The 144,179-nt window shown below is 37.9% G+C and overlaps 1 protein-coding gene across 1 annotated transcript; it reads left to right on the forward strand.

The window, feature by feature from the left end:
- The first annotated feature begins 7,179 nt into the window (after positions 1-7,179).
- MEI4 (meiotic double-stranded break formation protein 4) lies at positions 7,180-69,113 on the forward strand. Its single transcript, XM_030448353.1, has 5 exons — positions 7,180-7,259; positions 18,296-18,544; positions 30,363-30,922; positions 40,956-41,087; positions 68,862-69,113. The coding sequence occupies exons 1-5, from the start codon at positions 7,223-7,225 to the stop codon at positions 69,111-69,113; spliced, it is 1,230 nt and encodes a 409-aa protein (XP_030304213.1). The 5' UTR covers positions 7,180-7,222.
- Positions 69,114-144,179: the final 75,066 nt, after the last annotated feature.

Below are 144,179 nucleotides of genomic sequence, written 5' to 3' on the forward strand. Positions count from 1 at the left end.
TCCAGTTTCACCTTAGGATCTCACAGATCTGTGCAGAGTAAACCTGATTAAACTTCAGTTTAATTTTCATAAATGCCTTAAGGAAATTATATATAGCACACGTACCAAGTACCATATGTATTCCACAAAACTCAGATTTCTTTATTCTCACATATGAATTATCCTAGTAACCTACATAAGAATCTTACTCTGCTAACCTGATGATTTTTCCATCATTGTTCCTCAAACCCTTGAGACCTTGAGTTACATAATCAAGCTTACAGAAAAGAGCAACCAAATGTTAGAGCTGAAATTAAAAACTGTGCATTGACTTTACTGGGAAAACATTGATAACTGAAAAAAATAGTTAATTATTTCATCAAAAGTCTAGAATTTAGTTAAAAATAAACTTCTTAGAACTTAATATAGTTCATCTTAGGATCTACACTTATACAGTTGTTTTCATGGATTTAAAGGAAACGTCCTCCCCTTTAACAGAGGTTCTAGTTATAACAATTCCATCTAGCTCCAAGACTACGCATATCATAAAATTTTGTTTCAACTTCATTGTAACCAATTCCTCCTAACAATTAGTTTTCTTTATAGTTACTTGAGGAACACAGTTGGCAATCTTGTTAATTTTTTCTTTTTTTTTTTTCTTTTTTTCCCCATCCAGCAGAAACATGATTAAAGGTGGCATACACATTTTGGCAGATGGGTGATTGCCTCTTAAATCCTCCCGTGGAATAGATATTTGTGGAGACTTCTGTGACGTGCAATTTTCTCCCCTTAAAATATGCACAGCCCAGCCTTTCGGTTTCTAATCCGTGGCCTGAGGCCCATGTGTGGACCTTCAGATTTCTAGACAGCTGCATCAGGACATAACTTGTATGGATTTTATTTGAATTCCAAATTGCATCACTTAAGTTATGCCGTGCAAGTTTTAAAAAGCATCTTCATTTGGATCTACTGATGCTCATGTTCCTCTATCACCACCATTTTATTTTAGGCATGGGAACTGGGGTAATGTGGCCCTCTCATGCTGTAAGCAGATGGGCTGCTGCAACAGCTTAGCTGCAAGAAGAAAGGATTTATGGCAGGTCCACTGCCCTTCACTGATGGGCTCCAGGAGCCCCAGGAAGCACAGGATAAGAGTTTCAAAGCAGAAATGTATTGATTCCAGCTCCCTTGATCTGTTAAAACTATGTTCAACCCTTCAGCTGTAGAGCTCAGTAACTAGGACATGTGAAGGGATTTTTCTGAGAGAAAAAAAGTCGTGTGTGGAAGGGACAAAGAGTTTTATCTTTGGAAGTCAGATGCTATAGTAGAAACGTATTAGTCACATTACAAAAAATTACTTTCCCTGCTCTTTACCAGAGCCTCTTTCACTTTGTCATTTGTATCTATCTATGTGTGTGTCCATCTTTCATCTGTCTAAATGTGTAAATATATATTTTAGAGTGTATATCTCTATGTACGATCTACTCTATTTTTCCTACATATTGCATTAGATATTATTTTTACTAGTCCAAGTTTTTTAGAAGATTGTTTTGTCTTTCTTCAATCTCTTTTCTGTATTTCCTAGTTACAAGGATCCGTGGACTCCAAGAAACTACATTTTTAATAATTTACCTGAAGCTTACATTTCACACCAGGAAATATTATTTAATTAATGGTTTAAGCTTGTTAAACTCAGTGGGACACAGTTACAACTAGAGTAAACTGAGGAAAATCCCTTTAAGTGAAATGATGACAGTTGACAAGGCTGGGCAGATGCCCCCCTTCTCCTCACCTAAGAGAGCAGCACGGTACAGTCTGTTTGAGAGGAGAAGTTATCCTCATTTTGGAGACTAAATCTGACTGCTTAGTCTGTAAGAACAGGTCTTTTAATCAGTAGTTATATGTGCATTTCTGTACAAATGCACATTTACAAACAATGTAAGCTTCCACAAAATGAGGAAATGTCTATAGTTGTGGTCCCTTTGTGGACCCAGGGAGAAACAGCACTTCGGTAGCTGGTCAATCAGTGTGGATTTTTTAATGTGTAGAGTTTCCTTGTGGTTGACACCAGCCGTGGGCACAGCCACACTGACGTTGCACTATGTGGGACCTGGATGGTGCCCCAGTATAGTGCAGATGCACTGTTAAATCCAGAAAAAATTTCCACATGGCTAGGCAGCACAAAGACAGGATATTTTTTCCCAGGAGACTTCTCAGCACTTCCTCCAAGGATTCTGATACAATTCCTGGGAAGAATGAAACTCACAAAGGCAGGTGCTGAGTGAGGAGCTCCTTGAGGGAGTCAAAACTCTTAACCATGTGTAAGACAACCAGACTCTGTGCAATTTCCTCTACTATAGATCAGAAAACTTATGTTCACATACAGGCCACAGCCTCTGAAACCTCTCCTGATTTTAGGTCTGGAATAGTAATTTTTTTGCACAAAATGCAGATAGCTGCTACTTTAAGCAGTTTCTGCCCAATAACTCAGTGGCCAGAAGGCTGACCCACAATGTAGTATACACATACTCCAGTCACTTCTGAGTAGAGTGTTCTAAGTCCAACTCTCACTCTACTACAGCCCTATTCACTGGATAATAGGCTATCCTCAGGTGGCTGAGGAGAATTTAGGGGAAGAGCACACTGCTTTGCTCTTGGTTTGGTTTGGGTTTTTTTAAGGGACTTCAGGAGACTGTCTAGTTAGTCCTATGTGCTGTTTCAAGTAGGACCATCACTAAGACCAACATTGCTATTACAGGTCTTCCATGAAAGAAATGAATCCTTGGCCTAGATAGCATGCTACATTATATCATATATGACTCCTCACATAAAGGGAGTTTCTTACTTGAAAGTAGGGCAAATTTCAGTTCTTACAGCAGAAAAATACAGACTACCTGAAGCAGAAATCAAAACTGTAGCAGTCATTTTCCTGTCAAGTAATTGGTCTTTCACCATATTATTGTTTCCCATAGCCTAATAACTATTCAATTCCTCTGTCCAAAGTGGAGCATTTTTAACAGAAGGAATTGAGACAAACCTCTTCCAGTAATCACCACTGTGATCACTGGGTGCTATCTGGGGTGCTGCTGGGAAAAACAAGGTGCAAACTTCCCCCAGAAAAAAAAGAATTTACACTGTATCCTTCAGGCTCTAACCAGTAAGCTACTGGTTAGGCAGGTGAGGTGCTGGGAGCACCAGCACAGCTCCTGAGTCTTAGGCTGGTTAGCATCTGGCATTTTTGATATGTGAAGTCTGATTAAATCAGATCCATTCAAGTCAATAGAAAGAAATTGATGTTGTAAACTATGATTCAGCTGACACTCAATGTCAGCACAGAGGAATACCAGTTTTTTTATTCTAGATCTGTGTGCAGAAATGTAATCTGAATTTTGCATATCCAGGGAGAGCTATTTGATAGCAATTACTTCTTCCTCTATCTGCTTTTTTATAAACTTCATAAAGAAAACCTTATGGAATTACAACTAAAAGTATTAAATTAAATAAAAACAATTTTTATGTGTTCTTACTTGAATTTTTCTGTCTTCCCAGATGTCTGTTATCCTTTACAGGGGAAATGGGGAAAAAAGCTATAGCAACAGCATTTTGTTAGTCTTAGATCTCTGATGAAATGCAAATGCAGGAAATTGTCTGCTATACTGTCACATTAATTTTAAAACATCTTTACACTAAGGTATGACCATCACTTTGAGGACTTGCTACTCTGTTTATACCCTGGTGGTGTGTGAATATTTTAGTATTGATTTCCAGATGGTGAAATTCTTTGAGGGGAAGGGGCTTTCTCTTTCTTTAGTATATAATCTAGAAAAGAGTGGAATCTGTTGTCTTTATCTTGTGTGTACATCTAATTTTATGGTGTTATATAAGTGATAACATTTACATAAAGCACTGTAAAATATCTCTCCATAACAGAGCCTATCATCGTAAGTGATGGTATGTTGCCTCTTAATGGTAGCAAGTTTTGTTCATTTCCCTGTTTTTCTCATAGTGTATCTTTTTATAATGCTTTTGTAGGAACAGGTTTTCATTGCATCAGATGCTAAAGTGCTATCTTTTTTTCCTGATGGTAATGCTTTATTTCTGAATAGTTACACTGCAGTCATTGCATAACTCCCTGTGCATCTGAAATCAAATTATTTGTTTAGAATTGTGGATTATGATTAAAGGGACCACTTGAACCATATTTCTGTCATCAGGACTACACAGAAAATAGAGCCATCTCAAAGACATTATATTTTTGAAAAAAGCTTGATGCCGAGCAATGAAGATTCATGATGCCAAAATTTTAGATTTTAATTAAATGTAGCACTGTAACACAGAAAAACGAAAGCTCAAATGAGAAGGCACTGACATTCCCACTCATGATTTTCACACACTCTTCTCAGCCTGCTCTATCTCTTGCCCCACAACAGCTAAACAAAATTATATACTACAACAGTTGAGATAGCATATTTCATGGGTTTCAATACACTTCCAGCTCCTATGTAAGTTGAGATGCATTAAAATTTAAAGATGCCTGAAGAATTCCAACAGATTGTAGCTCTCCAAGTGATAAGGTATTCTTTCATGTTTGCTCAAATTGTCATTGATACTATAGGCATCCAGTACATGCAGGCTCTGCATGTTTGACAGTAATACAAACCATTTATTTTTAACAACTGTTGGAAGCCTGTGCTTTTTTGAGTTTGTTCAGTTGACCACCGACTCTTTTATAATTATTCAGTATGTGGATTAGTTAAATACTGAGAATTCAGGGTCTCTATTGTGATTAAACGCCTGTTCTTCTTTTATAATTCAATTATTAATAAAAGCAGCTAATTATTTTGTGTGACCTTTGCCCACAAATATATCCTTTGACTGTTCTTGAGATCAAAAGGCATCTTGAGAAACATGAGATCAAAAGAATTTATACGCAACTAGAAGAATCAGCTTCCTGCATGATCCTGCTCATTTCAAATCAAAGCTTGATTTTACTGTTGCTTCACTTGAGACTACATACAGTGATGATCATCCCACATTTGGATATCAAACTGGGAATTGGTCTCATTTTTATTTATTGGATATACTGCTAAGTTGCACACATGCACAAACGCATGTTGAGACACACATTGTTCATTTATGAAAAAGTAATGTCAGGTTATTTAATCACGGTGAATATTCAGTGCATAGAATTAATACATGTTCTGTGTTATTTTTGAAAAGTGTTCTTCAATAGAACAGGGTCACACATCTCAGTGAATCTGCCGTTGATTGCGCCCACGTTTTCCTGCTTTAAGATTAATTAAAAAGTCCATAGAGATGCTCTGTTAATAAGGGTGGGGCAAATCTGCTTTTTTTCACATTGAAAACATTGAAATGGTTCAATTTATCTTAAAGGCAAACCTGAAAACTGTAAAAAGGTGCATCTTGGTTGATATTCTGAAAGCTGTATACACTAAGTTTTGTAAGTTTAAACTACATTCCTTTTAACCACTACCAGCTCCAAATAATAATAAAAAGAAGGAGGATATACATCTAAAACTAAATGTATGCAGTTTTTAGATGTTTAGGTAAAAAATATTCAAGTAAAAAATATCCGTTCAGGAAACTGTTTAATGGTAAAAGGTCTCAGGCTTGTTAGGTGCCTCTCAGTTAGATGAGAGGACTTGTACTCTCACATAAAGCAGAGCCACTTTCTTTTTTGGAACATTAATAAAGTTGTCTCCACGTAATTCTGCTTTTTAGCTTTAGCTCTCTTATATAAAGCCCAAATTTGCAGGTAAAAGCATTGATGCTTCCAAACCTTTTATTTCAGTCACAGTTGGAAAGATGATGTGAAAAAGTTCTGATCTACATGACTGTCCACTCCACAAAGCATCTGCATCACTTGCATGCAAAAAAAAGATACAGAGAAAATTGTAAAAAAGTGTAGCTGCTCATATGTCACCATAATAAAAGGCTGGAAAATGTTTTGCTGTTTTTTTCCCCAGGGTTTCACTGAGAAATAAGTATTGCTGTCAGAATGAAAATAGTCTCCAAATTATTCACTCTAATTTATTTCTGTCATTTGAAGTCTAAAATTAAAGTTCCAATGTGTTAACAGTTTTCTTTGGGATAGCAAAGTTATTTTTCAAATAAAAAAAAAAAAAAAAGTAGCTCAGAAGTCTACCTCTGTGTATAGATTAAAAAATTACACTTTTGAATAAACCAATTTCATATTTTACTTAATACAAAATAAAGCTGGTTAGATTATCCAAGAGCAAGGAATGAATATTAGAATTTTAAAGTATATGTTGTTTGGCACACCCGCATACTTCTCTTTAGAGGGATCAGTCCCCTTCTACTGAAGAACTTGATGCATTGTGATAAATTTAACTGTACATAATGCATCTGACTTTGTCACCAGTTTCCTATGTCTCCTGTCATCCCTCATCCTCAGCTGAGGTGACTGCATTGCTGACCAAGGCAGTCAGCCTTTTCTTTAGTTTTTGTAAGCAATAAAATTTTAAATCGAAAACTAATTCCTTGAGTTAACTCGTCAGCTTTGATCACAATGTTTCACCTAAAAGGTGACTTCTGTTTCCAACTTAGCCTGAAAGAAAGAGTGGGTTTAAGTTTTATGCTCTCATTTGCTCTTAGGATATCTGAAGAGTTCAAGGAGACCAAAATTAGTCAACAAAAGAACTCCAGAGAACTTAATGATATTTATAGCACTGAAAATACCCCAGTTTTGAGACCATAGGTAATCAGTGTCAAAAGTGCAGAACCTTTCATGTGATGGAGCTGATGGTGGAGAGCTCCCTCATCCCCACCCTAAGCAACTTGAGCTTGAAAACCACGCGTGGGGCCAGGTGCCCGGGGGCTTGGCCTGCACCTCTCTGCAGGGCCACGCTCCCCCACGGCCACGCTCCCCTCCCTTTCGGCCTTGATAACACGGACATCTCCCGGGGGGTTCCCCTTGTTCCCCTCCCAACTGAGGCGCTCATTCCCTCTCATCCCTCCAGCGGCTGGAAGTGCCCACGGCATGAACCAGCGGGCTCCAGCAACACCTCTGGGGAACGCCCGCCTCTGCCCGACATAACTCGGAGGGGACAGGAGAAATCCCCTCACCCCACGGCCCCGCACCCAGGTGCCTCGGCGCCGGGCCTCGGCCTACGCTCGGGGCTGGCGGGGCCCCGCCCCCGGTTCGGGCTCCTCAGCCCCGGGAGCGCCGGTGAGGGCGGGTGCCTGGGGGTGCCCTCTCGCTATGGAGCCGGAGAGCGGCCTCCACGATGCGGCTGCAGGTGGGTTGGGGCCCGAGGCCGTCAGGGCTTCCCCGGGGGCTCGGCTTTCCCGCGGCTGGGGAGGCGAGAAAGGGAGGCTGGGAGAGGGCTCTGGGCAGGAGGCAGCGGCCTGAGGAGATGCTGCCTGCCCGCGCAGTGGGGCGGTGTGGAGGGACTGTCCCCTCCGGCAGCGGCTGTTGTTGCCTTTGGGGGCATCCTTCGTGTTCGTGAACCCCGCGTCTTTGGGTGGAGGTCGGCGGGGACGGTAGAGGGGGACACGGTGGGAAGGGCTGGGTTAGGCCGCCGGGCAGAGATTGGCCTCATCCTCTTGACACACAGCCCTCAGATATTAATAGACATTAATAAGATCCCCTCTCAGCCTTCTTTTCTTCACCCGCGGGCAGCGGGTGGGCGGCCTCGGGTGTTTGGGGTGTGGTTTCTTGATGGAAGGTTCCTTTCCATTGGCTTATATGAAAGGAAATGTCAACATTGACGTGAAACTCACACCTCTGTGTGGTTAGTGAAGCAGAGAAGCTATGGATGACTTTTGTCTACATGCATTCAGAGTCTTAGTTTTCTTTTCTGATATACCATAAATCTGATTTCTTGCTGATTGCGCCCAAGTCACACGTAAGAATGCTGTGTTGTTGCTAGGTTGCACTGGAGAAGTGCTGGAATGCAGTTCATGTTGATAGTGCTCTCCTTGTGAAAACAAAGTCCATTAAATATGCAGATAAAATTATAAAAATTAAGAAATATAAAATAATTTTCAAATAATAATAATTAGTATTATTACCTGAAACTGATTATTTCTAATGTCAGTGAATTGAAATCGTTATTTCTGATCACCCCGTCCATAAGAATTTAGAAATCATAGTGCTCAATTAGACACTTTTATCAGTGACTGACAGAGGATAGTGTTAATTTCCTTTTATTTCCTATTTGTTTTCTTAATCTGCATAAATTCATAATTTAGCTAAATTAATGTATAAAAACTACACTTCAGTAGTGTGTATGCAAATACTTGAAAAGTCACTTCCATAGTCCACTGTCTTCTACAACCTCTAGTGCTTCTAATATTCAGGTACTCCATACTAACTTCTGGTTATAATTATGTTCACAACCACAGCATATATAAGACTTTGGTCTTCATTTTTAGAGTACCAGATTCCTAGTATTCCTACAGTTTTCTTTTTTCCTTGTCTTGCATTACAGACATTTATTCTGAATGATATATTCTGAATGATAACATCTTGCATCCTGTCAGTATAAAATCTGTGTAAGAAGGTCAAGAACAAATTTTTCTTAAAACACGACAGATGCTTTCTGGTCACCTACCTGAAAAAAACTTGTTCACTGAAAGGTAATGACCTTGTAAATTTAAAAACTTGTGAAAATGGAACTATTCAGGTAGAGGCTGAAAAGATTAAATTAAACAGGAAAAGTACAGTGATTTTTTAGTTTATATATTGTAGCATGGGAAGAGAAGAGATGCAAAATAACTCCTGTATAATCCTTCAGACTGTTCACAATTTCCTTTTTATGAACCTGGCTTTAAAATTCTACATTCAAGAACTGATACAGTTATTGCAATAGGTAGGACTTCAGAGTCATGGCTGATTTCTTCTTGTAACTTGGCAGTATATAAAGAATGGGATTATTTTCTGCAGTCCAAAATGCCAACTGTAAATATACACTAGAAAATTAAATATTATCACATGTGAAACTTTATAGATGACTAAGAGTCAGACTTTCATGATCTATCTCATAATGCTGTAATTAAAGGTATATCCTCAGTTTCTAAACCAAATGGATTTACAGCCAGCTGAATGAGTGATAACAGTTTTGTTTTGATAGATATAGGAAGAGATAAATTTACACCATTGAGTTATACTTTAATTTGTGAGCAGCAGGCTTCATAGAATAAATTCCCTTTAGTGCAAACATATGCAAGTCTATAGCAATAAGAATAGGAAAGAAAAACATGGTAGTGGTAACAGTACTGTGTGCCACTGGGTATCATTTTAAGTTACACAGCAGAAAAAAAAAAAGACTTGGAGAAGAAAATGCAAAGGGAAGAACTCTCAGCTTGTAGGGAAGACATATACATAATTTAAAAATATCAGAAATCTCAGGCGTACATTAGGGTTTATTACTTGGCATATTCTAACAGGAATAGAGCAGAAATGAATCCTTTTATCTCTTTAAGGCTCCTATGGTGCATAAGCTGTGCTTGCTGTCCTTGCTGTCAGTACTGTGTAGTAGTTCTTTAAGACTGACAGTTCATTTCTTCAGTGACTTCTATGTTAAATTTGATATGGTATTTCTCTTTTAGATGTGTGAATAAAACAGCATACTAGAAAACAGACAATTAAAAAAAAAACAAAACAACCCTGTCAAATTATTCTGTTCAGAAAGCAAAATACCAGAACAGTCCGAACCTGGAAGGACTTAATCTAAGCATACAGGTATAGGAATATACAGTATTCTTATAATCACAATATACTTGTGGTATTTTAAATTGGGGTTTTCATGGACTCATGGAATGTTAGGGGTTGGAAAGGACCTCTAGAGATAATCTACTCCAACCCCCTGCCAGAGCAGGATAACCTAGGGCATGCTGCACAGGAATGCATCCAAGGTGAGCTTTGAATCTCTCCAGGGAAGGAGACTCCACACCCTCTCTGGGCAGCCTGTCCCAGTGCTCTGTCACCCTCACAGTAAAGAAGTTTCTCCTCATGTTGAGGTGAAACTTCCTATGTTCTAGTTTAAACCCATAATTCCTTGACCTTTTACTGGGCACTACTGAAAAGAGATTGGCCTCATCCTCTTGACACAAACCCCTCATATATTAATAGACATTAATAAGATCCCCTCTCAGCCTTCTTTTCTCATGTCTAAACATGCCCAGTTGTCTTGGTCTTTCTTCATAGAAGAGATGTTCAAATCCCTTATTCATCCTCCCTAGATCTGCTGGACACACTTTTCCTGATGCACCCTAGGATACCATTGGCCCTCTCGGCTACACGGTCACATGGTTAACATGGAGAATTTACACATTTTGAAATAGGAGGAAATAATTTCCTCGTGTGGTCTCGCTCAAGAGTGATGCCCTGTAACTTTATGAGGGGACAGACTGATGTTATTTTATACTCATTTAATTCTGGGCATACTTGATGTTTCCCCTATGTTTACTTTGCATCTACATACTATGTTGTTTGTACATGGACAATGTTTAAATTTTCACAAAGTTATTCTCACAATTTTTTCCATGATTTGGAGTTTTTCTTCTAGAATTTTTTTTCCCCCCAGAGGTATTAAAAATATCTGGATTTACAAACTTCTTCTAGAAAGTACTAATTTTCCCCTTCCAAAATTTCTCTTTAGTTAGGTACTTAAATAGTTTTTTGAAGGTCTGGGCTTTAACTGCCTGTTGTGCACCAACTCATCTCTCTGAAGTTAGGTGACCACAGCACATGTGTGTCCATCTGATCTGGTGCTCTTAACCCTCTTTGTACTCCGTGGAGGGAAACAAATGTTTCTGGGTCATGACTTCATCACAAAGTAGTTGTACAACTCACTTGGCTTATTTAAACATTAAAAATCTCTGGGTTTGTCCACTGATCATAAAGGAAATATAGACAGCTAGCTCAGCTGTAGACTTCTAAACTGTAGATTTCTGTAGTTAAGAGGAAGTAAATCCTACCTCTCAACTGTTACTGAAATGCTGAGAAACTGTGCTTTCTTATGCTCTTAAGTGCTATGAAATGGTTATAATGGGGGAATATTAAAAAGCTCTTATTTTTTTTCAATTTGCTCATGTTATTTGGTTTTATTTAAAAGTTAAGTTGAAGAAATAAATCATGTCTCATTTTAACCAAGATTCATTATGCTTCGTCATAGTATATTTTAAAGATTTATTATTTTCAGTATCATTTTAGCATCTTGAGTCCATTTAAAAAACAAAGATGCTGGAGCTATTGTTTATGCTTATGGTAGCAAAACCAAGTTTTTCTCTCAGTGAGTATATCCACATTACATATCTGTGTATTACAAGTATATATTGTTTGAAAACGACACTGTGGTGTAGCCTTGGTTTAATATAATTTTTTATAATAAAAGCTGCTTAATTGGAACACGAGGCATATTTTAGTTTATCTTGATTATGAAGCTGTCCCATTATCATTATTTATTATATACAAGAAAGACAGTGATTATATTAGGTATAACAATTAAATCAAGTTTATTTTATTGTTTCTAAATGTTATGGCCTTGTGTGTCTCCAGCTCAGCCCAGTTCTGCTAAAGCACTTGGAACATTTTGTGCTCCATTATAATGAGTCTTGGTTGCTAATGTAGAATGAGATTACAAAGATATAAGTAATTTTTTCACCTTTATCTGCAGTCTGTAATTGACAGTTAAAGTAAAAATCGTGGCAACAAAAGTTTTTTCTATTATGTTTCCACTCTTAAAGACAAACCATTCATTTAAATTTAAAAGGAAAGCCCTTTTTTGTATATTTGTTATATACTATTATTTAGGACTCTCTTAAGACTTTTAGCTGCACAGTACTGATGAATGGCAATTAGTTTCTGTCCTGACAAATCTTTTTGTATGTCCCATCTATTTCAAATGCGAAGAAAACCGAGCTCTTGAATGGCCAGGAAGTTAAATGAGTTACAGTCTATTATGTGTTTTAGTCTATTAATTTTTAAAATGTTCAGTCTGAGATGATAATGATCTAAGTAGCAAATAAGTGGCCTGTTGTAAGCACTCTGTGCCTTTTCAGAAGTTTCTTCCATTATTAGACATGAATTTCATCTGCAGACTAAGAGAAGATGCCTCAGGTGTGCAGTTTTTGTGACATAAAATGGTATTACTCAAATGTTGAATTATTTCAAACAAGTTTAAGCTTTGGTTTCATTTTGAGGTGCCTTGTAATTTTTAATGACAATATAACTTAATCTCCTTCCCACATTTCTCTGTGACTTCCCTGTTTCCAAGGTCAGTCAGAAAACTGCATGTAGCACTCGAAAAGGTAAATTATCTAAAATTATTCATCTCCCTCACCCATAAACAGCCCTGAAAGACTTCTTAAAAGTCCTAGAGCTGAAGTTTCACCTTTATGAAGTGAGTAGCTTATCTCTTCATGGCTGGGTGCAGCGGACATTCCTCTGGGTAGAGGAACCCAGAGCTGGCTCAGAGAAACCAAAGGACATGGGTCCAAGAGCTGGGGAAGAGGAAGGCTCATCCTAAGCTCACTGTTTTATTTTCCTCAGGGCACAGTCCATTTTGGACTGACTGCAGACTTAAATTTACCCCTTCCTAGGTTAATCCTGTTTGAGAGGCTGATTTCTTTAGTTCATGAATACTAATGCAAAGAATAATAAAGAGATCATCCCTACACTTCTGTTAAAGGTAGAAAAATATTTTTATCCCTATCAGCCTGCTGGTGACACTAGTGCAATTCTGGCATCATGTAGGAAAACCCAAATAGCATCCAGGTGTATTTTTTTTCCTCTTGAGGCTTGATTTGGTGGTGTGTGTAGCAGTGAAAGCAACTGCTGGGCATTTGGGAGCTGGGCTGTTCAGCTGTGTGTAACTAGCAGTGAAGAAAGAAACAAAGAAGTAAGAGGCAGATAAACATCTCCTGACAGCTAAAAAAGTGCTAGGGGAGGTTGGGATTCTTTTGTGTCATAGTGGCCTCAGGGAAATGTCTTTGCTTCTAGAAGATGTCATGTGTTTGACCTCAGCTTCCAGACTTTGACAGGTTATCAGTGAGGACCATAAAGTGCATAAAGAGCCCTTTTGTGGGGTTGCAGGGTTTTTGGAAGCAGGAGATTTTCTAGCTTGTGAAAAGGACTTTCATGAATGGTTTTAAGTTTAGATGGAAGCTATTAAAAAACTTGAAACATACATTAAAGTCATGAAACTTCCATTGAAATAATTTTAATGATTTAGTTTTTTTAACCAGTAATGTGAAACCTTTGACCTTTGGAATGGAGTTAACTACATGAAGTTTCTAACTGAGAAGGAAGCAAACTAAAAAGGTGATCATATGAAACTAGTGGTTATTTTTCTAATTAATAGGAATTATTTCCCCTTCACATATTGCAGACAGTGCCAAAAACAAGGTAAGACTTATTAGAAAGGTGTCTCGTTTTAGGCAATGGTGTAATATAAACTGCTGCATCACATGCAGTGGCAAAATACAGGAGGATTGTCAGGTTGGTAAAGTAGGGTCCTCAAAGGATCTTATGCCACCTCTTAGTTCCCCTTGCTTTGCTAACACAGCTGTGCAGAACAGTTCAGGTTTTCTTCTGTAATTATTTCAGCAGCTGAATGATTTGTGAGCCACCTTCTATGGCCAGGAACTTGGCAGGGCTGCAGCTCCTCAGTACCCTCTCCTTGCATGGAAGTTAGAGGGCTAGAGAGGGAGGTCTGACTTGTGTCAGTAATGTGCTCCTCTGAGTGCCTTTCCAGTATTTGTGGAAATCCAGTTTGTGGACTGAGGGGCTTGCATTTGAAACTGTCACCAGGTGGTATCTGTTGTCAGGGGGCAGCTCCCTCCTTCTGCAAGGGAAGGTCCCAAGCTCTGCAAGCAGTCTGCAAGGGGTTACTGGTTCCCTTCTTAACAGTGAGTAAACACAAACATGGAATTTTGTCAGTAAGTAGTTATTCTCAGTGAGTAACTTGGGTGCTAGATGTGTTTTGGTGGATAATTCTTGATTCTTTCATTCCCATTGTATGTATTTCAGCATTAGCAGCTAGATTAGACTGATGACTTCTTTTGGCTCTTGGCCTGGTATTGTTCTTAGTCAAAGGAAATTTCTCATTAGATTCTCAACTTTTTTTCTACCTAACCATTGGTGTGATTTCTGTGGAGCTATGAGCAAAAATATTATTGATAAAACTCTGTAACTGCCAGTGTGCTTTTAGTGGTATGCACTCCCATTTGGTGGTCCATGATGCAGCACTTCTGAAAGCAACAGATTGCTGGGCAATTTCTTGCTACAGCACAGCTGGCCAGCATCCCCATATTTTTAACAGTGTCATCCGGTGTTATTTTCTAGAACATTTTTACAGTGGTTTCTGAGAGAACAGTTGTCCCTTTAGGAAACGGAAAAACTTGAATCAACTCTTGCAACTCCTGCTTTTTGTTCCCCAGTCTTCTCTTTTCACGATCATAACAGAAGAAAAGAACAGAGAAAAGAGTGGAGGTGACTGTAATAGAAAGGAGGTGGGAGAGCTGTATGTTCTCTATAAAATATGGAATCCACTATTTCTGGAAATACATGCAGGAATATCACCGTTTGTCATTAATTACCTGGTTTTAAACAAGATTTTGAGATTCCAACTTAGTAACGTCAAACTGCTTTGATTGTGTCTTGTTTCTAAGGAGAACCAACTGGGTGACCCATGATGCCTTTTTTAAACTGTTTTAAAACAGCTACATTACAAGTAATTATTCCAGAAAAGGAATTTTGTTGTTTTTTGTGTTTTTTTCTTCTCCAGAATAAGACTATTTCATCAAAGGAGGATGACCATAAGACAACAATGTGCCCTTTCGGCCAAGAAGGCCAATGGCATTCTGGGGTTCATTAGAAGTGGGGGGATTAGTAGGTCAAGAGAGGTTCTCTGCCCCCTCCACTCTGCCCTGGTGAGGCCACATCTGGAATATTGTGTCCAGTTCTGGGCCCCTCTGTTCCAGAAGGACAGGGAAGTGCTTGAGTCCAGCACAGTGACCAAGATGATGAAGGGAGTGGAACATCTCCCTTATGAGGAAAGGCTGAGGGAGCTGGGGCTCTTCAGCTTGGAGAAGAGGAGAATGAGAGGTGACCTCATTAATGTTTATAAATGTATAAGGGACAAGTGCCAGGAGGACAGAGTGAAGCTTTTCTCAGGGGTGGCTAACAACAAGACAAGGGGCAATGGTTATAAACTGGAGCATAGGCAGTTCCATATAAATATTAGGAAGAATTTTTTCACTATGAGGGTGACAGGGCACTGGAACAGGCTGCCAAGGGGGTGTGTGGAGTCTCCTTCCCTGGAGAGATTCAAAGCCCACCTGGACATGTTCCTGTGTGCCCTGCTATAGGTGACCAGCTTTGGGAGGGGGTGTTGGACTGGATGATCTTTCCATGTCTCTTCCAAATCCCTATTTTTCTATTATTCTGTGATTAAAGTAATTCAGTGTAAGGCACTCCTATGGTAGAAATGAGTCTATATAAGATGTTAAAGAGGAAAAGGCCTCCCTCAAAATACAGATTTCATGGCTTAAATGTATGTCCTAAAGCCTAAGGTGGAATGCTACTTAAGATTTTGATAATTGTGATTTAAAGTAAAATGTGGCCATGGTTTATGTGATTTATTAGGGATACATCTCCTTTAGAAAACAGCAGTTTGGCATGTTGAGGGTGAAAGAACCTTTTGCTTGTCTGTGCTGTATTATTTGCATGTGCACTAAGGTTTTTGCCCTGCCTAAGACATAGTAATCCTCTTTAAAACAAAGTGGAAGAGTGACTCTAGTATGTTAACTAGTGGTGAAAAACTGCTACTGAAGTAGCATTGTAAATTTCCTTGAGCTTTAGAAATTGTCACACCTATTCCCATCCCAGTTCATTGTATTACTTTACTTATTAGATTATTTTTATTAGGGATTTTTTGACTTTGAATCACTGGATTTAGAGTTGTGGGCTGAGATTTGTAAATTTTATAGTGGTAAAGTATCAGTGTTCAAACAGCTAACTTAGACCATCCTTTGTAATTGTTTGTCATGTGAGTAGAAATTGAGTGTGATAGAAAAGAAGGAATTAATGGTGACTAATGAAAACAGGCATCTGAACATTAATGAAATACTTAAATTAAATACTATCCCCTGACCTATATTGGAAAGTTCGATGTTCTGCAACTTCCCAGAATGTAATTAAAAATAAAATGCTAGTATTGACAAAGCCTGTCCTTTGCTTGTCCTGTTTTTTAAAAGGAAGGTGAATCAGAAAGCTTTTGCAAAGTAGTCTCTGCAGATAACAAAATGATAAACGAGCTGTGAAACCATTTGTAAAGCCTCTTTCTGCCTGCCTTAATTTTGGTTTTGCTTGGCAAAGGAACTCTGTAAAAATGGTGCTTGACATTCACTAGTACCTGAGTGAATTGTTAAGATGTGGTAACCCGGGGAGCATCTTTCAGGTTCAAAGCCAAAGATTTTTGATACCTACTGCTAGGACTTACTCATGTGGTTCCATGTATTGCATTTTATTTACAGCTTTGAAGGCAGTTCAATTACTTGCATGGTTCTGTTTTTGTGTTAGGCAAATAAGAGTTTTTTCATCAGTTTGTTGTCCCACAGAGGTGCTGACCCTTTGAGACTGAGGGAAATAACTTCTGTGTTTTTTCACTGGAATTCTTAGATATGAATAGAAAAATCGTTTGAAACAGATTTTTACAAGGAAGAAATTTTGCAAAAAGTACAATTTATTTAAGCAGTGGTTGTAGATAGTGTAATTCAGTTTTCAAGGGGTTACTCTTTCATCAGCTTTAGGATTGCACTGATGGCTATAGACTATGTGATTTTGTCATGACACAGGGCAGGAACAGTGTTTCAAGTGGAGAACAGTAGCTTAAAACTTATCTTTATATAGATAGATCACAAGGAGGTCTTACAGTCTTATCCCTTGTACGCTGTGTGTTTCAATGTATAACAGACTGGTGTGTGCGAGGGATATACAGGAACTGTTTGTGCATTTCAGAAGTATTTGAAAGGTGAAATAGATATTTAAAATGCAGCTGTTTCTCTAAGTGCTTCGATGGATAAAGAAATTTGTGATGAGTTTGGATTTACTGTCCAAAGTTGAGGAGAACCAAAAAATGAAATCAGCAGGTGGTCTGGTAAAAAGGTGATATAAAATACCTTGTTCAAACCTGTGCTGTGACTATTTCAGAGATAATGAACACAACTTATTATACCACTTAGTATGTAGTTTTCTTTTGTAATAATTAAAAATAGTTATGAACAATTTTCAGATGTCAAGGCCAGAACAAAAACATAGGAAGTTATATGGTAACTTTAATTATTATTATGTAATATTTTTTTTCAAGTAAAAAAAATAGAGTGAACCACTGAATGAAAATGGTGTGGAATTAGACAAGAAGGCTCTTTGATAACTAAGTATTATTATTAATAATATCTACTAGTAGATAGTAGGCTAGATATTATTAGTAATAAATAGGCTAGATATTATTAGTAATTTTTAGTTTCTTTTTTCCTTTTTTCTTTCTAAGTCCTGTGCTGCTGCACATGATGTATCATCTGTATAACTATTTTCTATTTCCAACTCCTGTAATGCCTTTTGCTCTTTCCTCACAGTTTGTAACAGCTGATAAAACTCTTACGCATTTATCCTACTAGGCACTTAGATCACTTAGCTGGCTGCATAGACCTTTCTGCAGGTTTGAGGCTCAGTGTAAACTTAGAACAGCAAGTGCAGCATTGCTAGGTGGTACCAAACCAGAAACTTACAACAACCTCAAAAGTTTTATCATTCAAATACTGGGATTTTTGGGTACACGACCAAGGAATTGTATTGTGTTTGAGCTAAGTACAAGTAATCCCATATGCATACTTCAGTCATGGCTTTAGGATTTTTAGGATTTTTTCTGTTTTTCTTTTTTAATGGGGAAGGGCAGCATGTTAGGTAGCTTTTTTTTTTTTTTTTTTTTTGAGCTTAGTAGCATTTTTAGTGTTTTTATCTTTGTTGTAGTGGAGTTAACATTTGCACTGAAAATATTGCTACAATAAACCTATTTGAAGTACTTTTTCCACAATTATTCTTAACCACTGCCTGAATTTTATTGTTATAGCTGGAGCGAAGCTCATATGTGTTTTATTTGCACATTGTGCACAGATGCTTATATTTCTACTCTTTTCCTTTGTGATTTAGGAATGCACTAGAAATAAAATAATTAGTCTCACTGTTGAACAGTTTTAAGAGCCAAGAAAAGACTGTGCATCATTTTCTTAATAGTGATGATGGAATTACTTTTTTGTTTCCTCTTAGAAATCAAAAGTGGACGAGAAAAACAAGTTTGGTATTTGAAAATATCAAAACTAGCATTGGCTTTTGCAATTATCCACTCAAAACCACCAGGGAAGAGTTGCAAAGAATACGCTGAGCACCTTGCCAAAACTGTATCTGAACAAGATTTTAGATGGAAATCAAAAGTTGAAGTGCTAGAAGCTGAAGTTCTTCGATTACGTCAGGAACTTCTCTTGAACAAGATCTGCCCAAAATTCTCCTTGGAGAACAGTAAGTTTCTGAAATAATACCCAACTCTTTTGCAGTAGCAAGGAAACAAACAGCTTTCATGTTCCCTGGACTGTTTCTTGTACATAGATATGAGAGTCTTCAGCATACAGCTTTCAATTTTTCCCAGAGCTCTGAAGTAGTAGAACACTTAATTAATTTGTAATGAGGTTGATCTTGAGATTGTAATGCTTACTCAGAACTTTCATTTTTAATCTTCAGAATCAATACATATCATACAGAATAATTCCAGACAAAATTGTTGATATAAAATGTTGCTTTATAGCCTGGGAGATAGGAGTTTGTAAGAATATTGATACACTCTATTTACATTTGGAATATGTTTTAAAGACATATTGCATATTTTGTTACCATTTTAAAGGTGCAAAAAATCAGAACTAAAGCCTAGTGTGCTGGAAGTATGAATCCTTAAGATGTTTAATAAGAAGGTTGGGCAAGCAGTGGACTGTGTGTCTGCTATTTCTGTTAATTAATTTAAGCCGTGGATGCTGTGAATGTTTATTATGAAATATGATAAAAGAAAATACAAGTGCAAACAGCACTGCCTCTCTAACTCAATCTGAGAGATCAATGGCACAGGATGAGGTTGGAAATGAGGCAGTGGAAGATGTCTCCAGGCTCTGGGGAGATATTTCCTTTAGGACATGGAGGTCAAAATACTTTGGGCAGAAGGAGAGAGAGAGAGAGTTTACTGTTGAGGGGATCACTAAAATCAAAATGTATAGCTTGCTGCTTTATGACTTGAGATTTTTAGGAGGTTCCCTGACAGAAAACTTGGTACAGCTTTACTGGAATGCTTTTCTTCTGCAATAGTAGCTTCTTTATTGCTATGTGAAAAGATTCCTGAAATCTAACTTTGACTCAGAAGAGGATGTGTTAGATTTTAGCTAGAAGTTTTAATGTTTTATTTTAATTTTTTTAATAGTCCTCTCTCTCTCTCTCTCTCTCTCTCTCTCTCTCTCTCTTGAAGTGATTAAATGAATGCTTATACTTAGTTACTGTTTGTGTATTTGGTTGCAGAAAACAGAAAGCTTATTTAAAAGAAACTTTCAAGCTGCTGTTTATAATGTCTGATTGTTGAGAAGAACTGATTGCATGTTTAGGAGAGATTTATTAACATTTTGTGTCTGGAGAGGATATTCTAGCTGTGGATGAAACAGAACATAACAAACACTAGAAATGAAATCAATTAATCTGCAACTTCTGTGCTCCAAGTCTAACTTTTTAAAGATTCTTTACCCTAAGCTGTTGAACTGAGCAATATTGATATCACACGTGCCAGAATAAGCTCTTGTTGCTGCAAGATAGGCAAAGAAAAGCAACTGGCCTTGGAGAGTAACACTCCTTCCAAAGGATGTTAATTTTCATTGCCCTTGTCATAATGAAGTTTGCTCACAGACCTAAAATGTGATAAATCTTGTCTAATGTTAGATGTCTAGTTCTGCACTAAATTTTCTTTGCTTTCTTCATTATCTGTACAGGGAAATATCACACTTATTCTACAGTTCTACAGTTTATGGCTTACTTAACCCACTGCAGTAGTCATTAATATGGATCATAGCACAGTGGGCAACAGTTTTATCCTCAAAGAGGGTAGATGTAGATTAGATGCTAGGAAGAAATTCTTTAGTGTGAGGGTAATGAGACACTGGCACAGGTTGCCTAGAGGAATTGTGGCTGTCCCCTCCCTGGAGTTGTTCAAGGAGAGGTTGGATGGGGCTTTGAGCAACCTGATCTAATGGGAGGTGTCCCACCCATGCAGGGAGGTTGGAACCAGATGATCTTTAAGGTCTTTTCCAACCCAAACCATTCTATGATTCTGTGATATGGGGAATTGTCTACAAGGGATCCCTCTTCTCTCTGCTAGCAGTAGGCTGACTGGCTTGGAAAAAGTCCCATGATTCCCAAATTAATTCAGTAAGCTGCTCTTCATAGATCTTTTTAGTTTTTACGGTCTCAGCAGCTTGTTCAAACATACCTGAGGAAGCTGCCCAAGTAATTTTTTAGTGAAGCCAAACTTTAATTTCAGTCTGTGTTTAGCTAATGGAATCACAAATAGCAGAGACGAGTATGTGGTATCTATAGTCCTTCTATATTCCTTCAGTTTGTCCAGGGTACACAACCAACACCCTTCGAATTTGAAGGATTACTGTGTAGCTGCTTTTAGGTTCAAATATTTATGTGTATTTATAATCACACTGTTGATAAATCTATTAGACAGAAAACCTTTTGATGTTTGAAATATCTGTGGGAGTTCAGATCCTCCCTACCTGCCTCACAAGCTGTCTAAGAGGAGTAAGGTGTACACTTCCCCTTCAGTTTCTCTTAACCACTTTGGTGTAAGAGAGCAAATATGTGTGGAAGATCTGAACTGTATCATCATTTCTGTTTCTTTATGTAGGTTTTCCTTAATATTGAAAGGACACTTTTGAGCTCTTGGAGTCTTAACTGTGAAATGGCCATGTTTTGTGATATTTCTTGCTTTTGACTGGTTTGTGGTTTGTTTGTTTTTTCCTCCTTCTTAAAACTTGGTATAATGTGAACTCTTTTGATAATGGATTTGATCCATATATTGTTTCTGAAAGAGGATGTTCTTCATCAGCTAAATATAACAGCTGAGGGAGGGTTCATGGTTACAATTACATTAGAGACAAATGCTCAACCTCTTGCTTTTTCGTAAGGAAAGATGATGGAATATCTGTTTATGAGATTTCCACACTCTTGTGAAGATCAAGTTTCTGATGTTTATTAAAAGCAGAGCACCTATGGGCTGACATTTAAAGGGAGATGGTTGTAGAAGCAAAGTGTACCTGAAATAGAGGGCAGTTTATCACTGACAACTTCTGCTCTGGGAAAAAAATGTCCTCTGTTGTGTGTGCCAGTTTTGAGATTTTTTGGGCCCATGAAGATTAGAAACCAAAGAGTGGCTCCTGTTGAGGTAGGAGTGCACAAGGAGATTCAATCTAAGTTGAGAGGAAAAGTGGTATAAGTGGTATTCCACCCAATTCACCTGAAAGCTACTGTAGAGCTATCAAGCCATTGTTATGATTTCTTGTTGATGGGTATATTGCCCAAGTTTACAATGTAATCTCACACCATGGAAGTTCTCTTTAGGGCTGAGGATCACTGTGATTGTTCTTAAGGCTGGTAATTGACAGATTGACCCTTTTCTGCCCTCACTCATTTCTCCAGCCTTTTTTTGGAGTTGGTATTCTTCTCAAAGCAAAAAAAACCCTCTTTAAAGAATTAAAACCCTCAGCTTTTCTTTGGCTTTCTTGTCTTCTGTTTAAGAGCTCTATGGATTCACAAAATCCACCCAATTCAGTAAGAATTAGATACTGATACTCAATCAGACACTGTATGATTAGAGACTGCCCATGGAGTTTTTATTTCCCTGATATGAGAAATTTGGGAGCTCTTTGAAGCTGTGGTGCCTGTTTCCCTTCTCCACAGAAAGTTGCACGCAGTATGGATGCACAAGCACACGAAGAAGAAAGAACAGGGTATCCATTTCTTAAGAACCTAAATTATTTTTGCTCCACCCAACTATTTCTGTGTCCTCTGAGATACTAAAACAGTTTAGGTTTCCTCATTGAAGTGGAGGAATTTGCTTTGCTATAGGTGAACTGTTTGGTAGTATGGACTGTTATGGTTTAACATACTGTTGATAAATTGCTGTGGTGTATGTTCACTAACTCTATAGTGTCCGAAAGTTCCTTATTTGACTTCATTTGCAGCTGCCCTTCTGAATTCAAGGACACTGGTATTCCTTTTACATAGTGGTACTTTTGGCTGTACATCAGCCATCCAAGGAGGAGGAGAAGCAAATCTTTTCATAATTGTTCATTATTTTTGAGCTTGCCAATATTGTCCTGACAACCATGCCCTTGGGTAGGAAAAAAATCAAATCTCATGTTAATGAAAGTTTCTTGCCTTCCTTTGATTCAGATTCAAATTTCACAGGGAAGAGGAGAGAAATCTATTACTCAAAGCATAAGAATATAAAATATCTGAGCATTCTGTTTTCACTTTCCTTTGGAGCTCTGTGAAAAGACAAAAGGTTTTACAAAGCATTGATGAACTGATAGATCATGGATTCAAGCACCTGTACTGTAAGGCAGATTCCTTAGCTGTTATCAGCTCATCAAATCAACAATCATACTGTTTCTTGGCAGTCTCTATTAAAGAGATTTGAAAAGCCTGCAGCTGTTACTCCAGCCTAAGAAGGCATAAATACAATACTCTACCCCTTTTTGCCAAGCATGTATTTTAGGAATGACAATTTACAGAATAGATTAGTATTGTCTTTGTTGCTCTAGGCTGATACTCTTTCAGGGTTCCAAATCAGTTATCCAGAGTACATTTTTAGCAAAATTTGTACTGGGATTGTATTCTCTCTTCCTTAGTTTCACCTTCAATCTTGTTTCATTTTATTCCCTTCTTATTAGATGGGAATTTAGTGAACTGCTGGCTGCTATAATTAAAAAAAAATTAAAAATAATCAGATCCCACTCCCTCTCCTATTTTTAGAACTACTTTATTCTTCCTTTTATAGATCATCTACAGTAGAACCTCATCTGCCATCCCTTGGAGTCCTCTCCTTTGTTCTTAGCATCCACAGCAGAATATGGCTGCCAGCCATACTGTGTCTGTGAACTTAGGGAAATTCTGAACTCTGAGTCATAATGTGATTCATGTGAATGTCTAATTTTTTTCTGTGTCCTGAAGCTGTGTTTGTTTTTCAGGATACTATACCCTAAATTCTCTTTCCTGTGTCAAGACTTTTGAAAAAACTTGTATCTCTTTAGGGAATCAGAGACAGAGACAAGAAGATTATTATTTCTCATGCTTCACTCCTTGGTGTGTTTCTTGAGACATTTAGTTTTATATGTGGAAAAAGGGAGCAATTTCCTTTGTATATTAGTATGACTGAAGACTTCTTAGTCTCCTTCTTAGTCTCTTTTCTTCTTGCTGGAAGTTCAGACTTTAGCAAGAGCAGAACCATATAGGATTGGAACCATCCTGTGCATCAGCTGAAGTAAAACTGATTATAAACAATATAAAACTACAGTTTATCAGAAGCCTTGGTTTGGGCCACAGAATTCAGCCACTTCTCCCCTTTCTGATTCCCCTTACTCATGGTATGGGTGTTTCTTATTCAGCAGGGAGCACCTGTGATGTTTCTTCTGCTTGCTTACAGTAAAAGAAGCATAATTATGATAGTTGGGTTTTTTAAGCTCATTGTGAAGGAGAAGCCAATCAGATGAATTCAGAAAGACCAGATGAAAAACATATGCAGTATCCCTAGTGAATATGTTATCTGCAGCCTCATTAAAGGAAACTTCCTCATTAATGGAGGGAGCAGCAGTTGAAATCACACTCAATAATAATGATAAAAGCATATTAATCTATTAGATGAAATTACTTTCCTTCCTAGAAAGAAGATGAAGTGGTGTGAAATGTTTAAAACTGCCCAGAATAGCAGTGAGCAAAAATTTTAGTTCTTGTGGCATAATAGTATGGTGGAGGAATATAGACTGGAAGTTCCAGGTTACTGTGGTATGTTTATGTAAAAGCTTTCTCTTCAGGTCAGTGTGTTTTAATGAGCTGCTATTATAAATTGCTGTGTCTTGTCACCACTTTTTCCCCCCTGGTACTTGGCGGGGTGCAAGGTATGCAGAACAGAAGTTGCAGAGGAACTGTCAGCCTCTGAGGAGTATCTTTTGCTTCTTTCTTTTCTACCTTCCTTTTTCCAAGGTGAGAGGATTCTCCACTGGGCAGCAGTCAACACTTGGCTTGATGTCACCACGGAAAAGAGATCTGATTATTTTTGTCTGGTGCTTAGGGATGTGATGTTTCTGCACAAATAAATTCTTTCTCCCTCTGCCCTCCCTTCCCCAAAAGGTGGCCTTCAGTCCATACAACCAAGGGCATCCCAGTCATCTCAGCATCTTCTCTAAGGCATGATGGTGTCAGACAGTCAGTACTTCAAAAATGAACTGTCATTTGACATCTTAGGTTTACCAGTATGCTCACATGCTTCAACTGGTGGTACTAATGCAAGTTGGCAGCACTTCAAGTAATGTCTCACAACCTAAAGAATATTTTACTTTTTTTAGGAGGGGAGCAGGGAATTCAGAGGTGATATGTAAGATGACAGAAATTGAGTTAAAATGTGTTTAGCACAGATTTCTGGGAATATGGCTCTCGGAGTATGATGATGAGATAAATCTGTTGTCTGTAATTGTGGTGACACAATGGGGAACTTCATGAAAGCTGAGGCCTTTTTAGGATAATTAAATAAGTTAATTTGCAATTTGGAAAAAGAACCAGCTGGGGTGTAATGATTCCGTGAAATCTCAGAATACTGCTCCTTCCATGGATAACAGATCTGTTTTGTTTGTGGAAACTTTCTTCCTTTGAAAGCAGATACTGGCTGTCTTATCAGCTGGCATTGCTACAGCTGGTGCAAGCACACACTTGAGGCAAAGGGACCCAAGAAGCATCCTTTTATTTCCAGGATTCTGCATAAGGAACCCAACCAGTGTCCTGGTTTGGGAGGACCAGGACCAAAAAAGTGCTTGTGCTTATATGGCTCTGAGATGGCCAAGAACCCCCAGGCACTGCTGGGCTGTGGCTGTGTCTGCGTGTGAGGAGGAGAGGGTTGGTCTGTGACCCACATGGGCCAGTCACAGCTCTTCTGCCTGGGGGGATCAGTATAAAATAGCTCCTCAGAGACCCTTCTTCTGGCTTCTCTCTGGTCCTGGGTTTGGGTACATTTGTCTGGCATTGCTCCCTCTGCTTCTGTTTCTGCATCTAGTTTCCTTACTGAGAAGAGCACTGTTCATCAGAACATATTCCGTTCTCCTGCCTTCCCAAGTAGGACCAGCTCAGATGCTTCAAGGCTATTGTGAAATGTCACTGGACTTGGGCATCTCTGCCTGCTGCTGCGTCCCTTTTGGGACTTTTCTGGTAGGGAAGCAATTACCAACTGAGGAGTGTGGTTTCACTATCTAGATAGTTGTTTATATTTGTATATATTTGTATTTCACCAGCACTATTAGTACTTCATTAAGCCTATGCTAGCTTTTTGCCAAACCTTAAAGTCTCCTTTTTATCCTCCTCTGGGAGGGTAGTGGGGAAATAACAGAGATCATCTGTCACCTAGTCAGTGGCTAAAGTCATGACACCTAGCAAAAGAAAAGGTTTGCTATTTAGAAATTCCCTGTATGTCTCAGGAAGAAGTTTCATGAGAGCATTCCTAAATGGAACAAAATACATAATTATGAGAAACCTTAGCTTTAAACACAAGAGCTTTCTTTTCCAAGCCAGTTGTAAAAAGGTCATGGAAATGGAAAAGCAAAATGTAGTATACACAGCTTCAAAAATGTCTTCATTTGGAGAAACCTGAAAGCTTTTTAGTATTTTTAATTATTATTTTAAAATGTTCAAATATGTGAGACAACGTATCTTTACTTGTAAGTTTGGCTGGATTACAGATCAGGACAACAATCACGTACTGAAAACAGAAGTTCACGGGGGGAGATTTTTTTCTCAACCAGCCATCTTGGTTAGTAGTGAAAACAGCAGAATAGAAACAGTCTTACACATGAAAAAGAAGCAAAGAAAACAGTTTATGTGTGTGACAAGGTTGGTTATTTATTTTAATAAGAAGAGAATAAACCTGATTGATTATTTATGGAAAGTGTATTAGGAACAAACCAATCAATGAAGAATAAAAAAACTGTTCTGAAAGTTGCAGAAGAGGAGAGGTAAACACAAGAGGAAAAAAATAAAAATTTCACATATTTTAATCCTCTTTTAGAAATTACTGACTGAACTTGGGTTGTGTCATGTTTAATTGTCAGAAGTGGAACTAAGCCTGTCAATTGTAACTGAGTTTTAAGAGAGCTTTACATGTCTAGCATAATTGGTTTTGATTTTCAAGTGATAACCCCTGTGTTTATACACAAAGCAAGATAATAACAATGTATAAATCTTGAAACCTAATTTTTACTTTACAAAATTCAAATCATCTCTTCACTTTGTTTCTTGTATATGCCACCCTCAAGCCTGTTTTCTGTTCTGCATTCTTTATTAGTGGTGTAACTGCAGGTGCATTAAGTTTTTCAAAAGCCTTGAAGGCCATTTTATGATTCCACAACAATTTCATCAGTTGAGGACCCTTCTTCAGTTTTTAAATTTTGAACTACATATATCCTGTGGGCTTTGTCATTCTAACACAGTCTAGTCTCTGACTTCCAGTACCACAGTAGTCTGAGAAAGCATCTTCCACCACCCTTGCTCTCATTTCATGGATATTACAAATGTTGCCCTCTTCATGTTGGGTAGGACCAGAAACTGGGTCCTTCCCTTGTCTCTTCACAAGAGAAGAGGCTGAGACTGTTCTGAGAATCCTTATGACCATGCTGCTGACAACAGCTTCTGAAGAGACAGAATGTATTTTCCTATCCTTATGAAGCAAATGGGTCCTCCTCCCTTTCTTATTCCTGAACTGAGTCTTAGTGCCTATATGAAGATGATTACTCAGAGGTGACAGAATTTGCTTGGGAGGTGGGATGAACTTTGGTGTTTGCCAGACTCTCCTTCCTCAGGATTAGCTGGAAACCACTCACTCTCTAATCATGACTTGCTTGCATCTCATTCCTCTCATAACAGCCTCTGTGTTCTGTGATCCAACAGCATTATGTACATTTGAGTTCTTGTGCTTCACAGAAGTGCCTACAAACCTTGCTTACATACTAGACATGATATGTTACTCAGTCTTGTCTCTTGAGTGACTGCTGGTTTTCAGGACAGACACTTTCTGCAGTGGTGCACATATGTACAAGAATATCACTTCTTCAGCCTTTGCTCCCCAAAGCTGTTCTTGTGACCATATCTTGCTTTGTTTGGGGACCACACAGTTCTGATTTTCAACCTGGGATCTTCCTGTGGTCAGGAGATGAAGTCCTAAATAACACTCAAGGATTTAAATATATCCTGAATATGATGCAACATGTTTAAAGAGGGTGTAAAGTTGCTCAAAACCAGAGATTTCATTAACTTTATAAAGGCGTTGTTGTGAAATGAGGCAACCAGGTGCCACTAATTGCCAGGGAGTGGACGTGAGCTTGTGTTAAGTCCACCTGTGCCTGATTAGGGTGGGCCCCAACTGTGCATGAGCAGGCTTAGGGGGCCAATAAAAGGTGAGGCTCAAACACATAGGCTCATGCCCACTACCTGGCAAATAGTGGCACCTGGTTGCCTCATTTCACTACACATTGTGATTTTTTTTTTTTGTTAGATTAACATTCGTACTAAATTTTCGTATTTCTTGTTCCAGTATATTTATAGTCAAATTTTCTTGAAATTTCTACTCAAAGATGGTTGTTAGTGTGAGGCAGGCTTTATGTTGTTCCTGATTTTTTTTTTCCTTTTGCACTTGATAAACATGTGGTGTGAAATTCAAGAGTGCTTTCTCATTTGAATTATAGGTAAGTATAAAATCATTCATTTACCTTCTTTAAAGAAATAAGTTATAATCTGTTCCTAGACAATTTGAAGGAAATTCAGAGTGTTTTGTTGTGCATGATTTATTTATTATTTTTAAAATATAACTTCCACCACTCCCTGAAATAATTAGAAGATATCAATAACTGAACATTTTTAAAGCATTTTGTATTTTTCCTTAAGATGGAAGTTTGCTGCTATTGGGAACTTAATATGGCAGGGTTTTCTGGAAATCTGGTCATGAGACAGGAGCTTGATGTCTCAGTGAACAGAAACCTAAGCATAAGTGCAATGTTGTCTCCTACTGGTAGGAATATTCCATTGTGTATACTACCTCTTTTATTTGGGGATGTCTTAAGTTTGGTTCCTATTTAAATTTGTGTATTCTTTTCTTCTCCATCTCTTTTCTTTCACCTCTGCAATTTTACTTTTTTTTTCCCTCAAGAAGAGAATCAGTGAACATATTTATGTTTTTTGCATGTAATTCATGCTTTATTTCTTTTGACTCCTGGCACTACATACACATGAGCAATTTTCATATTGTCCCATGGGTTTAGAAACAGGAACAAAATATCCACACAGTGAAACTCACAGTAGATGGATTCCCTGTGAGAGCCTGTTAAGGCTTTTCTTTAAACAGCACCAAAATCAACTTTCTTTTTTTTTTCTCTGGAATGTCTTTCACTCAAAACCCTGAGGGGAGAGGACATGAAAGATTGATGCCTGGTTTTGCTAGTCAGGCCATGGGAAGTATGCTTTGCTGCTTTGCTTACTTTCCAAATTTGAGTATGCAGGGCATTTGGGAACACTGGTATTATATAAAACGCTGGCCTTACAAGCCCTGCTTTTCCTCCTTCCTGGAAATGTGGTTGATTTTCCTCCAATTAACCCTTCTATTGTGAGCTAATTGTTACAAAGCCTGTTCAATTTTGAGTATGTCTGAATGTTAAAGGAATGAAACTCCACAATAAAAAAAAAAATAAACCGTGTTTCCAGTTCTAATCTTGGTAGTAGTACCCTCACTGGATGATCTGATATGTTTTCAGAGACTGTTAGAATTCAATTTGAAATATGTAGTTAATGAATTCTGTATAAACTTTTATAAGTACTGTGTTGTTTTTTGTTCTTTTTTAGAATCCTGTAGATTGCTGCCTAGTGATGTTTTTAGTGTAAAAAATTACTTCTTTAACTTAGCATGAAATGTTACATATGTTTCCCATTAGGCCAAACCACCTATAAAATTTTGTTACTCATTTAAGAATACAAACACAGAAGTATGGCATTGTTTTGTATCCTTGTGGAAAATCTGAAAAGTATATGCATATTTTTTATGAGTGAAAGAAGCAATTTGTGGCTGTGCCCCAATAAGTAGGGCACAGCCAGAAGTTGGTCATATGGGGTTCTAGCCTTGCCTTGTGGCAATGAGATGTTTGTGTTGGTTGGTCTTCCACTTCACTGCTCTAATGTTTCTTCCTTGTTTTGACTGTAATCTTTTGGCATGGGTAGCATGTATCACAGAGGGAGTCTCTTGTCACCTAGAACTGAGTTTATGCCCAGAGGTGCTGACTTAAATGTATCTCATGTGCAAAATAGGATGAAAGAGATTCTGAAATGGTGTATGAAAAAATTTAGCCGTGTGAACACAGTGCATGCCTTCTGTGATGTAGTTTGTGTGTCTTTGAAGAATATGCTATGAGATAGGTAGCAACTGGAGAAATTCTTCATTCTGAATGTTTTTCTTGGTTAAATAGTAAAAAACTCAAGTGTAATATTCAGCCCAACCTGACCTGGGTTAGGTACAAATAAGAGAACAAATAAGGAGATGATCTTATTTGAGGCAGTTATGGTACCAGAGATTCATTTTCTTTTAAAAGCAATCCAAGTTCTCCTGAAAAAAAAGATGATGATGTTTGGGGGACCAAAAATTTACATGCATTTCTTTCCCTGGGAATTAATGGGAGTATAGATCTCCAATTAAATGTTTTGTGTGATATCCACTTGTGAAAAGCCATCGTGGATTTTAAACTCAGAATTACCATTCATATTGCTATGAGCATAAAACTTCTTTTTCACAAATAGGCACTATCTTCAGAAAGTTTTTATTTTAATTTTAAAATGTCATCTTCTTCCAGAGCTAGGTTCTAGTCATGGGAAATTCTTGGGAAGCAAACGTAGATATGTATTACATGCTTCTTGCATGGAAGCAAAAGGAGAAAAGATACATGATACCTTCCAGAAGCATGTATTTAAGTATTACACAAATGTAACTTTCACATTTGTGTTTCAGGGAAACCAGATGCCTCTGCTGAGACTGTTCTGGATCAGGAATGTATAAACCCTGTGAGTTACTCAAGCCAGCTAGAAGACTCTGGATGTGATGTCTCTAATGACTTTGCATTTGATTCTTTAGGCACAGCTTCTGATTTTTGCCAATCTGAGCAAAATGTCAACACTTCTAAGTGTTGGTTGGAAACAGTTCCTCCCTTAAATCTTTGCTGTACTGGCAAGGAGGGATCTCTGACTACTCCAGTGCAGTTTTTGCAGCATCTGCTTGAAATAAGAAAACTGTCAAAGGGAGGAATTCTACAAGCAGACTTCACAGTGCTTGACAACGATTCTTCCACTGTATGCAAATCAGTGTCTCAGTTGCTTGATGGATTGACTATTTTTTACAACAGTCCTAAATTTCCAGTTTCAGCTTTTCTTACTGAGGCAGTTCATGTTTTGATCAGTTTAATAACTGATACTCAATTATCCAATCATGTTCTGAAGAAATGTTTCAAGAAGCTGGAAGAATTTAATAAAAGTCTGATTCAGATTATTTTAAGAAACGGCAACATCAATAGGGTAAGTTTAAAATATCTTTCATCTTTCCTACAACATTTTGGCATAGTGTAATATTATACTGGGTTTATAAATTTAAAAATTTATTTGATTAAATATTAAAAATATTTTAATTTTAAAAATATTGGTTAGTTTTATTATATTTTGAAGAGTACTTCGGAGACTTTTGTGATTGTTTTTTGTGGTATGACGGCAATCTAAAGCATTTGAAAAAGTTCTTGCTCATGCATGAAAGTTCTAGTCTATTACTGAGTATAGGACATTTAAAAACTGTTAAAAAAAGCAGATTAAAATAAATTTATAGAAAATATGAGAAAAACACTGTTCCTCTTGCTATAAAGTTATATCAAAAACTATTCAAAAAGTATTGACCAATAAATTTTTTTATTCTTTCTTGTGCACCTAGATTAATTAGGTTGGTCTGCTTCAGAAGTTCTCTATAACTCTCCAGACATTTGCAAATTTCTGTTTTAAAAATAAATCAGCAAAGGAGTGAAGACTTCAGGAAATAGTTTATTCCAGCACAAACAGCCAATAGGACTGAATTGCATTTTGTCAGTATTCATCATTCTGCATTGTTCAATACATCATCTTGTTCCCTCATTCAGCTGAAATATCCCTAGTCTGCCTTCACAAGACATTCCAGAAATGATGAATTCTGTTGTTTTTTTGATTTTCATTCTGTCTTTTAGTGTAACTTGGAGCAGACATGATGGGGAATTGTTTGAGACTTACAAGTAGCAATTTAGTGTCCACTACACTACCATTATTGTAAGTGAAGATCATATCCCTATAATCCAGCCTAAAGAATACTGACTAGTACCAGGGTACCTATTTGAGTTCACTTTAACAAAGTGACAGCCTAGACATCTGCTACACCTGTAGAAAGACATTGTAGTGAAATGAGGCAACCAGGTGCCACTAATTGCCAGGTAGTGGGCACGAGGCTCTGTTAAGCCCACCTGTGCCTGATTAGGGTGGGTCCCCACTGCGCATGAGCAGGATTAGGGGGCCAATAAAAGGTAAGGCTCAAACTCACAGGCTCAGCTCAGTCCTGAGCATGTTTTGCAGAGAGTTCAGTTGGTCTTGGAGCAATAGCACTGATCCAGGCTAGTCAATCCTGAGGGCTATAGACTCAGAGCACTATTCGTGAGTCTCTGCTGGAACACCTGGTTGGACCTTGAAGCACTGTGCCCTAAAAGAGTTTCGTCTTGCTGCAAGACATAAACATTTGTCTTATTTTAAAATTAATCCCACTCAGTGTGTATTAAGCAATTACCCCAGAATGTAAAAATCAAACAAATATCAGCTATCAGTAAGCCAAGAGGGCATGGTCTTAAACTCTGACAAGGGAGGTTTATGTTAGATATTAGGAAGAAATTCTTTACAGAGAGGTGATCAGGCGTAGGAATGGGCTGCCCAGGGAGGTGGTGGATTCTCTGTCCCTGGAGGTTTTTAAGAGACTGATGTGGCACTTAGTGCCGTGGTCTGGTAACCACAGTGGTAGTGGATTAAGGGTTGGACTTGATGATCTCAGAGGTCCTTTCCAACCTGGATGGTTCTGTAATTCTATAATTCTATGATACTATGATTTTATGATTCTATTCTATGATATTATTACCAGACTAAGGGGAAGTAGGCAGATATGCCTGTATTTGGGTCAGAAAACACTCAGAGGGAAGTCTTCCCTTCCTGAAGCTTTTCTAGTACTAGAGCCTCTTTCCTCTAATAGGAGGGTGATTTTTATTTCAGTACAACCGTGGTGTGATACTTAGGTTTTAATCAGGGGTGTCACTGACCAGTGTTTTGAAAGGATGTGAGCATGCATAGCATTTTGTGGTATGAGGAATAGAGTTATGCAGGTGTTGCTCTTTTATGTTTTTGTATGATTACAGGATGCAGAACAAAGAAAACTTGAGCAGGCATTCATTAAGGACTTCTTGGTTGATGATATCCACTGTTTACAGTGTTCCCCTCCTCTACCTGAATGAGAAGTTAATAAATAATAAAAATAATAACTATAATTGTAGGCCAGAATTATCCAAAAAGGGATTACTTGTTGATTGGAGGAACCTGACAAATCTAAAGTGAGAGGTTTCACATCAGAAATGAGAGAAGATATCCTGATATATCTGTGATGTTTCAAGTTCAGAGTGCTATTATAAATCATTCAGGAAGGGTGGAATATGTGCACATAATTTGCAAGTGGCATCTTTTCTCTTGAGTAGATAGCTGGAACAGATGGCTTTTTATTAGATGCTTTATATCTTGCTTTCACCACAATATTGACTTTTTCCTATCAGCAGCCATTGCTTTAATCAAACAGATTCAAAGAGTTTAAAAATTGTATAAGCCAATTATTATGGGATAATTGTGGTAGTTTCCATATTTCTATGCAAAAAGGAAAAAATGTTGTCTGTAGTAACTAGAAAATTTATACAGATTTATTGAAAAATACTTTTTAGAGGTTTGGTTTTCTTTAGACTCAATTTGGAAATAAGATGGAAAAAAATATGTAGAATTCAGAATTTGTAGTGGAAACTGTATAAGTAATTCTTCATGTTCTGTGTATTAGATATCTCCAAGGGACACTTCATGCTTCAGTTTTAATCATTACTGTTTACTCAAGTGGTGATTGAAATACCAAGATTATACGTTTAAAATAAAATTACCATTAATTGCAGGGCTGTCATCTGGAAAGAGTGGCAAACTGTATGAATTTTGGTTCCAGGAGAATGCTTAAATACCTTCAGTATAAAAACATTTTGAAATTTGTTGTAGGTAACCTTCCTAACTGTCAAAAAGTGTTTGTACAGACAGCCATCAATGCATCTGTAGTATTTTACACAACTCTCCCTTTGCCATCCTCACCTATAAAGCTGTCAGGATCTGTCAAGGAGGACAAAAGGCTGGGAGAAACACCTTCCAAAAGTGAACAAAGAGAGAAGTAGCTGTGGATTACACTTAACACCTTGTCTTCAAAAGCAGTTCCAGCATTTTGCACCGCAAATTAAATAACTTAAAAAACCTTTGAAATTTGGAAAAGAGATAATTATCTCTATATGAGATGTAAAGGAAGAAAAACAGCAGCAGAATTACTTGCTGTAACTGTTGAGTCCTATTGTTTGAAATGTTTCTAATTATAAAGCACTGGAAGCTGTGGGAATCAGCAAAGACATGAGCTTTTCTGCCTGAATTCGGTTGCCTAAAGCTGTGCAATTTGGGTAGGCTTTTGGAGCTGAAACTTCAAGTTGATAGGTGCATCAAAAGGAAAAATAACTTAGGATATGAGAGGTAAAATAAAAGGAAATATTAGTTACAATATAAATTAAATCAAAGAACTACAATTCAAAGAAGCCTCTTGAACTCACCTTGTTAATTTTTCTCCTCTCCCGCACTATTTTGAGAGCAGCTGAGAAGTCTGCACTCAGCTGTCAGACACACAGTCTTTTGGAAGAAGCCTTAGGGCAACAAAGATGACTGGCAGATTGGAGCATCTCTCTTACGAGGAAAGGCTGAGAGAGCTGGGACTCTAAGCTGGAGAAGAGAAGGCTGAGGAGAAGTCTTTTTAATGTCTTCAAGTATCTAAAGGGTGGGTGCAGGAAAGATGGACCCAGACTCTTCTCAGTAGTTCCCAGTGATGGGACGAGGGGCAATGGGCACAAACTGGAACATAGAAAGTTCCATTTAAACATAAGAAAAAACAAACTTCTCTAATAATGAGAGTGACAAGGCACTGGAACAGGCTGTCCAGGGAGGTTGTAGGCCCCTTCTCTGGAGATATTAAAAACCTGCCTGGATGCAGTCCTGTGTAATGTTCTCTAGTTGATCCTGCTTTGTTCAGTGGGAGAGTTGGACTGCATAATCTCTACAGGTCCCTTCCAACTCTGATAATTCTGTGATTCTGGAAATATCTAGAAGGAGCCTCAAGGCATGGCTGCTAAGGTTGGAGCACAAATTCTTTTTTTAAGAATTCTTTCTTTTTAAGAATTTAGTTTAAATAATTTGCTCCAAGGCCTGCCTTTACATCTTCTGCTGACATGGTCTTGCATCCCTATCTGGCTGCCACCAAAAAGCTCGTGAGGATCCTGTGTTCCACTGTGGTGCAGGTAACATGTTGCTCTCATGTTGCAAAATCTGTGATAGTTGCTGCTGATCTGTGGAGCAAGCACTTTCTTCTTAGCAGTTTTTTGAGTCCTTAGCACTGAGGCTCTTGAGGTGCATGGACATTGTATGGACATGGTGTTGCGGATACATTGCCTTTTGATGTGCAGATTGTTAATTCATGTTGAGTTGCTCCAGTTGTCCTTTTTATGCAGGTTCCTTGCAAGTCATTTCAAGCATCCAGATGTGTATTATAAGTAAACTCTATGAGACTGTGTTCAGTTTGTGAAGTCACTAGCTCTTAATATTTTGAAATGTACTGTTCTCTACTACCTGACAAAACAAAATGGAAAAATGTTTCCCATTGAAAACTTCCATCGAAGCCATAGTACTTACAGCTTCAAGGGAATAGAAACCTTGCCTCTTATTCAGAAATGAAGATGAGGAACATATTTTTTCCTTAATCTACCTATTTGGGATTTGACAACAGCCATCTCCACCCGACTTCACATGGACACAGTGAATGTGCATCTCTTCTGCTCCTAGATGGGTCGCTCACTCATTAGCACTGGCATCTACCTGTTCTGCTGAGGTCCAGCTCTGTTGTCCAGGGTGTGTTGGAACAAGGAGTCATGTCTCCTACCTCAGAAAAATGCAACAGTTGGGAGGCACTGGGGGTTCCCAGCTCCCTGTGCTGCTCAGAATAGCTTGTGTGTTTTATCTTGCTGATGAAGTTTTTGCACAGCTCCTTATAGTAGGGTACCTCAGGGACGAAACTGGATTCCTTTTATGTGGTCAGCATCAGCCTGGAAGCCTTCTGTGGTGAACTGGGGCTGGCTGTAGTTTCACAGTATATGAAATTAGCTTTAGAAATAAAATCTCTGTAAAAGAAATTAAGCTGCTTCATACATGCCTTATTTATATATCTCCTACACACAGCTCTGTACAACTTCAGAACAATTATTACTGATGAACTCAGAGTCTTATTTGTTACCCTGGAGACAGAAGAAAAATACTTCTATACCTGTCTTACAGAGACATGTGTCTGTTCTTTGGACCTCTTGTTTTTAAGCAATTAATTAAAACACTAAAATTGAAACAATGGTACATTACTTTCAAGATTCCAGGGTGAAGTCAATCTGTGTAGGGCTCTTGAAAGAAACTGCTTTTTGGTACCTTGTTTCTGTTCAACAAGTATCTCTTTCATTTGCCCCACCTCACTCATAAACCTTTTCCCAGGAGGAAAAAGAGATGGGTTTCAGTGAACTGTGGTCATTTTCTTCTTTTCATGCTATGTTTAAAACATCAATACTGACTGAAGATGCTGTCAAGAGTCATGAATTGCTTGCTCAATTAAAAAAAACCAAGCCAAACCAAATTTTGTGCTATTTTTTTATTTTTTTTTAATCCTTGTTCCATTTGAAAATTGGCTATTCTACCACTAGGCTATTTTTTTTTTTTTTAAGTAGTTTTGTGTTAACTGTACCTGAATGGATATTGAGGCATGACCATAGTCTTTAGGAATGTTTCTTGTCCTATTTGGGAGTTTGCTGCCTGTTTTTGGTTTTGTTTTTCTTTCTTATGTTCCATCTAAAAGTCCTTATGTAAAATTTTGCAAATACTCAACTTTACTGTTGATATATTTAGCAGAAAAGCAAATATAGGAATTCTGAGTAGAAGTTTAATGCCTGCACCAGATGTTTGTGTGAGAAAGAATTTACAGTTCTTGGAAATAACAAGTTGAACTGTACTACACTGAAAAGCAGGAGACAAATGTTTAAATCTCGTTGGCAATTATAGAAGGAAATGTATGGAAATGTACTTGTGTAATTGGAAATGTGCACATTAATCAGAACCGTGGTTTTCCATCTTTTCTTACCTAGGATGCAATTCCTATGATTCATTAATGACTGAAATTACCTGGAAGAGAGTGGTCATAAACTTACTCTGATGGTTTTAGCACATGCAAGAGTATGTATTTAATAGACTCTCCAACTAGTTTTGGTTGATAATAAATTCCCCTGGCCACGTATACTTTGTATACTTTGCAGTATCTTTTGTCAGACACTGCCAGGACATTCCCTAACAAATCAGTTTACAAGAGTCTTCTCTGCTCAGAAACAAGTAAGATTTAAGAATAGTTATTCATGTCACTGATGGTTCTGAAGTATAAAACTGGTGGCCTTTAGTTTTCCTAAATTCATGAAGTCCCAAAGGGAATGCCATGACTCTTGAGATATGGTGTGTTTTCATCACCCAAGGAATTTTGCTTAATATATTGGAAAAAAAGTTTATTCTTATGAATATTAAAATGTGTTGCTATGATTTTATGGTCCAGTAAGAGTCAATGTTTGAATCTCTTCATTGTTGAATTAAATTTTCTCAGCAATCTGTTGTCCTGTGTGGAGAGCTATTTAAGTCAAATGGTAATCAAAATCCATTGTCTTGTAAGTCACTACACTCTAAAACAATCACCAGACTCACATTTACCTCAGTAAAGCTGATTATAGGAGTAACTAGACAGGAATGAATGAAAGAAAATTTGTCTGCTTCTTAGAATTTGTCTGCCTTCTCTCTTCAGCCACTCTCAGTCGATACACATCATGAACTAATGCTACAATTATTGAATAGTTACAGGATGAAGTTAGCAGATTTTATTTTTTTTTTTTTACCAGTAGGGCAAAAAATTTTTATTTATGGTTTCCAACATGCCTGTAATGTTGTTTTGTCAGGAGTGTCTCTTTTCCTAGTAACAATACTGTCATTGCCTGGTTTTATTCAAGTAATTTGAATAGTAATTGAATAGTACCCCAGCTACTATTTGGGGTACCACAGATTATTTCCACTAGGAGGAGAAATAAGGGAAGGAATAGACTGCTCTCTTGATTTTCAAATTAAATGGATGGGGATCCTTAATGCAAGAATACAGGAAGTTCTTTGAGTTGAATATGATAGGAAATACATATCAAAAGCTGTTTGTTTCCACTGCCTCCAGTCTCTTTCAAGTGAATGCTTTCTGTCAGAGCTCTCTTAACTTTCTGTAGTATTGCATTAGCCATGTCATTTTGTTTTTTTATACCTCTGTGATATTTGCAGTTGAGACTATGTGAAACAACAGCATCAAAGCCTTTCCCTCAGTCCTTCACTTATTATGCCGGTGTAAAAGTGTTTGAATTCTATCTAGATCTTGTTTTCTGTTATTCTTGAACTTTAAATTATTCTATTTTTTTGGTCTCCACTGTACAGAAGTTGGTGGTTATTCAAAGAAATTATACATTCACCTTAGCTCCATCACATCATTACTTACCCTAGCTCTTTACCTTTATTCTGATCACTTCCACATGGAGGTATAGGGCTGTTCCTGCTGTAAAGATTGTCTTTCTCTTAGGAAAAATTAGTTTTTTAATAGGGATTGTACTTTTTTTGTGTGTCTTGGGATGAAGTTAACCCTTACATCCTCTGGTGTTTGAAGGTAGTGGTATATCCCAAGGGCTGTTTGGAAGTAGTCCCTTTAATAATGAGAATATTAGGAGTTCTCTGTTCTTTAGCCTGTTTTGAATGAACCTTTTTACATAGCTTAAATTTGTTATAGAAATCATACTCAAAAATAATTATGTAAATGAAAAAATATTTTCTTTAATGCTTTAATCCTTTGTAATTGGATAAGAAAGCAGCTGGAAAAGTAACAGCAAGTTGTGCTATGTAATGTTGGTCTTCTGAGCAGTCCTGAGGAACATGGAAAGAAAGCAAAAACAGGGGTGAGGAAGGAGGGATAGGGATAGATGATGCAGCTCCTGAACAGTAACCAGGCTCCTTTTTTTTTTTTCTTCTGGTTGTATGGTTTTTTTACACTCCAATTTTCTGGCTGCTTTTGTGTGAGAATCCATGAATGCCATGGGTTTTATTTCATATATACCATAAAGTAAGCCCAAAGGATTAAAAGATTTCTGTCTTTTATTAACATTTGAAGGATTTGAGAGCTGAAGATAGAGCTGGTGTTTTTAATGAAACTGCATCCTATTAAACTGTTATCAGTCTGAATATTTCCAGAGTTTAAGTAACAATGCATGCTCTGAAACACAAATTTGTACTTCTGTTTATTATTCTAGTTGCATATTTCTTGTTTATGTGCTATAAATTTGTTCTGTATGCATTTTATGCATGTAATGTATATAGTGTGTGCTACTTTAACTTTATTCTTTGGCTCCTTATTGCCTTAAAATATACTGAGACACCCATCAAAATACAGTATTAAATCCACACTCTTTAGGAAATCAGTTCATAGTTGGAATTTTACAGTGGCATTAATATCCATATCTGAGGTAGCCTAAATACTGTTATTGCAAAGTTTTCTTCTGTTAGTAGAGGCTCAGGCTTTCAATTTGAAGATTCTCTGTTATCTAGTCCTACAGAATTCCAACTAGAAAATTCCAAGTCTTACCAAACCAGAAAGGATATGGAAATTTTGTGAAATAACCTATTTTAGCTAAATTTCATCTGCAACCATTGATAAATGCAAAGCAATATAAATTTTTTTTCTCTGTCTAAAAATTCTGTAAGCAAATAGAACAGGCTGAAAAAGAACAATCATAGAAATGTTTGTGTGTAAACATATACATGTAGTGTGTTCTTTGGGAGAGGATGCATTGAAAACATACTTTGGATTGCTTGCCATTATAGAATGAAATGGCAAGCCTAACAAGTGTCATCAATGTTACACTCTGAAAATATACACTCTGAAAATATAGACCACAGGTATCCACCCTGAATTTATAAAAATAAATTAAAATGTGTAATATTTGAACATTTGTTAAACCTTGAGTAATTATTTGTAGCAGTGGTACCCTTTTGGAACATGAGTGCTGTCAATGCAGAATTATCCAGGTGTTGTGAACTTTGTTTCTGTCATACAGACAGATGCTATGGAAAATCTTTCAAAGCAGTAAATGTTTAGTTTATTTTTATTAAGAAAAATATGTTTATAGTTTTAAATTTATTTTTATAGATTTATTATTCATTGTTTTCTTTGGAAGGGTATACATTTCCAGTATATGGGAGCCTGAATTTAAGTCATATATCCTCAAAACACTCTAGGTACATGCATTACATTATCCTTCCAAACAATTTTAATTGTCCAGAAACCCATTTTTATTGTACTTTCATTCACATTTCATCTTTTCAGAATCTTTAGCAATTATTTTCATTTCAATGATTTTCACAGCTGTATGTGTGCAATTCGTGAATTCTCTTTGATATGAGGAGTTAACTTGGTATCTTTATCTGACTGCAGATTTGATTCTGAACAAGACTTTTCTGTTACAGTTTTCTTTTTGTATTTGTTTTGGGATTATCTGCTGAAGTTAGATGATTAACAGTGAGGAAAGTTTGATTGTGGTGCCTGTGAATAGGAGATTGTCTCCCAGTGAGAAGATGATAACCAAGCTGATCAAACTCAGCTGTAAGAGGCTGAAGTATTTGAAATTAGAGTGCATCTTTTTTCAGCATTTGATCAAGTTTAATCCTGATAAATGTTGAACTCTAGTATAGCTCTTTCCTTACTCTTGTGTTTGAATTCCAAGGAATTTGTTAGTTTGTCTACCTGTGATAGACACAGTTACTGGATGTGCAGGGTAGTTGCCCATTTTGTGTGACAGCAGATGGGCACGATGGCAGCTGATGCTTGAAGGCTCTTTCCTGGGGAATTTTGCAGAATTTTGTTCATATGGCAATTTCCCATAGTGCCAATTTTTTCAGAAAGAAAAGTTTCTAGGTAATGGATGTGGATTTCCCATGGCTCTAAAAAACTCTCTAAAATTTTGAATTTGACTTTTTGCTTTCAAAATTTAATATGTCAAACCATTGCTATGTAAGGTAATTGTTTGGGGGAAAAAAGATATTTTGCAAGATTAAATTTACTGTTATTTCTCTTTAGTTTCAGACACTACAAACTGTATCACACACGCTGGCCTTGCTAGGAAGGAACAACATACTAAGAAATTCTTTAATATCTCTTCTACTGTCAGAATTACGTCAGTTTGCTGAGCAGCTGTTGCAAGCTCATCAGGTACTGTCATCTTTTCTTTTTGGAGATGGGCCAAAGAGTGGTCTTGGGAAGTGTTTTGTCTCTATCTGTTTGTTTCAGAAAATGTAATAAATGGATAATTCTATAAAATAGGTTGAAGAGCCCAGAAAATGCTGGTATCTAGCATCAGCTAGCAGCTAGTATCAATCTCTAGAGGAGATTGAAAAAAAAAAAAAAAGACATAAAGAGCTTTGAAGGCAAAAGTTAATTATCAGACTGCATAATAAATACACTGTATAAGTTTTTAGTGTGTAATTTGCAAAACAGTTAGTAATTAGTTAAAACAATTTTTGCAACATGTAAGTTGTTGGCTGAGCAAGCAATAAAACTTAGATATCCAGAATGATGTTGATCTCTAACTCTAAAACTGGAAAAGAAGTTCCACTATTTTATTTCAGAATTAGATTCCGTGTTTCACATTATAATATTAAATTTCATTATGCAGAAGTTATCCAACACTTAAAATTGTGTTTAGATTGTTGTCATGACTAGGACATTAAGAACAGAAAAGAATGGGGATAATATGTTAGGTAGATTATTTTATTAGGTTAATTTTTTCCTAGTAAACTGTAGGGTTAAGAAAAAAAAAGGATAGTGGGAGGCAGAAAGTGGATGTGCCTTTAATATTTGGAGATGTAGGAAATAAATAGGGTTTTCAGAGATTTTTGTGTGTGAAGGTATGTATTAAATGCAAACTGTTCAGTTTCACTTGGTATTAGACTTGGTTGCACTGTCCTAGAGGGGTCAATAGAAATAGTGCATGCAGCTTTTTATGTAGTGGCAAATAGTGATTTAACCCAAGCCATTCCATAATTCTTAGTGTGGAAAAAAGCATTCATCTAGTGGTGATCCAGTTTAATAAATATTTTCAGTTTTGCTGAAGCAGTCTTATCTTTATTCTTTTTGTCACTATCAAATGATATGAGAGTAAGCTGGGATGGCTAGACAGGAAAGATGTAATTTCCAACCCAAATTTCTAGTATGTTTGAATCCTACTCTGAAAAGGCTTCAGAAAGGCCAGTTTTGAAAGACAAAACTGGGGCTGGACTAAATGATCTTTTGAGGTCCCTTCCAACCCCTAACTTTCTATGATTCTAACTTTCTATGACATAGATGATGAGCTGTGTCACTAGTAGCATACCAGAACTATTGCTGGCAAACAAAAGCCAACAGTCTTTTAAAAACACAAGGCTAGTGAAGCTTGCCGTTAAAAAAAAATCCTTATTTTTTTATACTTTACACAAGTTTCTCATTTATACCATTATTAAATGTCTCATGTTTAACAGAATTAGTCATTCCTCCTTCCAGCATAGTTTTTGCCAATGGCAACACAGAATTCTCCAGTGCTCCATACTGATTAAAAGCTTACAGGAAGCTTTGCACTTTGAGTTAGCTACCACAGTAACACTTGGCCTTGCCATGCTGTAACATGGCTGTATATATATATCTATATACTGTATGGCTTTTGTATTCCATACATAAGATTTATTTCTAAAAATTTTTAAGCTAAGTTTGACTCCTTTTTGCCTTCAATTTATGTGGGAAAGAATCATCTGCTTGATTTTTAATACCACATGAAACATTACAAAATAGTGTAACTTGCAATTAGGAAACTGGAAGTAAATTGCTATCCTGTGATTTTAACCTTAAAATATTCCCTTTAGCTACACAAGTGAATTTGATTTTGCTAATGGCAAATTATTTAATTACAGACAGTGTAATTTGTTTATATATGGCAAGATAGTAGAAGATTTTATTTATGCATAAATACAGAGAAGTTGGTAATTGAATCCCTGAACAATTCTTATAGCACAGCTGGGATTCTGATACCTCTGGGAAGGCTATCAGTCTGCCTGGGACAGACTTTTACTCATTTACTGAAAAGAAATTAATTTATGCTGTTTCTTCATAGTATAAGCATACTGAAATAGTATCATAGTTTATACATAGTATAAACAAACTGAAATTTGAAACAATGAAATCCATTTGTTAATTGACCTCTTCAGCTTTAGAACCAAATCCTTTTGTCAGTTTAAATCTGTGCTACCTGCAGCCCTCCATCTGTCTCATTTTAATTACTTTGTGTTTGTGCTAGCTGCAAATCTTTGCCTTTATCAATTCACAATACTGATTATAAGACTTCTTCTACCAAGACTCTCAAAATTGATACAGCATTTCTTGGAAGACTAATGCATTTTCAACAACCAACCAAAAAGTGTAATCAGGAATAGGACTTTAATATAATCTTACCAAAGCTTATGGGGCTTTCTTCCAAGTGCTTTTAAAACACTTCGTATTTAAATTACTGTTATAAGTGAGCTTCAGGCACTTAGGTAGAGACTCCAGTGACTAATTTTGCAATTACAAAGTAGTCTTGAAATGTTCACCCCTCAACACAGCATTGAAATTTTTCTGGGTATAGTGGAAATTTCAGAGTGGCTGAATCTCAAGCTGCAGGAGCTGTGTCTATATGTAGCTAACATTTTGCAGGACTCTCAGATTTTTAGAAGCTGCAGTTCATGTAGGGAAAGTTGCAAGTTCTGGTTTGCTTAGCTCGCTGTGAAGTCAATGTTTTTAAACTTCATACATGTTTGCATTTAGTCCAAATAAATATACTGTGTTCATTTGCAAACTCTTATACGTTCTGTAGGTGATAATTATTTCTGGAAATAATTGTCATGTTTTATAATCAAAAATAACAATATGATATCAGTTTGAAACATATAAAATGGCATCTTTTTTAAAGAGCAAAATCTTCATATATATGTTAGTTATAATTTACAGAAGAATCAAACTTCACTAGCTAGCAAGTATTCTAATCCTGTTTTGATACTTAAGTAAAATTGCTGTTAATTGCAAAAGCACTTCATGTCTTCCACTCAGGACAATCAAATTAGGGACTTTCAATTTTAGTCATGATAAGAGGTGTGCAGTATGTAATTATTTTCTATTTTGTTGTTTGTTCCTTTTGTGGTTGGAAAATAGGAGAAACAAAGGAATCATCAGGGGTGTGTATGCAGGTTAGCTAGCAAATACCTTTTAAACATTTGGTGAAAAACAGAAACTGAAAATTCAAAGTCTCTGAAATGTTGCTCTACACAGCAGCAGCTCTGTGTGGAAGCAAATGAAAGGCTGAAATGTTCCTGTGCCTGGAGAGCCATTTTTTCCTAGCAGGCCTGCAAATTAGAGACAGTGCAAATGTGAAAATGGATGAGCTTAGTTGGCAATCATTCCGTTGGGGGAAATGAAGTTTACCTGAAGCTGTGTTCAGCTGGATAACAACAGAAGGGTTTAAAGTGCTAAGAACTGAGCTATTAATGTCAGGGCTTGTCTTCAAAAGCCTTTCTCCATGTAGCCATGCTGTATCCAGGGGAAACTCTGGGCAGGTACAGTACCCACCACATGCTTCATTCCAAATGTAAGTGTATCTGATGTGGAGAATTCTTCAGATAAACTCCTCTTTCTAAGAAGTCTATTAGATTTTTGCAGCATGTCTAATCTTCAGACAGAAGTTCGTATATGTTGGAAGAGAGCTTCAGTATGGATTGGAAATAAAGCTGTACTATTTTTTTCCCAAATCTGGTAGAAAATGGCTAAAATCATTAATTAGAAAAAAAAAATCTGAGGCTGTTATGCAACTAGAAAAGCTTAATGCATTTTACAAGCCACTGTTGTTCAGGGTACTAAAATGTCTACCAGCTTATTTGGCTTTTTGCTGTTTCTACTGTCAGCTTTTACTAATGCATCATATCACAGTGCTTCACCCAGGTAAAAGAAAAGAGATTGATGTCATGTATACCCCATGAACATAATTAAGCATGCATCTGGGAATCTGTTCAAGCTTTCTAAAACATAATTTTTTTCCTTATAATGCTGGTAAGCACAGATTTGAACATACTTCAGATTGTGAATGGTTTAAGATGCTGCAAAATAGCCCTCTAGGTAAATGTAGGTTTATTTTTTAATCCAGGTGACTGCTGATGGTAACGATAATAAGAGAAATAACGTCTGCATAGAACAGTTGATGGGTCTGCATTTTGTCTCATAGATAGATATTAAGTTTGGAGATAGGAACCTTTGAAAACATAAATCTCTTGCCTCAAAGACAAGAGTGAAAGAAGCAGTCAGGACTTGGTATATGTCAGAAGAGTGCCATACGCCTTTGAAGTATGTACCTGCTTTCGCTGCAAATACCACCCCCTATTAGAGATTAGATGCACACGTGTCATGTAGGGCTGAAAATGAGAAGTGGGTCATGCATTTTCTGTCTTCTCTCTCATGCTATCATAAAATGGTATCAAAAAGAAGCAAGGAGTTTGGAAGTATCCTTGCAGATCTAAAAGGTGGCAGGGTTTTGGCTGCACTTAGTTGCCTGGCAAAATTGAGGATGACATGTAATCAGAAGACCTCAGGTGTGTTTGGAAATAGAAGCAGCAAATATCGATTACATGAGGAGAACTCTGTATTACTGTCAGCCAGAGAATCATTACTCTTAATATTGGTGAATCATCTCATTCGTGGAAACATAATACTGAGAAAGAAAAAATAATTATAGAAATGAGAATATAATGTAACTCAACAAGTAAAGTAGTACTCTTCCTGGAAATCTTCCCGTTTCAAGTCATGCACAAAATCATGGCTTCAAAAAACCCCCAAAATAGCATGACTGTAAATTAAAACAAACTTTGAATTCTTGAGGCAATAAAAAAAGAAACCTGCAATGAAAGCTTATCTGGGTTAATACTGCTTTTACTTCCTTATTCTCATTCTTAATTCTCTCCTTTTCTTATTGCCTTCTTTACAGTTCAGTTAATCCTTTTGCATGTTTGCAAGCAGAATGTGAATAAGGAAAAAGCATCTTATTTTTGTGGCATATCTGGTATACCCACTAGTCTGGAAGACCACTTGATTATTACTTAATCTGTGCCTCCAAATAGCTAGTTTTAATGCTTGTGTTAACTTCCTTTCTTCATGGAGCATTCTTGCTTACTGACAGTGATTTGCAAAATGGAATGTTACAGAAAATTAAGCACTGCTTCCTTAATGCTTTTGGATATGGGAGTCATCTTTGTAAATTAGCATATATGCCATATGTGCTCTTTAAAAATTTAGTATGCAGGCAAGGTAACTTATTGTTACAGAATTACCTTCTTATTTTCTTTTTTCTTTTGGAGAACTGTTCAAGGTCTTCATTACGAGGTAGTGTTAACACAGTTCCAAGTGCTTTTCAGAATGCAGTATAAATGCACAGTTCCTGTGTCAATGGTTTGCAGCTTATTTACTGCTTTTGTATTTCATATTTTAATACAATGGAAAAGGGAAGAGTTGTAGCCCTAGAATTTCTAACTAAAAATAACTGATATAGTGGATTTGTATAATGGATTTATGTTTGGAAGAGTAATTACAGTTGATAATTAAAACTGTCTTTAAATAAAAGTCTAGTTAAATGTAGCAAAATATGAATGGAAATTAGGGAATGGTTATGGATACTACTGAAATCATCACTTCATCTTTGAAAATATTATTTTAATTTCACAGGACACATTAATATCTTTGGATTTCTCAGCTTTGCACACACTTGCCTCACTAAATGTGTGGGGTGGTCCTTTACACAATAACTTATCAACTTGCTCTTTTGGGACCTCACTTACTGTTTGGGGTTTTTTTTGCTAAAATACCTTTAAAGCTCTGTGTACTTACAGAGCTTATACATAACTACTATAAATCACAATACCAGGAATATTAACTGATGTTGGTTCAGTGCATTCGAAAATGTTAAAATGCTTAAGAAAACTTATTGTGCAGCTCACTGTGAGACAGAGTCTAACCACCAAGCATATGCAGAATACTGTAGGGAACTGTGTATGATAAATATGAGAGACTGTGGTAATAGAGATGAAAATATGAGTAGTAGTTCTGCCTATAGAAATAAATTATAAACAGAGTTTACTTTAGGTTAACTTCTTCAGTTACTCATTGTGAGTTCTTCCTACTCAGTTTGATTATATGGACTGTAATTCAGTCCTGTTGCCTAACTTAAACAGAGTGAATTCATCAAATAACCATAGAATTAAAGAATGGATAAGGTTGAAAATGACTTGTGATTATTTAGTACAACACCCCTGCTCAAAGCAGGCTTAACTAGAGCAGGTTACTCATGGCTGGGTCCAACCAAGTATCAGTTTTTCCAAGGATGGAGACTACCCAGCCTCTCTGGGTAATCTGTGCCATAGTTGATCACTTTCATCACAGAAGAAAGTATTTCTTGTGTTTAAGTGAAATTTCCTATGTTTCTGATCTTGCCCATTGACTTCTGTCCTGTCACTGGATACAAATGAAAAGAATATGAAGCTGTCTTTGCCCCCCCACTCACACCAGGTATTTATACAGATTGATGAGATCCTCCTTGAATCTCGTTTTCTCCAGGTAGAACTCCAGTTCTCTCAGCCTCTCTTTGTAGGTACCTCTCCCTTCTCATTTTTGTGATTCTTCACTAGTCCCACTCCACTATATCCAGGTCTCCCTTGTGCTGAAGAGCCCAGAGCTGGACCCAGTACTCCAGATGTGTCTCACCAGTGCTGAGCAGGTGTGAGGGTTCACTTCCCTCAGTTTAATGGCAGCACTGCCATTCATGCAGCCCAGGACACAATTCACCTTGTCTATGTTCAACAGATTCTTAGCTCCAGAATAGCCAGGGGGAGGCTAAAGAGGGAAAGGAGCTTTTACGCTTGAAAACTTTCTCATTAAAAACAAAAAGTAATTCTAGATATTCATTAAGTTTTTAGCTTAAAAGTAAATGGCATGGGATTGTATTTGATATTTCCAAACTCAGTAGCAAATTTAGAGTAACCAGTTGCACTTCTGTGAGACAAATGCCATAGACTGAAAGAAGTTATTCATTCATCCACTTAAAACAGAATAAACATATGAAAATAATTCTTTCTCTCAGTAGCAATACAAAAGAAACAAATCTCACAAAATTCACCCACACCATAGGTCAGGTAAATGATGCTCTTTTGTCTCAGAGCTTTTAATTTTTTAAATTTTGGGAAATGTTAACCATTCAGAATGAAACCTTTTAATGTAGATGTCTGCCTTCTGTAGATGTGTGCCCCAGACCACTTTTTGTGTGGGTTTTTTTTATTGTTTGTTTGGGGTTTTTTTAATTTTTATTCTGTGCATGCAAGTTTGAAGAGGAAGGCATAAGCGTTCCCAGCTTTCATAGAAGCCAGTAGGAGCTTTGCTTTGAATACGTGCAGTTCAGTGTAAAAACAGGTATGGTAAAGTGATGTCTTAGTTCAGCCAAGATTTGTGTTAGCACTTGCTTTGTGTACTCAAAAGACTCTTTTGTAAAAGGATGAAAGCATTACATCTCTTTCTAAAAGCAGTTGTGATGTTAAAGTAATACTTGTGGTATGCATGGAAGTACAGGAATGATTGTTATTAAAAAAAAAAGGTTTAACTCTGTATTTAGAGCAGACACTGAATAGAACACATTTTATGCCCATGCAAATAATAATACTAAATAGTATTTCTTCTAATTCAGCATCATGCATCCTTTTTAGTATAAGAAGCAAGTACCTTTGCAAAAAAAAAAAAACCAAAAACAAACCCACAGCCAAGCAGTAAGTGATCACATAATTAAGGCTGCAGGCATAAGAGGCAAATTAGGCTTGGAATGTCATTGTATTGATTTAAAATTGCCTTTCCTAATAAAAAGCAGGTAGCTAGCAGTACATTAAGAAACTATATAAAATAAATGAGAGAATTAATTTACAATATTAAAGAACACAGTCTGAATCATGGACCTTAATTTCCTGATTCTTAATTTCTTAATTTCATGATTCTGCTAATGAATCATTTGACCAGCCTTTGGAATATGTCCCACTAGTTCTCTACACGGCAGTTGCTCAAGAATCTCTCCATTCTGCTTATCTTAGAGGAAGTTATGCCTTGATTAGTGTCTGAGTTTGATGCATCAGCAGTTTATATTTTCTGTCTCTCATCCAGGAGCCGATCCCAGTTTGTGGTTCCAGAATCTTTTAAGAGACAGTCACCCATGGTCACAGATTTTTAAAATTAATTAGTTATCATGTGAAAGACAACTCCTTCTTAACTATGCCTGTCTGGTTTTGGAGTGTAGATGCCACTGGAGAAGAAGTGGAGAAGTCAAATTTCAGGGGAAATATAAAGCTTCTGAGATTTAGCTTATCCACAGTTTAGGACTACTGAAAAGGAAGAGAGGTCTTCCTTCCACTATGGTTTTAGAAGAGGTGTATGGAGACCAATAGAATTCTCTTTTTAATGTGTTATTTGCTATATGGCATTGCTAGTCACCTTTAAGGTGTGACTTGTGAAGTGGTTTGGACTTCTGAAATCTACTTTCTGTATAGTGTTGCTACAGAGGCCAAACTGCAAATGTTTTGTTCTTTATGATGAAGAGTGTGGAATATTGACCAACATTCATTACAGTTGTGCTAGTCTGTAACAACTGGGGAGGTTGTGATATAAAGAACAGTTGATCAAAATGTCAAGAATGTATTCTGTTTACTAAAAAAAAAAATTATTGGTCATTTATGTTTTGATAGGTTTTGATCTATTTAAAAATACAGTAAATCATAGCATAGGGCATTTTCATGTTTGATACGGAATTCAGATGGGATTTGTTCATGAATGTGTCTTAAGATATTGTGGACAAAATGTGAGTTTCCATAACATAATCTAGAAAAAAAGAGGACTGAGGAAGAGCAGTTGTAATAGTCTTCCCAGAACATGAGAAGCTGCTATAGAAGGAGTAATCCTTTTTTCTTCTGGAGTGAACACAAAGGAACAATCTTGGTGATTAAGGTTAGACATCAGACCACTTTTACTGAAGATGTTGAAGTATTTTCACGATAAGCATCTTCTGGAGGTGTCCCAAGTCCTGTTGAACATGTCTCAGGTTTACACTAGAATGCTTAAGGACCTTTTCAGCCATAAATCTGAACTCTGCACTCCTATTTTATATGGTCAAAATTTGAATCAGTTGCAGGGAAGGGTGAAGGCAGCAAAACTCCACTGCAGATTTCCTCCACTACTGACGTTTGGTAGAAATTGAAGTACTTCTCTAATTAAATGTGTAGATGCTAGTTCTGGAGAGATTGATATAATGAGGATTTAATAATTAATGCTAGCAGGTCAGGAACAAGGTTTTACAGAAAACTTTGCAATCTTTGACTCATTTTAGGAAATTATTAACACGTACAACGGTCAGGATTTCAAAGTGCAGGAGGTTAAAAATGCTTTTCTTCAGGCAATAATAAAAAATCAGGATGCAGATTAAATGTGTCCTGGCAGGGATTTTAAACAGGTGATTTTTTGGCTTGTGTCAGAGGGAGCCTCTTGGGCTTTTCGTATTTGGAGTCCTGTGAGTTCTGCATTTCTCAGGCAGATTACCTTTGATGTCTCCAGATTTCACTATAATGCCTGTCTATAATATATTTTATCTATAAAGCTGGAGAAAAAACTAATTTTTAGAGATCTTGTAAACTGGGAGAAAAAGGCTGGACTGAACCATTGATTGAGAACTTATAGATTTGTGCCGAGGTGCAGCAGTGCTGTACGTCATATAAGGACCTGAATAATGAGTAGCTTACAGCTGTGTTCACTTGAATAGCATTTCAGATAATATGTACTGTTCTGGGCTGTTTTATGCTAATGACAAGATTAATAATATTCAAGAGCCTTTTTGCTCATTTAAAAAAAATTTCTATTTATCATAAGAGCTGTTCTTTGGAATGTGTTTTGGCATTCATTTCAATTTCAGGGCATACATCTTCCTTGCAGACAGTTTTAAATGCATTTGAAAGTTAAATTATTTTATTTATTCATAGATTCTGAGGTCAGAGTGAGTCCAAACTCCAGAAACTATCAAATCTGTTATTGATCATATGCATTTTTTACAATTATTCTCATCCTTTAATATTAATTTTATTATTTTTATAGAATCATAGAATCATAGAATTAGCCGGGTTGGAAGGGACCTCAGAGATCATCTAGTCCAACCCTTGACCCACCGGAGCAGTTTGCTAGACCATGGCACTGAGTGCCACATCCAGTCTTTTTTTAAATGTCTCCAGGGACGGAGAATCTACCACCTCACCGGGCAGTCCATTCCATAGCCTGATCACCCTCTCCGTGAAGAAATTCTTTCTAATATCTAACCTAAACCTCCCCTGGCACAACTTAAGACTGTGTCCTCTTGTCTTGTTGAAGGTCGTCTGTGAAAAGAGTCCAGTTCCCACCTCGCTACAGCCTCCTTTCAGGTAGTTGTAGAGAGCAATGAGGTCTCCCCTGAGCCTCCTCTTCTTCAGGCTGAACAGCCCCAGCTCTCTCAGCCTCTCCTCATAGGGCCTGTGCTCGAGTCCCTTCACCAGCCTGGTTGCCCTCCTTTGGACCTGTTCCAGGACCTCTACATCCTTCTTAAACTGAGGGGCCCAGAACTGGACACAGTACTCGAGGTGTGGCCTCACCAGGGCTGAGTACAGGGGAAGAATCACCTCCCTGGACCTGCTGGCCTCGCTGTTTCTGATACAGGCCAGGATGCCATTGGCCTTCTTGGCCACCTGGGCACACTGCTGGCTCATGTTCAGTTTCTTGTCAATGTAGACTCCCAGGTCCCTTTCTGCCTGGCTGCTCTCCAGCCACTCTGTCCCCAGCCTGTAGCGCTGCATGGGGTTGTTGTTTTAATATTTTTTGCTTTCTCTATCTGAATTTTATCACCTGTTATTAAGTAATAGTTTAATAACAACAAAAAAAAACCCATCAAGATTGATAGCATGTACTGAAATAGTAATACAGCTGCATAGGTCTATGTAGTGCTACATGCAAAGTTATAAATCAGCCAGATAAGTTATGAATGGAGAGTACACAACTGTCCAATCAGATAGTTTTATGCTCAATCAACTTGACTCAGTAATATTCACTAAATATTGATTTGTGTCATTATTTATTATGTATTTGTTAAATATTTATTTGAGAAAGGAATCCAACTGGTGGAAACATTTTTTACTAGAACTCACATGAAAGAAGTTTTACAAATGCTTAGAATAGTCCAACAGTTTCAGTATCAGTTAAGATAATTGGACATGATCCCGTCCTGGCTGTGTTGTGTTCTAATAGCATTCTGCATGCTGCTGGACCTCCTTTGAACTCAAAAGTTAAAACACCAAATCCAGAGCCTGTTAGAATCACTAGAGGATTCCATTTTATTGTTTTTTACTGAATTGGATTAAACCTTTGGATTTAAAATATGATAGTACTATACAGTTACTGAGTTTGAGTACTTTTGCAAAACCAGAATTGGTATTTAATATGAATTGAGAGTTTGTTTATGTGAGTATAATTATTAGTGATTTATAGTTTTTTCTTCTGCTTCACACAACCCTTTGTACCAATAATTTTTATTATTACCCAAGGTAAAGCATAATTTCATATTTTAATTTTTTTTAATGAAACATAAACATAAGCTGTTAAGTAATGCTGCCTGCTTTTATTAGTGATGTCTGCCTTGGTTGTCTCCCTACCTGATGCTCTGAAAGAGGATTTTCTATATCTGTCTCCTTATTTAGAGTATACCACATTTAGGAAACCTGAAGTTATCTGTTTGCATTCTCAAAGCTCTTATTGACCACTTCTGTTATGATTCCTGTATGAAAGCTACAGTCAGAATAATATATAGTAACAAATGCAATTTTCTGGTTTAAAGAGCAAACAAACCTTAACAGTGTGAGTTGTGATCTTTCTTATGCCATCCGTATTTTCTTTCTCTTATTCCTTGTTTGAACAGTTTTAAATTGTACATAAGATAGTCAAAGAAGAAATTTAGTAGAGATTTTATAGGGTTCTCAGGATACAAAAAATATAAGGTATTTGAGATTGCTCCAGCAATTCAATCTTATTCCTTTGTAACAGTGTTGGACTAGGGAAATTCTGGTTTTAACTAAAAGCCCCAAAGGATATAGCTTAAAGAAGCTGTACTAAACATAGCAAAGGAAAAAATATAGCAGTTTCCATGGCAAAGCTTTTCTTCTTTCTGGTGACAGGCAAAGAAACTGGGAGAGCTCTTGCTTTTCCAGATGTGCTTGGTACCCCATCTGTCTTGGGTCCTGTGGGACAGCACCCCAGGCAGTTTGCCACCAAACCTGCAATCAGCAGTTCTTGCTTTAGAGCAGAAGGACCATTTGCTGACCCTGCATTTTGGTAAATTTTTTGTCATCTTGTGGTGCTTCCTGATTGATTCTCCTGCCTGAAAAGTGAGGACAGAGGAACTAAAGCAGGACATTTGCAAGATCCTTGTGGGCAGCCCTTAGGACACTTTACTGTCACTGTTGCAGGTATGAAGAATTTTGTCAGAATAGCAGGTAGCATACGACATTGCTTTAAACTCTACATATAAGACCACCACCACCTCTCCACCCATAAAATCTCATTTTTTTTATTTGTTGATTTGTCTTTCAAGATGATTTCCTGCTTATTCTTCTAATAAGCAATGAAGTGTTAGGAGAGAAGAAGCCTACTTTTCTCTTCAGACAGTGTCTGTATAGAGATCTGAATTGACTGTGAGCAACTGAAGGTGATGTATGTGTGCAGAAGTGATGGATCCCACTGAATTTCTGCCCATGGAGGAACTGGTGTAATATAAACATGGCAAGTTTTATTGTAATCTGTGCACAAGACACTGATTTCACTGATTTTTCTTATTACATTTGACTCAGCAAGGGACAGTTTTCTAGAATTTTGCTAACTAAATGAGATGCCTGTAGTAGTAATAGTAGTAGATGCCTGTAGTCACTTGATCCCTGCTATCTTATTTGTAAAGTATCAGCCTGTGCTAAGTTCTGAGTTCCAAAGAAGACTTGAAGAAAATATAGATAAAGCTGAGTCTAAAAGACCAACTTACTTCTAAGGAATCTGTTTCCTTCTGTAAGGAGTTATAGGAGAGTCAGGATTTTGCAGAAAAATACATCATTTGAAATAGGAAGATTTTCTGTAATTTTTAGTTGTCAGTGCATCTGTAGATTTTTTTTATAATCATGTTGAAATCAAGGCAAATTGATTAATTGCCCTTGTGAAATATTAAGGGTTGTGCAGGAGAAGCAATGAACAATTCCCTTACTGGGTTATAATTATTTCTATCATTGGAAAATTCTTTTTTTTTTTTTTTTTTTCAGAAGCCTGAATAGTTGAGTGTAAATGTATTGCATCTGAAAAACAAACTCAGATGTAGGCATTTGGCTGCATATTTCTAACAAGACCTTCAGGGCTTCATTGCTGAAGGGAAATACTAGAGATTAATGAAAAATCTAGGAAGTGCATGTCTCTACTAAGTTAATAAATAAGACATAGATGGGTTTTATTAGTTTCCAGTTGTATCCAGGAACACAAGCAGTGACCCATGATACTTTTAAATAAATATGCATCTTACAGATACTATTTGGGAAATAATTACAGTCCCTGAAATGACCAGCCAAAATAATAAATTTACTATTCCACTTCTTCATGCTAAAAGTAATTAACTATCCATAAGTAAACTATGTCTTTTTTTATTTGAGTATCTGTTAGATAAAATGTCTGCTTCCTCTGATACTCCTTATTTTGATACTCCTTTGCAGTCCAAAACATGAAATACAGTGCTTGTCTTGAAATAACACTTTTTGTACAGGAGACTTTGTATTTTTGTAATATTCAATGTGAACATAGAGGACAGAATTGTATTCCAGTTAATTCTTAACTGGAGTAGCATAAAGGAATTTCCTTAGCAGACAGGCTCCACTGCCTTTTTGGCAAATGCAATATCCTCTTGAAATTGATCTTCTGAGCAGTGATCTAGAGCTTAATATACAAATACGTTTGATGTTTTAATGTGGGTATTGACATACATTCATTGTGAGAAATACTACAAAGTTACACTGGGAGGAACTTGAGAGCATCTCTTAATAAAGCATTAAGCTGTTGCAGATGATGTTTCATACCCCCACTTTTTCAGTTCTATCCACAGTATTATGAGGAACAGAAATGTCCTTTTCTTCTTCCACTTCTGACTCTTTCTGTTTCTTGGTGTACAAACTTCTAGTTTTCCTACTTACATTTAGTAGGGTTACTTTGGTTTTATCTCTGATTTAGCTTTTATTCCTAACATGCTTTAAAGTTACTACTTTTGGCTTTGTGGTTTTGGTTTGCGTTTTTTTTTTTTTTTTAAAACTCTACAACTTACTGATATCCTGTGATCCCTTTAGCTTCTCTCTTCATTACTTGTGTTATAAATTTTTACCTTGCTTCAATGCCATTGATTGCATCCTCTTCTATTCACTGCATATAGATTATTTAATGTCTTATCAGAGCTTTCACAGTTTCTTTTAATGGGTTCATTTTCACATCTGCATACTTCATAAAGTTGATACTTGGAGATTTCAGCTGATATACTGGCAGCTTACAAGTAAAAATATCATCTTCCATAGTTTATAATCTATAAGATATAGCTATAAATCTTTCAAGAAAGATTATTATGTTCATTTTCTGGGGAAAAAAAGTATATATATATTTTTTCCCTTGAAATTTCAGATCAAGGACTGTATCCTTTGTGGTCCCTTCTAGTTTTAAAATTGAAGGCTATATAAAACCATAATACTACGTTATTTGATACTAACAGATGCTACATGACCACGAAGCACTGGAATTATGTTTTTAAAAGAGGCATAAATAATTACTGCTCTGTTTTTGTCTAACTGCGAAATCTTTAAGTCAAAATATTTGTTCTGAAAAATATGAGCTTGTTTAGTTTGTTTTTACATGCTCTTCCCTTCAAGGGCAAATATGCTGTAGAGATACCACTGAATTGATGTGAGTTTGGAACTAGAAAGGGTAAAGTAACTTTGTCAAAGGAAAAAAGAGCTACATCTAAAACTACTATGTTTTACGTTGGAAGAGACCTCCAAGATCATCCAGTCCAACCTTTGACCAACACCATAAGGTAACCACTAAACCTTGTCCCTAAGGACCAGGCCCAAACACCTTTTAAATGCCCCCAGGGATGGTGACTCCACCAGTGCCCTGGGCAGGCCATTCCAATGCCTGAAAACCCTCTCAGTGAAAAAATATTTCCTAACATCCAGCCTAAACCTCCCCTGGCACAGGTTCCATCCATTCCCTCTGGTCCTGTCACAATTCACTAAGAAGAGACTGTTTCTCTCCTCACTCCACCCTGTCTTGAGGTAGTTGAAGAGAGTGATAAGGTCTCCTCTCATCCTCTTCTCCAGACTAAACACCCCCAGCTCCCTCAGCCGCTCCTCACAGGACTTATGAGTGCTCCAGGCCCTTCATGAGCTTTGTTGCCCTTCTCTGGACACGCTCCAGCACTTCTCTGTCCCTCCTATAGTGAGGTGCCCAGAGCTGAACACAGGACTCAAGATGTGGCCTCACCAGAGCTGAGTACAGAGGGATGATCACCTCCTTATTCCTGCTGGCCACACTGTTCCTAACACAAGCCAGGATGCCATTGGCCTTCTAGGCCACCTGCACACACGGATGTGTGTGCAGCAGCATACAATTAAGTGGATTTTCAACCAATAGCCCCTGGTTCCTTTCCAACTTACAGCTTTCTAACCACACTTCCCCAAGTCTGTAGCTTATCATGGGGTTGTTGTGACCCTGGTGCAAGACCTGGCATTTGGCCTTGTTAAACCTCCTAAAATTAACCTTGGCCCATTGGTGTGACCTGCCTAGGTCTCCCTGTAAGGCTCCCCTACCCTCCAGCAGATGGACACAGCCACCTAGTTTGGTGTCATCTGCAAATTTACTGAGGGTACACTCAATCCTCTCATCCAAATCATTAATAAATATATTCAGGAGAAGAGGCCCCAGAACTGAACGCCGGGGGACACCACTTATGCCAGCCACCAGCCAGATTTAGTTCCATTCACTACCACTCTTTCAGCCTGACCACTCAGCCAATTTTTTATCCAGTGCAGGGTGTATTTGCCTAAAGCCAAGTGCCATAAGTTTCTAAAGTAGAATTTTTCTTGTGAAAGACAATGTCGAAAGCTTTAGTTAAGTCCAGGTAGACAATGTCTGCAGCTCTTCCCTCATCGACGAGGCAAGTCATCTTGTTGTAAAAGATCAGGTACTGTGTGATAGTACTCAAGATGACCAAGAGCTGTATAGTTATAAATTCTGAAATAACTAATTTCCTGTCATCTCACTGTTTCTTCTGGATCTTGATTTGTGTGCCTGCTTGGAGCCAGTATTTGAGACTGAGCAATAGATATGATTTTCTAGTTAGGGGGTACTTCTGAGAATGGACTAGTGAGTCTCCATCACTGTCCATGGTGATTATTGCTGTCAGCCATGCTGCCTTTCTCATGCGTTTTGCAACTCTGCTGACTTTTCATTTGCATATTTTTCCCTGTCATTTCACTTCACAATTTTCTCTAGGGCTGTTGATTTTCCTAGTTTCAGAACTTCTGAGTTTTGTTTGACTATGTTTAAAGCTAAACTGTTATTAAACTTAGGTTTATTAAATATTTATATTTTTTCTTGTATGTTTCTTGATTTTAAAACCAGCAGAAATTACAGAGGGACATACCAAAAAACTTCCACAGTCCTTCAGTTTCCACGTGCCTAGTTCCCTGTGTGAAATCTTTTAGTTAAGCTCCTGGTACAGTGCTGGGAAGAGTGAATATTTCAGAATAGGCTTGACAGCAGTGGATACAATGAGCGAGAGACAGCTGTTCTAAGAGTTAAGAAAAGTACAGAAATTGGTGTTTCTTAAATTTTGCTTTTCAGTGCAAGCTGATTTGTCAGCCCAAAGTGGTTTCCTTAGTTGAAGCACCTAAATCTTTTAAGTTGGAAATGGGAAGGAGGGGGGTTAAATATATCCTTTTAAATTACATTACTATATACCAGAGCTTCTGATATTCTATTTTCTTATAGAAAATATGCTTTCTTAGGAAATGATAGATATATACAGCCTAATCAGTGATTTAGACAACAGATTGTGCTATCCTCTGCAGGTTGCTTAATTCTACTACTTATATAATATTACTTACTTATATAATATTCACATCTGATTAACAAGCACATGAAAGCCAGTCTGATACTATCTAGGGAATGTAATTCACTTACTTTTTTTGAAGTCACATTCTAAAACACTTGAACACTTGGTTATCAGTACAGGACAACTCTTCCATGACACATTTTTGCAGTCTTGCTAACTTTCAGTTTCACATCAAAACTACCCTTAAGTATTACCCTGCAGCTAATTTTAGAGCAGGCCATTCATATTTGTATTGCACTTCTCTTTCTGTTTTTGTACTTACACACACCGTTAACATTCAGAGTTCTTCTGAAAATACTCTGTCAAATTTTCATTAGTCTTTTAAGCATCTGTGTCAATATGCTCTGATGCTGTTACTATCATGCTCATCTTCCCAAAGCAATGCAGAACCTTTCTGCCTCTATACCAAGTATGGCAGCTACTGGCATAAGCACTGTACTTGAGTTAGTTAACTTTTTCAAAATAAAGAGAAAAGAAATAACTTTCAGACATGCCCAAAGTCAAACTAAACATAAAAAATGTTTCTCAACAAAATTATTCTCGCCAGTTTACTGACTCTCTTTTCAGAGGCTTGTATTATAAATGCAAGGTGAGCAGTCCAGAAGAACAAGTAATTGGCTGCTATTCAAAACTGCTTACAAACGTGAATATTATAAAAACCAGTAGAATAGCAATTACAGTCTGTGTAGAATATTAATGTGCTACTTTGCATGAAGCAGGCCTTTGTTATGAGTTCATTTTATAGGTGAGCCAATGTAGAGTGGTTTCAATATGAAATATGGCATACAGTAGTATTAATAAAATCCTGTTGCACATATTGGCATCACTTAATGTGCACTTAAGCAAAGTTTTAAACCATATAATCATACTGCATGCAAGAGCAGCAGATTAAAAACCACTCTGAGTCTTTTGTCATTATTCTTTCATCAGTCAATGTAGCAAAGTGATGATAGCTATTGAAGATCTAAATTTTGAAGAGGGCAGTTAATTTAATTTTCTCTTATAACTGTAATAAATGATTATTTTGATTAAATCTTAAGAGCGAGTTCTTTAGATTTAATCTCGTGGCATTTACCAAGTACAGAAAATAGGTTCATAGCTATTATTTCTATGTAGTTCTAAAATATTATTAGGTTAATAAATTGGTAAAACTACATAAGATGAATTGTGGCAGACTTGGCCATGTTATAATATTTTTTCAGAAAATATGTAACAGATTAGAAGGAGAGGTTTAGATAAAACCAACAAACTTAGACTTGTAAAGTCATCTATTCTGAAAGGTTGTGATTTAAAAGAGGAAACAAATGAGCATCACCAGAGAAGTATAAAAATGAGTGTGTGATGTAAAGAAGATGAGTATTTTTCTACCCTTAATCATTATGCAAGAACTTGATACCATGACAAGAAAAAGGCAAAAAAACCTTGCATCTGAAAGACACCTTTCTTTGAAGGGCTGCTTTCTCTGTGTGAATATTCCATGCAAATTCTTGCTGTATGGGCTAATTCTCTGTAATCTTTTGGGGTTTTTTTCTTCTCTGCTTTATCTGTTATCTTTGGACTACTGGTATCACTTCAGATACCTGTAATTTCCTCTGCCTCTCTGAAGCAGTAATTTTCAGCTAATACTTTGTGCTTCTCTGAGGATTCACATCTAATGGATCCTAAATGTTGAGTAACGAGTAGATTCAAGAAATACAGTGCTTCTAACCTTTATAGAAGTCAAGAAATTTCATTGGATCATGCAGAATTCCATATAAGAGGTCCCAAATGGTGTTAATTTAAAAATTGAAAATTATTCTTCAAAAGCCTCACAGTCTTTCTGTTTCCAAAGCTGTTTCAATTTTTCAGAAGGACACTTTTCCTTCCAAGACTGACTCATTCATCACGAGGTTGTTACAGGAAGCAATGGTGGTGTTGATATCCCCTGTCAGGCAAAATATTGTATAATTTTCAAGAGGAACACCTCCTAATTTGAGTTTTTATGCTTCCCTGGAGAAAGGCCTTCCTCTTTGGTCATCTACCTATTGCTAACTGCTTCCTTGCTAATGATAGAGTAGATTACATCTTTCTTTGAACTGAAGATGTTAGAACCATGTTAGATCTGAAGATGTTAGAACCATGTTAGATCCACTGGTTTAATGACATTCACTTTTCAAGGGCTCCAGTTCTGTGGATCATACTTCATAGGGCCATGCTTCTGGAGTGTTCCACAAGTGCAGCCAGAGCTGGATCCACTGGAATAATGACATTAGCATCACCCAGATGATGGCATAGTTTGACCCTCATATTGTAGACATAACCAAAAGGCCTGATACATTCTGCTTTTAGTTTATTACGTTATTTACTTCTTTAAGAAGTGCATTTGTATGTGTGTATACATTTGTATTAGCAAAGCCAGGAGCTGTTCCATTTAGTCTTCCTTACTGTCATCTTGAACTGCTGATAACTCTCCCCCTGTTCAAGGATGATGTTCCTAAGAAACTGTCACAGCAGGTTGCATGTTCTTCTGATCCTGAAAATATGAGCAGTTTCCTGTAAAAAGAAAAAATACTCTGCAGCTCGTAGTTTCTTTGGGGGGTTGTTGTGTAAACCAAATTGAGTGGAATTAAAATCTGTCTAGAACCCAGACACTGAGTTCCTTCATCTGCATATGACTTTTTGAGTTGATAATTCTGATAAAATCTCAGGTGTTCAAGAGTTGAGGGGTGGGGTGGATGAGGAGATAGAGATAAATAAATAAATAGATTTTCCTGCTTGTTGCTAAGTCCCTGTGTCACCTGGAGACAAATCATGGGTCATATTTTATTCTGGAAAGAGATTATAGATAGCAAAAAAGTTTCATGGGCAAGTAAAGCAACATACAGAGTGGTAATGGGCCAAGGCTGACCCTGTGCAGCTCTGAATGCTAGTCTGAGATCCCACTGAGGGAACAGAAGGTGAAAGAAATCTAATGAACCCTTTAGGATTAAGGAAGTCAAAGTCTTTCAGTTCCTATTGCCCAGAGGATTGAGAACTGAAAAGAACGTTAAATGAAGCGTAGTTGTACATGGTGATAATCCCATCTCCTCCATCTCCAGTAGGGAATATAAAGTACATAGTATTAAAAGAAGAGAGAAAGACCTGTGACAGAATCGAATGAGAAATTGTTAAGAGTTCACAGACTGGAAGGCTTAAAAACTTTTATAAATCAATATCTGTGTCCCAGTACAGTATAGAAGAACCTGAATTTTATTTAAAATAAGTTTAGTAGCAGAAACAATCACAGTTTGAGTCCCTTATTGGCTAATTTGCTGCCATCAGGGAAATTTGAAAGAATGTATTGCATGGCTAACTTAAAGCCATTAAAATGTACCAGTAGTCTTTTTTTTATTTGTTCACAGTCTGCACATCACTCTATGATCCCAGAAGTTTTTGCTCTGCTGTGGCATGCATATTCACTACAAGAGCACTGCTAGCAATGGAATGTAGAAAAGCTCAGATTCCAGATAATGACCTCCTAGTTAAGTTTTGAGTGTTAAAATAGAAGGGGTTTTTTTATATATTGCAGCTCATGTCTTTCAGGGGTTAGAAATGTTATGATTACTATGCCAGGTAGGCTAGACATTCCTATAACTAGAAAATTGTAAAGAGTAAGTTACAGTGTAACATAAATGACATGTGCACCTTAATTTTGATAGGCTTTGATTTTGTTTTCTGTCCTTCTCTTAATAAGTCACTCCATAAGTCACTGTCATATTTTAGTTAATACATTTCCTACAGTCATCTGAAATCATTTTAAAGAGGTAGGTAGCCTCCATATTTACTATGATTTGATAAGATGATCTTTTAACATCTTTTCACAGTGGTTTTAATCCATCTTAAATTTAAAAATATGTTAAATTGCATTAATTTTACAGCATTATAGCTGTTTATAAGTAGCAAAGAGAACAGAGAAATGCTATTGTGTTACTAAAACCACTTCAAAAAGCATTGCTATGTTCTTGCATGTGTTGCCTACTGGTAATTATTAAATAGGTCTAGCTGCTTGTAACAGATCCTTTGAAGGTTAAATGTACCTCTCCTCTTGTCAGGCCTAGGTAGTTTTACTGACCTATGTTGAAGTTTGGGCATAAGAAGTGATACCAAGTAGTGAAAAGTCACGTGTTTCTCTAAGTAAACTGTCAATAAATCTTTTGAAACTAATACAGGAGCATATTTCAGGAATTCATTGTGTTCTGATGTGATTGTAATTAATAGGAGAATTTTTATTGTTGTTGTCATTCAAAACTCAATTTTATTACCTTAATGTCATTCTTAACCCATAAAAATGTTATATGTGTGATGTTTACTTTCAAGACTTGAATATATTACTAGCATTGCTGTATACTTTATGACATTTTCTGTAGGATGAGAACATGATTTCTTATGTCATCAAATAACGTCTATTATTTTAATGAGGTGGTTATTGCATATAGTATTTACTTTGTGGTAAATTAAAGAGAAACACATCACGCAAAGAAGTGATGTTACCAACATGGTACTTCTTGCCTTTTTGCCAAAAGCAGGAGCTTGATATGTATAAGGCTGACCCAGGGAATTAAGTGGAAATCTTGAAGGACAGACAAGTCTGCCCATTAAGAGAGCACAGTTCTGTCTGGAAAAGCAGGTTTGAACACTGGCTGCAATCAAAGGACCATAGGGCTTTCTGCTCAGGAGGAGTTTCCTTACCACTTTTAAGAACCCTTGAAAAGGAGATTGTGAGAGCTCTTTTTTTTTTACTACTCCTTGCTTTTCTTATGGGCAGTAGCTACTAAATGGAGAAACTGTTGGGTTGACATCCCCAGTGGGATGAAGGGGAGAGAATTAGAAGTGTAAAACCAAGAAAACTTGTAGGTTGGTTGAAGAGCAGTTCAATAATTGAAACGCTTTGAAATACGCTCTCCTGAGAGTACTTTAATATTAGAAATATCCTTAAGTAGGTTTAGAAGAACCTATACCATGACATACACTTTCACAGTCTTTATTATGGATTATTTTATGAAAAAATAAAATAAAATAATAATTCCTCATTATATTTTATGCATCAGCTTGTGAAGAATTTTTTCAATTCTAGCATAGGTTTGAAACATAACAAGAGTGACAGAAGTGACAGTTTAAGTTTATGCTACGTAGATAGGAGTAAAATAGGTTCATAAATTCTTATTATCCCAGAAAGGTCCATAAATTCATTTTCTTGTTCTCTCTAAATGAGATTTCTTAGTGGCTCATATTTTAGCTTTCTTTAATACAATAATGGAGATTAGAATTTACTTTTTAAAACTTTCTGTGTCTTTGATGTTATTTGAGAGGCAATTATGATTCTTGCTCCTAAACAGAAACTTAGATTATATACTGCTGGTATATTTAATTTATTTGCAATATGTTGTGGAAATCATGTTGCTAGATAAGAATAGTATTGCTTAAGATGGCTTAGGAATTTCAGGCAATTCAGTGTGTCATATTAAGGGCTAGCAACAGATGACCCTGCTAAGTGATATATGGAAGTGGCACAGTGCATAGATGTCTCAGGGATAAGTGTCTTCCCCTTAGGTGACAGATTTTAAAGTGTGTCTTCTGTTTGCTATCCAAAATTCTCCAGGGTATGCCAAATTACTGTGATCTTGCAACATCATTTCTGCAAGGTTCTTATTACTGCTTCTGAAAACTTTCTACTGTGAGGCTGTCTGGGACATTTTAAGAGTTGTTGACAAAATGTTGCTCAGGACTGTAGTCACCACACAAACTCTATCTGCAGTTTCATTTGTTCCAGAAGTTTAGCTGATGGTCCCTCCTCCTCAGGAATTTAACTGCCAAAAAATGTTACTTATTTCTTGGCCCTTTTTAGAGGCATTTTAGTCTTAATCTTTAAGCAGAAGTGTTGAATCTTCGGGAGCTACTTAAGGAGAAAGTGATAGCATGAGTAAAAATGACACAAGAGGTTCAGATCCCATTGAATAAAAGGTGGTGGGAGTTTTTCTTTAGATACTGAAAGAGAGTGTAACTCAGTTTAAACTTTCCTGGTAGGTGAGTATTCAGGTGGTTAATGAGGATTGTGTTTACTGGGAGAGAAGTTAGGGAAATATGCATTTCAAAATCACAAAACAAAAAGCAATCAAAGAGAAATGCTAATCAGCTAAAACCGAATCCTGAGTCATGGTAATTTATAAGGTAATTACCTTTTACAAACAAAGTACAATAGTATTAAAATCAGAACAAAAAGATTTTTAGTAGTCTTTCATGTGTTCCCACCTTAAACATTTTGGAGATGCTTTTTAATATGTTATTTACATGTTAAACAGCAATTAGAGATAACCCCTTTATCATGCTATTTGCTTTCTTATACAATAGATTTAGGTTTTATAAATTTTAATGATCCACATAGAGGGTTTTTTACATGCTTGTGGAACATCCAGTGAAAAGAATTTCCATGTTGTTTTGAAGTAAAATGCCTTTTTTCCTTTTTATGACACATGCCACCCTCTGAAAAATATCTTGTGTTTAGGACTTGAATGCAGCCATGAGTAGCTTAAGTAGGGGGTTCTGAAAGGAAAAATGAAGGGTCAAGAACAGAATTCACTGTGAGAATAAATTGTCTTTGTTAATAAAATGAGAATGTATTGCCACTCGAGGAAACAATTCAATTGTTCTTGAAATATATTCCCATTAACCTCTGACTCAGGCTGAATAGGTAAAGTAAAACAGTGTTGATTTTGCTGAAAACTTAGATTTTTCAGCATTACCTTGGCAAATACAAACAATACTAAATGCTGATTGCTTGTTGATAGCATTGCCAACCAGTCGATTCTTTCATATTTCAATATGATAGTTTAGAAACTTTTTTCCTAAAAAGTGATGTTGTCAATATCTGTCCATTTAGGAATATCTTTTAATAACTATATACTTGTAAGGACAACTATATTGTAAAAAAAATGAAAACAATTTGAGAGAAGCATAGAAAAAATGAAAACAATTTGAGAGTGAGCATAGAATGGCTTGGAATTTGATCCAGGGCCATCTGAATAGTTCCTTTGCACAGAGGAAATATAATAAAGACCTAGTGCCCTGAACACAAATGTCTTTTTAGCATAATGACTGTCATTGCTACATACATCTTTGAGCAGATCCTTTTATCATCTTAGCACTGGTTTTGTAAAGAAGATGGGTTAGAGAACTTCTCCCCTGCTTTCAGATTATGTACCAGGTCTCTGTGCTTTTCCAGGTGGTTACCCTGTAATGTAGGAGAGACTCGGGGAATTAATTCTAAGCCAAAAGCTTTAACACTTGCTGCATTCTTAATTTGGTGATGTAAATATACAAATTGTCAGATCATCAAATCCAGACAGGAGATCCTTGCACCTGTCATTCCCATTTTATGCAAAGCTCAATCTTATATATTTAATAATTTTGAAGAAATGATGTAACTTTGAATTTTTTTCATTGAGAAATCATAGTAATAATATAATTTCAAAAGTTAAATTAATAACTGAAGTGTCTGCAGAGTTCAAGTTACCATTAAGAAGTACATCTCCACCTAGTTGGTGAGGAAAACTTGGCAAGGACTGGTGTCACAAAAAACAGTGTCCAAACCCCATATTCTGTACCCATAAGAAAACAGTGTTTATATTAACATTCTGGAAAACAGTTAGTGTGAAAGTTATTTAAAGTTGGTATTATTATTCTGGAATTGTAGCCTGGATATAAATGATTTGATTTACAGACCTGCCTCCTGCACTTTGGCCCAGCTGCAGGTATGTGTGTGTACATGAACATACACTGCTACTCACTCCCACAGACTGCTGAGCAAGATGGATGGGTGTCACGGATGGGTGCCGGGCCCACCCAGAGACTACTTACAAGGGACTTAGCTAAAAGCAAAAGTACAGAAACAGAAAACCACCTTTATCCTGGCCCAAACCAGGACAATGGGTTTGTTATCTGACTGCACCATTAGGTAACAGGAAAGGTATTCCTTGCAAATTCTGTGTCATAAATTTATGTTGGTAGTAATTGCATCAATTAGTGCTACAAAAAGCATCTCACAAAAGAAATGAAGACACATTTTGTTCAGATTATCAAATGGGTTGGAAAGGTTAATAAGCCTTAAGTCAGAAAATGTTCCAGATGAGTATTTTTTCCCCTGGTTTTATAAAACAGGATTTCCAACTGTGCTTATCCCCTGAAAAACCTTATAAAAATGCTTCCTCCCTACCATCAGACTTAGCCTTTTTTTTAAAGTCAGTTCTGTGGGGCTAAAGTTAATTTTTGTTTAGTGGAGTTTGGTAGCATTTGCAGAGGAAAGAGAATTAGTTTGTGGTTTCTATTATCTATAATCAATTAGATAGTTTACTAAGTTGCAATTAGTTGCACTTTTGAAGTCCACTGAAAGTAACACAATTGCTTAACTGCTTGAAAGAGCCTGAGGTTAAGGGGATAAATGAAGTGACATAATTTGCCTTTCTGAAACACCTATTGATTTCTCATGCAAAGGGTAGATCTGAGTGAATTTCCAAGCCCAACATTTAAGAATCAAACCAATATTTTTGCTTGTAGCATTGTACTTCTATTATCCAAGGAACTAAAGGCATAGAATTTCGATTTAAGCTTTTAAATAAGCATTTTTCTGGGCACAATCATACTTTATTACTCTAGAGTTTCCAGACATTGTACACCTGAGAATATAATTTTGAATGGGGTGAACTATATCTTGGAAGGCTCAGTTGCCAAAACTCAGAAGTCTGATACCACAGTGCATGCCCTAAGGTACTTCTTCTAGTTTACAGCTGCTGACTCTTATGTCAAGCTTTACTCATGCTTGGATATCCTTGGACATCCTAAATGACACTAAATATCTTTTTAAGCAACTGCATCCCACCCCCTGCTTCCCTCTGTTGACTGACATAGGAACCAGGGATAACTGAGCTTTTAGATTCCTGTTTTTGGTCAAATTACTTCCACACCAAAAGACATAAAAAGCAGTCTTTGTGGGCCTTTAGAATTATCTGTTCCCTGGAAATGCAGGAAATTATTAATACCTATTATTTTTGCAACTTAGCTGTAGTCAAATAAGCCAAAGAGATACATTTATCTCACCAGTATTAGTTAATAGTCAAAACAGTCAGTGTATAGGCATGGTTGTCCTCGAGTCACATAGTTGGTCTTGGAAGAAACAAACTGTCTTGTTACCTCTTTTTTAGAAGGTTTCCCCTAATTATACTATTTGATTTAATTGGACTTTAAAGTTAATATTGCCCTTCTATATATTTGCTGTCTGTCATGATAAGAATGTTGATATTGAATTCTTGACAGCAGCTTCTGAACTGCAGATATTCCAGAGAGACAGAACCACAGCGTGGAAGGCTAAGAATATTTCTTGACCATTAACAAGACATCTAGAAAACTCAGCAAAATGACTTTGGTACACTGAGGCTTTGCAACAGGATGGTTACGGTGTCTTTGTGTTGTCCCTGAGGTTATCTGAAAGCCATCACCCTAGTGAGCATCAAACAGATTATATGTTTGAGAATGCCTAACTCAGACTGACAGAGTGAGTGATCCCTGAAACACATCTGCTGCAGAGGTAGATAGCAGCAGCCTTACCTGAGGAAGGTAAATTGCTGTCTTCTCATTAGATTCCAGTGGATTAAAAAAATCAGTTATATTGTTTGTCAAAACAAGTGCTATGCACTAAATTTCACACTTTGGAAAGTCTAGCAGTACACACAGTTTAGGGTTCATAAAATGATTTTATACTGATTCATAGACTTGTGTCAAAGCCTAGACCCATCTGGCTTTCATACTGCAGGCCTGAACAGTTAGTTGGGTAGTCTTGCTTAAGGCTATTTGTCCATTTTCTAAAATACATAATTAAGCTATTTATATATAATTAAGGCTATTAATCTATGATTTTACATTTCAGTTCTGATCATCTAGCAACTGTAATTGCCTTTTTGAGATAGTCTCAAGAGATAGAGTCTCTAGAGAGACAGCTCCCCAAGGTCCAAGTTTTTGTCTGAACAGTTATTCCCTGAGTATGGCAGAGGTTCTGAAAGCTTCAGTTTGAAACTGCAGTTTCCAAATACAGGAGAAGTAAATTTACAGTGGATAAAGCTGTAAGGCTTTTAATGAATTTGTAGTCAGTCAGTATATTGACAAACTGACTTTCTACTTTGCAACTGAGTCAGATACATAATTCTGGCTTGTATATTTTCTATTGAGATTGAGAATTTCTATTTTTATTTGGTTTCTAGGGGTGTCACTTGAATGGATGATTTGTATTTTATTTTTCAGAAACTAGAAATCCACTGGTTTTAATTATATACCTAAAGCAATCAAAGCTGTTGTTGTTTATGTTCATGTAGATCACTGTTGTATGTCACAGCACAGGTATAATTGGGTAGAAAAGACTTTGGCTCATGAGCAGGAGGTTATTTTGACTTTTCATTTGGCAGGATGATGGAGAATGAGTTTGGCTGTTATCACAAAAAGGAAAACATTTCTTAGAAGTAATCATGCTGAGTGTATATCCATTCTGATTATGTGAATACTACTGCAGATTTTAATGGTATTCCTTAAATTGTCATCTGAGATGGTGAGATGCAGAAGCATTTTCAGACCGTGCTCATGTATCAATTTTTCTTTATTCCCAGATCGAGGCCATGTATGACATTACACGGTATGAGAATATTTTTCATCTGTTCATGATACTGGAACAACTTCTTCAAAGTGGGACAGGAGAAAGTAACAGTTCAAGCTCAGACTTTGATGGAGAAGAAAAAATCAGATTTCTGAAGAACCTTGATCAAATGATTCTTCACCTCTCGGATGAATTCCCTTTGCTTTCTTTATATTTATGGAGAGCGAATGTTCTTTTGAACTCATCTCAAATACAAATTGATTAAAACAGGCAGCCTACTTTTAGTGTGTTTGTTGTGGGATTGCACTAAAAAATTTTTGAGCCAGATAGGAAAATTGTTGTTATTGAAAAACAATTACTTTAAACTACTATTCTATACAGTCGTTTTAGAGATAATGCAATCTATTTCCATTTTTTAAGATAGAAAAAATGTAATAATCCAGCTGCTGTTTTAAATAAATGCTATTTTTCATAATGGAAAAGAATATCTTGTTGTTTGCATACATACTGAAAATGACAACAAAGAAAGGTGGTTTGGGTGATGTTTAAAATAACCACTATGAATTTTAAAATCAAGGCATAAGGTGCCTCTAGAGCTTCAGAGTTAGGAAACTAATGCATGTCTTTTAAGAGCTTCTGTGTGCTTTAGAGACAACGGCTGGATGGCAGAAAGTAAAATATTTCTTTTTAAACTTAGTAACTTGTCCATATAATTTCTTACAGGACAGACTTCCTTTCTGATTTAATCAAAAGAGTCATTTCTTGAGCAAAGTAAAACCTGATGCTGACTTTTACAGCTTTCTTACATTCATTGTGCACTGCTTGGCTTTACTTGTATATGCACAAGTGTAGACAGCCTAGGCCAACACTATTTACTCCAAATTGATTAATGATTCCAAAGATTTAATCTGAGTAAATTCAACTCTAATGACTAGTTTAAGACCTTCTGTTTAAAATTGATGGAAATTTATAAAATCACCTTATGTATTATCTTACATTTAGCTTTTTATTTCTGTGATGGAATTATATTTCTAGTAATAATTAAAGTAGTGTATTTAAATAGAAGTCAGCTTAAACATAAAGGCCTTTAAACTATGAGTTCAAAAATACCTTAAGTGCTCCAGAGTCTCTGATAAATTTAGAGACTATTACAATGAATGGCATTTTTTCTACTACATTAAATAACATTTTAGTTTTGTTATGTCTCCTAATAGTCCATATTAACTGTAAATATATAAAATTTTTATCATTACTCCTTATCCTTCCCCTTACACCTGTTTTGTCAGCTCCATTTTTAAGTCAGAAAAAATTATTTTTACTTTTTAAAATACTGTAAATAATTTATCTTGTTAATCTGAATGCACTTATTTTAGATAATAAACCCATTTACATATGCATGTAAAATATATTAGCATCTATAAACCAAGTTACTTTGATGTTGAATTGGCTCCACAGAGAGATTCTTATACTTGTTTAGACACTCAGCACTGTTCTGTTTCTTGAACTTATTATTTGTTACGTCATATGGTAACACTTGTTTAATGTTTTCTTTTTAGTAAAATTTCCTTCTACAAAAACTTTGATTTTCAAAACAAGTGTTCCTGAATATTTTCATTAGAAAATCAGATAAGTTTAGCCAAATTAAAAAGAATAAAGTTCAAGAGGTGTGTAAATTTGTTAACTACTCAGGAACTTCTGTTCCCTTTTAGTTATTGCTTTACTTTTTTCTTTGTTTAATTGTTTTATTAAGGTAGAGGATCAGTTCTCCCAATTTCTTCCATAGACCAGAAAGCATGATTTACAAAAAGAGCAAGGCAAAGAATTACAAAAGAAATGTATCTCGCTGATATCATAATTTTCATTTTCAAAAAAAGCTTCATTCAAAAATATTTTATAAAGAAAAGACAAAAAAACATAGGACAATACCAGAACCTCTGTAATAACAAAATGTGTGTTCTTTCAAGACTCTTGTTCTAAAGAACAGTTGCAGCAGTAGATTGCACACCACTGGGTATTTGCTGACCTAGTTACTAGTAAAGCCACTTAGGCACAAAGGGACACATTTTCTTCTTTGCAGATTAAATAATTTTTTCACCAGCAAGCTCTCCAGCCTGCTGGGAGTGCAATGGATATTTTGAGAAACATGTACATTGTTGGTAAGTTTTAAAGTAACTGCTGACTGAAGTCATGATTTTCAAAAATTTTTTTTCACAGCATCCAGGGAAAGGGGATTTCATATCCCAAAGTGGAAAAACTACATGGTACTTACTCAGGCAGAAGGTTTGCAACACATTTGAAAGAAACCTTCCTGCATCTTGGATTTTAAAGTTCTTGCTAAACAAGCTGCAGTTTATTTTGCAGCTTGGAAAGGGATGGGGCAGAGTGAGGGTTCCCCTTGTCATGCCATTGTAGCAGTTTAGATGCATCACTGTCTCTGCAGAAGTGCTATTAAGTGATCACCTGGGCTCTCTTTATCTGTTTCAGTGCAAAATTAAATAGTGCAGTTGAACCACGTCGGTGAATGTACCTCAGCTTTGGTGGGAGCAATAACTCTGCAGCCACAATAGTTACTAGACAGATTATCTCATGTTTCTTGAAGAAATCTTGCATCTAGGTGAGACTCTTATAAAGAGAAAGATGCACAAAGGTAGAGATGTCTCCTTGTGGCTGAGATGCCTAAGCTATGAAACACCAACAAAGTACCCAAATATTTTGGTTTGGATCTCCAGCTGCTACTCCAAAGGACCACAGATCTTCTATAAGTCTTACAGAAGACTTACAACTGAGTTCTGTAGGTCTTGTCATATTTTCTCTCTATAGATATATCTGACAATCTGGAGCATCTTTAGTGACAGTCACTAAATGTGTCTCGTTAGGCAACTGACTTGAGCAGCAATGATAACATGAGCTTAGATATGTAGCTCACTGACGTGTACATGTATTTTCTGTCTTAATGTGAGAACTAAATTCTACCCATATTATATGTTACATGGTTTTAGGAGTAGGAAATCATAGGCTTAGATTCAGGCTCTTCAAGCAATTTTTGCTCTTGTCCAGTGACTACTAAATGTGGCTTGAGTAAATATTGCTGTCATTAGTTTTGAAATAAAAGGTGACTGAGCCAGTCCCTGGAGTTAGCTCTTACAGATGAGGATTTGCAACCCATTTGAAAGAAACCTTCCTGCATCTTGGATTTTAAGTCTTAAAGTTCTTACTAAACAAATATGTCAACGTCCAGCTTTTATAAATCTGGCCTCCAGAGAGGGATCCCAAACCTTTAGTCTTTGCTGAGAGGAGACTATTAGATGTCTCAAAAGAATAATCTTCAATCAGTATGTGCTGTACATATAAAGAATAGGAAACACTAAAAAAAGAAATTGGTCATCACTCCCTGGAGTGTTTCACCTGAGGTACCCTTACAGTTTCAGATGTAATGGTTCTGCAAATGCCAATTTTTCTGGCTTTTATATATATTTATATATGTATATGTATACACACAAACACACATCTATGGTTGAATTATATATTTATATTGTTGACTTAGGTATTTATATGGTTGAATTAACAGTGCTTATTAATTAATAGCTTAGTATCAGTTTAAAATTTTATAATTTGTTACTTTGCCACATTCTTAGCCTCCCAGGTGACTGTGTTTTGTACCTATCAATCTGTTTTAAAATAATTGTATGGCAGTGTGTCTCTTTTTATGAGAGTGGAAAAATTATGAGACAAGGATAATAAATTTTTATTCTAGTGCTGCTCCACTGACTGTTCTGTTTGCTACAGAGTTTACATGCCTACTGACAGCCGTGGGTGGAATTTTGAAGTGAACTGTCTCAGGATGGTTTTGTAAACTTAATCTGGAATCTTTATAATCTGTGATTTTGAGATACTTATTGCTTGTATATGTTGCTAATAGTGGAAATGAAATTATACCTTATTTTAGTCCTGTAATAATAATTTTTTCTTTCAATTATCTATGCATTACTAGCTGATACAGAGTACCACTTTGTATTTTACTGTGGTGCAATATTCAGCTGATGTTTGCAGGATCATAGGAGAATTCAGGTTAGAGGGGAGACCTCAAGGAATTTCCAGTCCAACCTCCTGCTCATAGAAAGGTTTGCTGTGGGTCAAACAAATTTCCATGCTCAGCATTGTCAGATGCTTCAAGGACCTTCAAGGACAGATACTGCAAAACTTCTCTGGATAAACTACTCAGTCTTCAGTCTTAGAATCATAGAATGTTTTGGGTTAGAAGATCATCTAGTTAAAATCCCCCTGCCTTAGGCAGGGACATCTTTCATCTTTTTTCATCAGGTTGCCCAAAGCCATCATTCAGCCTTGTCTTGAGCACTTCCAGGGAAAGGGCATCCACAACTTCCCTGGGCAACCTGTGCCAGTGTCTCACCACCCTCACACTAAAGAATGTCATCCTAAAAGCTAATCTATATCTGCCCTGTTTCACCTTAAAACCTCTCCCTCTTGTCCTATCACTGCATGCCCTTGCAAAAAGTCTGTTGCCAGTTTTCCTGTAGTCCCCCTTTAGGTACTGAAAGGCTGCTCTAAAACAGCAGCTTTTGGTGGTCTTCCCACCACCCAGAGCCTGGCTCTGACCCTTTGATACTGTCCTGGTAGGCATCAGAGGCTGCTATTAGATCCCACTGATAGCATCTCTTTCCCAGGCAAAACAAGCCCATCTCCATTAACCTCCCTCACAGCACAGACGTTCCAACCTCAGCCTCTTGGTGGCCTTCAACTGAACACAGTTTAGCCTATCAATATCTTTTTATTGGGAGCCCAACATCAGCAGCAGTAGTCTGGCTGCAGGATACAAGGGCTGAGTAGAGGGGGAGTAACCTCTTCCCTGGATCTTTGCTCCTGCTGGCACAACCCAATGTCATAGAATCATAGAATCGACTGGGTTGGAAGGGACCTCAGAGATCATCAAGTCCAACCCTTGATCCACTACTACTGCAGTTACCAGACCATGGCACTGAGTGCCACATCCAGTCTCTTTTTAAATATCTCCAGGGACGGAGAATCCACTACTTCCCTGGGCAGCCCATTCCAATGCCTGATCACCCTTTCGGTAAAGAAATTCTTGTCCCTCATTGTTGCCAGGGCTCCTGCAGGCCCATGCTCAGCTTGCTGCCCATCAGGGCTCCCCAGGGCTGCTCCCCAGCCAGGCACTAGCAGCCTGTATCACTGCAAAGGAGCTCTTCCTTCCCAGCTAGGACACTACACTTGTTCTTCCTGAGTTTCATAGTCAGCCCATTCTTCAACCCTGCATTGGTCCCTCAAGTGACAGCTGTTCTCCAAAACGTATCGACCAGGGCCCTCAGTTTGGTGTCATCTGCAAATTTGATACGGGAGCACTTTGTGACATCCTCCAGGTCACTGATAAAGACATTAAACAGGACACATCCCAGATTAGTTTCTGGTGACAGGTAAAGCTTTACAATCCATCAGCCACTACAGTGTGAGCTTGAGCAGCAAACTGGTTGTTTACACAGATGGTTTTCCATCCACCCAGACACATCCTATCCTTATTTCACAAGGACACTTGGCAATTCTGTCAGCACCCAGGGATGTACACCACCTGATTCCATTGCATATATGGGCTAAAATCTAATAAAGAAAAACTCTTTGGTCTTCAGCTATTACTCCTAATAATTCCTCTCCTTGAAAACTTCCACTAAGCAGAAGGAACTAGGTGACCTTGTTGAAGATTAAGGCAAAGAAAGCATCAAGTTCCTCAGCCTGATCTGTGTCTGTATCACTAAAAGTTTCATCCTTTGTAAATACTTAATTTGAAAGAAAGAAATCTGTGAAATACCATGATGTAAATCACTTTGAAAGTCATCTCTAATGTAATTAAGTCTATCTTTGCATTTCCAAAGGGTTCTAGCTTTGAAATTTCAGAATTAACATCAGATTTGTGTAAAATTATTTCATCTGGAATTCAATTCAGCCTGTTTTAAAAAGCCAAGGTTTTGGTGTGATAAATATATGTTCATATTTTATTGATCTAAACAAGGGAATTTAGGCTTTAGATCTTGTGCTGGTATGGGAACAGAGGACTCAGAATGACTGTTTCATCAAACCAAAAGAATCTTACAGCTTCTGCTTTTTTATTAGTTTCACAACCCAGGAGCATGTCTGGCCTTTGGGGAAAGCTAAGTGGACCAGACCACAGTTTATTTCTCAGAGGTGTGAAGGCCTACTCGTAAGTTGTATTCACCCTTCAGAAGTGCTGGGCATTCTCTAAAACTTCTAAACAAGGTAATAGAGGCAATGCTGGAGTACTCCTTGTCTGCAAGGAAAAATAGCAGTGACTATTGAGTAAGGATATTGATAGCATAATATTTACACACAGAACCTCTTGTAGCTCTTGCACAGTACTAGTTCCTTTTGCTATCTCCAGCATCCTGCAAGAAGGGGAGAAGCAGTTCAACCTATAGACTGAGAAGATTAGTGAGGAGTGAGCATGTCCAAGAAACCTTGGACATGCTGGGGGTGAGCTGAGAAGTGTGAGAATGTCAGATGGCTGGGAGACAAAATGGGACACAATGTGCAGAGAGATCAGTGCTGTAAAAAAACATTTAACCTTTTCTCAGAGGAGAGGGGAAAGATCAGTTTTGGGCTAAGGCATTGTCAGCTCACTCCTTCATGGATACAAATCTGACTTCAATTTTAATTTCTTCAATTTTACCTGTTGCAGACCTCTCTTCTATACCTTAGAGAAGTAGTTAAGAGCTACAGGCAAGTAATAAAAGGACTGCATTAACATCAGCATTTTACTCTGTTTCAGTTTAATAGTGAAAAAAAGGGCAAGTTTCAATGTTTTTGTAATTATTCATAATGCTAAACACAAAACCAGGAAAAACAAAGGATAAAGTTTTAGAAGTTTTCTTTCAATGCTTGTTTTCATTCTCTGAGCAGCTGTCCATGTGTCCTCTTTAGAGCACAGCAAGATTTTGCCAGGTTACATACTTGTAGCTTTCCTGGTTTGTGCCTTGTATCCTGTGTCCAAAGGCATGCTAGAAGGGTTTGTTGTTTGTTTGGGTTTTTTTCTCTGTTCTGCAGTTCTTAATTGCAGTGATTTGAGTTTCTGCAACTTCATCCAGATGGTGTGCCTCAATTAAATCTTCTTTAAATCACCTTCCCCTTATACAAATTGTTTCAGCTTCCTAAATTGTTTTCTTCTACTTTCCCCTTTTTTTCTTTTAAGTAAATTTACTTAGTCTGCACTTGCTTCTTTAATTGAACAAGCAAAGATTGTTTTCATCCTAGCTTTAATTAAGTCATTCCTTCAAAACCATTTCTTCTAAACTTGCTGATTACAAATTCATCCCAAATTCTTCAGGGTTATGCCAACTGTTGAAATAGTTATACTAAAGAGAGACTGATCCTGTTGTCATCCCACCTGCTTATTGGCCTTGAGTTTATTTTTGAAACAGCTCTTCCAAATTATACTTGAGTAAACAGTCTCTGCCAGACAGGAAAATCTTCCAGTGAGCAGAAATAGTTCCAAGACAATATCTGTGTTTGAGGTTGTTCAAAAGGGCAGTCTTCTTACTCCTGTAATTCTCAGAGATTCATGTAACTTGATGAAGGCCAAGCCTGGTAGCCCTACATCACAAAAGCATGAGAAAATGTACTCTGCAGATTTTAGCACTGATGTTGGTTACTTCAGTGCTTTCCTCCTGTCAGTTGCTGTTTCTGTTGTTTTTTCTATCAAAACATAGCAGGTCCCATCATTGAATATAGATACATTCTTTGAAGTCCTTCTTTCCAGGCTACGAGGACTGACATTTGTCTCTGTCCTCCAGAGTAATTGTCCTCCCCTGACCCTGGCATGATGACATCTACAAATTTCATAAATATACTCTCTGACACATTCAGTCAAGTTTGTACAGCCAGAGAAGTCTTATGAAGTAAATACTCTGGAGAAAACAACAGAAATTGAAACTCCTGCAAGTGACTAATATGTACTGAAAGAGATAAAACATTGAAACCCAAGATATTATTAAAAGGGAAATAAGTAATCTGTTTTCATTTAACATAAATGTGGTCCATTGATATAGTGAGGCATTTATATCATGTTTCTGCTGAATGCAAGTAAAAACTGTGACAGCCTAATTTTCTGTTATCTTTTTGACAGACAAAATTAACAAGAAGGGTTTACATCCACAAAAGACTTCGGACACACATCTTACTCCTTTTGTTACCTGAGGGAGATACTGGGGCATCTCTTTCAGCCTGTTTCACATGGATAACACTTGACTCCAACTTTCTTACTGCATTATTTTTGCAAGCACTCCTGTGTAGTATTAATATATGCTCTTGAACAACATGCTCTACTTTGCTTTTTTTCCTCCTAATGATTGTATAAACCAAAAATGACATCCAGAACTGTAAAAAGTAACCGACTCTGAACTTTAGGATTCCGGTTAGCATTTCTAGTTATTGCTACAAATGAGAAAGAAAATCTGCTAAAAGTAATTTATGCCATCATATGAAAATCACTTAAGGCAATAATTTTAACAAGTTAAAGAAATACACACCAGTCATGCATATCACTGCAATTATTTTTGACATTTTCTGTTTTTTCACTTGTTAGTTTCTATAGGGTTGGAAAGGATACGGGTTACAGTCAAGTAATTTCACTGTTCTGTTAATGATCCTGTTCCACACAAAGTGCCTTTATGGTTATTTTGAATTAAACTAAAACTTTTCAGGGAGAAGTGTTGATAGCTGAAAGGCTCTGTTGCATTCTGTGACTGGACTGCACACAGATATCACATCTACCCTTATTGCTAACGCCTTCCTTTGTGTTCCTTCAGGATTAGGCATAGATGGAGAGTTTGTCTGCACCTCTTTGGCAATTAACAAGAAGGGTGAAGTACTTAAATGCTGCAATCACATTCCTGAGGTTTTCTTACCTCTTTTATTTTCACCTGTATGTTGGTTACTACAAGCATGCAGATGCAACAGCGGGTAGATTTTACCCTTGTTTATGTAAATTTTGGTTGGGTTTTTTGTTTCTGTTTCTGGTTTATTAATTTATTTTAATTTCATGATGCAGGAAATAACAGAAAAGCAGAGCATGAGTCCTAAGCTTCCATAGCACTCCTGCCTCAAAGAGAAGACAAGACAAAAACCTTGTACATTACACTGGTGAAGAAGCCTGTATAGTTTTGAAGAAGAGAGTGGATCAGGCCAAGCTGTTTGTGTGAATTTACTTTATGTAGAATTAAGACTTGTAATATGCTAATGAATTTGTATTCATAATTACTAAGAATTCAGGGTTTAACTGAGAAAGAAGCTAACAAAAAAGAAGCTGCTTTTTCCCATACAAAGCAGCTGAGACATGTCATTTTCCTACTAGAACAATGTAACCAATACAAGGTTCTAACGGGATTAACTTCTAGCTTGGAAATAATTGAGTATAAGTCTTTTCTTCTGTAAGTCTTTTCTTAAAACAAGTCTTGTTCATAAGAACAAGTCTTGTTCTTATTCAGGCGCCAGCTGGACAACAAAGGATGTGAACATCCGCACAAGGAGAACATAAAGATATCACCATCAACGGATAAGAAAATTATAGCTGGGGTCTGATATCGCCTTGTAACAATATAATGAAGTCAGCAAGAACTGAACTGAGAATGTAGTAATGTTGTAACCTCCCCTTTTTATTGTATAAATACCCTAACCCCTTTTCCTTTAACCCTTGGAACTCTTTGTCCGGCGCAAGCTGGGAGTTCCCCGGATCCGAAAATAAATACCTTTGCTGTTTAAAGACTCAAAACTCTGTCTCTAAACAGTTTTGTTTGGCCTTTTTCGGCTTCAGTTTGCTTTTTTTGTTCTGTATTTCTTCTGGTTGGGTTATTTTGAAATAATAAATAATGAAGAAACTGTAACCAAACCATCGAATCTGCTTTCAGGCTCAATGGCAGATTTCACATCCACAGCACTTTAAAGGAAGGTTAGAAATTATAAGTGAACAAATATCTTACTAATTTCCAGACTGATGAACAGCAGATCATATTACATATTGTCTTGGTAATGTGATACCAAATGTTGACAAACAGGAATACATCTATTTAATATTCCATGTCCTTAATCAGATTCTTCTTTTGCTTTTATTTAATTCTCTTGACTGTCTCCCATGATTCAGTCTTTCCACATAGCATTATTTTTGCTGGTACCCTGTGAGATGATTTGATTAAAACTTTCTGATGATAATATTATGCTTGGAGAGAGGTAGTGCCAGCTGTGACTGTACCTCTGTTGTGCTTTGTATGATTGCAACCTTCCTCTGGCATGTTGCAGCTGCTTGCACAAAACCATCATGATTTCTGCTGGATACATTAGACCTTTAGGTCCAATAACACTACTTGGATTTTTTGTTCATTAAGACTTACGTGTTCTACCTTTTATTTTTCAGTGAAAGAAGTGGCTAAACTCTTCTAAACCAGCTTCTGATCCCAATGGAATAGGTGTTGCACCTAAAAGGGGTCAGTCTAGCACAACTGTGCTCTTCGTGGTAGCTCTTTTCAATTGAGAGGGGGTTTGGGTGCGAAGAAGAGCAGTTCAGTAGGGCATCATGATCCCATGAAACAGCAGTCACAGGCAGGTGGAAGTAATTTTGAGAAGTGACCTTTTCAATCAGCTCAACTACAAGCAGGAAAAAAAAGTATATCTGCAGCCTTACCAATTCCTTAATCTTCATTCTGCATGTAGTTCCTTTCTTTTTTATCTTCTTCTTGAGTTAGATATCTGTATTACTTGCTCTGTTTATCATGTAGGTGCAAAGAATTATCCTAGATCTGTATGACCTCTAGGGCTTCTCACAAAATGCATTAGTAGGTCCTTGTTTTAAAAAGTGGCTGCAGAAGGCAGAAGTAAGGACATTCATTCTTTCTTCTTATCTAGGTGGGTTACTCAACTGAGCATAGAGAAAAAAGTAATCTCTGCTCAGCCTTTCAAAGAAAGGTTTATGTCTTTGTATGAAATCCAGAAGCCTTTTCAAAGAAAGGCTTTCAGAGAAAGGCTTCTGGACAACTATTTTCAGAACAGATTATTGGCTGCCACTCCCAAGTATTTTCCTATTGTTTTGCATAAAGGATTACATTTAAGACACATCCTTATTTTTACTCTCTCAGTGACTCACAACAAGCAGGATCTTGCCGAGTGTGTTGGCTTTAGGTGGCTCCCTGCCTGCTGCCATGCTTGTTCTGAGGTGTGCAAGGTGGGTACCCCCCTGATGAGCCCCAAGTTTCATAGGCTTTTATCTGTACTAGCCATAACACCAGTGCCAGGGCCTTCCTTCAGCCACCAAGCCACCCTACAGTCTTCTAATCAGGGTTGCCATGTCCAAAGCAGCCTTTAAATAATGGTCATGGGCCTGTGCCAGCACCTGAGCTGAGTTGTAGGAAACGACACAGGGAATTGCAGTCCCAAAAAGGTAACAGGGTCTGCTCTGGCATTTAGATGATAGGTGATTTAACTTCCCTAAACCCTGCCATTCTATTTCTCCAATGCAAGGAAAAGCCTGGTGTTTCTAAGGTCATGCAGAGGTTGAAATAGGTTTTTGCATAGACATCCCCTTTGACAGAGATTTATCTATATGTAATAGGCTTTGCCCAACATCTAGTTATGTGTGTGCTTGCAAATTGCATTGCAAAGTTTGTGCCCTTTGCTTTAAATGTCATCCTACCAAGAAGGAAATGTCACCAGAGGTTATTAGAAGTTCTGCAGAGGTTGTCAGGGGAAATCCTAGAGGAAGTATGGGAGCAGAGCTTTAGATGGGTGCAAATCATGAGGTCTACACTCCCAGGAAGTACTACTCTGAAGTAATAGGGTTTCTGAAAGTAGAACTGGTGCTTGTGCTCCCAAAGCATGTGGCACATGAGAGCAAACTCACAAGTCAGCAGCTGGAGGCAGGAGATCATCCTGGGCTGAAACCTCAAGTGGATTCAAGTTTATTTTCTTCCTGGAGACATTAATTTTATTTTTTCTGTCAACTGAAAAATCCTGGGCTTTATTTATTCCTCTAATCTCTCCTGTTGATTTCTTTGCCTTGTTTGTGATTTGTCAGTTCTGTCCTTATGCCCTGCATCTATTTGAGAGCATCAGTAACACAATATTTACTCCTTCTTTTACAAAACATTTGTCACAAACATCAAACACTGTCAGTCTTAACACCATCTACTTCAGAGCACAGCAGGATAGCTTTCTCCAGTCAGTTCACCAACACTTACCATTACCTTTTGCTAATGCTGCTTTTGTTAGTTTTTAATTTACTCAAGTTGTAGCAGGTGTGAAGTAAACTTAAATCGGGAAATTTAAGTGCAAGTCAGTGTAAAATTAGCCAGACTTGGAGAGGGGATCATCAAAGCCAGAGGCTCTGTTATATATTCAGATTACCTCTTCAGCACCTGTTTAAATCTTTGATAGCACCAGTGATATTATCCTTACATCAGCTCATCCTGAAGGAAAGAGAAAGTGAAAGCAGCTGGGAGTCAAGGAATTAAGACTTAAGGGAGTGGAAATCACTCAAAAGAAGAAGGAAATATTGGTTTTGTTTTCAAAAGGTCAACTTTAGTGGGAATAGAGCTTCAAAGCTTATTTTGGAAAGATGGTATACTCTTTTATTTAAATCTGGGCTTATTTTAAAAGTTACAAGAGTGGATGCCTATTTGTTTTCAATAAATACTCTCATGAAATAGCTGCAGCTGAAATATTAAAGAAAAGATGAAAGTGAAGATGGATTCACTCAGTAATGTGCAAGAAATACAGAAGATAAATAAACACAATATAAAACAAGTAAGTAGTACAATAATATTGACTTCTTTAGCTTTGTTAAGATGATTAGCAATTAAATTAAAACTTTGATTATGAATTTCATGTTGTCAGAGATTTCTGTTTATAGCACTTTAAAAATTGACCTTTGCAGCCAGATGTTGAGAGTAAAGTTGATACGTTATAGTAGCCTATATTTGTATTTATGCTTGCGTTCTTATCTGGTTTTATAGGATTATTTTCTAAAACCCACTAACTTAATAAGATTCTTAATACTTAGACTCAAGCAGGTTTTGAAATATATTGTAAGTTTTAAAAATAGAGGCCAGCTGAGCTGTACCAACTTTTACCTGTTGAAGACTTCAGATTGCCCAGAAGTTTAAGAGCAATCCTCTAGCACTGAAACTGTGTGACTTATAATGAGTAGAAGCACATTACCTTCACTTGTAACTTCAAAGAAAATATGTAAAGCATAAGGGGAATATGGAGTGAATATGAGGTGCTGACAGAGAAAAATTTGCTCTAATTCAAAGTTGTAATGGAATTCTATTAATAATTATTTTGTATGAGATATAATCTCTGCAATTTTGCAGTTTCTCTCTCTCTTTTTTTTTTCCCTATAGGACTGTTACGTGAGAATGTCACTTTTATATTATGTATGAATTTTATTTCTATTTTTCAGTATATGTATTTATACATATACTTTAGATTTTTATTTGTATTTTACTTGTATATTCACTTTTATTCTAGGCTTATTTCTTTTACATGCTATAATTTGGTACAAAAATTATGTAACCATTCTTCCTTATTGATATGCCAGAGCAACTGTAAGTCCTTTTATTTGAATTGTTGCTTTATCTTTGTTTTAAATCTTGTAAGCAGCTGTTGTGCAGCTCTGCTTGAGATGTCTTGTAATTTTGTTTTGGTGCCTCCAGTTAGAAACCTAAGGGGGGTTCTGAACTCCCTCTTTCCTGAATGAGGTCTGTGGCACAGAACAGCAGAAAATGTCTCTGAGTTTGGTTGTTGATCAGTGCTCACTGCTGATCTGCTCTCCATAAATCTTTGATCTCACATCTATTTTTATACTCGCAATCTTTCCATAGCTTACTTGAATTACAAGACCTCTTATTACCTATTATCTCTCAGGTCTTTTTTGGTTCAGCACTTGTACATATTGGTAGCTTAAACTCTGTAGGTGTTTTCTATGTGCCAGTCAACTTGTTTCATTCAGAAAATAATTATATCCAACTTAAATACAGAGCACGATTGTTCCAGTGATTTGTATTCAAAAAAGCTTTAAATTACAAGTGGTTCAATAAAGTTCTGATAATTAAGGATTTCATTCAGCAGATCAGAATCTATTAAGTACAGCTTAAAGATGTTTAGACACATCAACAATTAAGTCTATAGAAACAAATGTTACTCATTAATGGTTAGAGCCCATTAATATACAACTGTCAGAACAAATAAGCTATAATTATATCAGAATATAAACCTGTAGAGGAACAGCTACAGTTTATCTCTATTTCTAAAACCTTCTCCTAATACCTCACGAATTTCTGCTCCCTACTCTGTAAATTATGGCCTAATTACTGTAGAGCATTGTTGCAGAAAAATTGCTTCCATTTTCTAAAATGTTAATATTTTCACATTTGCACTTTAGCAGTAGTCAGTCTAAAACTGATGCTGCTCTGCATCAAAGTTACCACTTCATTTACCATCACAGATTGCTGAGGTGATGAAGGGTGTGGAAATTGCTGTAATTACAAAAGTATGTGTTTAGTTACAGTCTCACATATCTTAGAAAAGATAAACCTTCAACTGGGATCGATCCCCTTGAGACCCAAGTTCAAGCTTTTAGGGTTTTTTTTCAATCTGGATGGGGCAAGCTCTTGAACCTGTTTTTGTCCCCTTGACTGCCTTAGTTTACACATTGACTCTCAAAACCCAGGTATTCTTGTAGTGATTAAGATCTAATTAACCTGGTATTTTCAATCTGATTAAAACTTCTACTCAAATTTAAGAAGCCTTTCTCAGCAAATTCTTTTTTAATTATAATTTTCTGGAAAAAAAAAAGGTTGTCTTTCAGGTAGATATTTTTTCTACAAAAAAAATATTTTCTTGAAAGTTCCTAGTCAGCTCTATTTAGCTGCTAGAGGGGGGGGGACAGTTTGCTAATATAAAGCAGGCAGAGCACTTAAAGATCATTTGTGCAATTTGAGCAATTAATTTGTGCTTTTGGAGCAATTAAAATAGCTACTGAGTTTTCATGGTGTGCACTTGTTTCTTCCATCACTACATCCTTTGGAGTAATCTTGTTTACCCTTGCAAGCAGAGCTTGTTAAAGGTAAAGGAAAACTCATTTGGCAAGCAGTAAGGGCAGATAAAGGGACAAATAAGATGTCCAAGGAGTTCTTTATGAGTGGGACTTTTTTAATTTTTCTTTTTTTTTTTTTTTTTTTGTACTCAGCTGTTGTTTTTCCAGCCTTCTCTGGAACAAGGGCTCAGAAAACCCATTGAAGCCTGTATAGTTGGCTGATGTTTTAAATGCAACTTCATGCAGAAGTAGTTAAGTAAAAAAGTACTAAGTGCTGGCTTTGTGCACTCAACACCAGGTTGTAACATTTTTAGAAATTTAGGAAAAATCAGTTTGGAAAGGACCTTAAAAGGCCCAGTCTAACCTCTTGTTCAAGGGAGCATCAACTAAAAGAACAAACTAGGCTGCTGAGTGATTTCTCTAATTTCATTTTGAAAATGTCCAAGGACAGAGGCTTTATGACCTCTCTGGGCAGCTTGCTTTTCTGTTTGTTTTTTTTTTTGGGGGGGGGGGGGTTCTGATGGTGTAAACACTTCTCTTTACCCAGTCTTAGTCTCTTTTATTTCTACTTCTGTTTCTTTCCTCTTGTCTTCTCTCCATTCATCACTATGAAGAGCCTATCTCTGGTCCCTTGGTCCCTCAGTGAGCCATCTCTTCTCTGGGCTGAGAAACTTCTCCATCACAGGACAAGTGCTCCAGCACTGATTGTGCTGGTGGCCACCATAGCTCTCTCTTTTTTTTCCTGGACCCAGTGACCCATTATAAGCTACAATAGCTTTGATGCAGCCTAATCAGGATGGGGTAGAGGAGAACAATCCCTTCCCTTGGTGAGTTGTAAGTATTCCTGCTGACACAACCCCAGATGCTGTCGGTGCTTCTTGCTGTCAGGGATACTGCATACTGACAGCTCAGCTGCCAGACTGCCATTATTTAAATATTAGATCTGATTCTGGATTTCTAGTTCTTAAGTAACACTTTGAAGTTTGCAAGGTTAGTTGTATGGCAGAACAGAGTTGTCAGGTGGGAACATCATCCAACTGAACCACTGCTTAAAAAGTTTTGATTTAAAGCACAGGCAGAACAAAGTCATGCTTTGCTCTCTCTCAGAAACCCGAGCATTCAGCTGAAATAAAAAAATAAGACAGCACAAATTAGTTTGAAGTATTCATTCTGTTTAACCCATTGGTGTGAGAACAGAGAAAGACGGAATGATAATAAGGTCTGAAAGAGAAAATGTCCAAATCTCTTAGACGTTTAAGGCACACTCATGATTTAGAGAGGAATTGAAGGAAGGAAGAGGGAGCCTCTCTGTTTAGTTGATAGGCTGTTAAAAAGTGGTAGCATTTGTGTCAGTTTTGGTTTTTTTTTTCCTTGCTAGCACTCCTGGAGAGAAGCACAAGTAATTTGTCTCTACAACAGTGTAATGGATTCCCAGGTGACCATGTTGAAGGTGTCCGTATTTTCTCATTTCAGGCTTCAACAGGAAAGTCTGCTATTTGGGCTGATACTTTTTTCTTTTCAGGGTGAAGCAGACACCTTCCTGCTTTAACCTCATCAGACAGAAGTAGAATAGGAAAAAATAGGTCGGTAGATACCGAATATCTTGAATAATAAACTTCTACACAACTTGACTCAGAGTGCCCATTCATCCTCCTCAATTGCCTGGTCATCTCTCACATCTCTTACTAGACTACCTTAAAGGTGAACACCAAATTTACAGAAAAAATAAAATCTACATTTCTGCCACTTAATAGTTTTAAATTGAGATTAAATTTACACGGTAATAAGTCAGAACTGGAAGAGCTGTTATAACATCAGCTGTCAGAATAACAAAATATTTTATTGTAGATTTTTAAACTTAAATGCTTTGAGTTTAGGAGTTAATTTCCAGATGAGTTGCCCAATATGTTCAGAATAATAATTTAAAAAAAAATTGGGGAGTTTTCTGATATTAAAATTATATAAAGCAGCATTTTAATTTTTGCAGGGTGGACCCTCCACACTGTTCATAGGTTAGTTCTCAAATATTCCTGCCATAATTCAAAAATATATGGTGATTCTCATTTCTTTTTGTCAGAAGTGGCTCAAGGTGGATGGAATATTTTATACATAGCACTTGCATTCTTGCTTGTATAGCTTCCCTTTCATCATTTACTGGTTTGCTTTGGCACTGAACATTTCATTGACTGTCATTGACTGTGTCATGTTGTCATCAACCACCCACCTGTGTCCATAGTGGCTGCACACAATCACCATGCTGTGTGTCTGTTTTGCCAAAGAACACATCGGGAAAGTGAGACTTAACTCGAAGGCACAAACAAACTCTGGAGTTGTCCTCTGACTGAAAAGTGCTAGAGATTGGAAGTATTCAGCTCCTTGTCTGGAATGTATCATATCTATGGGTGTCAGCAAATTTCCAAATCCGGAAAGCCCTCGAGGGATAATTCCCTTGATAATTTTGCCAAGGGATCCCAGCCTCTTTGGTTTCTCTGGGTACACCAGTAGAAAAGGCCTTTTTCTACATGCTTTCATCAATTCATGAATCCCATGGTTCAGGCTTCATTATGTTTTCTTTTTGGTCTATCACAGTCCTCCCCTTTCCGGGTGTATCTTCCCAGACATAAGGATGTCTGAGAGCCCATTTTTCAAGCCCTTGGCAATGTCATTGTATCTGGTTTTTAAGTGTCTTTGTGCTTTTGATAGCATTATCAGGAAGGAAGAAAATATTTGAGTTCTATCAATCATACTCTGCAAAGACACAGTATCTATGGGTTCCCTGCAGTTCTTTAGATTTATCTGATTCAAAGAACCAGTCTGCCTGTGTCCTACCGAGAACTTGATTTCCCAAAAGTGGACTCATTTTTCAACACTTCCTTTCTCAAAAGGGTATTGCTTTTCACTGCAGGAAATAGTCCCTAGGGTTGTTTCCACTGTAACTGGGTAAGCTAAATGTATAATTATTTCCTGCCAGAGACTCTTAAACTGGATAAATGAGTTGTATCAAGGTTCAATATGAGACTACCAGGATGGAGACCATCCTCAGCACTCCCTGATATTCAGTGCAATCTCTGTCTCCATCAAGGGATAGCTATAGGTGGTGATGATACAGGAGGTGTTGGTAGTGTTTCCCTTACTGACACATAACACGATGCTGCCTCCACCCAAGTGGAATTTATCAGGTATTATCTCACTGCCTTGGATAAAAAATAGGGAGTGGCTTCCTGTGCCTGTACTTTCTGGGGTTCTTTTGGTTGGACTCTGGGACAAGTTTAGAGTCCGCACACGGTGTGTGTGTGTGTGTGTGTGTGTGCCTACAGATATGCAAAAAGGTAACAAAGAGCATTCATGGTCATATGCACTCTGTGCTGTTGCTTACACTTCAGAACTGAAAACTGAATTGCACTTGAGCATCAGTGCACTCAGCAGTGGGGCCACAGGCACATTCCATCTCTTGGGACTGGTCCACTAGCAACATATTTCTTAAGTCTGACTAAGGACAACAATTTAGATAGAGTGATAGAAGACAGACTGAGGTTGTATTTTTGCAGTGCTAATCTCTAAGCAATTATCACAGTAAATAGCTCAGGAAACTACCCACATCTATGAAGCTGTCTGGTGCTATTTTAGACAGTGTATTTCTGGGTCCTGTTCCAGCAGTCATGCCTATTTTTCACCCTAGCCATTTTCCCTGTAGCATGTAGACTGGTAGATGGTTTGCCAGTCTTCATCTCAGCCTCTGAATCCTCTCTTGTCTTTGTTTTTAGGCTAATGCCATCTTTTCTCACTCTTCTGGCCTTGGCTTGTGTTTGTTTGTTCAGATCCCACGTTCTCTGCCTCTTCTGTTTCCACTCCTGTCTTGGCCTCAAAGTCCTTCCTCCTGCTCTGCTTAACAACCCCCTTCAAGAACAACACTCTGATCTCAAGCATCTGCTTGTCCTTAACTAACATCTTTTTTATTATTATTATTTTAGACTGTTTTCTTTCATCTTAACTAGACTTTTTTAGATATGTTGTTAGAGTTTTTAATTTTACAATAGTTATCTCTATTTTTAAGTCATCTTTTAATTTCTGTGATAAAAGCAAGAAGGAAAACTCATTTTACCCACACTGAGATTTTAGGATGTGATTGCAGGGAAACTACTTTAATCTCAAAATTTCTCTGCAATTAGAAAAATTTATCTCGCTGCCCTTTTGGGGGAACTCCTTGAGCCAAAGAGCTACATGAAGAATGGACATCAGGATTTTTCAGAAGTTAAGTTGAGGACATAGCAGGGGACAGGACACTAGTTATTGGGTAGGAAGGAGATGAATGGACAGGTTTTTGGCTTTTATGTTTTCTGAAGTGATGGTGGTAATAGATCTTCCAGGATTATTTCTGTGTACAAGTTGTTTATGGTTTTTTTAAGCCTTTTTTATTTATTTTTATTTATTCTTAATATTAATTCCGTGACTTGATAATTCCAAAATTCAGGAGCAAATTATTGATCGATTCAGTCCTTGAACTGATAAATTCATTGTTTATTTTTAATTAGCTGCACAGTTTGTGGCAATTTAGCCCCTGTTCTTGTTATTCACTTCTTTAATCATAATTCTTACACAGAGAAGGGAGTCAATCTTTCAAATTATATCACTGACTCCAAAACTGTCAATAACTTAGCAAATTACTTCAGTTATTTATGCCATTTTTCCAAATTACTACTTTTGTGTTCTCCCCCCTCCAAGTGAAAAGTCAGTAATGAAAAGCAAACAAGAAATCCGTGTTTGAGGGGAAGGTACACTGAGGTTAAACACAAAGCAGAGGAAGCCTAACTTGGTGTCAGCCAGGATCTACTGGTGCCTCCGAGTAGCATGGGTTGATGTGTGGCAACTTTTGAGGAAGCTATGGAAGTAAGAGACTCAGCATTTGGGATCTCTTCCAAAATTAGCATGAAAGCCATCACCTATGAATGTCCTGGGCTTAACCTATCTAAACATCAATATCATCCTGAGCCTCTGAGCAACCCTGTGACTTACCTTGGGCAGCAAGTAGCTCTCTTCCTGGGAGGTTAATTCCTGATCAATTCACTTAGCAGAACTGGTGACCATCAGCAAATGTCACCACCCTTTGATCCAAGTGCAAAATGTGCCACCTTTTTTTTTTTTTAAGATAAGCTTAAAATAGCAGAGACACTGACCTCTGACAGGAAACCTTTCTGCTCTCCTGTCAGCCAACCTGCCTTTATTATGACATATGTAGCTGGAGCTCGTCTTCCTTGCACATGCATCATCTGATATGTACACAGGGCTCTAAATGTGGGCTCATCATGTACTTCCTGGACATTTATACTGCTGTGCACTATTATTAATACTTTCCCTAATCCACATTTGCTTTTTCATAACAGCATCCCATGGGTGGCTCGTTTATCCTATGATGGATTAAAACCCCTTTAATATGCCCCTCCTCTGCAGTTTTCAGATGGTTAGCTGCATTTTTAACACATTATTGCTAAGTGTGTAGCTTCCTCTCCTCTGCTAATTTTGGTGCATTCTTCTATTTTGGCAGTGCTTCCCAGCTTTGTGTCTGTTCCCCACTGATTTTATTATAATCTTCTATTATGTATAGAAAATACTTATTCTTAAATTGGATTGATCCAGAATCAAGCTTTTGTGGAAATCTTCCTCTGCCTTTTAGTCCATCCTGCTATAATTTTCCTCTGCCCAGCTGCTGCTGGCTTATTTGGAGTGCAAATATATAAACTGTACTTCTTTTACTATGATTAAAAAAAGATAAAGCTCTGCTTAATTACCATTTTGCAATAGTGTTAATTTGGAAAGGGCGACTGTCAATAGATGTGGCTTTACATTCAGGAAATGTCATGGGAGCCCGAACTGATTAAAACACCAGCTACATTTTTCTTCTTACTATGCAAGAATGTTTGCTTGTTTATAAGAAAAAAAATCCTGAATTGTATACATTTTTTTTTTCCTGAGAAAAGAAATAAATCTGGAGACCCGGCCTGACAGAATATAGAGCATAGAGAAAATTCTGTCATATTCTTCAGGAATTTTAGTATTCCTGACTTGATATGACAACTTTATTGGAAACATTGACATAAACTGTTCTGATTTATTGACTTTCCATGGTAGGTTTACTGAATGCATAAAAATACAGTGAAATTAAATAGCAGCTTGATGAAATTTTGCATGCAATAGCATTTTGGTATGAGTGAGAGATCACAATTTTAATTTTACTTTAATGTGTGCTTTGATCCCTTGCTGTTGTGTCAATTGTATAGTCTCTTTCAGCCCTGGTATGTTCCTGTTAATATTTCAATCATGCTTCAATGTATTTATGAAAAAATATGAGAATATAAACCACTGTGACTTTTTGTAGATGTTCCATTTGGTGGTTTGTAAAGGTGTTATAGGAGGACATGCAATCAAATCACTAGTGGTGTCCCCCAGGGATCAGTATTGGGCCCAGTTCTGTTTAATATCTTTATCGACGACTTAGACGAAGGGATTGAGTCCATCATCAGCAAATTTGCAGATGACACCAAGCTGGGAGGAAGTGTGGACCAACTTGAAGGCAGGAGGGCTCTGCAGAGGGACCTGGACAGACTAGAGAGCTGGGCCGATTCCAACGGGATGAGGTTCAACAAGGCCAAGTGCCGGGTCCTGCACTTTGGCCACAACAACCCCATGGGGAGCTCCAGGCTGGGCACAGAGTGGCTGAGAGCAGCCAGGCAGAAAGGGACCTGGGAGTCTGCATTGACAAGAAACTGAACATGAGCCAGCAGTGTGCCCAGGTAGCCAAGAAGGCCAATGGCATCCTGGCCTGTATCAGAAACAGCGTGGCCAGCAGGTCCAGGGAGGTGATTCTTCCCCTGTACTCAGCCCTGGTGAGGCCACACCTTGAGTACTGTGTCCAGTTCTGGGCCCCTCAGTTTAAGAAAGATGTAGAGGTCCTGGAACAGGTCCAAAGGAGGGCAATCAGGCTGGTGAAGGGACTCGAGCACAGGCCCTATGAGGAGAGGCTGAGAGAGCTGGGGCTGTTCAGCCTGAAGAAGAGGAGGCTCAGGGGAGACCTCATTGCTGTCTACAACTACCTGAAAGGAGGCTGTAGCGAGGTGGGAACTGGACTCTTTTCACAGATGACCTTCAACAAGACAAGAGGACACAGTCTTAAGTTGTGCCAGGGGAGGTTTAGGTTAGATATTAGAAAGAATTTCTTCACGGAGAGGGTGATTAGGCTATGGAATGGACTGCCCGGTGAGGTGGTAGATTCTCCGTCCCTGGAGACATTTAAAAAAAGACTGGATGTGGCACTCAGTGCCATGGTCTAGCAACTGCTCCGGTGGGTCAAGGGTTGGACTAGATGATCTCTGAGGTCCCTTCCAACCCAGCTAATTCTATGATTCTATGATTCTATGAAAAATGTATTAATATTATTAATACACTTTCTGTGTGAAATAAGAAGCACATCTTGTGTCCTCTTAGTGTCATCTGCTGATGACATATTTTAGGTAAAGCTCTAATCATTATGTGTTATGAAGGGCTCTACTGCCTTTCTCACTTCCAATGATTAGGATATACATACAAAGGAAAAGCAACACTGCAAGTCCTCAGGAGTCTCAGAAAAAAAAAAAATCACGGTAGTAGTAAAAACCAAAAATATCCATCTGATTGATCACAAGTGAGCTGAGACCAAAAATAATTCCCTGGGGAAGGAAGGAGTGTTCTGTTACAGGTGATTCTGTAAGAATAAGTATGGTTATTTACTTGGAAGGAATAATTAAGTGTTCCCTGGAGACATTATAAGGCATTAAGTTTCTCTAATAGTGCAATAGTTGAGAAATTTGGAATAATTTTTACATAAACATGCAATATTGCTTCAAAAGCTTGCAATAGATCATATAACCTAAACTGTATCTAACTTGGATAAATAGAATCATAGAATAATTCTGGCTGGAAAAACCTTTAAGATCTTCAAGTCTAACCATCAACTTAGCTCCCTGCAAAATCCATCATTTAACCATGTCCCTACATTTGCTCCTACTAGACTGGGTTTGAAATAACTTTATGCAGTTAAATTCACAAAACAATGCTAGCTTAAATTTTTTCCTTCACGTCCCCAAACTAATATCTAAATTAAAAACCAGTATCTAAATTTGAGTTTTAAAGATTATTTATGTAGCTGTGGTAATCAGCCCATGTGCTCCTTTCTAAATTCTAAATCTCTCCTCTTGTGATTGATGGGGAACAGATCCTGAATTATTTTAGCTGTAGGATTATTTTTTTTCTTTCTTGACAATTAGGGAATAGGTTCATAAAATTCAATCTGAAGTAAGAAAAATATTTTCTCTCAAAAAAAATTTCTTTCTGGTCTTAGAAATATATACCTATCAACATCTACTCCTTAATCTTTTATCTAATAAACCTAAAGAAAAGAGTAATTGTCAAAAAGTTTAGGTAATTTTTGGTTCCAAACATTTCCAGCCTGTGCCACCTGGTGTGTGTTGTGATTATTGGAGCAAAACTCATTCGCATTGAAAGACTGAAATTTTCTTTAGCAGACTTTGATAGAAGCAAGTTTAATGGCAGAAAGCACAAAAGCTTAAGCAATTCGCCTTCTTTCTGCAGTGAAAAGATTTTTTAGCAGAAATAGGCTTTTCAAATTGCTCTAGACAGTGCTACACATGAAGTGCTGTAGTATGGGTGCCAGGACAGTTTTAGTATGTTACAGGGAAAACAGGGTGTTGGTAAATACATTGAAATAAGAGACAAAAAGGCAAAAAACTCTTAAATTACATTCGTGTAAATCTGAACATTAGGTAACATTTAAAAATAAAAAAAACATTGACAAAGGTTTCATTCATGTCCTCAGCAAGAGCCATTCATGGATTTTGTGATTGTTGTCACAGACTATGTGAACCCAGAAGTTCATAACTGGACAAACTTGTATATAACAAATACCTTAAGTTTTATTGCTTCAGAAATTAATTCACAACTAATGACAGTACCCTCTGCACTCTTATAGTAAGTGTGTACATAGTATGCTTGTAAGCTGGAAAACTGTCTTGCTGTTGAGTAAAAAGGTCAAATACCATGGGGAAGAATCATAGAATTGTTTTGGTTGGAAAAGACCTTTAAGATTATCAAGTCCAACCATTAACCTAACACTGAGAAGTCCACCACTAAACCATGTCCCTCATTTCCCTGGGCTGGGCAGCCTGTTCCAGTGCCTGACAACCCCTTCGGTTGAAGATTTTTTTCCTAATATCCAATCTAAGCCTCCCCTGGCACAGTTTAAAGAGATTTCTTTTTGGTCTATTACTTGTAACTTGGAAGAAGAGACTAATAACCCACTGTAATCCTCTCAGTTGTACAGAGCAATTATGAAGAAGTAGTAAAAAACCAAACAAAAACCCACAAAAACCAACCAAACAAAAAAACCCCAAAAATAACCATGAACAAAAAAATACCACAGTAAAAAACCTCAGCCCCCAGATCTTTCCACACAATGCAGAATCTCAGCATTACTCCTAAATATCTCTGCCTTTGTTACATTCCAGCAGTGTGCTATAATTGAAAAAAAAAAAATCTATGTATTTCATTATTTCAATTAAGTTAATTATGGGATATTTGTTAGGCTAACCCATTTATTCATGTAATTTAATACACTCTTTCTGTCATCATAGTAAACTATCAGTTTGCCTTTCTTGTAAGATGTCTAAAGTCGTGAAGACAGCATATGGTCAGCCTTACAAAGGAAAGCAAATAAGCATTGTGTCTTAATTTCAAAACTTCAAGCAGGATTCTTCAATTTAAATTAAATAGATTGAATTTAATTCATAAGTGTTGCAAGCCTACTTCTGTAGTCATAGAATATGTTGGGTTAGAATGGACCTTTAAAAGTCACCTAGTCCAACATCCCTGCAGTGAGCAAGAGATACCTTCCAAGTTTCTCAGAGCCCCATCAAGCCTGACCCTGAATGTTTTCAGGGATGGGGCCTCCACCACCAATCTGGGCAACCTATTCCAGTTTTTCCCCACCCTAATGGTAAAGAATTTCTTCCTAATATCTAATCGAAATCTGCCCTGCTCTAATTTAAAACCACTACCCCTTGTCCTGTCACTACATGCCCTTGTAAAAAGTCACTTCTGAGCTTTTCTGTAAGCACCCTTTAGATTCTGGAAGGCTATAAGGTCTATAAGACAATATAAGGTCTCCCTGGAGACAACCTCAGTTCTGTCAGCCTGGAACTAGTCTAATATTTTAAAATTTAAATACTACTATTTGGCTAAGTCTGTATTTTTCTGTGACTTAGTGCCATGTGTCGAGATGTATTTCCTTTTCTGTTTTTCTGTTACCATTAATAGTAACTACACTCCAACACTGTGGAAGTTGGGACTTAAAGGAAAGGAGGAGGGTTGATTTGGGATGTTATGGAGATGGCAGCAAATCTGTAGGAAAAGAAAAATGGATGTGACTGTAGTCTATACTGAACTTGAGGAGGCAGCAATTCTCGTATCTGATTGCAGACTTCTCTGCACCTTGCCTAGCAACACCAGCCCCAGCAAATCATCACAGCCAGTTACCATCTTCTGAGTTAAGAAAACCAGCTGTTTATTGGTTGTGGAGAAGTCACAAGCTGTTGTGTACTATTTTGATGGACCTTGTGTGCACCCTTCTGCTGCTCCTGTTGTGAGCTGAGCTGTGTCTGGCAGAGGAAGGCAGTGGGCAGCTCAGGAAAGCAGCTTTGTTTTGAAACCCAGCTACTGAGACAGCTTTGCCTTCACCCCTGGAAATCACCTGCCCTGCCCTGCATGGCATCTGCTGGTACTGGCATGAAAGGGGAGGTTGATTTTTCTAATGTATGGTTATAAAAGCTTTGCAATGGATCTGAGCAGACCCTACTGGAAAGCATACCCAAAGCCCACTAGTTAGTTAGAGGAGGTAGTTCAGTTGTATGTGGCTTAAATGAGTCTGGATTTTCTCTGAGCTGGAGTGTTTTGGCTCTATATGACACATTAGTGAATTGGCACCAGAGAGAGAAATGTAATCAGATAATAATTCTGCAAAAGCAGAGCTATTGGTCAGTAATTATCTCTCACAAATCCTATTATCTTTATTTTAAAGCCAAAGAAGAAACAAAACAGAAGAACTTTCCTTTTCCACATGGTATACAACTGTAGTCTTAAAAATTTCTATTTGTCCTTTTGAAACCCAGATCTTAAAACTGGAATACTTTCCTCAACAGGATTGTTTTACAAATCTGTTTCCTTAGATAAGATTTTCTCTGCTTTTTAGTCTAATTGTGTCTATGCAGAAGTCAATAAATGTCTAAACAATGCTTATTTTGGTCTCTAAACCATAAAACAACACAGTAACAGAAATATTGTCTAATAAGTGGTAATGAAAACTCTGAGATTCAGTATGGAAGCATGCATGCAGGTTACAGGGAAATGTATGAGCACAAGAGCTCATCTAATTATGTTTAACAGTTCACTCGCAGATTTTTAAGTTGCAAAATCACTGTACTATAAAAGACCCACTTTGTGTTTATTGCAGATCCCAAATTCTCACTAAAACCCTCAATAAAGAACAACATGGGTTAAGAAATAACCATTGGACCCAAAGGACTTTTGCATTGGCTCTCTGGTGAGTTTTAAAATAATACTGGGTACACCATGTAGTGTATTATGGAAGTCTAATAAAGCAAACAGCATTTGCATTTCTGTAAAATTGAAGGGTTGCTGCTGAGAAATGGGTTTTCTTGGTCTGAAAACACTAACTTTTTTTTTCCTGAAGTATGTAGAATTCACACAGGTTTCTTACGTGAATGTCACCTGTTCCAATCCAGCATGGTGATTTATTGACATTGTTCTGGTAGCCACAGTAGGAGGATTTACTACCCCATGCTATGATTTTCACTCTGGCTAATGAGGAAAAGAAAATAAGACACAATTATCTAAGCAAGAAGAAAAAGTACCTGTTTTGTTATGGGCAAATTTTAGATTATGCCCTGGTCTGTATACAACAACATACATTAGGGTAATGAGTAGGAGTCATATGCTAGCAGAAAAGTTCTGCCAGTGTATGGATACAGCAAGGAGCAGAATAGTAGAATGGTACTGAATAGTTTCTGAGTTGCTGGTAGAAACTTCCAGGAACAAGCTAGTGAGAGGGGACTTCCTGGAGAGAGAGAAAAAGGAAAGTAAAATATGTTTCAGTGTCAAAGGTTAAATTGTAAAGATAGTTTCTAATATAAACCAGAGATTTAGGTAGGGAGAAAGTCTTTAGGATATCTGGTATGGTGCAAATGGAGGAGATAGATGAGGGGGGGGCAAGGTCAGGGATGTACAATAAGCATGGAGAGTGTAGAAGAGAGGTTAGAGGGTCCTCTGGGTATCCTTAGAAGAAGGAGGAAAAATTTTATTTTGATTTAAAAAATATCTCAGAGGCTTAGAAAAGTAATTGATAAGGTACAGTTTCTAGATTATAGAATCTGTTTCATTTGACATGTGGTCTACCTGCTGTGAAGGCTTTAAGAGAGTATTAATTCAAAATGAGAGGTCTGAAAGTGTTCAAGATAAGTTAAAACAGACAATGGGAATGCAGGAATCAATCATAGTAAGTTTTCAAGGGTGGGGTTAGGTTTCCTCAAGGTAAAAACAGTAGGAAGAGAAAGCATTTGTTAGCAATGAAAGTCTCTCAAGGTTTTCCTAATAATGGTCTCTAAGAACAAAGAGTCTGAGATTCAAAGCCTAATCAAGTAATAATATCTAGTGACTGACTAACCCTCTAGCTCATCTGGTTGAGATGGATAAACAAGACCAAAGCTTCTTGGGGAAGGACATATAGCAAAGTACATCAGCCTATAAAATTAAAATACTGTTGCTTCTGTAAGTTCTCACCACTCAAGATATACATAGATTTAGATAGCTAGATCTCCTCTGCAGTGCAAAGGGAACATTTTAAAAATTTAGGCAAGTGGGATGTGGAGTCACAAAGAGTTGGAGGAAAGCACACATACAAAAAACAAACAGAGAAATATTATAGATAAAAATCTGAAAGTCCAGCCCTCCTGACTCATTCATCACTTTGGGATCCATAGCTTAAATACAGTCTTGAACCTAAAAACACGTTTTCTAAAACAGCTGGACCACTCAGCTGCTTTACACTGGGGATTGCAAAACACCAGGCAACCTTTTACTATTCCCAATAACTATGGTCACAACTACATGTGCCATTTCTTTCTTAGCTCTTTGAGGTTTCATGCAGAATTGGAACAGAACAGGAATCCAGATTTTCCCCCAGGACATTTCATTTGTCCAACCTCTTTTACTAGCAGTCACCAGGCCACTAGTTTCTGATTTTGCAGCCTTGGCAGTGCTAATAATTTGTATTATTTTTTGCCTTGCATGTTAAAGAGAGTGTTTTCTCCATTTGTTTTGAGTAGGTGCTACATGCAAAGGCACACAGCTATCACAGCTGTTTCTTCATTCACCAACAACTGAGATGAGATGACAAAAGGCTCTAGGAATAAACTATTCAGGAAAAATTTGGAGATGCCTTGAATAAAATGGAACAGCTGCTCTCTGTTGAAGTCAAGAGCATTATACCAGAAGTAGAATCAGCTCCCTTTAAGCCAGATGTCTCTAAATTAGGAACAGACCCAATAAAGAACTTAAATATTGATGTGCTATATTGAGATACTGTAATGCTGTAATTTGTGGTTTGTTTTTTGTTGGTTTTTTTTTCCTGACAAAGGAATACAAAGCACAGTTAGGTAGACAGTCCTAATAATCACTGTGTGAAGACTGTCTGGCATGTCAAAATGAGATGCAAATGGTTAAAGCACTAAGAAAGGGGTTGCTTAAAACTGGCTGTCCTGGAGGTCTGAGGGCTGTTGGTTGAAGTTCCACCTCGATATCCCTGAGCAGACTTCTTACAAATGCTTATGTGGGGATCTTTCTCTCTGGTTACCCTGTGTGTAGCCATCTCTTCAAGGCATGTGTCTATGGTTATTCATTAGCGTGAGGTAAGGCTTACTTTTTTTTTTTTTTTTTTTTTTTTTTTTTCAAAGGATAGCTATTTGGTGGTGTTGCCTGCTTCTTATGAATATTCAAACAGTTGAATACCTAAAGAAAGAAGCCTTGGGTTCAATATTCTTCTTAGCCCCGATATTCCTGGCTGTAGTCCTTCAGAAGGTTGTCTTAACCACCAAATCAGAGGTTACAGTACACAAGGCAGAGGGGCACCTTCTTAAAATTGAAAGGAATAGGAAATTCATTTCCCTGTACCAGAATGGTTATCATGGTTGCCAAAGAAGTCACCTTTTTTCTGGCAGCAGCATCATTCATCACAGCAGAGCAGCTCTGCTGACCCAAACACTCTTTGCTGAGAATGCATAATATTAAAAGATGAAGTCAAAATGGTGACTACAGATTGATGATAACAAGGTAATTTTGAGATGTTAATTGGCATATGGTATACCAAAAAAAAGTTCATTGCAGAATAGGAGGAATGCCATCTGTGTCTGTTAATACTGATGATGCCAAACAAGCAGCAGATGACCATGTAAAAGCCACAGCTGGGAAACATTAAAGGAGCACCTGTACTATGTTACTACAAGGAGTCTGGGCACATAAAATATGTTCTACGTTTCCTTTAGTGAGTAAAATCTGTTGTCACTAGTTATTCATATTAGTAGAGATGGAATGAAAGAAAAGGATTATTATATCCTTTGTACTATGCCATTTCTCTAAAAATTAAGATCAGCTAACAGGCAAATCAGTATCTGTATGGCAGGAATGGACACTGGTGAAAAAGACTAATTTACTTGATGAATTCAGAATGATGATGTTGTGAATACTGAAATAAGTGTTACACAGTGCTAATGAACAATGCAAGTGCTTCAGTTTTTTGGGGCCTAAATCTTTGCTTCTGAAATGGAGTAGACACCTCCTTGATTAAAGTGATCAGACACCAGCTATACCCTGTCTCTGACAATTCAATCTCATAAACTAATCAGCATTTTAGACAACACATTACTGCCAAGCTAGAATGTTAGCAGTTAAAATCTTTTAAAAGAGGAGTGAGGATATTTAATAACAAGGACCCATAAGAGTGGGTCCTGTTGGGATGGAATGCTGAGGGAACTGTCAGAAGTTATTGCTGGGCCACTCTCCATCATCTTTCAAAGGTCCTGGAGAACAGGCAAGATGCCTGAGGACTGGAGGAAAGCCAGTGTCACTGCAGTCTTCAAAAAGGGCAAGAAGGAACGGTCCTGTCAGCCTCACCTCCACTCCTATAAAGATGATGGAACAGCTTGTTCTGGCCATCATTTCAATGTATGTGGAGGAAAAGTCATCAGAAGTAGTCAACATGGATTGCCAAGGGGAAGCTGCTAATCTGATAGCCTTCTACAATAGCATGACTGGATGGATTGATGAGGGCAGAGGGCAAGGGATGTTGTCTACCATGACTGCAGCAAGGATTTGACATCATCTTCCACAGCAAGATTAGGCAGTTTAGGCTGGATGAATGGACAGTGATATGGGTTAAAAACTGGCTCAAAGATAAAGCTCAGAGGTTTTAATTAGAGTTGTAGAGTCTAGTTGGAGGGGGAGGTTTAGGCTAGATCTGAGGAAGAATTTCTTTACTGAGAGAGTAGTTAGGCACTGGAATGGGCTGCCCAGGGAGGTGGTGGAATCACCCTCCCTGGAAGTAATCAAAAACTGTGTGGGTGAGGCACTTCAGTATATGCTCTAGTGAGTGATACAGAGATTGATATATATATTTTATTTGGTGGGGGGGATGTTGACAGCTGGACATGGTGATCTGAGAGGTCTTTTTCAGCTGTGATTCTCTGTCAGGGGGGATGGACTAGATGATCTCCAGGTGTCCCTTCTGACTCCCCACATTCTGTGAAAGAGACATATAGTTAGAGGTGGGATCTTCTGGGCAGCAGAGCTACAGATAACTTTTTTTTTTTTTTTACTTCAGTCTCATTTTCTTTGTAACATAGCACATATATTATCAAGAGGAAAAAAAAGAATGAAATAAAATAGCAGCAATAAATGTGTTTAATACTGAATATCAAACTTTGCCGTAGATACGTGCAAAAGTATTAGAAGGGCTTTTCAGATGGAGTGACCAAGTGAAAAGAATGCAGATTATTAAAAATAGTACATGAAGATGTCAGTTGTGTACAGTTATATGCAGACATGCACTGTTTGTTTATATTGTTGTGGACATCAGTACTTTAAATTCTAGGGCTTGTTATCTTTGGGCTAGATGGTGCTGTGAGTTGTACCAGTTGAGAAGATAATTCAGTATCCTTTTAAGTGAAGCAATTTGAAATTGAAATGCAGTATTTGGTAGTGTTTGTCATTCAGATGAATCAAAGGAGCTATGGTGCAAAGTGCAGATAATTCTGGCTCTAAGGAAGTTGAGTATATGTTGTATAGCAGCATGTCGAATGCATTTCTTAGTTATACTGGTGTTATCACAACTGCTAAGCTTTTGTGAACAGTGAGTTTCTACATGCAACAAAGGGTTCAGGAGACAAAAATCATCTTAAAAATTTAAAAAGATGAGGCATACACAAGTATTTAATATTCTGACATGTCAAGGCAAGAAGTAATGATGAAGAGATGTAAGGATCGCTGGCCCTACAGCAGAGAACATCCAAGAGGGGCTCCATCAAAGCAGTATTTATGTGAATGACTGTCACTGAGGCATGTTTCCACTTTCCCTCCCTCATAATCTTTTTCTGTCAGCTTGGTTAGCCTATTTATTGTTTTATTACTGTCACTCATTCTGATCCTGATTTTCCTGTCTAAGAACTTACCTGCAAGGTGATTTTTTCTGTTCTCAATCAAAAGGTACAGTTGGACACTTTCACTTAAGTCCCTGTAAACTTGTTTATTAGGGAACTATTTTAGAGCATGTTACTGCTGATTTGACACATGAAAGATGTGTTTTGATGTCCCAGGTTGTGCTCAACTATTGCAAGATATCATTGAGAGTGTTGTCCAGGGGATACATCTTTTCTAGATGTATCTAAACATGAAGATTGCTTGTTTGCCACCACATTAGTGATTATTGCATCAGCTTTAGCATTGTCCATCAAGAAGATCTAAATCATTGTAATTCTGAACCTTCTTGGCTTGTGTCAGATTCACAAGATATCTTGTGTCCCTGCTGAAAGACATAGCTAGTTTGCCATTTCAAAGCAGCACATTCTTTCTCCAGTGTAAATAAATCAGGACTGGGTTTTTTGGTTTCAGTTATCTACGGCCCAAGATCAAAGCTCTGATTCCTGAACAAGGAGAAGCTGCCTAAGGATTAATTCATCATTCATCTAATTGAAACTTGCATTATAGATGTGATCAGGATGTGAACAAGAAGTAGTTTGGATGCATGGGGTTTTGATCTGAGGTGAGGTTGAGGTGATCTGGCAGGGATTCAGGGAATAGTAATGTCATCTGTGTCTTTCTTGGAGGGACACATCCACAAAGCAGTGGTGTATTAAAGAACAATCAAAAAGAAACGTAGTATGACAAGTTATGTACAAAAAAAAAAAAAAAAAAGACCTGCAGGAGTCTAAATCACATTTAGAATACAGACAATATAAGCTTCCTAGAAAATCTGTGGGATGGATGTTTTTTCTCAATCATTCCGCTCTTCCTGGAAAGGGAAGCAAAATAAAATTATTATTTCAAGTTCCTTCCTGCAGTGTTAGTACAATTCTATTTTTTAATAGACAGTGGTTCTTGGATTCGTTCTCTTGTAAGATTCAGGCCTACATTGTTTTAATATAGGCTTATTGGTTATAGCAATCTGTAACATACTTTGAAAGAGCAAGAAAAATTTCTTCCAATGTGCCAAACTGCAAAGTACTTTCATAAAAAGAACATAGAATGTCAGGTTGGAATGGACCTCAAGGATCATCTGCTCCAACCCTTCTAATATTATTGTTTATATGATATGTCCCAGCACCCCACTGAGCTAAGGCTTAAAACTTTCCAAAGTGGGGGGGAAGCCACCACTTCTCTTGGGAGACCATTCCAATGTCTGACTGCCTCAGAGTGAAAGATTTTCCTCTCATGTTCAATCAGAATCTCCCCAGGAGCAACTTACACCCATCGCCTCTTGTCTTGTCCATGTGATTCCTTATTTACATCTTTTTTGTAGCCCTCCTATAAGTACTGGAACATCATAATAAGGTGACCCCTAAGCCTTCTCTTCTCAAGGCTGATGAGCTGATTAAGCAAGTTTCCTTGCTTAGAAACTTCAGATGTAGCATTAAAAGGATTCCCCAAGGGTCATCTGATCTCATTAGTGCAAGCTCAGCAGATACCTTGTGATTAATCATTTCCTAACCTGTTCCTACAAAATCTTTGGAGTTATATTATGTGCACCTATTATTTAAATATTTCATGAAGTGCAGTAAAAAAGGTACACTGCATCCATGAGAATTTTTACGCTATAAATGTTTAGTAGCCATTTCAACTTCAAAAACCTGTTTAATTCCTGCCATGTTAGCAGTGTGTGAGGTTCCATTTGGTCTTTGCCTCAGACAACAAACTGGCAAGTGGAATGTTGGACATTGACTCCTGACAAGCACAGAGAATGGAATGGCAGGCGAGGGGTCTCACTCAAATAAAGCTGGCACTGAGCTGTCTACTGCAGAGACTGGACTACACGTCGAGCCAGATAAGAGCTACCCAAAAAATACCAGCATCTGGTGTGCTTACAGTGGGGGGTAGAAATGTTGAAGAAGCAATGTTCCTGAAGCTTGAATCTACAAGAGGTGCTGCAGGAAATTTCAGGAGCATGTAAGGAACACCAATGTGTACACCCTTCGCTGCCTAGGACTGGATCACCACCCCATGAAGGAGGATTGACAGGACAATGTGGAATCTTTGGGCGGTGATACTCTTATCTCTTGATCTTTGGGTGGTGATACTCTTATCTCTTGCTCCCTTGCTCTCTTTCTCTCTTTCTTTCTCTCTCTTTTTTTTTTTTTTTTTTTTTTTTCTCTGCCTCCAGACTTACTAAATCTTCACCAGGTCAGTTCACATTCCTCGTGCTATTTGTTGTCCACCAAATACAAATTACTCTTTGCACCCAACTCTTTATGGATGGACTTTGTCCTTGCTGGATCCAAATAATAAGATACATCAACCACTGGGTGGATCACAACACAACGTTAAATAATTTTTTTTTTCTGTCATCTTTGTTCAACATAAACAAGCGCTTACTTCTGTATGATTAATTAATAATGCAAATGGGTTAAATTCCAGGATTTAAAAAAAGGATTTTTTGGAACTATTTAGGAATTTATTTGAGCTTGGTGATTAATGACTCCCCAGATGACAGCAACTACTTGGAGCTGAAGAAATTAAAACTATTCTCTGTCCTTGAGAAGTACTCCAAGTCAGTGCTTGCTTACAGAGGTGGCACTGAGAACACACCTATGATGTACTGTAAGTCATTTCACTACACATGACAGACAGGGTTAATAGCCCCATTTTAGACTGTATAACAGCTGAACCCCACTGGGATAGCAGCTTCTGCCACCAAGCTTCAGGTGTCTGCATTGCCCTTGGGATGCAGATGTGCCCCAGGCTAAATTCTGTTTGCAAGGATCTCATAAGCACAGCTTGAGGTGGGGCATGTGATGGGCTTCTTGCCTGGAGAGAAATTGCCTCATATTTCCTGAAATTGCATTATGTTACAATTGTTGGGGTTTGTAACCAACTGGTATTGTAGCTGAGCCACTGTGTTAGGAGGAAAATTTTGCTCAATGGCCAGTATAATTTGTATGTTAGAGTATTACCATAGAAGTCTGGTATTCTCATTATTACAAGTGGTTTGCAGTTTTCTTTTGGACTTTTATTTCAGTGTGATATGATTAATATGATTTCTGCAAAACAGAATATAACAGTCAACCCTTCTAACTTCTGCTGGAAACTTCAGGACGTTTTTTGCCTGTCCAGAATACCAGTTAAAACATTTGCACAAAGGTGGTAAACAAGTTGCTGGGGTCGTCTAGGCAGAGAAATCCCACTAGTTCAAATTCTAAATTCAGTAGCAGGATCTTTTCTCATAAAATCAAGTGTCTGTAAAGCTTAAGGATTTACTTTGATGCATTAAAAAATTTAATGATTTTCTTATCTTTGCTCTACAAGCTTTGTATCTTAGCATAAAAACCATACCAATAATTTGGATATAAGCCTGTGTGGTATCTTGCTCCTGGGCTAATTTCTTTAATTTTATTGTAATTTGGTCAGTGTGCAAGCCCAGCTTTTAAATGGAAATTTCATAATAATATACTTACTTAATAGCAAAAAAAAAAAGTGTATGAAAAGAAAATGTTAGCACTGTCCAGTGAGCTTTTTAATTTTTTTTGGTACAGACAGACCACATTACTAGCTTGGTTTCTACAGCCCACTGATGAAGGAAATTATCTGTTATCTCTTTAGTTACACTCTAGTCAAACAGTACTAATCTTGCCACTGCTTTGTCAGCCTTCTGCAAAAGGAAATAATGGCCTGGGCAAGCTGGGAGTGAGGAGAGGCAGGAGGGAGATGCAGAGTTTAGAAAACTGTAGTAGCAGTTGCTGCTGAAGCTTCTGTAGGACATTTACACAAAATTACATTTTATAGTATTCCCAGAAGCATCTCTAGGATCAAGTGTAGCTTTCCTTTTGTGTGTTAATCCTGGGACTGGGATGCAGCTGACCCATCAGTGGGGTCTGGACATGAAGTTAAATGCAAGACGTTTTTGGTGCTTCAACAGTGTTTAAGTTACACTGACAAAAGACCACCCTGCGTCTCTCCCTGAGACTAAAAGTCTCTCATTCAAGGCTCATTCTGAAGAATATTTTTACTCTCTAAGACTACCTTGTGTGTGGAAGCTGTATCCCCTAAGCATCAGCCCTCATCAGCCTTCAGGGGGCAGGATACCCATGGCCTTCAGAAGCTGTCTTTCTCAGAGAATGATCTTGCTTATTATCTTGCCCAGAACTTTTGGATGATAAGGAAGAGGTATGAGCTTGTTTAGAAGGTGTCTATTCCCTGGTGAATCTCTTTTCTCCAGTGTCAGAAGTTTTACTGTTGAGAAAAGTCCCCTCGATGTTCCTGATGGGACCTGGAAAGGGGACTGCCATCTCTCACAATGAGCACTGCCATGGAAGGCCTCCCACAACTTTCAGGTACTCTGTGCCTCATCTGTCCCATAAAGGTAGCTCTGTAAGTGAGATTTCTTGTCTTCTGGCACAAACTCATTGTATTCAGAAGATGTTTTTTAAAAAATCTGTTGGTTGACCAACATGTGCAAGCAGCAGGCTCTAGGCAGCAGAATGTGCCCTGCCTCAGTGCAACAGCAAAAGTCCATTTTTGCTATTCATCTCCAAAAAAAAAAACTTATTACTGAGTGCTGATAGATCCAGAATAGATCTCTAACTGTCTGAAATAATCTTTTTTTCCATTGCAGTCCCACACATCCTCCAAAATCCTATCCATGGAGGATGCTGAAACCTCATCTCTTTGCAGTTCAGCTCTCTCAAATACAAGGATGAAGTCTCAAGTATGGAACAAACAGACAGAAAATGTCTATAATTACAGTGCACTGCTCAGTGGTTGTCTCTTTTTTTATGGCTGTGATTTATGGCTTGAGAAAACATTTAGTTTTCTGGTCAGCCTGAGTTTTTCTAGATGATGAGGTAAGGAGCACCTCTAAAGAGCAATTTGTCTGGTGTGTTTTACATGTGTTTTCACTTGTTATTTCTTTCCACTGATTGCAAAGGATAGAACTTCTGCTGTTAGTCTTACATAACTGCAAATCTTAATTCCTAAATTAGCTAAAAGGGATCCCACCTGAAGTCCTTGCATGGTTTTTCGTATTCGTAAGTGATTTATGCTTATAAGAACCCTGTTTTCCCTTTATTTCTCAGTAGATTTCTGGCACATTGAAATGGCCTTGTGATAACTGAACACTCACTTCTCAAAAAACATTGATGTAGCAAGATTCACTGTTAGTATCTAAGATCTATAACTCCTCCTGATAAGATTTTTGTGGTAGGCTTCTTTCTGCTGAAATAACATATATGTTTGAGTTCTTAATTCACTAAGAAAAAATGACACATTTTTATTGGAAAATAGATTTTAGAAGAGCAATGAAGAGAGAGTAGTAAGTATAAAATAGCATGTATTTGCTAGTGAAAGGAAGAAGAAAGTCAATATTAGTCATGCTGCCAAACAATCTTCTTAAAGTATTGAATGCTGTCAGAGCACTCATGTCAAAACAGTAATGGACTCCCAAATTCTTTCTCAGATAAGTAAGGAAATTTAGGATAGTTCCTTCTGCACATAGATTTTTGGTTCTATGCCACTGGAAATTTTCATTCCAGTATACTTCATCTTGTTTAGTGTCCAGGCTCTTCCTCCATCCCAAATTTGTGCATACTAGCTAATATCATCTACCACAGGAAATCATTCCTCTTGCTCCAAGATGAATCCAGCTCTGTAAGTGCAATACTAGAGCTGACAATTCTTCATGTGACTCTGGGCACCCCTACTTCCCAAACCATCTCTGCCTCGTGCTCTCCATGTGCTCACATGTGGCTTCCTTAGCTCCAGCCCTGCCCTGGCTGCCACCGTTTGTCATATGAGGCCTCTGAAAAGAGGAAGAAAGAGGGAGAGCAAAGGAGAGGTGTCTTTGTCTACAGGCAGGTTGGAAATGGAGGAAACTAAGCCTGAGATTTGGGTCTGGTCATGTACCTCTGATTCTCACCTCCTCCCTCTTGAATGGAGCTTGGTTTCTGCAAAGTGGCAGGAAATTACACATCTTATTTGCTGTAGGCTCTTTTCTTGGGTCTCAACATAGGGAGGGTATTGTGGGACTGGATTTGACCAGGTTTGGCAATAGTAAGAGCTCTATGAAATCAGCTATAGCTGAACAGTTTGTTTTATTTTTTCTTCCCATCCACTGGAACTATACAGTCTCAGGGGCTGAGGAAGATCCTGAAGACTCCTCTATACTCCTTTTCCCTTCTTCTGCCATGTTTCTACAAGGGGGTTGGAATGTGGTAGGTAAAGTGTTATGTCTAAAGATTAATACTCACAAGAGATCCCAGTGTGGTCAATAAGGCTTGTTAAAAATATGGGTGACAGGAGCAGGGTGGAGTCCTACTGAGTCTCTGTCTATTAAGCAGCTGTATAGATGAGGTTGGTGCAGCTGGTAGGCACAAAATTAGGAGTTTCTCAGGAGAAATGGAAAACAAAGTACATAGGGCAAGAGACACAAAGAGCAAAGCTCTGAGTGAATAGGAAATGGGTTGATGAGAAGGAAGGAAAATGTTCAGTAAAAGAATATTTGCTTATCAACTACATTTACAGCTGGGTTGGGAATTGGAGAGGTGGACTACTTACTGTCAGTGTTAACAAGAAGAAAGTTTGATTTTACCATTTAGAGTAATGCCTTATTTTCCTCAAGTTGATGCTGAGTTCTCATGTAAACTCATGGTTTACAGAAAGGGAAATATGAAAACATGGCCTATTACAGGCACCCAGGGAAGGTATTTAGATTTTGCAGAAATTCGGAGTTGAAATTCCAGCTGGTATTTCTTTACATTGCAGGTCCTTGGCTTGGCTGATAAAAGATGTTTCTTTTATTGCTGTATTCTTGAGTAGTTCCACTTGTATCTGTGCTGTGTTGAGAGAGCAGTAGATCTGGGGGGACAGGTTTGCAAGGGATTGTAGGGAGCTTTGTTGCTAAAACAGTAGAAACATATAATCCACAAAAGTACTTTTCATTCAGTCCTGTTAGTTCCTGCAATAATTTAAGAACCTTTCCAGAGAGTTTTAGAGAATACAAAGAGATTGCATCTGCTGGATCACTTTTATCTACACATTTGTTGATACCCTACTCAAGCACCAGCTTCTTGGTGTGGTGGGTACAGACACCACACTGAAACCTTCCCAGCAGCCTGTGTCTATCCATGGGCTTCCCCTTTTTGTTCTTCATTACAGTCTGTAGTGTCTCACCAGAGCTGAAAGTCAATCTGAAGAATGGTGCCCAGGCTCCCCTGCAGAGTTTGTTGCATCAATGGGAGTTATAACATCAGTAGTCTGGCATTATGGTTGTTTGCATGACAGGTTACTCATTGGCCCTTTAATTTCTCATCTGAAACCCTCTAGAGTTCTGGGACAAGAACCAGCCAGTCCAGAGAATGGGGTGGTGCCTAGTTTAGTACCCCCTCTATATTTATGGCAATGTTGAAGTCCACTGCCATCTTATCCTGTCTTTACTGCTGTTGTGATTTCTGTTGAAGTCCTAAAACTGCACCCTTCGTTTTACTGCTTTGGCACAGCAACACACTCAGTAGGTTCATTTCACTGGCTCCTGTGCCTGCATCTACTGAATATGTGTGTAAGAACTGAGACTCCTGAATAGTTTGAAAGTTTTAAGCTGCCAGTTTCTTAGCCTTAATATGTATAGCTGTATGAGAGGGAACTATATCTTTCATGAGATTCCATGACTATATAATGTGACTAGAGAAAGAGGCTCAGATTTACTTGAACTCTTCAATTTGTTACCCATCTATGTGTATAAAAATTTCAGCAAATTATGGTCAGTAGTGAAAATGTCAGCAATATCTGTTCTGATACCTGACAACATATGCAGCTGGTTCCTTCACAAACAGCAAGCAATCCAAAGTCAAGGCAAGACACTGGTTTGTACTAGTATAAATGTGTGCAGCAAGTTTCCCTTTGCAGAAACCCTTAACAGTCACAGCTGGCATCTCTTTTCCAGGCACATTGTCTTTGGTTCTTGCCTTGAAGCATTAACATCTCTTTTGGGTACAGCAATTGAGCACATCTGTTAATACCTCCAATGCTAGGAGAGAATGACTGAGTGGTATGGTAAGGAAAGCTGTTCAGCTTAAGTTTGTCTACTGTTTCCATTATGTAAAGCTTAATTTCAAAGGGGTATTTGGACTCACATAAAGCTATTCAGCTTGACAAAATATTAGCAGTCTGCTCATAAGAAATACCTGAGCAGATCAAATGCAGTCATTGCAGGTCTTCTAGAGCGGATTTTGAGAGCTGAAGTGTCAGTCTCAGGATGCAAATACGTCCAGAGAAAGTCAGTACAGCACTAAATTTGTTCATCCTAAAAGGTTTTGAGTGACCAATGTTAATGAAATAGCAAGGAGGCTGCACACGTGGAAAGTGCTAGGGATGATTCAACTCTGAAAATTCCTATTGCAACCACAGGCTGGAGTATTAAAGCAGTGTGACTAATCTAATAAATTATATTCTAACCAACACCAAATTTAACTCAGCGTCAGGGATCTAAAATTGCTTTGATTTAATAATGAAATCTGCAGAAATTTGTATTGGCAGTGTGTTTCTTCACTCATCCCCTTGCAATAAGCTGTTTTAGGAAGGGCTGCTTTGAGGAAATGAGCCGTAGTCTTGAACAAACCCCAGCACAATGGTTCTATGGCTTTTGCCATGCTTTAAAATCTGCTTATAGAGATGTAGTTAACTCTGAGCACATAAAGAGTCCTCTTTCCTTGAAGTGGTTCTTAATTAAGAGAGGGGGACCTAAATCACCCTGTCTCTGTCTAGTGCTTTTGAGCTCAACACTCTTTATCCTTCTAATTAATAGTGAATTTTTTTCAATGAGATGCTGATATTTCAGGCATAGTCATAAGCGGCCAAGGGTGAAAACCATCAGACTGACTGTTCTGGTGTGCTGAGGAGCTGAAGTACCTTATGTTGCCCATATTCAGAAAACAAAACAACTATTAATAAGTATTACATTAAATTAGAGCAAAATATTTGAAGTTGTCAGTGATTAGAAACAAGATGAAACATTCACAGGCTCTTATTTGTGGACCTCAGTTATTCTGTGTATACACAATATAAATAAATTGTTAGAGAAAGGTGTTTCCCAGCACACCCCAGGACTCATATTCATATGCAAAAATGCAAGCACAAGAGGGCATAGGAAGTCTGGCAATCTGACATATTTTTCACTGAACACTCCTAAATTGTCACTCCTGCCATTTCTCTAATTGACCCAGACCATTCCTTACTCTCATGCTTTATTTAATAGCTTGTCTTTCTGTGCAAACAGGGTATAAACAGATTTCAAAGTTTTGAAAGCTGAACATGTCAGAGGCATATTTAACAATATAAAGAAAAATTATTTGGAATTCTTCATTAAGGCCCTTTACTACTGCCCATAGAAGCAGTGAATGAAAAAATGTGTTTCTTCACCACTTTCAGAAACACAAGCTCTCTAAGCAGTAGCCCCTCAAACTTTGCAATTGCTTAGGTAAAAATTTAAAAGCTCCTTGCCTTTTTTTTTTTTTTCTTTTAAATTTTGCTCTTCTACCCCTGATTCAGTCATTTAACTGATGTGATCATAATATTCAGCTTTTGGGGAAGCTTTTTTATATTCTTATTTGGAAGACTTTCCATTTCTGCACTGTATTCCTAAGGAGAAATTTATCCTTTCAGGTAGTTCTGGCATCTCTGGAGTCACAAAGCTGACTGGGCTGGGGTGGTGGAGGTTACCCAGCCTACACCACTGTCCAAAGCAGGTCCTTTCCTATTTCTGCTCTTGAAACCAACCAGTGAGAGAGGCTGCACCAGCCCCTGAGTTTGTCTGCTAAAGTATTTCATACTCCTTAGCCATTTAAAGTTCATCCTAATATTTAACACGGATCATTATTGCTGCACATTATGTCATTACTTCTTGTCTGGCTGCCATGGACAGAAGAATCAAATTGTTCCTTTGTACTTTGCACAACCTTCAAAAACCTTGACATTCTGTCCTAGTCCACCCTGATATCCTCTCCTGTAGCAAAACAATCTTTGGGTCATCCCATGTATTTTCCTTCTGAGTCCTCTGTTTATGGAGTCAATTTTTTTTCAAATAAATTATTCCAAATGGATTTTGCTCATTTTTTCCATTTCTTTTTTTGACAGTTGATCAAAATCACTTATTTTGGTTGGGGTTGTTTTGTTTGTTGGGTTTTTTGTTTTTGTTTTGGGGGTTTTTTGGGGTTTTTTTTGTGGGTTTTTTTGCTTCTTTCAAAAAATCAGAATCTGTGACTATTTTCCCATGGTTTTATATAGAACTCTCAGAAATTTAGAATATAAAATCAGAAGCCAAGAATAGATCTAAGTGAAAAAGAATGAAAAGGATGAGAAGACAGGTTCTCTTATACATTTCTGTATTAAAATAAGTCTCTTGTAAAACTGTGCAGCACTAGCATCCATGGGAGCAAAACAGAAGTCCAGAAAAATTTGGAACAGAATTATGTATTATCATAAAAGTGTAATTAGTCTGTCTTATTTTGTCCTTGGAGTTGCAATTTTCAAATAGCCATGGTTGGAATGTTTTTTGGGGGAAGGAAGTGTGGTTGTTTATTAGTTGATTGATCTTTCAAGACTATTCCATTATCTGAACAACAGGTTTGGATATCCTGTGTGGGCACCACTGGGACAGATCCTGGCAACCCCTCCTTCCTTTCTATTTCCTTCCAAAATTTTCTTCATCCTGAGTGGGTCTGTCCAGAAATCACATAATTCTTTGTCCCTGTTCTTCCCTCAGCCTTCCATGACTTGCTTCTATGTCTGCTTTTGCATGAAAGACTGTACAAAGAACAAATGCTGACTGGTGAAGGTGGAGGGAGGAGTTTACCTTTCTGGATGATGCCTTTGCTTCTGTGACATTGTCTCAGTGTCCTTGACTTCGCTGGAGTGATTTTAGATATCACCGTGTTGCTGGTAATAAAATGGTCTTAGATAATCAATGCTCCCCTCCTGGTTTAAAATGCTGACCCCTGCATACCTTGGTAGCCTGTCCTGATTTTGGTAGGTTAAAGGATAAAACTGTTTTCTGGGAGGTTTATGTACACCTTTAGTTAAACACTGCATTGCTTTCTCATCTCCTTAAAGGTTATTTAAAAGATAATCTCTATTGATTTGAAACATATAAAGCCTGAGAAAACTTAATAGCTGACACAGTAATAAAGCATTTAATCAGCCTCTAAAGCTATTTAGCTTTATATTCTAAAGCAATTTTTGCTAATCTGTAGCAAGCCATTAAAAAAAAAAAAAAAAAAAAAAGAAGAAGAAAAAGTATTGAATGCGCTTTTGTGCATGACATCAAAGTGCTGAAGCCACCAAGATGTTCTGAGCTGTCTCTTCTGTGACTTGGTTGGTCAATACCTGCTATGTTTGTTGCACGTTTTGACAGACACTCTGAGACCAAGTCAGAGCTGTAAGCTTGAAATTCCCACCAGAAGCAGAAGACTGGCATCAGTTAAGCACAGATCTGCTTAGCTCAGTGATACATTTGTCTTACCACAACTGTGAACTCAGTATTGCTTTCATTTGGGCTTCCCTCCCACCAAACTCATTGTTTTCTCTAATTTAATGAGTTATTGTTTGCACAATAGCTGAATTCTTCTTCTGCTTTGGCAAGTTTTAAGAACTTGTTTGCTTAGCCTGTGCTGGCATCAAAAGAAAATGGACTCTGGATGACTAGAAGGGTCACATAAATGAATTGGATTGTTTTTGCCTAAAGATCTTTGGTTAGAGCAGAAAGTCTGAGGTTGTTCTTCAGTGTCTGAGAGCTGCCCCTTTAGCCCCTATGCCTGAGCAGAGGTTGTGTCTCTCTGTATCAGGCTGATCTGCTGAGGGAGGCTCTTCCCAAGCCTGGCTCCAGTCAGCCTGTATGTGCTGGGTTGTGCATAGGAATAGGGGGGCTTTTTCTTAACCTGCAAAACTGTAGTGGGTTTTGGAAGCTCCATCTCAAAGGGAAGAATTTTCCCTCAAGAAACAAGATGTACAGTTCTCCAGAACCCTGACACGGTGCCCTTGAGAAATCAAACTCTTTCTGTATGCAATGAGAAAAACAGATGTTTTACTTATATGACAATATTAAATTAGTCTCCATATGAAAAAAAACCCCAACCCACAACACCAAAAAAGTGACAAAAGCATAAATTAGATACACAGATGGCATAGCTTAAACAAATTTCCTGCTGTAGTTCATACTGGAGTCACTACCAATCAAGCTGTTCACATGGAAAAGTGGATGAAGTTTCATTGTCACTTAATAAGAAACTAATTTCTCCACCTTTTTTGGTTTATTCTTCAGAATCAGTGTGCTCTTACTGGAATAATTTTTAAATACGATGTTGAAGATATTTAGTATGTTGTTTAAAAGAAGGGCATAAATTATGATCAGAACAGATTTCCTACTTTACCTATGAGCCCATTTCTGAATAGGTAGAAACAGATGATTTGTTTTCAAGTTGGTAACTCTTACTGGTACTTGGCCTTGTACATTCCCACTTGCTTATTTTTTAATAAGCAAGTAAAAGACTTGTAAAGACTTGGTAGATGATGTCTTTTTAGCAAGTCTTAACGTCATTTGTATCATACTTCAGGTTTCCTAAATTTTCTATTTATGATATCTGAAAGGAAAACAACAGATTAAACACTGACATTCAGATTTCTTCAGGAGTGGTTGATGACAATCAATACTTGAGCTTCCTCTGAATGCATCTGACATTGAAGTCAGGATTATTTATTTTTTTTTAATTACGGTGATAGGTTTTGCAAGCTTCTGTACCAGATCCTGAAGACTGTTCTGAAAGTTCAGCAGAGACAGGAAAACCTGAAATCTGTATGGCAACAGCACTTTTGGCCAGATTGTTTGTCTTTGTCAGGAGAAGAGGATCATTTAGGCTGCCATCCTAACCAGCCAGCAAGAGACCACTTATCATGGCAATCAGAAGATGTCTCCACTGAATGGAAAAAGGCAAATGTTAAGTCCACCTTCAAAATGGGAGTGGAAATCCAGGGAAACAGAGAACATTCAGCCTCAGCCATGGAGCAAAACCTTCTGAAAGCCATTCCCAGGAACAGATAGATCAAATCTACCAAGGGCAATTTATATTTGACCAATCTCAATAATACCATGAGTACAATGGATGAGGAGAGAAAAGTCAATGTCATTTTACTGTACCTGAGCAAAGCTTTAATAGCCTCTTGTAGCTTTTTTGTAACCAAACTGAAAATCAGTGGACTGGACAGGTGAACTATGAGGGATATGAAAGAGTTCTTGGGCTTTGGGCTCAGAGGGTAGTGGTCAAGTGATTGAAAGCTAAAGGAGTAGTATTCCTCAGGGGTCAGTCCTGGAGGCTGCACTCTTAAATATCTTTATTACTTAGCCTCATCTGCTTGGTGTGTGACAGTAGACCCAGAAAGGAGCTCAGTGTGCTGAAGAGCTGTAATTCAGAATGATCTGAAGGAACTGGTCAATAGAAACACCATGATGATCAGCAAAGACAGATGCAAAGTTCTCCTCTTGGGACTGAACTGCATGCAGCAGTACAGGCTGGGAACCAGCTTCCTGAGGGGCAGCTCTGCAGAAAAGGTCCTGGGGATCCAGGCCTTATTTGATGATGAAAGGACCAAGGACAGGCTAATTGCAACTACATGTGAGGAGAAAAAATTCACACGGAGGTTGACTGAACACCAGAGCATATTCATCAGGTATAGTGTATAGCCTCCACCTTCAGGAATTTTCCAGACTCAAGAAGGCCTTGAGCAGCCTGGTCTCACACTGCAGTTATCCTTGCTTTCAGCTAAGGGCTACCTCAGATGCCTCTGAGGGTCCCTCCCAATCTGAAAAATTTTATGATTTGCCCAAAAGGAGCTGGCAGAATATCCTTCCTAACCATTTTTCACCCGTGCACCCCTACCACTCTTTTTGCCTTTAGTTAAAGCTTCTTGTGACACTAATTTCCTTTTCTGGACAGCAAGGCAAACATCCAGAACAACTCTGGGGACCCACTGTACAGCATAACCAAAGCAATGCAGGAGCAGAGATGACCCCATATGTCATTTGCAGCTGCAGTTCAAAACAGGTTTTAGGCCTTGCAGATGTCCCAGGTGTTGTCGGGCAGATGTGGCAAAGTGAAGTTAAGCTGGAAGAACCCTTCAACATGCAGTATAAAAAAATATAACTGCAGAACTCGGTATGATTTATATATTCTCTAGGAAAACTAAAAAATGTAGAACCTTGAGCAGGGGATAGAAGTGACTTTTAAATTTGCACCAGTGGGATAAGAAGAATGCTTTAAAATCCATCCATCTGCTCTGACTCCTTATGAACATCTTTGTCTTTCCTAACACTCTGTCCTTAGCAGCTCCCATGGTGTTTTTTCCTGTTCTCATGAATATTCTCATCAGAGTTGGCAGTGAGAGATTTTTTGAATGACAGCCATGATTCTTACTGCTCAGAGCATTTCCTTGTGGGTGTGTTTTGAAATGTTTCTGCTAGAGCTGCAACTGGTAAAAATTCTCTCTAGCTGAACTGTGTGTAAGTTTGCATTCTGGTTACATTCTCTAAAATTTCAGCCTTGTGGGAAAAGGGAAAACTTACCACCACAGTTTCACTAGAGGCTTTAATGTCTGAAACACACACAACTTCCCTTGATTTGTGCTGGCTTTCTAGAAAGGGCATGCCACCTGTCCCATGCTTCTGAAATCACTCAAGTCTTGTATACCCTGTTATTTTGGTTATCTGGGGAAACATGCCCATGCAACAGAAGCACAAATTTATTCTGCTTATTTCCAATCCTTTCCATGTCAAACACTGTCTCCTTCTTCCTGCTGTGTTTTCTGGTTTCCAATTCCATTTTCCATTAGCTCTAGCCATACAGTTAGTTGCAGGATGAGGATTTGTGCAGTGGGGTTGGTGGCACCAGAAGCTGCATCCCATGGCATGAGCAGCAGGCAAGCTCCAGCCCTACCTCCTCCAGCCTCTGGATGAAGCTTTTGGTGAACTCAGCCCAGAGCTCAGCACACTCCCTTGAACAAGGTGAGGTGTCCAAGTTGTCCTTTGATCTAGCTCTACCAGAAAGATAAGTGTCTCTAATTTTCTCATGCTTGGAAGGACAAGAAGTTTAATCAGCCTCTATAAATACCCTCTCCATTTTTACTTCTTGTTTTTCTTCCCCTGCACAAGTCCATTAGGGTTGTCTTTACTCCCACTGTACAATGCTGTACAGTTTGTCTGAAGGCAAGGACAATTTTGTTACAAATGGGAACGTTACCAGATGCAAGAAGCTGCTCTTCTGATAACAGCTCACAGAGCTGTGCCACCTTATAGCAGAATCTTCACAAATCCTTGGCACATCTCCAGACCCCCTGAAATGGGGCAGATAACTACTTTTAGCACATAAAGAACCTGGATGGTCTTCAAATGATGGCTTTAAGGACAGTACCATAAGTAAATCAAGTAAGTTCCTTGCAGTGTCCTTAGACTCATTTGACTTTCCACAGGGGAAGAAGTCTGGTGTAGGCTGGAAAGTGAGTAGCAATGAAATGAAAGGTTTGATAAAAGCCATAGAGATAAAACTGGCTGTACAGATACTGAGGATATAATTATTAAAACAAGGTGACATAAAATACTCCTCCCAAGGAAGTATCTTTGCTCCACCTTCCCTGTCCAATATTTCAGACATTATCCTTGCAAATCATGCGTGACTGTCTCATCAGAAACTTATAGTGGTTTAAGTATCTTCCAGCTCACAGCAGCTGTAGAACACTGTTCTTTTAGAAAAATGTGAGTAACTGCAGATGTGGAGACATCCTTTAGACTACACTTTGTTGGGGTTTTGCTGAGTGGGAACAATAGGAACATCCCTGTAATTAGTGCTGGTGACAGCTGAGGCAGACTTGAGCCAACTGCAGCAGTATTCTGGACAAGCTCATTCAGGTAGGCTGATGAACACATGGATAAAACCAAAAAAAAGCATCTAATCTGATTATCTGTCTTTCATATATTCCTTTGAAAGTGCTTGAGGTTGTTGAAGATGTATCTTTTTGAACCCTTTTGGAACCACCTTTACCCCTTTTCTGTTGTACCTAATACTCATCTGTGTTGATCACTTTTAAACATGGGCCAAACAGCTAAAGTACAGTTCCCTTCTCTTGGCAGTATTTACCCTCATTTTCTCAGGGGAGACTGGTTTGATTCAATGTAGTAACTCTAGCAAAGAGTCCATCTCAGAGCTCTTCAGTTTTGTACCAATAATGTAGTTGCACACAGATATTTTGTTGTACTTTGGGCTTTTAAAACCTTTTCATGAAACTGGGATTGTCTCTACTGGAAAAAGCAAAGCCTGAAATAAATTTTGTTTGGAATAGGTAAGATTGGACATTATGTTGATACATTTCCTGGGTATATAAGAAAGAGGCTGTCAGTCCCTAATGGAACTGTGTTGGCTTTAACTTGGATGACTTAAATTTAGCTGATCAGATCAGAAAATTCAGAGGAAGAATAAAACATACCCCTGGGCACACTTTCCTGAGAACTATTTATATTTATTATGTAGGAGACAGATAACACAGTGACAATGAAGAAGTCCAAACCTCTTTGGCAACTTTATTTTTCACTCTTATTATTCATGTATCTTTAGCTCAGCAGCACTGCTGTGTGATACTGTGTGATTTGGCATGTTTGCTCTTTGGGGATTACTATCAAGATCTACTGAGAAAATAGAAATAATGTAGAAATAATCGAACCATGCCCAGCACAAATTTGAAAGCTGAGAGATGAAATTTGGAACTACATACTGATCATTTGCCTCACCTTAGTCTCTTATCCTTGAAAGATAAATTGTGGTAGTTTTTATCACTGCCTTACTCTCATCGTTTTGGGAAGGTTGAAGCTGTACTCTTGCTGAATAAGAGTGCTTAAAAATTAATGCTGACCTAATTGCAATCAAATACAGTATGAACTTGTATGTCTCTACCCTATCACATATATGAAGAAGACAGCCAGAACCAAATGAATTTCTTTCTAAATTGGTTGATACTGTCAAGGTTTGAAGTAAATATATTCCTTCAAGAAAAGAAATGTGAAATAGCTGTTCATTCTTTCCCAAGACAAAAAAGGAAACAATTATGTTCCCTATCAGGGCTCACCAAGTTATAGTATCAGTAGGGTATGTAATGTATTTTTGCTAAGTAGAAAACCATATCTAATAGCAGAAAGATACAGAAATGATTACATAGCACCAAAGGGCATATTAGTAGCCTACTTCTTTGATCCAAATTAAACTAATGGGTACAAAAATATGAATTCAAAACTCCTGTACTGCCCTTAAGGTGCAGAAAGGAGTCATGTATCTTCCAAGTTAAGCCACTGTCCTTAGGTTTCATTTACTGGCTGATGCTTTCTTGAAAGTAATTCCTTCAAGGAACTTAATAATCTTGGTCCTTAGTTGAAAAAGCTTCATATTGCAATAAGTAGGCTAAAAATTGCCTCTCGGTCTTGCATTTCAATTATAAAAGTCCTTTTCAGTCTTCTCATATATGGTACTGGAACCATGGTAGTGCAATGCCAATATTTTGTATAGCAAACTGATGGCTGAAGTCCTCACCATGAAGAACCTCAGACTTTGTTTAATTTCACATTTTCAGCCCTAGACAATTCCCTTCTTTCCAGGAGCATGGCATAATGATCTGACAAGTGCCAGCTCTTGCATGGGTGCTCTTCTGCTGTTGAAGCTTGGCCAATGCTGAGAGCAAGGTTTGTTCTTTCTTTGTGTGTGTACATGAAAGAGGGAAAAGAGAAGTAAGGAGACTGCAGGGTGGCTAAGCACAGTGTGGTCATGTAGTTGTTCAGATGGCAGTAGGGACATTCACTTTTCTGTATTTTAGTCAATAACTCCTGAGAAGTGACTATTTAGAATCCCCAGTTTAAATGTTGCATTACTAAGAAGATGAGCACTACATACTTTTCCTGGCTGTGCATGTAAAGCATCCTAAAGGCACATCTCCTTGGTTGTGACTTTGGTTCAATTCATGTCATACCGAAGGTGAACAATTTGAAACAGCTTTACAAATGGTAAAGTGGCCTAAGCGTTTTTGTGCTTCTAAGGCATAGTTAACATCAGTTTTCCTTCTAGGTCTCCTATGTCCAGCAGGACCTTTTCTAACTCTCTCTTCCTCATGAGCAAAGTCTGTTTATAGACTGAGGACAAGGACTACTTTCTGCCCTACAGAATGCCCTGTATTAGTCAAAGAGATGAGTCAACCTGTAGCATTTTCTTCCTGTCACAGAATTCCAGTATTCCAATGAATATTACTCAACTGGGGTTGCAAGCATAACAAATGATAAGTAACCTCATATATTTATTTAAGTGATATACTGTTGTTGTTCCTGTCACAGTCACACCACTGCTTGCACTGCCTTTCTGCAAACCACATTCAGGAGGGTTCTAGCAGCAGAACCGCTGGCAGAAAGCAAATATGAAAGTTTGCACTTCAGTCCTTGTGGGATGTGCATTTTCAATTGGGTTTCTATGAGCACTGGCACCTGCACATTAAGCACACCCTTCAGTCTAGCCCTCATCAACACAACACTTAAGGATTTAGCTGAGTGCTCTCCTTAACTGAGGCCTTCAGCTCTTTCTGAGCTCACTGGGGGCTGTGCAAGCTTTGACAACAGCTGCGAGAAGAGCAGCCCCAGCCTTCCAGATTCAGTGAATATGTGAAGTGTCCTTTAAAAGTTTTTATTCTCCTTTCCTAACCTTGACTGTCAGTATCTCTTCCTGCTGCAGCTCTGCCTGAAGTGCTGCACTTTGTCATGCCTTATTGGTTTTGCCTCTTGATGTATCATGCAGCAAACTAATGTAATGTTACAGGATAGCATTTTGTTTGCTTTCTGGGGACAGTACTTGCTTAGTAGCTGATTCCTATCCAGATGGATGCAGAGGCCCTGTAGGTGCTTCAGCAGAGTGCCACAGTCCTCACAACTAATATTTTATAAGGCATGTAACTCCAGGCATTCATCCATCACTGGTTTGTATCACACTTCAAACAGAGAAGCTTTTCCTCTCTCCCCCTGAACTCTTGTACCCCCTTTTCAGCTCCTGCTAACTCTAATCTTCCCAGCTCTTCAGAGAAAAAAACCTGAAATGTTTGTATGGCTGTAACCTGTTTCTCCCTAATTGTGTTATTTATGTAATTGTTACTTCTAAGGTTCTTTTGTTATTGAAAGCTGAGTGATGCTCAGGAGAAAAGGTAAACACAGACCTATCCTGAATCAAAACATTCAATGTTCATTGATTTTAAAAAGAATTAAGCATGTGTTTGAACGTCTTAATGAATTACATCTAAAATAATGTCCCAGCAATTGAGACCTCCAGACCCACAAATTAGGACTTTGATGAAAAGAGGTTACAAGAGCCTAAAATATTAAAGATAATGACATTTTGAAGTCGCATAGTTCTAAAAATGCATTTAAAATTGGTTTTAGAAGTATTAGTTCTTTCAAAAAATAAGACTCAGGAAAGCAATTACTCTGAGTTCATCGTCTACTCTATTTGTTGAATTTCTGAATCAGATCAAGTGCAAATTGCCTTTTAGATGTTGCTGGATCAAAAATGTGTTATTTTTTTTAATCTTGGGCTGACTTTTCCCCTCAGGTTTAGTAACTTCCTACTAGCCAAAAGGTGTCAAAGTTCTCCTTTTATGCTGCAATCACAGCAAGGAATTCCATCATCTTAGCTTTCCTATGTCCATTGCCACTGAAATAGTATCTATGTAGCAGTATTTTCAGTCTTGGTCATAATTATAATTATTTAGCTATAATTTAGCTATGATTAAATAGCTGTATTTAATAACAGCTTAAGAATATGAAAGTTATGAGCACCATTTAATTAATTTCCTTCTTTCAAGTTCTGTGTAACAACTGGAGTAGTGATTTTGATGTGCAAGCTGCATCCTCAGCAACATTTTTCAGTCAATTTATATTGGTATTCTGAGGTTACTCTCATTCTCCATGTCTCTGCTTTTATTCTAATTTAGAAGCAGAGAGAGGTTAATGAAGATCTAAAGGAAATACAATAATTATACATTACATTGCATGCCTGAACCATTTGCAACTATGAGTGGTACTGAATTTCTAATTGAACTTAAAAAATATTTTCCATCACTACATTTTATAAAAGGTAAAAAGTGTTGTATAAGGTTCACCTGTTATTAATTAACTGTCAAGAAAGGTAGAGAGTGTTACCTTTCTATCTCTGCAAAAAGGAGAGAATAGCAAAGTTAATATCAGGAGTAAACCCTCTGTCTCAGAGATAAATAAGATACTTTTATAAATATTTTTAGCTCTTCCAGACCTGATGAACTTCATTCTTTGACAGAAAAAAGGACTGGCTATACAGGTCCCATAGCCAGCAGCAGCCACCTCTGGGTATTCATAAAGGATGGGTGAACTGACATTATTGTTGCTTTCCCTCCTTTAAGGGGAATAAGGGTGAAATGCAAGGTAGATATGTACCACTCAGTGTAACTTTAATACCCAGAAAAAACTCTAGAACAAATAATTCAGCAACCTATTCATAAGTAGCTGAAAAACTGTAATGAGATGAGCTGCTACCAACTCTTTTCTGCTGTAATTGTTCCTGGCAAATCCAGGTAACTCCTTTTTCAGTGGGATAAAAGCACCTGTGGGCAGAATGGGAGCCATAGATATTTTCTATCTTGGCTCTCAGTAGGGCTTTTCATAGTGTTTAACATATTTTCAAGGTAACTACAGAAGCATGGTTTAGATGAAAGAACCCTAACCTGCAAGCAAAATCATGCTCAAGGATGCTTCTCAGTGGTTTCTTGACAAAAGGGGAAGATATGCAGCTCTGCAGGGCTTTGTTGTCATTCTCTTCTACTCTGTTTTCACTAGATGTCTGAGTGAAGCTTACACTAAAAAAGACAGAAGTACTATGGTTATTCTATAAGGCCGAAAAGAGTTGAAAATGCAGAAATAATCAGAAAAAATCTGCACATTCAATAAGTACAGCTGAATAAATGTTACACATAGGCAGGAATATCCACGTGAACTAATAGGGAATGGGGAGCCCTGGATTCTAGTCTTCTATCAAGACAGATTGCAGCATTGGGCAACCATAACTGCCCAATCAAGAACACATCCTGGATTTTGCACATAGGACAGAGTAAAGCCAGACACAAGTATAACCTGGGACAGGAGTGGCTGGAGGGCAGCCCTGCAGAAAGGAATCTGGTTGACAGCATCTTCAGTGTGAATCAGCAGTGTGCCCTGCTGTGACCTGACAGGTCAAACCACATCCTGGGGTGCATCATTTGGGGATGCTGGTCTACAGCTGGATGAACATGAGCCAGCAGTGTATCCAGGTGGCCAAGAAGTCCAACAGCATCCTGGCTTGTATCAGGAATTGTGTGGGCAGCAGGGAAGTGATCATGGCCCTGTACTCAGCACTGGTGAGACCACACCTTGAGTACTGTGTTCAGTTCTGAGCCCCTCACTACAAGAAAGAGATTTTGCTGCTGAAGTGAGTTCAGGGAAGGGCAACCAAGCTGGTGAAGGGTCTAGAGAACAAACCCTCTGAGGAGAGGCTGAGGGAATTGGGAGCATTTAGTTTGGAGAAGAGAAAGCTGAGGGAAGACCTTATTGCTCTCTACAGCTCCCTGAAAGGATGTTGTAGGGAGGTGGGTGGTGACCTCTTCTCTCAAGTGAACAATGGCAGGACTAGAGGAAGTGGCCTGAAGTGGGAGCAGGGGAGGTTTAGACTAGATCTGAGGAAGAATTTCTTTACTGAGACAATAGTTAGGTGTTGGAATGGGCTGCCCAGGGAGGTGGTGGAGTCACCATTCCTGGAGGTATTTAAAAACAATGCAGATGAAGCACTACAGGATATGCTCTAGTGGGTGATACAGATATTTATATATTTTTTTATTGGGGGGGTGGGTGGGGAGGGGATGCTGACAGCTGAATGTGGTGATCTTAGAGGTCATTTCCAACTGTGACAGTTCTGTGATTCTGTGATCAAACACAACATACCCACCTAGTCAACAGGAACGATTATCCTCTTGCATTCAGCCTTTTGGTGACCTTACCTTGGGTATTGTGTGGAGTCCCAGGTCCCAGAATTTAAGAAGGATGTTAAGGTCCTTGAATGCATCCAGAGGAGGGCAACAAAACTGGTGACAGGGATGGAAGGAATGTCCTATGTGTAGCAGCTAAGGACTTTTGGTTTGTCTAATTTTGAGAAAAGAAGGCTGAGGGGCAGCCTCATTGCTCTCTGGAATTTCCTTAGGAGGGCAAGTGGAGAGGGAGGTTCTGGTCTCTTCTTCCTGGTATACAATGATAAGATGCATGGGAACAGTTCAAAGTTGCATCAGGGGAGGTTCAGACTGGACCACAGGAAGCATTTGTTTTACAAGAAAGTGGACAAACCCTGGAACAGGCTTCTATGAGAGGTGGTCAATGCCCCTAGCCTCTTGATGTTTAGGAGGCATTTGGAAAATGCCCTTAATAAGATGCTTTGACTGTTGATCAGACCTGAAAAGGTCAGGTAGTTTGGACTAGATGATTGTAGGTCCTTCCTAACTGAGATGTTCTATTCTACTCTATGTTATGCGACTCCTGTTCTGTTCTAATCTATTCTATTCCATTCCATTCTGTTCTATTCTATTCTTATTCTTATTCGTATTCCTATTTATATTTCTATTTGATTCCATTTTCTTCCACAAACTAGATCTCTAGAGAGTATCTCAGCACAATAATGGACCTTGAGCTGCTCATGGTACAAAAAGGGACGTGTCATTCTGAGATGTGCAAACCCACAAGCACAACCAGGACACAAACCCATCCTTTGGTTCTGCTTAGTAACACCAAGGCCCCCACTGAAATCTTTGTTCACTTTTTCATCAGCATTCCCACAAAGTATTTGCACTAACCAGGGTTCAAAGAAGAGCAGTAGGAACAATAAGAGATTTAGTGAATGTGTTTGTAAGGACAGACCATAAGAACTGAAGATTGTTAACATGAAGGAAAGGACAGTTGGAAATAATATAATGGGCTCCAAGCATTTTGAGGCCACTTCAAGAAATATAATAAACATGTTCTCTGAGCCCAAGGTGGTGAACAGACTACAGATGTAGTGAACCACTGGAAAAAGCTGCCTGAAGGGATACAGGTGTCACTGAGAGGACATGTTTCTGAACAGGCTGGAAAAATTATCCATGTAACCATGGGACAGGCAGATGCCCATATAAATTCCCATCAACAAGACCAAAACATGCACAATGAGATAATATATGCATACATTTTTATTAGTTCTGTTAGTGTTTATGTTTTGTGTTACTGCTGTAAAATTGAATTTTATTTTGACCCATATCCTTACAAAGTTCAGATGCTAATGCAATACAGAGAAGAAAACATTCTTTTTTCCTCCATTTTTTCATTTTTTGTGGATGAGTCTTTCCAGATGGTACTTGCGAAAAAGGAAATGAAATACATATATACATTGGCTACACTCACTGTTATTTCTTCTTTGTTGTTGTGTTTTTTTCAGAAAATGCAGATATATTCTTAATGAAATACTCCCCTCCATTCTGAGGAGTCAAAACAGAGAATTCTGGATTCCAACAGATTAGAGGAAAATCCTGTCTCTGTAGGATTCCCTCCTGCTCTGGGACAGCAAGCAATTATTTTCTTCTGCTTACAAAACTTACTGTGAAAATTTTTGCTGCCTTTTTGCTCATAATCTACTTTATTGGAAGAAAAACTATTGCACAGATTGGTGACCTAAAAAATATTTTGGTTTTACTGGAAATATTTTCCGGTTCTAATTTTAATTCAATTAAGTTCCAATTACTTTGCATAACTGGTAATGCCTGAACTGAATATGTACTTATTTTATTCCATGTGGAATATGTACTTTTCTCTTGGGTAAAAATCAGTGGGCCCCTTTTCTATAGAAGGCTGATATTAATCTTTTTTAGCACTAAAATATATGCTTTATTACTTTAAAGTTTGAGATTATGCAGAAAATGCTACTCCTTAGGTGTCATATTTCTCATGTCACTTAGTCACATATTTATGAATCTCTTATGTTGCTTCTGAAATGAGACATTTGGAATATTGCAGATGGCAGAAACCTCTGAATCAGTCATGCAAACCACTTGCTGTTTTCTCATATGGGACATGGATATGAGAGCTTTGCAAATATTCTTTTACATGTTAACAAAGAAATTGGCCTTTAAAATGGTGACAAGGAAAGGAAGGGAGCTCAAAATTAGATTAAAAAAGTCAGCTGGGTTCTGTTGTTTTTTGCAGGATTCCTGGATCCTTCTGTGATGTGGGATGCTTGAAATCCTAACATAATCTATATTAATCTGAAATTTTACTCAGTTTTCAGTCAGTGTCAGGACTGCACAAGCGATCATTCTTGGCTTTTTTCAAGGAGGGAAGAGCTGGTTGCCTCCTGTGCTTTGCTGGTTCTCATGCCAGGCTTTAGAGCAGACCCAACAAGAGGGTTGGGGTGCTTAGGACCAGTCAGACCAGATGAACATTTATTTGTGCCCTGTTGATAATACCCTCCCCAGCTCCATTCCAGAAGAAAATGTAATCTGAATTGACTTTTGCTATAAAGTATTTCTGGTTTATTTTGTGGTTTTTTTTTTACCTTGAACAGTAAGACACTGGACAGCATTTATTTGGTGAATCTGGAAAGGGGGAAGTTTGCTTCTTAGAGCTGCTTTGCCTTTATCATGCCCATGAAGGCAATGAGTGTTTTGGTGCTGTAGGCACAGCAAATATTTACTCATGCTCAGGAGGCTGTGCAAGGTGAACTATCAGTGTGACAGATTGCCTCTTCCAAGGAGAAAGGGTTGAGAGCTGTTCTGAGGGGAGCATTTACACTTCTTTCAAAAGTGAAGGAGGCCAGGTCTGAAGAGAATTTAGGACTCTGAAGATGTAAGAATGTGCTTGGTGGTTCACCCTGGGAACCAAGCAGGTTAGTTTAGCAACAGCTCAGCCTGGCCCCTACAACAAAACATAGACCATGGGATGGGATGCTTGCATGTTGTACATGGCTCATAGGCAAATTAACTGCTTTGGGAACACCTCTTACCACACAGCTCTTCTCATTGGATTTCCAGGGGACTGAGCTTGATGTGTTCCATTGTCAATTTGAAGTTTTCTGATGGTCACCATGAGGCCACATGAGCCCCGCTTGGCAACCTGTTACACAAGCTCTTAGCTCATGGCAAGGCATCCTGGTTTTTGAGAGGTGGTGTATGAGTCAGGAGGAGGATGGATTTATACTGTGGTTATGCAGCAATGAACAGTACTACACTATATCTATGATATCCGGCTGGTGTAGCTGTGCAGCTCATGTAAGTCCAAGTTACAGCTTTAACATAAAGGCTTAAGTCTTTTTGTATGGATATTTGATGGTGGGTTTTGTAGCTCTTTCCTGCAGTACACCACCTCCTACCCAAACCACCCCATCTCCAAGACCTGTGTTACTGACATAAATGACTAGAAATATTCATCATCAGAAGAGCAGGACCATGATTCAGTTTTTTTACTCATTAGTTTGGAATCTTCTTGCCAACCATTGGGAACTTTATCAGCTTTTCTCCCTCACTCATGCAGCCCACTTGTGTCAAAATTAAGGCTTTAATAGCATGTTTTGCATTAAAATGGAGATAAACAGTGTGTTTGCTTGAAGCAGAACAAGGAAGAATAAGCCAGATCTTCATCTGATATACATTTGTCACAGCTCTATAAAGATAATGAAGCTATACTAATTTACATTAGTTAAGAAGCAGAGCTCTCATAGAGACTCCTCTGCAGATCTCCTTCATGCAGATAAGGAGAGACACTGGTGATGATGTGCAGCCCTGACAGCTTCCAGCATATGCCTTCAGTTGGTAAGAAATGGTCTGAATCATGCCCCAAAGTCACTGATAGGCAAGAATTAGTAGTTTATAAGCTTAAATTCTTGTATTTTCCCTGGACTAGCTTTTGGTACTCTTCGGCAAAGCTGCTTCATCTTTCCTTTGCCTTTAGGACAAGATGTTTGCATTTTTCATGACTGCTTAGACTTTCTGAAGTGCAATTAAGAATGATGTTACTCCAAATCTAGCTGGGGACCCATTCCACCGTCTCTGGTATTCAACTCTTCCCTGTCTCTTCTTGTCTCTTGATTGTTAAGCAGTGGGGAGGTTTTTCTTAAGTTTTCTTCTTCTTTAACAGTGTTTCCCACCCTGTCTTATTCACTTGACTAAAATTTTCTTGTAAGACCACCTGCTAAGAGGGAGTCAAGTATCATTTACCTTATCTGCATATATTTCCAGCTGGTGTCTCTCTTCCTTTTAAAGTGACAAAAGAAAATAAATTTCAATAGTCTGAATTTTGAATAAGTAATAATGGTTGAAGGGCTTATTAATATTGTATTATTCTGAAAACAAAGACAGCCATTGGCCTCCAGGAGCCCACCAGATGAGTGTACAGACCTGGGGATTCCCCATTTGGGTCACAGTATCCAAGCTCTACTTCAATAGCATCTGAAGCTCTCAAGTCTTTTTGCAGTTATCACTGTTTAATTCATGCAAACTGGAAACAGAAGTGGTGATAATTAAAGAGAAGTGTATTTGACCCTCCTGCTTCCCTGCACTGGGATGTTCACATAGTCTTCATGTCTTGTGACATTATTTTGTGTTCCCATGGATGGCTGCATATTAAATATCCTCATAGCCAAGGGCATTAGGAGCAAAACACTTGAAGCCCTGTCAGTGCAAGGCTCTGGGATAAGTGTTACAAAGCAGCTAATAAAAAACTTAAAAGAAAGACATGGATTTTATTTGTTTTAATAAAGTGAATTATACCCCTCCAAAATCTAAATCCTTTTAAGAAGTTTTTTTAATGGAAATTTTCTGTAGATTTGTGTGTGAGTGCATGACCTGTTTGAACTGCTGCTTCTTTCAAAATTCAGTGTGGAAAATTCCTGTAGCTGCAGCTATTTTTTTTTCTGCCTTTGAGTCAGAATATCCACTGAGATGTAATATTCATTTCATTAGGCTCATCATTGTTAATTTTGTTCAGTTCCATTTAATGAAAACAGTAAATTAGCAAGTGCAGTACTTCTCTTTCACTAATTGATATATGAAGAAAGTTCCCATGTTACCAGCTAGTACATCTTCAAGGAGAGTAACTAGAAAAGTGTATTAAGAATTTTTAAAAATGTGTGGTTGTAATGGTAGTGATAGTCAGCATATGATATTTAAGAGAGAAAAACCCAAACTAGAATTAGTACTAGAGGTTAACAAAGTCTTCTTCAATTAATTTTCTGTCTGGAAGACTGCATAGCTATTGTTTTTACACAGGAATGGTCCTTGAATACATACTTCAGCAGCGTTACGTATTTCAGCATGAGGATTTTCATTCTCAAGACTGCTCTCATAGTAATTTTTTTGGTGGATTTTTGACTTTTGACTATGTGTTTGCATCTCATTGAAGAAGTGGTTGTATGTCTGTCTCTGCTGGCTGCTAAGCAAGAAGGAATTGAATTACTAGGTGTTTTCCATGAAGTTATAACAGAGCATGGGAGATTCTCACCTGATGTTATCCAGTTACTCTGTCTAAAATGGAACTGTGCTGATTTGAATCAAAAGATGGGAAAGAAACTGTGTGAGGAAGCCCTGAAGGACGCTTCTGTCAATAACAGAGGCACTGCAGTGCTCCAGAGAGCCAGGAGACTTCATCAGGACAGAGCTAAGCTGTTCCTGTTTCCAAAGGAAATTTTGTATGACCAGTAAGGGGAATAAATGAAAAATCATATGCTTCATCAGCATTTACTTGTGGATGACTTCAGTCTTCCTAAAAAAATCAGCTACTGGCTTCTCCTTCTGTAGTTACATGTGCCTAAAAAACCTTCAGAGGGAAAAATTGGAGACAGTTAAGAATGAAAAATTCAAAAGGAACTGAAAATAATCCATTCTGCTAGAAGAAGTATGGAAAAGCCTCCAAATATGAGCTTGCATATCTCCAAGGCATCATGTTTTAAAAAGGAAATGGATCAATGTACAGAGAAGGCAGACTTAGTGACTTTGTAGCCAAACTCATCTGCCCAAATTGCAGGAAAGCTCTGACCAGGTCTTACAGTATGCAAGCCACCCAAACACCACCTAAACACATTAGGCAGCAGCATTTATCTATATTTAGCTGACTTTTTGCAGAACTGCTGTTGCCACACAACAAACTGCAGGGCACTGAGTAGCTTAAAATTCACATTTCCCTTGTCTAGTGGATCTGCAGTGGTGAGGTGCTGCTCAGCTGCAATGTGTGAAAAGCCAAGGGCATCAAAATTTTGTTTGCTGAGCTTGAGTTTCTTGGGGAATACATTGCTTTTCCCAGAGAAGCACATTGCTGGTCTCATCCTGCAGCCCACCAGCAGCTACTCAAATCTATACAGTGCCAAACCACACAGCCCTCAAAAACAAATGTTTTCTTGTCAGGAGAACACAGAGGAACTCAGCAAAGTAACCTGAGGACTGCTGTGCTCATGGCACTTGTTTAAATTGCTCTAGACTGCCATGGCACCCCACAGAAATGGGCCTTGCTGTGACTTTCAGAGACTGAGCAATATGGTAGATACTTTGTGTTTAACCAGAAATGAACTTTATAGATTCAAAGTTTTTATTTTATTAACCCAAACTTGATTTCTTCCAATTATTTTTTAATTAGTATCTCAGTGTTGTTATACTCCATATGGACAAGCCAAAAATCCCTTCCCATAAACAGATGGAGCAAATGAAGGAGAAAATATTATAAATGCAAATAAAATTATTTAACTGGAGACTTGCTTATTGTTTTAGGTTCTTGATTTTCTAGCCCGTGAAGTGTCTCTCTCTCTCATATGTGATAGCTCTCATCATAAGGCAGTGTTCTCCTGTTACATTTTTTTACTTCTTTATCAAATATTTTTCAACTATAAACTTGTGTTTTTTAATTAAATGTGAGAGCATAGCATATTAAGCAAAATGTTTATGGAAGTACTTCTGACCTTCTGGCATATATTTTAAATCTTACAATGAGTATAATCTATCACTTCCCTGTCTAGGTGGAATATGGGTTGGTACAGTCTCTGCCCCTGCTTTCCAGAGACAGTCAACTTGTCTCTTTATTTTGATTCCAGAAAAATGTTATAGTATGGAGGACTATATTGATTCTACTTTAGGATGCAGACTATCTAAGTTCTGTATTGGGTTCTTCTGTATCATTTATGTTTGTTGAGCAACAAATTGGGTATCTGCTTCAGGCTATATCCTGGCTTCACTTCACAAACTTCATGTTGAATTACCAGTGAGCAAGAAACCACACTGATGATATTGTAAAAGATTCATATTATTGTGTATTTTTGGAAGAGGTCAATGATGTGGTGGTAAAGGATGTGAAAGAAGACACTTTGTTATCTATGTCCTCCTTTAAATGTTATGCCAGGTGATAAGTTCTCCTATTTTTGTCAACTGAACTCCACCACTCGTGTAATGGCTTGTGTTGTGTTTTTCTCCTTGCAATTAAAATTTCTAAACACATTAGGCAGCAGCATTTCACTATATTTAGCTGACTTTCTGCAGAACTGCTGTTGCCATACAATAGAGACAGGACAAAGAAAAATAGAGATTTTTTGTAGGCATTTTATTTGAAGTTAGCAAAGACTTAGCTAATTCCCAAAAATATTCCTGGATGAGGTGGAAACTCTGGGACCTAGAGCTTCTCTGGAGTGGTTTGGAGGTTTTTATCCCTACCCTGTGCAGACTCTTGGCTCTAGCCTGTGTCAGCCATGCCCATTGAACAAAATAATTAATTTTCTGTCGCCCCTGGACCCTGTCAGATAGTGTTGAACTGATGCTTGCAGTTTGCTAATGGAGTAGTAGTAAACACAGCTTTGCCTTTTATTATTTTTCTTTTTACATGCAACTCTATAAAACACAGAATTCCCAGCTGTCATTAACTATAACAAGGTCTGCTACAGAAAAACAGTTCCAAGTGCCTCCTCCCTTTTCTCCTCATCCTGAGACAGGTTCTTGATTAATGCAATGTCTTGTGATGTCTTGTGTATTCCAGCATCATGTTTAACTATATTAGGTAATTTAAGAGCTGAATAAAATAATTGATAATTTTCTCATGGTAGAGAAAACAGGCTCTTAACACTCTTCTTCCCTTGCTGTTCAATTTAGCGAGAAGGCTACGGAGCTCGTGTGCCAGCAGAATAATAACAATGGGATGCAGCAGGTCTGTTCCTGAGATCCCAGCAGTGCTGGCTCCCAAGGAGAGTGCCCATTTCCACCAGTGCCCATTCTAACCTTGCCTCTCAGGGGGAAGACAAAGCAAAATCTCTCCACTGTTGTGGTTCTGATCCTTTAAATTGACTTTTTTTTGCCTACTTGAAATAGTGAAGCAGAGCATCTCGGCAGTCTGCTGAGGTCAAAAGCAACCACCATTTTTCAGGTCAGAAGCCCACCTTCAGCAGGTGGCTGGGAACAAGATTCTTAAAAGTGGACTCATGGCAAAGCTATCCAGAAGTCATTCCCTGTGTACACATGAAAAATTCATGTATTGAAATATACACTGATATACTTTATCTCTAAATAACTCAAGCCAAAAGAAGAAAACAAGGCATCATTTCCACTCCCTGGCTGTGATTACAATTAGAAACTGTATAGACCACAACTATCCAACATATACCAAACCAGGCTGAAGCCTGACCTTTTTCCTGCTACTTGTCAAAGCTCAAAAAGGTTAGTCAGAGACAGGGAGATGATCTACCCATCATCCTGACTTCCTCTGCCTGGGGAAATCTATAGGACAGTGCCAGAGGTGGTTTGGATTGTAGGGCATGAACAAGGGACAGCCACTTCAGCCGTCCTGGTTTTGGGAATGAGAAGCCCTTCAGGTGCAGTTTCATGTCCCACATCACAGGTCTCTGAAGAGAGGAGACCCAGAGATCACTTCCCCTCGTCAGGAGACCCTCAGCTGCCCACCTGTAAGCTGGGAGTCTGAGCCATAACTCAGTCCCTTCAAGCAGTCTGAATTTGCAGATCCTTTATTGCCTGCACGTCCCACCTTCTGAGAACTCCCAAGTGCCTTTCTGATAAATTCCTTTTTGTTTAATATTAAAGCTACCTTCATACAACCTTTAATAATAAAGCCATGAGGTAGATTCTCGCACTTTTTTTTCCTATCTTTTTACTAAGTCATGTTTATGTATGAAGCAAATTATTATATTCAATATCTTTACAATCCTATGAGTTTTTATAAATATTTAAAACCTCTGCAGTCTGTTTAAAATTTCCCATGCATTAGAAATGCAAGAGACTGTAAATTAAATTTATGTTGCATGTTTGAATATTGGATGTCAGTATACTCTGTTATAAGTTATTTGGACAAAAGCAAGTGAAATAAACTAACCAATACAAATGCAGTGATTTGCCTTGACAGTTTCTTTATTCATTGGCAGTTTTATACAAGTACAGAGAAGAGATGACACACATTTCAAATTGTTCAGTAAAGTTAACAATCAAGTCAAAACTGTAATTTGCAAATCCAAATAAACTGGGATAGTAGGCATGGAATATCAGATTTTGACTTTATTTCTTTTTTTCTTCTTTGGCTTCTTTATTTCCTTGCATTATGGATCTCTTTTCTCTGTATCTTGTAATGTTGTCAAGGCATACAGGTACTGGTAATACAATATGTGTTTGTTTCCAGGTAGACTCTCACACAAATCATATTTCATTTGCTTCAAATTCCTGTCCTTGGAAAAGAAATCAAGAGATCCCTTGAAGCCTTCAAGAAGTGGCCCAGCTACTGCTCACTCACATTAGCAGGAATTGTATTCAGTAAAAATAACAGAAAAGAGAAACAAAGCAAAAGCACTGTTGTGGTGCTTAAACTGTGTTTCATGTCCTTCATGTTCTTTTGTTTCTTAGTCATGTAAATGCTGTCCTCAAATTCATACTGATGAGTGCTTTCAAAAATAGCAAGGGAAAAGCACTGCTCAGTTATGCAGATTCTTCAGTTTCCTCTTGTCAGGTCCCCAGCAATCAGGTAAGAAACTGTCAGTTTTGTTTCCTTGTTATTGTCATAGAACAGAATCATAGAGTGGTTTGGGTTGGAAGGGATCTTGAAGATCATCTAGTTCCAAGCCCCCTGCGTGGGCAGGGACCCCTCCCATTAGACCAGGTTGCTCAAGGTCCCATCCAACCCGGCCTTGAACAATCCCAGGGAGGGAGCAGGCTATTTCTTTTAAACTTTACAGAGCTTTAAATTTCACACACTGCCTCATACTGAGCCAAATATTTACAGTCTGATTTAAAGCAGCCTTTCTGAAGGCATCCACTCCTGGTGGTGAGAGAGACCTCCTGAGAGTGGAGGCACCTAGAGATGGAGAAACCACTTGTTCTGGAATTTACCCTTTCTATCTAAAAACATATTGTCTCATTTGAGTTCTGTGGTTTTGTTTCTCCTCTTCTCTCTTCTCTTCTCTTCTCTTCTCTTCTCTTCTCTTCTCTTCTCTTCTCTTCTCTTCTCTTCTCTTCTCTTCTCTTCTCTTCTCTTCTCTTCTCTTCTCTTCTCTTCTCTTCTCTTCTCTTCTCTTCTCTTCTCTTCTCTTCTCTTCTCTTCTCTTCTCTTCTCTTCTCTCTCCTCTCCTCTCCTCTCCTCTCCTCTCCTCTCCTCTCCTCTCCTCTCCTCTCCTCCTCTTCTCTTCTCTTCTCTTCTCTTCTCTTCTCTTCTCTTCTCTTCTCTTCTCTTCTCTTCTCTTCTCTTCTCTTCTCTTCTCTTCTCTTCTCTTCTCTTCTCTTCTCTTCTCTTCTCTTCTCTTCTCTTCTCTTCTCTTCTCTTCTCTTCTCCTCTCCTCTCCTCTCCTCTCCTCTCCTCTCCTCTCCTCTCCTCTCCTCTCCTCCTCTCCTCTCCTCTCCTCTTCTCTTCTCTTCTCTTCTCTTCTCTTCTCTTCTCTTCTCTTCTCTTCTCTTCTCTTCTCTTCTCTTCTCTTCTCTTCTCTTCTCTTCTCTTCTCTTCTCTTCTCTTCTCTTCTCTTCTCTTCTCTTCTCTTCTCTTCTCTTCTCTTCTCTCTCTTCTCTCCTCTCCTCTCCTCTCCTCTCCTCTCCTCTCCTCTCCTCTCCTCTCCTCTCCTCTCCTCTCCTCTCCTCTCTCTCCTCTCCTCTCCTCTCCTCTCCTCTCCTCCCGTTTAGAAACTTTAATATATTATTTTATTTCTGTGATAGTAAGGAAGTTGTCTCTCATCCTTCTGTGTTACAGACTGAACGGGCTCTCCTCTGAAGCAGAACCACGGAGCATGAAGATGACACAGAGGAATTCAGTACCAAAAAGGCAAATGGAAAAAAAGAGACAGCAGTGAGGTACATGGGTGTTGTGCAGGGGGTGGAGGGCAGAGCTCACAAAATCCAAACTGGTTAATCAGGGGCTTTCGGAAACAGAAAACCAACTAAAAACATCCCTGTGAGGCAGTTGTGAAGTGTTTGGTTCACAGCACTTTCACTGCGGGAGAGGCAAGAATTGTAGCTCCAGGTGATGTCCAGAGTTATGGATTAATTAATCCATGATGGAAGTCCTTACAGTAGTTGTTTCACTGCATTGATAAATAATGGGGAAAGAGAATACACAAAATGGGAGTAATTAAAATAAAGTGTTTGAGAATTTGATAAGTGCTGTGTATTTCAGAAGCACTGTTGCTGCTACCTAATAAGCACTAACAATTATGTGACTATGAGGGGATAAAATTGTCTTGCAAGAATACTGATGGTCATTAAAAAAAAATGAACCTGGTTATTAAGGGAAACAGCACGTCCAAAAATTAGCAAACTTAAAAAGAGAGTTAAAATTTATTCACCTTTCAGTATCGTGACTGGAAAAAGGTAGTTAAGTATGAGTTATGGCTCCATTCCACATACTAGAGCCTGTAGTCATGTATATTTTAATAAACTTCACTAGGAAGAAAATAAAATGGATTCTGCGAAAATACCTGGGGTGTTTTGAAGATACTGGAATCCAAGGAAATATGTTTTATGGCAAACATCTCTATAAGGCAGAGAAGTAGGGGACATGTAAGTATGTAAAGAATATAGAACAGGCTTGGGAAAATAAGTGCTAGTGAACTTAAGGAAACCATGTGCCTTGAAATGTAAAGCAACCAAAGTATATTTCTTCAGTACAACACAGAGCAGCAGCACAGATTTATTAGCTGCAGAGTAACTGAGCTCCCTATCATGTTAAAGGCAAACCCCCTGAAAGAGTAAAGTGTTTTGCTTGAAATGAAATGAGGCCTTCACACAGTGCAGTCAAGCCCATTAACAACCAGTTTGTTCTTAAATTGGCTTGCAGGGATGCTGTGTAATTGTCCCTGCTGCCTCAGTAGCCACGCAGGTGGGGTACTGAGGTGAATGGGGTGGATGATGGGAGGGAAGTTGCATGGAGGGTGGCAGGGGAAAGACTGCAACAGTTCAATGTCACCTCACAGTCCAAAGCCACCAATTACACCCCTGCTAGCTGCTGCTCTGCTGGCAATACCAGCAGCATGGGAAGATAAACCATTTTTGAACATGGCAACCTAGGAAGTGCGCTAGATCCAAGGCTGCTTTGTATAGCATGCTGTAGGGAATAGTAGAAGTAAGTCCCTACTGATAAAGCAGCCTGAATACCATAATGGTATCTCACAAATATGGGGTCGTTCAGCCAAGAGAGGAGAAGGCTCCAGGGAGACCTTATAGTAGCTTTGCAATACTTGAAGGGGCCTAAAAGAAACCTGGGGAGGGCCTATTTATGAGGGCTTGTACTGACAGGGCAATGGGCACTGGTCTGAAACTAGAGCAGGGTAGATATAATTATATATTAGGAAGACATTCTTAACTATGTGGCTGGTGAAACACTGGAACAAGTTGCCCCGAGAGGTGGTAGAGTCCCTGTACCTGGTCAAGCTTGATGGGGTTCTGAGCAACCTGATGCAGTTAAAGATGCTGCTGCTCACTGCAGGGGTATTGGACTAGATGTGTTTTTAAGTTCCCCTCCAACTTAACACATTCTATGACTCTATGAAATAAATTGACTAAACAGAGGTAGATTTTTCTTTATCATTCAAGGTGATCATTTTACACAGGTTGTTGAATGTGAAGCAGGAACAAGAAAAAGCATGGCAAGGTTACAGGCAGTTCTTCATCTCTTGTGCAAGGCAGCCATGCTCTAGGTACTCCTGGAAGTTATGGAGAAAAACACTCATCAGCTGTTCTCCCCTCTTAGCCTGTAGCATCATTAACTGGGCTCAGCTGGACACTGCTTTTTTTCTTAGGAGAACACAACATTTTAAAAGATGTGAATTTTTGTCAGGGAGAGCATTCCTCAGGGAACCACTTGGTATCTTTACCCATCTCTTCCTTCTGTAAGCTTGAGCAGCTTCTGTGATTGCTATCATTGCTGTTTTTTCCATGAGAGAACTCATCTGATTGCTCTGGGGATCTAGAGGATCACCTTTTCTATGCTGATACACTGTTGCTAAAAGCTCCATGTCAACCCTTTATGGGAGAAAAATGTCCTTTGATTTTAAAGGAAGTGTTCCCTCACATTTCCTCTTTTGCTTCTCATAAGCTCTAGGACAGGTATATCTATGTGGACACTGATGCTGAGTCTCTCTGAGTCCATGCTGCCAGGTCTGGGGAGAGTAGATGGGCTTGGAATTGTCTTTTGTGCCCTTTAGGAGCTGCTGCTGTTTTTTGTTTCTCCATCCCATCCCATCCCACCTCCGTGAGTCCACAAGATTTCCTCATTGTCTTCTCTTACTTTCTCTGGACCAACAAGGACTCCAGCCTGTTCTTTATCTTCCCATCCTGATGATAACCTTTACTGGTTGGACTATTTTAGTTGTATGTCAAATGTCCCTGGATTTCTAGTTGTCCTGAGACACTGCAAATATCTGTGCTCTCATGCACCCCCCTAACAGCCTTTCCTCTATTCTTTCTGGTGCTCCCACATTCAGACCTCCCCATGTGGTCTCTTTCCATGCCAACCTTCAGGTTTCTGTTACAGTTCTCTAAAACACTCAACAAAGCTCTTCAATGATTTGTATCCTCACAGCTACTACCTGGAATTCTCGTGGAGTGAAATGAAAGCTCAGATCCAATCTTATACATCCTTGTGATTCCTAATAATTCAGAAGATATCATTCAGCATTTGCCTTTACAAAGCAAGTTGTTTAGCAATTTGAAATTAAGAATACCTCAGGAAAAATACTGAGCTGCTATGAACACATATAGTTAGAGTAAGCAGAAAATATTGAGGTTCGATGAGCTACTTCACTTACATCTTTGTGCTGTCACATGTTGCTGCAATTCTGCACAATAGCTTGAGTTTTAATAATCCATAATTATTCTTACCCTAAGCAGATGGAAAGCATCTCCACAGGGTTTTAGAGCTGTAGCTTTTGTTGTTAATTTTAAAACAGGGATTAATATAGTTTTCCCAATGTTTTCTCAGGAAAAAAGAACGCTCTGCAGTGCGTAACTGGTACACATTTAGCTGTCCAAACAGAACTCAAAGATCAGGAGCTGCAGCTAGAGATTTTATGCAAATATAATGTTGATACATAAAGGAAAATGAACTCAAACTTTCAAGAGTCCACAAGTTACATAAATTGAGTAGACTCCTCACAGTTTTAGCTATATTAAAACCTGGTTACTAAAAAAAATATTCACACAGTGTGTATTAGTTTTAACTGATGTCATTCCCAGATCCATTTACATCCTTACAGCTACTCTGCTAGTATTTCTTCCTGCCATGTTCCTGTGCTATAACAGAAAATGGTTTCTGTAATGTATTACCATACAACCTCTACGGTCAGAGCTGAAACTTCTCTTGATAGTACTCTAGGTTATTTGATGTTAATGTAGAATTCAATGTCATCTCCTGGGAGTTATGGGTTAATTCTGTAAAAAATTAAATGACCTTCAGATACATGTAAAAAGGGTTCTCACTCATCCATATTCAAAACAAGACTTTTAGAAGAGGCTGCTTCTAGCTTATATCTGAAAGTGTGATCTCAGGGAAAAATAATTGCATTCAAAATTGCACTTACTCAACTAAAGGCAAAATTCTTAAAAATATCTACCTCTTTAAACAAACCATATTGAAATTTATATTCAGCTTCCCAGGTCGTTATCTTTGACAGTGTTTCAGGAAGCAAAATAATTTATATTAACCAGTAGGCCCTGGATAACTGAGGCCTCCCATAAAGACAAACTACTGTGTATGTAAACATCTCAGCAGTGCCAATATAAATGAAAATATGCTGAAAAGCATTTTTGGGCATGCCAGTCCCACATAATTGTTTTCTATAAATTGGTAAGGGATAGTGTTATTCCATTTCATGCAGTTTAAAAATCCACTTCTTTTTTTGTTAAAAATACTTTTTGCAATGCTTCAGTGCACTTCCAGTTAGTCCTGGAGAACAAAAGAGCTGTCTTTAAGTTCCTTAAAAAATCTAGATGGCATTTAGAAAACTGGCCAAGTTTAAAATATAGTCTCATAATGAAAGTAAATACGCTTGTCCTTTTGAAAAAGGAGCAGCAATTAATGAATTCCTGTTTTCTAGGTGAAAATCAATAGATAGAATCTGTTTAGATGGGTAGGTCCCTGAGCTGTTTAACATAAAAAACCCTTGTTTGGATGAGTGGTTTTCCTTTTTCCAGTTCTGAAGACTTTGGGCCAGACTCTTCACTCCCACAAAAATAATTCATTTTCCAGGAGCCAGAGTCAGCACTGGAAGACCCATAAGAGATTTTATCACACTTTCAGAACATTTTTTTTTAGATTTTAGCCCATTTGTGCTCCCCAGCAGTTCTCTCTGGCATCCTGTGAGTTTGAAGGTGCAGAGCAAGCCCTTCATTTTCCATGGTGTGAGTAACACAAGGCAAACAGATCCATAAAGGCAGAAAGGTGGGTGTGTAGGCTATTTGATACATATCCCAGAATTGCATGCAAGGGCTGGTGATGGAGTAATGACATGCCTTGCTGCAGGACCAGCAGCTGGGATGGACTCTGTTGTCCTTGGCTGTTGGGGAAACAGTTCAGAAATATACAGGTTGTGAGCAATCCTGACTTACTTCAATTTAGGCCACATTGGGTTAATGGTTATTGAGGCCTAGTTAGAGGCTTTCTGAGAATGATCTACTGGGAAAGAGATAACTTAATTGGCAACAGAAGAGGAAAATAATTATGTTAGAAGAATCTTTCCGTGAGAATGGAATGTGTAATTGGAATATAAAGCCACCTGCATGATAAGATGGTGTAAACAAGACTTCTCTATATAAAGTGAGTGCAAGTTGTTAATAAACAATTTCATACAATCATATTGATGTGCACATGGAATCCTTAAGCCTCCGCAGACTGTTTTCCCACACTTGGCTGTTCCATCCTGGGAGCAGTCCCCAGGCTGGCTCTGCTCCTGCCTCTCTGTCTGCTCCCAGGATCAGTCCCTGCAAGGAGGGATTTTGAGACTGGGAAAGCTTCTCATTCTGTGTCACAGGCATTGACAAAGCACAGCAGTGCTTGTCTTACAACACGGAAAAGAAGGTGCAGCTGGCATCCTTGGCTGTATCAGGAACAGTGTGGGCAGCAGGAGAAGGGGAGCAATTGTCAGCCTGTACTTGGCACTGGTGAGACCACACCTTGGGTACTGTGTTCAGTTCTGCGGCTCTCGCTACAAGAAAGAGATTTTGCTGCTGGAGTGAGCTCAGAGAAGGGCAACCAAGCTGGTGAAGGCTCTGGAGAACAATCCCTATGAGGAGAGGCTGATGGAATTGGGAATATTTAGTTTGGAGAAGAGAAAGCTGAGAACCTTATTATTCTCAACAACTCCCTGAAAAGAGGTTGTAGAATGGTGGGTGGTGGCCTCTTCTCTTAACTAAATAATGATAGGACTAGAGGAAATGGCCTGAAGTGGCAGCAGGGGAGGTTTAGATTAGATATTAGGAAGAATTTCTTTATTGAAAGAATAGTCAGGCACTGGAACTGGCTGCCCAGGTAGGTGGTGGAGTCACCATCCTTGGTGTTATTCAAAAACTGTGTAGATGAGGCACTTCAAGACATTCTCTAGTGGGATGGAGTGGGGGTGTTGGTTTTGTTTTGGGGTTTTTTTTCTTTCTTTTTTTAGTTTTTTTTTCTGGGTTGACTGTAAGACATGGTGATCTTAGAGTTCTTTTCCAACTGTGACAATTCTGTGTGTGATTCTGTGTGTGTGAACTGCAAGATGTGATTTGTACCAGGGAATATTTTGTTTTCCTTCCCCCATTTCACAACTACTAAAACCATTTTCAAATCTACCCTGCATTTAGCAAGAACTTCAACACTTCAGTCACAAACAAAAATTATTTCAGCCTCTTGATTTCCTTCTTAAAGCTTTTGAGAAGTCTATTCTCAGTTGTGACAAAGGATATGAAGGTCCAGAATCTTCTATCATGTGTCAGCCCCCATGAACCCAAACCTGGGGCATTAACCCCCAGTTTTCTTCTTAGGTGATCCTTTTCTGATCTTTTCCATGCTTGGAAATGTATGTGGCTTGATATGAAGAGAGTGATGCCACCTTCACAACCATAAGGGCTGAGAGGAGGAGGTGTTGTCACCTTCCCCTATTTTACCAAGTTAAAGCATGACTAGACACAAGAAAATGAGTGAGATGGATTCCACATCCTTGCAGTCAGTGCTAGGAGGTGCCTACTGACTTCAGTCCAATCTCTATGAATCAGAGCAGAGGTTCAGGCTCATCTTTTTGAACAGGGTATGTACTTTTGGAAGTACTGTGTGTGATTGTGTGTTAGGGCAGAAATGGGGGCCAACTTTCTAGCCTTTTATTTTCTTATTATCTATTGCAAATGTATTTAGAATGAAAGAAAAGGTTCAATCAGATCAATATCCACCTCCTTTTTTCGTTTTTTTTTTTTCTTGTTTATCTGCCAACTACAATCCTCTCTCCCTACAAAACAAAACAAAAAAACCCACACAAAACAAAACAAAAACAAAGCAAAAATATCAAACTCTAGTTACTTGTGCTTACTTATACCTACTTTTCTCTACTGTCTACAGATTTATAAAACTACCTGATTTAATCCTTGATCTTTTTGGAACTGTGCAACAGTAGCTGTAGAGAAAGAAACATGGACATACATGTAGACATAACTGGATCTGAATCCATCTCTTGTGCTTCCCAGAGCAGTTTCTTAGGTTCTATCTCCCTTTCTTTAGGGCCACACATTTTCTCACAGTTAAGGGATTGTAGAGAACAAATTGTAAGCCCTTCATTTTTTCTTTCTTTAGTATGGGCACATCACAAACTACAGGATAAATCTATTAGGAAAAAAATTGAGAACAGTTTATTCTGTAAGTTCTATTTGGAGGGAATAGGAGAGGGCCTAAGACTGGGACATGTGGATCATCTGTATGTGTGTTTATAAAGAGAGGGAAATTAAATGTGTAGAAGAATGTTTCAGGGAATGTGGGAAATGTTGGGAAGTTCAGGTGGAAAGTGGAATCTTGTGTATATTGCCAAGTAGTACACTAGATATTAGGAAGAATTTCTTTACTGAAAGAATAGTCAGGGTTCTATTTGACCAGTATGAACTCTCTGTCTTACAGTAGTCATAAATTATTTCAGGCAGAACTTCTGTCCACAAAGGTGACAATAAACCCCCAAAAGTAGGAAGGAACCAAATGGGAGAAAATTGACAACCACAATCAAATTTGAGAGATCAGATGTTCAAAGAATAAGAAAAATCCCATGTTAATGGTTCCTTTTGATTTATTGTTTACTGTTCAACTAAGAAATAATAATTTTTTCTTTATTGGCTTGATTTGAACATAGCTAAGCTATGCATGATTTAAAAGTGCATTATTGCACCTTTAGTCTAATATGGGGCAGATAACCACATAGTCACAACAGCATGGTCCCCAGAGCAAGTATTCTAAACCTAGGAAATTCAGAACTAAGCTTAAATTTAAAACAAGTTGAAAAAATGTCATAATGTGGCATCTCAAGACCAAGTCTAAATTTATTCATATTCCCTGTTAGCACAACGTGTTGGGAAGAAAGGAATTCTGACAGTATGAAAAAGCTCTGAAATTGTATTGGGTATGGTACTGTTACTGCTCTGTGTCTGTGGATAACTTAAATATATCTTGCAATTGTACTTTTTATTTTATAATTTTGTAACCTTTGTCCACAAATTCAATTTACATTGATATTTTTGCAACTTATGTTTATGCTTGACATTTGTAATCTCTGTCTCATTAGAGTGGAATTTGTACTACATAAGCCAAATTTCCTACTGTCAGAGAGAAACTGAATAGCAGAAAAAATACACAGTGAATTTTTCATTCTGAATTGTTAGCTGTGTTGTTTAAACACTGCACAATCTGCTTAAATATTAAGAATTTTATTCTGCTAACACTGTTTTCTTGTACTGAGGTAACTCTCATGAAAGGCTTGACAGCTCTCTGTTTCCAATAAGGGCTTTAAAGGCTTCATCTGTATATTTACAGACAGTGTTTAAGAAAGATTTTTTTTTTAAATGAGAAGTCCTTACCCATTGGAATGATAAAATAAACCTCTTCTCTGATAACACCCCGATGGATTCTTCTTTTAGTATGCTGGAATATAATGTAAAATCTCTTGTTAGCCTTTAGTTGAGACATATTGCTATGCACTGTAATTATAATAATTTGCTGATTTGTTCATTGATTTTAAAGTCGTGTGTTCTTATTGTTTTTGCAATATTTGCAACTCAGGATAGCAATTTATAGACAAAATAATAGAGATATCCACTTACAAAGGCTATCTCTAGATATTTCTGGTTGATCCATTGACTGTAGCTCTCAGTGCAGGTTTTACCTTAAGACTCATCACTTGCTTTGCAAATTCCCAGAAAGCAGAGTAGAAATAGCCATATATTGCTACTACAGTACTACCCATTCTGGAAGGACCAATGCACAGAGGTAGAAATAGTGGAGGGAATATTGATTTTAATCTGAGAAGAAAAGTGAAGCAAAGACTTAACTATTTCCATGCCAGTACTATACCTATACAATATCAATATATATCTATATGTATATATTATATCTATCTATATCTATACCTATACTTCCTTATGGCTTGACTGTAACAGTGGTCATAAACTCTGGGTTATGGTGCATTTAGAATCCTATCTCTAAACAAAATAGACCACTGAGAATATATAACACTATACTTGTTAGCAGCCGAAAGTCTGCTTTGCTGGCACTTATACTGAGTCCCTAGTGGAACTATACCTTGTACTTTTAGGAGATATCAGTTTTGCAGAGGCTTCACCATTTCCTCATCATAAATACTCTTCCTTGGATAGAAGTATCAGAAGTGCTGAAGTGTCAGTTTTTCAGTAGTACAAAGAAAACGTGAGCAGCCATGGACCCTGCTCACTGCAACATTTATTTGATTTGTGTGGCAGGTTTGTAAAGACTCCACTGTTTTCTAGTCCATAGTATTGTGAGAACTGTCTTGGAAAAGTGGCTCAAACAGTACTGATCCTGTCTGTGCACAGCCCAAAGCAACATTCTGAGGAGTGTAAATAAATCTGGACCTGATTAATCCATATAAAGGGCCAATACTGCAGTATTGTCAATGAGACACTGGTCTATTTAGGAGTCCAGGTTAAGTCATCTCAGTACTCCTGAAGTACAGCTACAAATGTTCTGCATAAGATTAACTACATAATTATATGGAACAAGGCTTTAAGAGGAAAAAATACTTCAGAATACAACAGGGTCATTTAGGATGGTGGATGGAGCAGAAATTTTGATGGAGGAGACTGGAAAAAAATCCATATTCTTTTCTCTCTGACTGCATTGGCTTACATTTCCTTGTCCATCAACAGAAGGATAATAGACCTTGGCAGAAAAAATAGGCTATAATGTTTTGGTTTGTTCATGAGCAAAAGAACAGGTAACATCCAGACTTCCTGCACATGACATTTAGGGGGTTTTATAGCAGTGTATATAGGAACACTCAGGATATTCTAGATTCCCAAGGGCTGAACAGTATTTTTTCCATAATTATGCATTGGGAAAAAAAAAATCCCTCACTGAAGATAAAAGAATGTCTTAGGGCTCACTGATACTGGAAGTTTGAAATTCAGGAGGGCTTATGCATTCTGCAGCTTTTCAATTCCAACACTTGTGCCTTGGGCTAAAGAATTGCACACTTCAGAAATGTGACTGCATGTGCTAGT

This window comes from Calypte anna, chromosome 3, assembly GCF_003957555.1.
Source record: "Calypte anna isolate BGI_N300 chromosome 3, bCalAnn1_v1.p, whole genome shotgun sequence".
NCBI lineage: Eukaryota > Metazoa > Chordata > Aves > Apodiformes > Trochilidae > Calypte > Calypte anna.

Coding starts and splice junctions, on each gene's coding strand:
- MEI4 (XM_030448353.1), top strand. CDS start 7,223: ATGGAGCCGGAGAGCGGCCTCCACGATGCGGCTGCAG. Junction 7,260..18,295: donor CCTCCACGATGCGGCTGCAG/GTGGGTTGGGGC, acceptor GTTTCCTCTTAG/AAATCAAAAGTGGACGAGAA. Junction 30,923..40,955: donor GAAACGGCAACATCAATAGG/GTAAGTTTAAAA, acceptor ATTTCTCTTTAG/TTTCAGACACTACAAACTGT.